This window comes from Gordionus sp. m RMFG-2023, chromosome 1 (genome assembly GCF_954871325.1).
Source record: "Gordionus sp. m RMFG-2023 chromosome 1, tfGorSpeb1-WG-v2, whole genome shotgun sequence".
In the NCBI taxonomy this organism is placed as follows: domain Eukaryota; kingdom Metazoa; phylum Nematomorpha; class Gordioida; order Chordodea; family Parachordodidae; genus Gordionus; species Gordionus sp. m RMFG-2023.
Genome location: NC_088775.1, coordinates 68,699,412 through 68,843,590, shown reverse-complemented (window position 1 = coordinate 68,843,590; position 144,179 = coordinate 68,699,412). Strand labels below are relative to the sequence as shown.

Sequence of the window (144,179 nt, the reverse complement as noted above, 5' to 3'; positions counted from 1 at the left end):
AAGTACTCTATGCCATGAAAATTCAACCAAAATCTATAAATTAAAAAAGTCTGTACAGATATTTTCGAACTTTTAAATTTGTACACTTTATTGAATTTTCTCTGCATTAAGCATTTTTAAAGCAAAATTAAGGTAATATTTATCTTTTTTAGTTGTATTTAGTAATATTTTATGCATTTATGATTAATTTATACCAAAATCAGATATCTGTACCCACTTTTTTTAATTTGTACTCTTTTTGAATTGAGCCTTTTTTAAGCTAAATTCATTTAAAATTCAATAATTGGTAATTTTTTCATATTTTTTATTAATATTTATCTTTTTTAGATGTATTTAAGAATATTTGTTTTTTTTACTCAATTTATATCAAAATATATGATTTTCCAATGGAGTACCTTGAACCCGTAGTATGGGCAATAAATAATAATGCCAAATAACGAGTAGTAAGAAAGTAGAAGAATATTTTATTTCGCGCTTAATTTTTCATAAACATTTAATTTCTTTCATTAATTTTTTTTAAATTGGATTTTAAATATTATTCAAATTACCTCCTTATATAATATTCTACAAAAAATTAATGCCGAGGTCCCCTTGTTTAAAGTGTGTCTCTAAATATTGCCCGCACAAAAATGTCCAATTTCTCCAATCATTCAAAGGATTTATGAAATTTATTACAATATTCCACTCTGCGATTTGGATAAACCATTTGCCTCTAATTACATATGTAAAACATGTTATAATTCTTTTAATTCATGGGTAAATGGAAAACGGTCATATTTGCCTTATTCGAAACCTGCATTTTGGCACGTAGCAAGAAATCATTCGTGGAATTGTTATTTTTGCTCGATTAGTACATTTGGGTTTAACAAAAAAAATAAGAAGAAAATTCGTTATCCTGAAATTTCGTCGGTTGTTTATCCGGTAAAATATAATATGCATACAATTAGATTTACCAGTAAATGTTTTTAAATTTGATAAATTTTATGTTATTGTTTAATTTGTTTTAAATTCAATAAATTTATTGTATATTACAAGTTAAATCCTATATAATAATGAAGGAGGGGTTGGGATAACTGACCGATAAAAGGTTTATTAAAAGTAAAATATAAGATAGGTTAGATTAGCATAATATATTTATTTAAATATGAGAAATATAACTATTTCATTTGAAATAAATTGTTTGGGAATCGTACCAATAAATATAAAGATTTTATAAATAAAGGTAAATTTAAAAAATATAGGTTGTTTAAAAATTGAGTAAGGATTTTATAAAAAAAAATGTATAATAATAATAAGGAAGGTTTGCTGCAAAAATTAAGATATTTTTTTAGTTGTATGGATCATTAGAACCGAAGTTATAAACCTTCAAAAAGTGCTAAAAATGACCTTTTTGGCCACTTTAACCTAAAATAAATAAATAACCTGACGTACTAGAAAAAAACTGACAGCGGATTTAGAATATGCACAAAAAACTGTCTTAACACATGTTTATTTTGTTTTCTCCCAAAAAATTAAGTCGAAATTTGTCACACAGTGTAATAAATGAATTTTCTTACATTATATTCTTACTTTACTAAAATCCTGAATTGTAAAATTGATGTCCGCTGGGAAACCTAAATTCACAAATTTTTTAATTAACACTAATCTCGAATTCAAAATGGAAGTGACAAAGCTTTTCAGTTATTCATTAAAAATAGACTTATTAGTTTATGACTATATTCATTTTTATTGAATGCTAATTTTGTCTATTTATTCATATATTTAACGTAACATTTGTTCATTTTTTACGTGATACGTGATATATAGCGCTTCTGCCCTCTAGCGTTGAAGGTTCAACAGAGCTACGCTAGGTTTTCCTCATTTCCATCTAATTGGAATAATATAATTTGGGTATAAAAGTAAAAAATATGAGGAGCCCTCTACACGTTTGTGGGCAAGCCGCACGTACTTGTAGGTGCAAAACCTCTATAGGCTTATTAAAAAGAGTGGGGCAAAAAAAGAGCCTATACCCGAGAACTACAGTATAATTTAATTACTTTAAAGGTGGGTGATGGCTGATTTTAAGTTTAATTTCTTTAGTGTAAGTTATGATTACTTTCAATATTGAGTAATGATGTTCATAGAATCTGTAAATAAATATGATTAAAATAAAAAAATATTTGCCTGACTCAACCCATACAATACAGTTTTCCAATGGATCATTATATATTTTTTATTTCAAGTTACATTTTTTCTCTAATTTTTATTTGTGGAATTGAATAGAAAGTTGTGTAAAATAAAAAATCGATATTACTAATTTAATATATAAAAGAAGGAAAGTGTTCCCCATCTCTTAAACATAAAAGCATATAAATGGCATAAATAACATTTCGCAATTATCCGATATTTAGTATTTAATTGATTTTTTAATAATATATTTATTATTTTCCTCTACCAAATTTTAACAAAATGGCGGATTTTATTTCAGGGTATTAAATCTTTAAATGAGAATTGAAAGATTTTTTTTTCGCCCAAATTTTTTTTGAAAATTAATAAAATTGAAGATTTTTATATAAAAAAATCCTTTGTGATTGTGAGCAAATTTTTTAATTTTTATAAAATAATGATTTTTGGTCGAAAAATCTTTTATGACCAAATCATTTATGAATTTTTCAAAATAAAATTGTTGAGTTGACATCTTTTTTTATTTTATTTATGATGATCAAACCTACAATTTCTTAGGTAAACAATATTTCTTGACTCTTTTGGAAATGTGATTATTGTCATAATACTCATTTTATATTTTTTGATATTCTAAGTAAAAATGATTATTTTAAAAATGTAGAAAATTGTTCTAATACCCAACTCAAAGCCTTTCAAATTAGTTACTTAGATTGGAATAAATATTTGAAATGTTTTGAGGTAACTTCCATGATTATAAAACTTATAAAAGTGACAATTATCATAATACTCATCTCAGAGTCTTCAAAAATAATTTTATATGTAATATTACAACCTGTAAATGTAAGAATCGTCATAATAGTATTTGATATTTAAAATTAAAAAGTAGAAATGCTTATTTTTAAAATGTTTTTATATAATTTAATGTATATTTATTATAAACGATAATAACAATTGCAATAATATCAACTTAAAACATTTTAAATAATTTTACTTAAAATAGGCTGGAATAAATATTTTGAGTAAGGTTCCAGATGGTTTTAGCTATAGTCTTGTAAAGAATAATTGTCATAATACCATGCGCGTACGCAGGAATTTGGTGGGGGGGGGGGATAATTAAAATTTTTTAAAATAAAATTATTGTTATTCAAAAATATCATGAATAAATTTATTAAGACTAATAACTATTTCTAATATACAAATTTAAATAAATATGAATTATAAAAAATTAAATATATAAACCGGTAATAAATTTGAATTAAAAAATATTAAACGGATATAACCGGGGGCATATAAATATTTTAAATAAATCTGAATTATAAAATATTAAGTGGATATAACCAGGATATGAATGACTATAAAATAAATAACCCATAATAGAAATTTAAATATTTTTTGAGCCTTTAAAATTTATATATAAAGTATAAAAAATTTAAATGTTGGAAATATGAATAATTATATTTTTTATGTAAAAGAAAAATATATAAGACATTAAAAAGTGATTGTACAAAATATAAAATAAAAACATTATATTTTTATAATGTAAAATCCAATCTTCGTTGGGATTGAGCTAATTTTTCAATTATCTCATCCGTGCTTGGCGTCAAATGCCTATGAATATTCAAAAAGGCCAGAATATTCAATCTACTTTCAGAAGTTGTAGTATTTCTTAGGTATGTTTTTAATCTTCTTAAAGAAGAGAATGTTCTCTCATTAGTTGCAGTACTAATGGGAAGAGTTGCAATAATTTCAATATATTGTGAAAATAATCTAAAAGATGTTTGAAATGATGCAAAGCATCCATAGCATTTTTTGGGACTATATCAATCATAGTTAATCTTTTATACCATAGTTGGCATTCAGCTAATAAAGCATCATGAGATACATTAACGTCTTCATGATAAAAATCTGCCAAATATTTTATTTTTTTCTATCACCATCTGAAAAAGGTTCAGAGGGCTTTTTGGAAATAATATCAGATTGGTAAGTGCATCCTGATGAATTAAAAACCGTTCATTTACTTGGGTTAGAAATGTATCCAAAAGAGGTATAATAACATTTATTTTATAATATTCTTCTATTGACCCTATATTAATATTTGGATGATAAGCTTGCCTTGCTGCAAGTCGAGGGAGACAAATATTGAACTCGTATAGCTCTGCTTTTGATTCAACAATAACATATAAAATTCCTCATCAGCATTAGCTCTAATTTCCTTGAGTTCTTATAAAATTGTCTCTGCTATTCTCATCATCTCAATCAAATCAATATCAAGTTTTTGAAAAGTATTACATAAAATAGTTGTATATTTAAATATTTTATTAATCCCCCATTTGAATTGAACCTTTTGACGAAATCATCAGTTCACAGCTTTTGTGATAATTTGTTTTCTGATGATTGTCAAAAATTTCCCCCGCATCTTTGTATTTGTTGAAAGGAGTCTTAATAAGAGTGTTAAGCTTAACTAGATTTCTGCCAGCATATCGTGGTCCAAACAGGACACATATCTTGCAATAAGCTCCACTGTCTCAGATGGAGTATGCTAGCCATAACCATCTAGTAAAATAGCTATTTTGAAATTTAACTTTCGATTAGCACATAAAATTTGGGGATATCGAAAATTGAGGGGTGGAATATAAATCTATTATAAAATATAATATTTATCATAGGTATCTTTAATATATACCTTTTTAAGAAGTATATGTCCTTCTTCTAGGCGAATATTATCTTTATCTAAAAAACTATATCCTATGGATGATCATACTCTAGTTTTGTAGAAAGATTTTAGTTTTAAGTTTATGTCTAAATATTGAAATGTAATTAAAATAATTTTTAAAAAAATTATTGCTGCACATTGTTGCAATCTCATTCTTTTACTAAATTAAATATCTAAAATTATTATTTATTAAATAATACCAGCTAAGTTATTATAAAACTGCCCAAATGTATTTTTAGAATAATTAATCTTTAGATGGCTCTATATCCTGACTCTTATTCTTTCAACAATTCTTTCATTATTTGCTATTATGGGAGGGGTTTTAATTGCTAAAAATATTTTAAAATTAAAATTTTAATAAATTATTATACTATTTGGTATGATTTTCACTATCTTCAGTGTTTTTTAAAAAAAAGTCTAATATCCATGACTAGAAATTTGAAAATGGTGAAAAAATATAATATCGGGAAATTTAAAAATAATAGATAAATATTACACCAAGGAAAACTTGAAAATGAAATTAATTGATAAAATAAATTAGCAAATGAAAGAGGTAATAATATTATAATAAAATATAAATGAATATAAACAATAATATTATTGAAAAATATATCAGGCATCTGCATTTTTTGGCTTGTGTGAGGGGGGGGAGGATTCGTCCCCCTCCCCCTCCCCCCCGCTGCGTACGCCAATGCATAATACTCATGCCCATTATTTAATTTAGGTCAACATTATTATATTGTTTGAAAACACTTATTTTTCTGTGCTGATATGCTGATAACAGCATCATATAAGTAAAAATATTTAGATGATAAAGTTACATCGATATTATAATGTAAATATAAACATGATATATTGGAGGCAAAATGGTTATTTACAAATATTTTTTCTTGAAATTTATAAATAACTAGTAGATAGCCCGTTAAAAATGACGGGGAATGAGAATTTTCTTCTTATATTTATGCTAGATGTTACCTGTTATTTGAAAATTATATCCAATTTTATTCTTTTTACCCCCTCCCTCCTTCAGGCCAGGTTCAATCCATTAAAACTAAGACTAAATACTATGGTTTGAGTAAGAATAAATTTAAAGCTTTTACTTGATAATACCAATATGTTAAATTTACTGATCATTTATACATAATATTTAATATTAAAAAAAATTCCCAGGTAAAGTACAAAGTCATAATAATTTTGAAAAATTCATCCAAGCTGAATGAAAGATCATAATAAATTTGGTAGTTGAGAAATAAAACATTTAAATAATCATAATGAATTTAAAAATACAATTAAAATCAGATTTTCAAGGGCCTTGGTTTTTTGATCAGGCCAAGCCCAGGCCTGCAAAATAATTTGTTTTAGGCCAATGTCTCACCCATAGTTAATAATAAAAAAATTATCAAACGTCCAAGCTCATAATTTTCCACAAGCCCAGCCCAATATAATATATAAAAATATTTTCCAAGCCCAGTCCAACTCATAATAATTTTATAAAAATTTTTCTCAAGCCTGGCCAACCCATAGTAATTTTCAAAATTTTTTTCCCAAACTTGGAGAAAAACCATATCTATTTTTTATTCTATCTTAACCCAGCTCACCCCTACTTCAGACCAAAGCCAACCAATTTAGACTAAGAGTGAATACTATTTTTTTGAATAAAAATTATATTTAAATTAGCTTTTACCTGAGGGCCATATAAATATTCTATGTTAAATATTACACCTATGCCTAATATTAAAAAAATTCCCAAGCCAGGTCCGTGCACTTGGGAAAATTTTCTCAAAGCCAAAGACCATAATAATTTTGGTAGTTGAGAACTGAAATAAAATATATAAAAAGTCACCACAATGCATTTAAAAATACAATCAGAATATGTAAGTTGCATGGGCCTTGGTTTTTGATCAGGCCTGGCCATGTCTTCAAAAGAAATTTTCAAACCAATTTCTAGCCCATATTTAAAATTAAAAAATTTTTTGAAAATTTTTTAGCAAGCTACGTCCAAGTCCAAATTAATTGTGAATTTCCCAAGCCCAGGAAAACTCAGAATAATTAATTTTTTCCTTGAATCCTGAAAAATATAAGAGGTTTATAAGAATTAAATCTGTCTAATATATGTATATATTAATTGGGAAAATTTTTCAAAATTATCATCAAATGAAGGGGAAATATCTGATCTACCTATCATTATATGAAATTCATGAATACACATTAAAGTACCATGCTGAAAATATGTTCATCCTAATTTAAATATTAAACAAACCACCACCGTTCCAAATGATTTATTATTTAGTTACAAATTATTAAATTAAATTTAAGAAATTGATATTAAATTACAATAGAAAAAATAAAAAGATATTTTAAGTTATCAAATAATAGGAGGTAAACTACAATCATAGTAAAATTATATATAAGTAAAACAAAAATGTTATACATTTCATCAAAAATGTTATAAGTTATGAATAACATACATTCTACAATTATGAAGTTATGAGAAAATATACAACACTATATTATAATAGATTGAATTATTTAATAGTAATTGAAGTATTAGTAAGTGGACAATTTTTACAAAATTATTTAATTCTTTATTTTATTCTTCAAAATATTACACTGCTATTCTCTTGGAATATCTGTCAATTTTCTCTTAAACCATACAATAAATATATTACAATAACTCAGATCGTAACATTAAAAGGGCTGGAAAATAAGTACTATATGTCAAACAATATATATGGTTAAAAGAAAATATAGATGATATTACCAAATATTCTGAGTCAATTTTAAAATTGACAGACAAATGTAAAATATTAAAAGGTAAAAATAGTTTTTTATTTTAGGAATCTAAAAATTGACATCTCGGAACAGTATTATTTTATGTATGTATATAAAATTAACTGCTTCATACCTTAATGAAATTGCTATCCCTATGTCTAATGATTCTGTACATGTGACTATTATTTGTTATTTATTATTGAATAATAGCTAGATCAAGATAATGACAACAAAGAAAAAGAAAACCCTATAGTTATTAATAAAAATATTATTATTCCTACTCTTAAAAGATTATAATAATTTATATATATTTTATGAAAAAATTATCTTTCAAAATAAAAGTTATTATTAGTTTTCCAACTGTTTATTAAATATTGATACAATTATTTACAACATATATTTATTTATTAAGTATATAAATAAAATTTAAATATAGCCATTATCAAATAATAAGTTCATATAAAGTTTAATAACTGAAAGGTAATATATATAATAATAAATACAATTAAATATTTACATTAGAGATCTGCAAAGATAGGCCCGGCCCGTCCGGGGCCTAATTCTATTTAAAATAATTGGGTAGGGCCGGGCCTAATAATTTTAAAAAAATTTCGGGCCAGGTCGGACCTTGGAAATTTTATTAAATATATCTAAATTTATCAATTTTATATTGAATTTTTTATGTAAAATAAAAAATTTTGATTTAATTCATTGAAACTAAACGCTATATAACATGTCTTTTATTTTAAATAATTATAAAAATTAATTTCTATATTTAAATAAATTCGGGCCTGGCCGGGCTGGTAAATTTTTTTAAAATAAATTTCGGGTTCGGGCCGGGCCGGCAAAACTTTTGGAAAAAATTTCGGGCTGCGTCGTATCATAAAAATTATTTAAATGCTTTTAAGACCTTCATAAATATTCTTTTAACTTCTCCCTTAACAATCAATCTTAAATGCTATGTATACCTAATAAATTAAGACCCTTATCAATAATCTTCTAAATAGCCAATGGATACCACCACAGAGTTTTTGTGACACAATCAGGTTGACCTCATATTTGATTTAAATCTATGATAGGAGGTCTTTGTTTAAAAGAGTATTTATGAAGGTCTTAAAACATTTAAATAATTTTTTATGATAAGTGTAGGTTTTATATGAAATTCATATTTATATTTAATAGTTCCTTTCTAAAATAATCATTTTTATTATTATTCCAAAACTGGAGATAGAATAGATACTAAATTTTATTTTTAAAATTATCAAAAATGAAGAAAAAAATTGAGAGGTCAAAACAATAAAGAATAAAAATGAAGAGATTGAGAAGGTTAGAAATGTATGTAAATGATTACAATGAAAAAATCAAAAGAATATTGAATGTATGATGAAAAAAAACGTAAAGAATTGTTAAAAAAATGGACCTAAATTTATAAATTATTTTTTAAAATGCAAAAGAATTATCAAAAATGAGAAGAAAAATTAATTGAGAAGATATAGTAAGAAAAATTAAGTAAAGAAAATCGCATAATTAGAAATTAATTGAGAAAAGATACAATAAAAAAAATGAAGTAATGAAATCGCAAAAAGTTTGAAATAAAATAAGGAGTAACAAAAATAAATAAAAATCAAGACAAATTGACAAGAAATTTAAAAAAATTATGATTTTCCTTTTTTGAATGGGAATTTTCCTTTTTTGATTGGGATTTTTCCTTTTTTGAATGGGGAACCCTGTATTATAAAATATACAAACGGTATATTATAGGGAAATATCTTAGCCCTATAACATTAGAAAAATGTCCAGCATTTGAACAATTTCAAAAAATTATTATTAATTGTAAAATACCAAATATAGATGCAGATATTCTCTTTTAGGAATATTCACAATTTTATTCCTATTATGAAAATAAATTATCAAAAAACAATCAGATGAATGCGCAAGAAAAATGGATGGATTTCCTTTCTAATAAAAACTTACCTTTGATAGAGAAAATATGCAATTTATATTTTCTATTCCGCATTCAAATGCGTCACAGAGAGAATATTCAGTCTAATGAATACTGCTTAGCGAGAACGTAATAGATTATATTTATCATCATTGAAAGCTGAACTTATGGTTAAACAAAATTATAACTATTCACGCAAAAGTTTTCACCCTATCTTCAGTGCAGATGGAAAATCTTAATACCTATTTTAAAATCATCTATAAAATATAATAATTAATATTATTCTATATTTTAATGGGAAAATAATACATCATAATTATTAATAAATCAATAAAAAATATTATATTTTTTACCATCTTAGTTACCTCTATCTTCTATAAACTCATTACTATATCCAGCTATTATGTAATCGGGAAGAGTAAGTTCCACTCATTTTTGTTAAATTACAACTGGGTGAGGTTTGTTGGTATCCTTGAGAAAAATCGGCATAATTATATGAAGAGTAGGCCTTCATATTATTCACGTTCGCTCACTTTGGGCAGGTCTATGACCAACGTGCGATAAGATAATATTGTCTTTAAAAATCTTGTTATATTAAATATAACATATTAACTTAGATGAATATGCTATATCGATTAACCTGGAAGGCCCGCAAATTGGGCAAACCTGGCCAGACGGGTGTTTCTGTTAAGTTTGTCCATCGCAAACCTCTACATTATTTTATAGTAAATCAATTCTTAAAATGTAAAAAATATTATTTATAAATATTATCCAAATAAATTGAGCTATTATTTAAAACCTATACCCAACAAAATAATGATCAAAATTATATCAGACATCCTTTATTATTATTATTCCATACACAGTCAAACTTTATTCCTACAAAGCAAAGCTGGTTTCAAACTTGAAATGAAATAGCAAATTATCTACGAATAATTTGGAAATATCAAAACAGTTAAAAATGGCATAGTACAATTTAGTTCTGGGATAACTAAATTCATTTTTTTATTTTAGATCGATAGTCCTACATATATTATATATAATACGAATTATTCAATTCGACGAACAATATATATATTCCTCTTGAGGAACGAGGATTATTTTAGTTTTACTACTTCAACAATAAATTGTGTTGAGGATATGGGCGAGCAAAATTAGGATTATATTTTATATCGAATTTCCTAGATCATATGCAAATTAAACTGATTTTATCTTTCCCTATATTGATTGTTTTATTTTATATCAATTTATAAATACATAGTTTTATTCTATTTTTATCTATTCAATAAAATTTAAAATTGGTTCATAATTTATCAGTAAAAAATAATTTTTACAAAATTTAATAATCCGTTTTTCTTAAATTTTGAATGAAAAAAAATTCGAAAATTGAATAACAATAATTATTCATTTGAATTTTCGAATCCAATATGGATAATCCAATTATTTGATTCGATTCGAATTATGGATGCCTAGTCCTACAACTTTTTTACATATTTTGTTAAGATGATAATTTTTTAAAAAGTGATAGAAATAGAATAATTTTTAACCGATGATATGTTTATGGTGATCCCAAATAAATAATTCCGCTTGGTATATTATTTAAATTTAAACTGAATTTGTATAAAATAAACATTCTCAAGAAAATTTATATGCGTTAAATCTTTATTATTCTTGTTAACTATAGTCTTACATGACATGAATATATTATATATATAAATTTTTACACAAAATAATCTAATAATTGCATATTCTGATGTTATAAATATTTCCGTTTAAAAATAAAATAAATTACAATATAAAAAAGGGGTTAATGTTTGTTAATAGGCAAAATAATTATGGTATATATGTAGTGGGGGTTATCCTATATAATATTTTCGTTTCAGGTGTGAATTTCAACAAATATTTAATTATTTTCATCTTTTAATTCGTTTACGCTAATTATTTCGACGATTCCTTGACCCTTCGTTTCATTTCTAACAATTTCATCAATAGACCGGAGAGTCCCTGGGTCAATTAACAATACCTATTTTTTTAGTATATATATACGAAAGTGACAACGTTGGTGAAATTTATTTAGCATTTATAAAGTTTACCAATTCTAAATCGCCATTATCCAACCTAGTTTTGTTTTCTGTGGTGCTATTTTCAATGATAGACATTTTTTCAATAATTTTTTTAGAAAATTTGGCCGAACATTGCAATTTTATTTTCATTTGAACCCTCTCTATACTGATAGTTTCTTTTAACTTCTTGATTACATCTAAGGCCTATAAGAATATAAATAATTGCAAAATATACCAGAGACCTGCAGATTTACTTACAGACTAGGCTTGCATTTAATTATTTTTCATATTTCAGTTTGGCCTCGATTTAAAAAAAGGACAAATTTTTGAATAGAATTTTTAAAATTTGGTCATTCCAAATAACTTTTGCTGTTATAAATGGTTTCAAAGGGAAATTAAATTGTTAAACAATTGTCAGTTTATAAGGCTAATCATGTGATATTTTCTAATTGATAGAATTTAATATTTTAAAAATTAAACCTTAGGTTTTTTTAAATTATACAATTATGGGGCCCAGCTTATGGTCAGCCTGCAAGTCTCTGAAGCTTGATAATTTGTATTTTTATATAAAATTGTTTTGGCCAGCTCATATTTTATAAAGTTTAAGTTCTATATTCAATATGTTAATTAAGATTTAGAAATGTCAAAACAATTATTTAATCCTAGAATGAATACCTAACTTAGCAAAAAATTTTAAAGCTAAAAAAATTTTTCAAGATTTTATTTGAAATATTCATAAAATAAACTAAGCTACATATACCACATAAAAATAAATATAATATGTGAATGTTTTTTTGCAATTCGTGTAGAAATTTGTCTAATGTTTTGAGCAAATTCCACGAGGGCTGTTCAATTAGCAATTTTTTCATAGATTTGATCCGTATTGAAATATTTTTTTTAAGTCGAAGCGATTTTTAATTAAAAATAATTTTTTTATTTCAAATTTTATGCTTTTAGATTTATTTTAAAAATATAATCATAAGATTCCCTTACTACTCTTAAAAAATAAGTATTTTAATAATTTTTATAATTTAATTCTAAAATGTTCTTTTCTAAAAAAAAATAATATAAATATTTTTTCTAAATTCATTTCATAGTATTATCGTGCTAGTAAGTTGATCAGAAGCGCTTAACGTTGTGTTTTTCGTAAAAAAGCTTTGTTATTTAAATTAAAGTGGCTTTTCCTAAAATGTATGGTGAAAAATACAAACTATTTTGCGTTTTTAAATGGAAAAAAGGCTAATTGGTATGTTACAATTTAAAATACATAATTTGATATAAAACGCATAAAGAAGAAGCTTCAATTTGTAAGCACTATTAATCTCAATCTACTGCAAACAATGTATAATCCAAATAAATTATGACTAACCATAATTATGCTAATGAATATTTAATTAAAATAATATAAAATCATTTGAAGCGTTATTTTAGGGGGAAAAACAAACGTTGTATTTTTGCGTTTATCTTGTTAAGTTGAGTCTTAAATTTTAAATTTTTTACACCCCTATTCTCACTCATTTTCTAAAGATATAATAAAAAATAGGCAAAATTTTTTTTTTTATAAAAATAGGTGTCTAGAATAAAATAATATTTATTACTAGATTTTCTTAAAAGATCGGATTAGGTTTTACGTGTTTTCGTGAAAATGACCAATATTCCGATCCGATATATTGGACAGTCCTAGTGTTAGTTGGCCCTTATTTATGAAGGACAAAATTTCCAAATAGCCCCCAATTGTTTATTAAAATTCCCATTTTTTTCCTGGTTATTAACATTAAGAACTCCATCCATTTTGAAAATAGATGGCCTAAGATTGTAAAATTTTTATGTAATTAAAACCATGATAAAACTAAATCACGTAAATGGTCATGGCAAAATTTTATTTTTTTTAATTATTTGGGTTGGAATTATTTTACATAATATTACCCAGGAGTAGTGTTGTTAAACGGTCGTTTTGAGCCGATTTTTAAAAACGGCTAACTCACTATTTCATCCAGAATAATTTAACTCAAGCCTGAAGATTTTGTTTGTAGAAGAAACAAAGGTTTGGACATCTATTAGCAAAATCTCAAGGCTTAGGCTATATTTTTCAGGCTAAAATATTGAGTTAGCCGTTTTTAAAAATCGGCTCAAAATGAGCCGTTTAACAACACTACCCAGGAGTTAATAAAAATATCTATCATTCCAAAAACACACATAGTGGCCATAACATTATGATTAGCCATAGATAATCATAAAAAATAAACTTAAAATACTTATAAATTATAAACTTATAAGTTTATTTTACTTTGGAATGAATCATGTTACTTTATTGTTGGTGAACCTAAATTCAGGTTCAGGAATTTTAAACCCTATTTAGCAGAAATTTTGATCACAAGAACTTAATCGAAACCGATTTTCTAAAAAGGTCTGAACCCGCCATGTGATCATATTACCCTGGGTTCGATGGGTTGCCTTAAATCCTTTCTTTGGTTTTCAAGATGCCCAACCAAACAATTTAAAATTCTGAACCTAAATTCGGGTGCACAACCCTGTTTTCACATATATATATATATCAGAGACCTGCAGAGGTACCATTTACGACCCGGCCCGTTTTTTCAAAAACTTTTTTGGCCGAGCATGAGTTTTATATTTTCAGTCCCTGCCCAGATTATTTTTTACAAAATATTTCTCGGCCAAGCTCATAATTTACAAATATAATGTTTATTTTTAATTTTTGAGGTTAATTATGACAGGGTTCTTAAAAGATACACAATCGGATCTCGATACCGATACTTCGCCTAAAACATATCTAGATACAGACACAATTTTTATCATACTTATATATAGGGTACACCGTTGCTCGAATAGAAACTCATTATGGGAGCACAAAATAAGTAAGCTTTTTATAATTGTCACGGTGAGTCACGGCGTGAATGTGAATAAATTTTAAATTATTAGGCGTGACAGGCCTTCCCAAAATTTTTCCAGGGCGTGATTGGGCGTGAACATAAATTTCCCGTGAATCACGGAAATTTTATCTTTTAAAATTGTTTTTTTATAAATATAAATTTGCAATTTTATAATTATAATACATATTTTCTAATTTAATTTAGTTCTTTTTTTAAAAAATTTTTTTTTATGAAAACTAAAAACTTCAGCATTTTATAAACAACATCCGGTATCATTCCGTTAGTTCTATTTTCTTTTTATGTTAAGGTGTTTTATCGCGAGACTTTTTGCTAAATTTGGCTTAAACTCAGAAAGTGAAGGATTTTACAAGCTAGGCCAAGAGTTAAAAAATGTTGGTGTTACATATGGACAACAAAATATAAAAGATATACTTGTGAGCCGGAAAACTCTCATGAATACTATAGCTCCAAAAATATACGATGAAATTAAAATTAAGAATAAGAGCATGATCTATAATAATTTATATATAACCTCTGATATTTGGACAGATGACTATAAACAAGTTTTTTAACCATTACAGGACATATTATCATTAAGGATTTTGGATTAAAAACATTTGTTTTGGACACAAGGGAAATGAAAACAGGCGTCAATATTAAAAGTGCAGTCAATTTAATTTTAGAAGAATACCCAGAAGTAGAAAATAAATAAATGTACAGTTGTGTGAGTGACTGATAACGGAGCAAATCTTATAAGTGCATTCAAAGATGAAAACGCTAGCATGTATACGCCATATATTAAATAATATTTTCATGCATTATATTTTTGACAATTGTTTAACTGAAATGGCCTTAAATATAAATGATGTAAAAAAAATAGTACAATATTTCAAACAGTTAAGAACAAACTAAGCCACACCCTTAAACAAAATGTAATAACGAGATGGAACTCTGTATATATCATGATACAGAGTTTCTTAAAATCATATTCTGATATACAGGTGTAATTGTTTAGCAAGCACGAATTAAATAGATTAGCCACAATTGATATCAACATCATACGCGAGTTAGATAAATTTTTATCAATATAAAGTAAAGGTCTGCATTAGGCGGGGTTTCACCCATCTAAGTGGGGGGGGGGGGGGATTTTCGAAAATAGGAAGGTGGGTGGGCGGGTTACATTTTTTTTGAAACTATGGGCAGATGGGTGGGCAGGTTAAGAAATTTAAACAATGGGCGGGTGGGTTAAGGAAATTTAAAATTTTTGTTCAAAAATAAACTAAAGAAAAATCATAATTAATTAAATGATCAATAATATTTCTTTTTTTATTGTTCCAATCGTTTTTTTTAAGTGAAGAACACTTTACTAGTTTTTCGAGATCTTTATCTAAGTTCCCACCATATATAATGTCTCGTAATGGATTTCATTGATGTAATACCCGGATGTCCCGTATGCATGTAAACTCTTTTTTGAAGTGATTATAGAATGATTAATCTGCCTTTCCAAAATAAAATACCGTCATTATTTTCTATTTCATCTATTCTTATCTTAAAAGCTTGTAATTCTGGGGCTTGATTTTGTATATTAGTACCAATTAATATTTTTACTCTTCCTAAAATTGGATTTTTTGCGTCTTCCTCTCTAAATTCTTTTCTTGATAGAGTTAATGTGTCATAAGTAAGATTCTTATATATTTCACTGTTTAATTTTCGCTTATTATTCTAAGATCATTTTTCTCTATTGGGTTTAAAACTTATAACTTATTCATTAAAACTTAAAGAATGTCTGTAAATCTATTTTAAAAAATTCTAAATAAATTTATTTGCTTAAAATAATCATCAATTATATTTTTATTAATTAATGAGCATCATGGCTAAGCAAGGATTTATATATTCCTCAACATGATAAATATATCCTTCACAATCTTGAACTGATATCTAATAGATTTAAATGATAGCTCATATGAAATAAAATAAATTTTGCATTTAAATTTTTTTATTTTTAATATAAAAGCATTAAGTAAAAGTGTATCAAAATGTATCTTAAAGGTATCTAAAAACAGATACAGATGCCTCAAGATACAGGTACCTTAAAAATGTACTACTACCACATTTTTGTATCTAGATACTTTAGCAACTCTGATAAAGACAATTAAATATTTGTTTCAAAATATACAGCCTGGGTATTTTTTAAAAAAAGGAAGTTTTTTTAGGCCCACCTGAGTATTTAAATTTTATGCTATCGGTTGTTAACTGATATTCCTAAAAGAATAGAGACAGGTGAAATATTTAAAAACCAATAAATCCTCCTTTAGAACTGTTTAAATAATTTAACCCTGTTTATTTAAATTAAGACTTATCTGTTGTTTGCTATTCTTTTTAGGATTAATGGAATAATGTATTTCCTTCATAGCATTTTCAATCATGGTAATAGGATAAGGTTTATTTGTTTCTGGATTGATACATTTATTGGATACTATAGTAGCAATGTCCTTGAACATTGTTTGTTGATTGTTTTGTCTTTCTTTATCTGATATTTGTAAATCACCTTTTTCCAATATCTCTTATTCAAATTTTTACAAATACAACATTATGAATAATGCATAAAATTTTTAAAAATAATTGCTGATAAATGCTATAAAACCATAAGAAAATAATAATTCAAAGATTTATTGATAATAGTATATATTTAAATATTTGATAAGGGGATATGTAATTTACTGATCTAACCAAAGAGAATGTGTTAATTTTATATATTTGACATAATATTCACTTTTAAGCATGCCTCCATCATATTATCTGTTCCAAAAGCACTTATTAAATCTTCCTTTTTAGCTATTTGACCTCTTGATAAATTGGCAAAAACTACAGGAGTTTGCAATACTTCGTCTATATCTTTTTCACTTGAATTAAATTATTTTATTAATTAATTGTAAATTTACATTTTGTTGCGCCAGGATTGGACTTTATTTTTATAGCAGGCAATTTCAAAATGTTTACCACCCTTTTTCATCCTTACATATGCAACATTTGTGAGTCTATTTTGATTTACTGGAGTGAATATAGACATTTAAAAAGTTGGTTATAAAACTTATATAATAATTATGAATCAATCTTATAGTTAAAGTCAATGCTAGATGACATTCTAAATTTTGACAGATCACGTGTATTACGTAATTTTGACATGACATCCTTTATTCTATGTGAATGAGTGATAATAATTGTTTTTTTTAATCCAATATCTATGTATAATCTGAATAGCATAGATTCGTTATTTCTAACGATATCTTCCAAATGGATGCGAGTTGCGCTCAATTATATTTAATATATAAAAAAAAGTTAATTGATAGTTTTTTTTTCCAAATGTTACTAAATGCATTCATAAATCAATTATTTAATCATTAAAGCAGGATTAAAAGAAAATAATTAACAATCTCAAATCTATAAAAGATAGATATTAAGTTTTACACTAAAAATCATATTATGATGTGATGTATATAAGAGATTTTTACCAAGCAATATATAAATGGTAATTTTTTTTTAAATAAAAATGTTGCAGACAACAGATATTTTCATATATTAGTTTATAGTCTAAGAATAAATAAAATATCAAAATATTATAGGAAAGGGAAGGGAGTTGTAAATCAACCAAAGATGAATGTGTCCTCAAAAAAAGGAAACTACACACAGTACAGTAGTGTTGTTAAATTGCTGGGTCTGGCAGGCTTGGCCTAAACCTCAGCAGCAGGGGCGTCGCTAGCCTTTACAATCTCAGGGTACTCAACTAAAAAAAATTATAGGGGGCTTCGCCCTCCATACTTCCAATTCCGTTTTGCCCGGCCTTTGGCCGGGTTTTATATTTATATATTATACTTTTTTTTTAATTTGTTAATTATTCTCAATTTCATATTTTGTCATTTATTATATTATGCATACAAAATAAACTGGCATATAAATAATTAAAACAATACAAGACATTTCTAAAAATAATATTTTTTAATACAAAATCTATTTATTATAGTATTCGATTGCTGATATAAAAAAAATTTGCGTCTAAAGAATTACAAGTGATAAAAAGGATTAATTAATTCATACATATGCCTCAATTGATTTTATAGGCCTAAACCAAATCAATAATTCTTGAAGAAGAAAGTATAAACGACCAATCCAAATCATAAAACTACTAAGTGGTTAGAGCTTCCTTTTAGATGACATTATGGCAGCTAGATAAGTAATCGAGAAAATTATTGTGAGATATTAAATTTCTAAAAGATTATCATCCATTTTAAATGTTATATAATATATAAACGACTATACATTTGACCATTATTGTTTATCTAAAATATGCAATCATATGCTCTCAGCCGTTGTAGTAATAATCTTAAATTACATAGCAACACAAATAATAGATGTTGGTTAATTTGCAGTAATAGCCATGACACTCACGATGTAAACTAGTATCAGAATTTATTATGATGAAAAAATTGATAAAATAAAAACACTAAAAATCTTTGGAAGAAATAATTGAGCAAATATATTGAAGCCTTGATTTATTTACACAGCAAGGATGCTATATTAGAAATGAAACATTTTGGAACTATAAAACAAGGACCAGAATGATATGATGATTAATTAAGATTTATATATTGTCGCACTACCTCTAGTTGGTATTTTATATCTTAAAATAATAGTAGTTTGTAAAAATATCAAAAATATACTTGTATTAAAAATTTAACTCATAACTATTTTTTATTTTTTGAAGAAGAAAAAAATAGATTTCCTAACGTAAAAAGAATAGAAAAGATATCAAATTTATTACATCTATTTTAGGATGAATAATAAAATGTTTAATTTTTAAAATTATTTATAACTAAATAGATGGCTTTAAATACTTGAAAGCAAATTGTTACTATATTTATAATCAAAAGCATTTATTAGTAAAATTCATTATAATATTATCTGTAATATATTATAACTGTCAAATACGTCTATAAAGGTGGCATTTAATCTAATATTTTACTATTAGAAAGCCCGTCAAAAATGACGGGGAATGAGATTTTTATTCATTTTTTTACGATAGATGTCATGCCAGATCCAAGCTCACAATATTAGGAAGCATATAATTATTAAAAAGTTTATCCAGCCCAGCTCAACCCTTAATAATTTGTTAAAAATAATATCATGTCAGGTGCAAGCTAATTTAAATTTTGAGGTTCCAAGCCCAGTCGTATCCAATATAATTTTGAAAATTTTTTCCCACCTCGAAGATAGTTAAATTTTTAATTGATTTATAATCACATGAAGGGGAATTATCTGATTTACCAATTCGTTTAAGATGTAAAAAAAACATGTGAATTCCGTATTAAAGGAAACTGGGAAGGCCTGGGCAAACCACTTATTAGAGAATCATGACAAATAAAATAAAAATAACCGACTCTTATACTTTTTGTTAATATGATCAATTATAATTATATATAAAAAATAAATTGTTGTTTATTATATAGGGTTATTGTAGATTTTCGGATAAATTTAATGTATGTCTTGCATTTCCCAAATTATTTGTCTATATTTTATGTTAAGTAAAAAAAATGCTATCTAATTAAATAACAAAAATGCCATTAAACACTAATGAAACTTAAAATCAGGCAAAAATATAAATAAACATTATTATTGAAATAAAACGAACATTAAAATACTGTACTGAACCTGTAAAGGGGTCAATATATGCATATCTCTAGTAGTTAGGAGGCTATCATCAAAAAATAAAATTTGTCTAGTTGGGGACTTATCAAGACTATCACGTTTTTCTGAGCATTTATTTTGTATTTGTTGATTAAATTATATATAAAAAATAAATTGTTGTTTATTATATAGGGTTTTTGTAGCTTTTCGGATAAATTTAATGTATGTCTTGCATTTCCCAATTATTTGTCTATATTTTATGTTAAGTAAAAAAAAATGCTATCTATTTAAATAACAAAAATGCCATTAAATACTAAACTTAAAATCAGGCAAAAATATAAATAAACATTTTATTGAAATAAAAAGAACATGAAAATACTGTACTGAACCTGTAATGGGGTCAATATATGCATATTCTCTAGTAGTTGGGAGGCTATCATCAAAAAATAAAATTTGTCTAGTTGGGGACTTATCAAGACTATCATGTTTTTCTGAACATTTATTTTGTATTTATTGATTATTAATGGTAGATATATCAATATTTAAACAATTATAAGGAGAAAATAAAGCAGGGTATGTTATCTAAAATAAAAACAAATAAAAATTAAAAAAAAATGAATGCGTTAAACTTGCAGAGGAGTCAATATTAAGTTCAACTCCCTAGAAATAGTGGAAATATCATCAGAAGCTAAAATGGATGTATTCTAAAATATAAGAACATTTATGCCTTTTTAGTATATATATATATATACACTAACTTTATTATGTGTTGTTAGTATATTTTGCTGGGATTCACAATCCCTATAGCTATTCTTTTGTTGATTGACCTGCCATCTTTTTCTTTCATTAATGACGGATAAATCACCATCTGTACAATCATTAAGTGAGGTTAAGACAGGGTTTGTTCTAAAATAAAAACAGAAGAATAATTTAAAAAATATAAATGCATTGAACCTGAAGAGGAGTCAATATAAGGTTCAACTCTCTAGAAATAGTGGGGACATTATCAGAAGCTAAAATAGATGTATTCTATAATATAAAAGAGTATAAAAAAATATATATATAAGTTTTGAGTTGTTAGTAGATTTTGTAGGGCCTCGCTATCCCTAGTGCGTTTCTTTTTTTGATTGATCTGCCATCTTTTTCTTTTATTAATGACGGATAAATCACCACCTGTACAATCATTAAATGAGGTTAGGACATGGTTTGTTATCTAAAATAAAAACAAAAGAATAATTAAAAAACATATTAATGTATTATGAAGAGGAGTCAATATTAGGTTAACCTCTCTAGAAATAGTGGGAATATCATCCATCAGAAGCTAAAATAGATGTATTCTAAAATGAAAAGTATTAGCATTTTTAGTATATATATAGATGAATAACTTTATTTTGCATTTGATAGATTTTATTGAGATTCACGTCATATGACCCAGTATAATTTTTTTGCTTGAATATGAGTTGAATTAAGAATTGATTGATGTTTATTTTTTGATAAGCCCAGCTTTCGGCTGGAGTGTGTAGCCTGAGGTAGGGAAATAAGAGAAAATTAAATGAAAAGAAAATAGGGAATTAAAAGGAAAGGAAGGTAAAGATAAAGATAATTAAAAAGTGAAGATAGGAAAGGAAAATGATGAGAAAGGGGTAGATAATAAAAGAATTAAAAGTGAAAGAAAGGAAAAGAGAATTTTAGTATTTTTTAAATTTTGACTTTTCCCATATTATTTGAGACTGTTATTAAAATAATGAATGTTAGTGATATCTTTAGTAGGGATTCATATGTTGTCGGCATAGCATAATCAGTCTACATTTTGTATGTTACTGAAAACTATTCTTTGAGATAAAATATATATTTAATAAAAATATTTACATAAGACTAACATTTAACATTAAAAAATCCCAATCTAGGTTCAAGCCTACAATACCTAGAAAAAATATCCAAGCATCCAAGATCTTAATAATTTAAAAAGATTTTCTCAAGCCCACCTCAATCCCTAATAATTTTGAAACCAAGCCCAGATATTAAATTTATAATTAATGAAGGCCAAATCTCTGATTTACCAATTGGTCTACGGGTAAAATATATTACTTTATAAGAATAATAACATAAGAGTAACATTTAACATTAAAAAATCCCAATATAGGTTCAAGACTACAATATTTGGAAAAAATTTCCAAGCATCCAAGATCTTAATAATTTAAAAAGAGTTTCTCAAGCTCATTTCAATCCCTAGTAATTTTTGAAAACCAAGCCAATATTAATTTTGAGAAATATTTTTTAAGCCCATTCCAACCCAGAATAATTTTGAAAAAATTTTCCCAAGCCTAGACATATTAAATTTATTGAATTAACTCAGTTATGAATTTCTATATAAAATAATATTAATTTGTAATGTTTAGTAAATAATGTAATACTTTGACAATTGGTTTTAATATGGCCTCCTACAGTTGCACTAATTTTGAAAAAAATTATGTGAATTGGTAATAAGGGAAACTGAGAAAGCCTGAACATAGCACTTATTAGAGAATCATGACAAAATAAGATTTGCATAGAAAATTTAAGTTATAGGATCATCTCTTTGTAAAAAATTAATAAATAAAATCAACAATAGTAAATAATGTATTACTTTTTGGGTTTAATATGGACTCCTACAGTTGCATAGAAAATTTAAGTTATAGGATCATCTATTTGTATAAAATAAATAAATAAAATCAACAATAGTAAATAATATATTACTTTTTGGTTTTAATATGGCCTCCTACAGTTGCATATAAAATTTAAGTTATAGGATCATCTGTTTGTATAAAATCAACATTAGTAAATAATGTATTACTTTTTGGTTTTAATATGGCCTCCTACAGTTGCATAGAAAATTTAAGTTATAGGATCATCTGCTTGTATAAAATAAATAAATATAATCAACAATAGTAAATAATGTATTACTTTTTGGTTTTAATATGGACTCCTACAGTTGCATAGAAAATTTAAGTTATAGGATCATCTGTTTGTATAAAATAAATAAATATAATCAACAATAGTAAATAATGTATTATTTTTGGTTTTAATATGGACTCCTACAGTTGCATAGAAAATTTAAATTATAGGATCATCTGTTTGTATAAAATAAATAAATAAAATCAACAATAGTAAATAATGTATTACTTTTTGGTTTTAATATGACCTCCTACAGTTGCATAGAAAATTTAAGATATAGGATCATCTGTTTGTATAAAATAAATAAATAAAAAAATAAATGACGTGACGTAACGATGACATGACGTAACGATGACATGACGTAACGATGACATGACGTAACGATGACATGACGTAACGATGACATGACGTAACGATGACATGACGTAGCGATGACATGACGTAGCGATGACATGATGTCACGATGACGTAGTGAGGACATCGGAAAATTATAATATAGATAAGCAACTGTATATAATCGAGGATTATAAACTATATGTCTACTTACTTACTTTTTATTATGCTTATTTGGACCTTGAAAATATTTTTAGAAATAGGTATGTTAATAAAATTTAAAAATAAATATATAGTTGATTAGTCAATTTGAACTCTGCTAATTAAAATATTAAATTTTTTAGTTTTCAATTAATAAATGATTATATTTATTTAATTAGGGTTATAAAATAATTTAAATAATAATAGTGAATAAAGCTTTAATTGTTAATGCTAAATTATTATTTAGTGAGTGATATATCTTTTTTAAATTCTATTTTTAACACAAAATTTGATTGCTAGGCTGACATAGTGAAAATATAATTTATATGTATTAATTTAGTCTAATATTTAAAATAATATTCCTTAAATATTTAGATAGTCTTATTAATTTTTAAATAATAAAATTAAATCTATATTTTACTTAATAGAATTATAAAAAAAATCTTTCAGGGGGCAATCAAAAAAATTTATTTTTAGTTCAAGGGGTTAAGATTCCATTAAAATTTTTTTTATTTGCTTCAGGGGGCTATTCAAATTTTTTAGGGGGCTCGAGCCCCTGCGCGCTCCCCCCTAGCGACGCCACTGCCCAGCAGGGTTTGTGCCGAAAAAACAACCTCAAACCTGTGCCAACCCATTTAGCCATGGATCAGACTCGAGATTCAAAGGGTCTCATGAGCTGACCCATCGAGCCGACTCCTTGCTGCGTCAACAAAATATATAGAAAATAAACTAGTTTGTTTTAATCTGGGTTTAGAGTTTTTGATATTAGAAAGATGTTCTAAAATCTTTGGTTCTAGTAATAATATTCCACTTCCATTATATATTATTATACGTGGAAAAAAGAACTTTATTTAAACTTTGATTTAAGCTTAGTTAAAAGATTTTAATACTAGAACGATGTTCTAAAAGCTCTGGATCTAGTGATGAATTGGTAATGACATTAAATTTTAGTCCACGAGGAAAAAAATAATGAAATTTATTTTAAACTTTATTTTAAGCCTAGTTAAAAAGTTTTTGATACTAGAAAAATGTCCTAAAACCTTTGGTTTTAGTAATAAATTGGCATTGCCATTATATTTTACTCTAAGAGGAAAAAAAATTATAAAATAAATTTTTTTTTAAGTCTAGTTAAAGGTTTTTGATACTAAAAACTTCTAACACCATTGGGTTTAGTAAAAAATTGGCACTGCCATTATATTTTATTCCACAAGGAAAAAAATTATGAAAATTTTATAAAATTTTGTTTTAAGTCTAGTTAAAGTTATTGATACTAAAACGTCTAAAACCTCTGAATCTAGTAAAAAATTGGCACTTACTCAATTGAATTGTAAAAGAGCGTTTAGTAATTTTAAAATAGACTTAAGGCAAATATGAGATACAATAAATTTAAATGTCTTTGTAAAGTAAATTGTTGATGCAAATTTAACTATAAAAAATTTCATTAATTTTCGCTAAAGTTATAAATTAATAAGATTTAATAGTTTTAAAAATTTTAACATTCTTTTAATTTATTTAAATCCTATTTGGGAAATTATATTTCCAATATGCCTAATTTTATACAATCAATCTTATTATTGGTGTATTAAAATTTGTATTATTTAGATTTTATAGTGGTATATGTAATAATTTTAAATATGAAATTAATAATTATAGTGCAATTCTTAAAATACGTAATTTTCTAATTAAAAATGTAGTCCAAAAATATAATAAATAATAAAAACCAGGTATAATGGGAATAAGCCATTTATATCTTTTCTTAAAACAAAAATTTCTTGTTAAAAATTTATATACTCTTTGCCTTCATAATTTTTACTTTTTTTACATAAGTTTATTTTTAAATAATTAATATAAAAAAATATACATAAAAAAAAACTAAAATAAATAAAATGTAAAAATAAGAATAATTAATATTATATAATTTTTTGTTAAATATTTTAACATTAAACCAACATTTGATATTTCTTAAAATATAATATAAACATTGAAAATCTCAAATATTGGTCTAATTATCATTACAACTTGAAGTATTAATTTAATTAAGATTTGATAATAAGGTGAAAGAGGGTATGGCTGATACCAAGACTTTTCTAATGTGGAGAGGTGGATCACTATTAGAAGGAGTTTTCCTTGACAAGGTTTAATGGAGGTCTATTAATGAGTAATTTGATTGATTTTTACGAGAAAAATATTATAATAACATTACATTATAATATATTTAAAAAAATGGAAATTTTAAGATCTTTTCAATTTTTTAATTTAATCTTTGATATAATTTGCGGTTTTAATTTAGTTTTATATATAAATTTTTAAATTAAATTTTTGATTAAATTATATTTGGTTATGATTTTATATGAATGCAATTTTTAAAAAATGAAATTTTGAAATGATATTTTTATTCTATTTAAATTTGTAAGGTTTTTTCAAAACTAAAAGTAATGTTGTTAAACGGCTCGTTTTGAGCCTAAAAACGGCTAACTTAATATTTCATCTAGAATAATATTACGCAAGCCTCAAGATTTTGTTTGTAGAAACAACAAAGGTTTGAACATCTATTAGCAAAATCTCAAGGCTTAGGCAATTTTTTCTGTCTAAAATTATGAGTTGGCCATATTTATAAATTGCCAAAATTACATTTAAAATGTTACCCTTTTCTCTCAATGTTTTAGCGACAAAAAAATGTTCAGCTCGGAAAAAAAAATATATCTAAGCATTTTTAGATAGGAAATTTAATAATGAATACAATGATATAAAAATATTTGAAATTACATTTAAAATGTTAGCCTTTTCTTTCATAATATTTTCGCGACAAAAAAGTATTTTTGAACCGGAAACATAAAAATAACACTCTAAGAATTTTTAGATAGGAAATTTAATTTTGAGTACAATGATAAATTAATATTTGAAATTACATTTAAAATTTTAGCGTTTTTTCCTCTGAATGTTTTCGCGACAAAAAAATTTTTTCGAACCGGAAACTTAAAAAAATATATCTAAACATTTTTAGATAGGAAATTTAATTCTGAGTACAATGATATAAAAATATTTGAAATTACATTTTAATCCATTTTTTTAAACATATTAGATTTTTTTGACGCTAATAGGCAAAAATATGTATTTTTAACATGTTAAATTAAAATTTCAATTAAGATGTAGGGGAGACCAGGGCTAGTCGGCGCAAGGGGCTTGTCGGTTCAAAAGATTTTATTTTAAATCCAGTAAAGATTAAAATTTGAAATTTAATTCTAAAATAGAATTCTATAATATTCATAATTGGGGATGAAAATAATTTATAATATTTAGCTATTTAAATTTTTATCCGTTATGACATGTTTTTGACGTAAAAATTACAATATTTTCACTTTATATTATTAGGTTGTATTAAAAAATTAAAAGTTTAAACATGACAAAATGAACATTATATGAAAGTTAAATATCTATTTTAATATTTGGGAAAGTTTTAGATTGATATATAATGCTTAAATATATGTTAAGATCAAATTAGTAATATTACCACCATTGAGGTTAGTAGAATCGTGGCTAGTCGGCGCAATAAGTCAATTTTTATAATATTATTATGGTACCCAAATATATATGCAAAATTCAAAATAGTAAAATTTATTAAAAAAAGATTATGAAGAAACTATAAAACTGTATGAAAATGATATCTCATTAAGAAAAATACCATTTATTACAGGTTAAAATATAATATTTTATAAATGTAATATATTAAATAATAATTATTATATAAATTTATTAATGTGATTGATTTTTCATAATACATTTCAATTTTAATATAATATCAGACCTAAATAAATATCTTGCAAACTAAAATCTTCATATACATATTGTGATAATATATTATATATTGTACAGATAATCATAATATAATATTTTATAAATGTAATATATTAAATAATAATTATTATATAAATTTATTAATGTGATTGATTTTTAATAATACATTTCAATTTTAATATAATATCAGACCTATATAAATATCTTGCAAACTAAAATCTTTATATACATATTGTGAATATATATTATATATTGTCACAGATATTATATATATTGCATATATAAATTTTAGCCTGATAATAAGATCAATTATTTAAATTAATTATATCTAGCAAACAAATATAATATATATATTTATTTTTTTTAATTGACAATATAATATGATTTAAATTAATACATTTTATTAGATATGAACATTTTAGCATATAAATTTTAGCCTGATAATAATATCAATATATTTAAAATGAATTATATCTAACAAACATTATATATATCTATTTTAATTGACAATATAACATGATTCAAATTAATTCATTTTATTGGACATGAACATTTTAGTTATCAGATTATATTTAGCCTGATAATAAAATCAAATGATATTATATATTTAATTATAGAATTAGATAAATTTTGAGTAAATTTATTATTAATAAATATAAACATTAATAAAAGATGTGTGTGTTATATGTAAACAGGATTATAAAAGTTTTCATAATTTTGAAGATTGGTTTCAATGTAGAGTAGTTCTCTGTCAAAAAAGATTGTTATTTTATTTGTTATAATTATAAATAAAATATTATATAAATAAAGTATCATAGTTATATATTAAAATCTGCGAAAAAATTTTTTTGTCGCATAAGAAGCCTAATAAACCACTTATTCGACTAGCCCCATCGATGATCCGACTAACCACGGGTTCGGGGCTACTAGGTTTAAAAAATGACTTTTACTAAAACCTTTCTAGAAAAATAATTATTAAATATTTAAAAAATATAACAGTATATATTTATAGGTAGATGTTTAAGGTATCTATTGGTATTTTGTAAGATCTTATATGATCATTATTTTCGGAGCTATGATGATTTTGACAAAAATTGCGCCGACTAGCCCTGGTCTCCCCTACCATATAAAAGTGACAATTGTCATAATCGTTATTTTTAAAGTTTTTTAAATTTTTTTGACTTAAATGGTATAAAATAAGTATTGCTAAACATGTTTAAATAAAACTTCCGTAAAGATGTACCCTAGATAAGTGACAAATGTCATAGTCATTATTTTTAAAGTTTTTTTGACGTAAATGGGCTAAAATAAGTTATAATCATTATTTTTAAAGTTTTTTAAATTTTTTTGACGTAAAATAAGTATTGCTAAACATGTTTAAATAAAACTTTCATGAAGATATACGCTAGATAAGTGACAATGGTCATAATCGTTATTTTTAAAGTTTTTTTGACGTAAATGGGCTAAAATAAGTATTGCTAACATGTTTTAAAGTTTTAGTGAAGATGTACCCTAGATACGTGACAATTGTCATAATCGTTATGTTTTGACATAAATAGACTAAAATAAGTATTGCTAACATGTTTAAATAAAACTTCAGTGAAGATGTACCCTAATAAGTAACAATTGTCATAATTTTTATTTTAAAAGTTTTTTGAATTTTTTTGACGCAAATGGGGAAAAATATAGATTGTCAACATGTTAAATTAAAAAATTAGCGTTGATGTATCATAGATAAGTGACAATTATCACAATCTTGTTCTTTAACTTTCTTAATTTTTTTGAGAAATGTGTTAGTCCGCGAAACAAAAAAACAAATGGTAATATATAAGCTTATAATCGTCACTTTTAACCTGTTTAAAATTTGTAAAAATATGTAAAGTGATTACTAAATGGGTTGTAACTCATGCTATATTCTAAACCATTAAAATATAGATTAATCTTTAATCAATAAATTTTAATTCTACATCTAATAAAATATAAAACCCTGCATTCACAGTTAGCCAATATTTTGTATACTAAGGGCGAAATCGTGCTGAGTCTAAATTCAGGGAACGATTTTTATGAAAAGAACTTAAAAACCATATGAATATTATTTTTGATATGATACAATCAACATCCTATAAATTTTATTTTAAGATTTTGAATTTTATAAACATATACTTTAAAAAAACTTTAAAAATAACGATTGTGACAATTGTCACTTTTCCATGCTACATCTTCATGAAATTTTAATTTAACATGTTTACAATCTGTATTTTTATCCATTTGCGTCAAAAACTTTAAAAATAAAGATTATGACAATTGTCACTTTTCTAGGAAAAATCTTTATTGAAGTTTTATTTAACATGTTAGCAATACTTATATAAACCCATTTTCGTCAAAAAAATATAAAAAACTTTAAAAATAACGATTATGATAATTGTCACTATTCTATGGTACATCTTCATGAAATTTTAATTTAACATGTTTACAATTTATAATTTTACCCACTTGATTCAAAAAAATAGAAAAATATTAAAAACTAATGATTATGACAATTGTCACTTTTCCATGCTACATCTTCATGAAATTTTAATTTAACATGTTTATAATCTATATTTTTAGCCATTTGCGTCAAAAATTCAAAATACTTTAAAAATAACTATTATGATAATTGTCACTTATATTAGGTACATCCTCACTAAATTTTTAATTTAATCTATATTTTTGCCCATGTGCGTCAAAAAAATTTAAAAAACTTTAAAAATAACGGTTATGACAATTGTCACTTTACTATGGCATATCTTCATGAAATTTTAATTGAACATGTTTACAATCTATATTTTTATCCATTTGCGTCAAGACAATTTAATAAACTTTAAAAATAACGATTATGACAATTGTAACTTTTCTATGGTCATCTTTATGAAATTTGAATTTAACATGTTTACAATTTATATTTTTACCCATTTGCGTCAAAAAAATTTAAAAATAACGATTATGACAATTGTCACTTATCTAAGCATCTTCATTGAAGTTTTAATTAAACATGTTAGTTTCTAAGACTCTCAGACAGAGTTGGGCAGATCCTCCGAAAAAAGAATCTAGATACATATATATATTCTTTCTGAAAAAATGATACAGATACTAGTATCTTTTTCAAAATATCAAAAAGTTACAAGATAAAATATACTTGTATCTTTTACCTTACTAGAGTATCTCAAATACAAGTTACTTTTAAATTATCATTACCATTTAAATTAGAATAGTTTATAAAATACAGTTTTTATTATTTATTTGTGAAGAACATAACATACGCTTATAATAAGAATGAATATTTACATTAATAAAATATTTATTGATAAGTTAATTATAATAATCAAGCATTTTGATATTAGTAATAGCCCATTATTAGCATAGATAGGGAAGGGAGACTAGTATTTTTAATGGTTGTTGAAATTAATTTACAAGGAAGCATTTAAAATAGATTCATTATTTTATAAGATAAAATTTTTCAAATAATTTATCATTAGACCTTTGCCGTTTCCGCCTACTTAACATTGTACCAAAACTAAATAACCTTTCAATTGGAGCTGATGAAGGTATTGCAGTATTATCTTTAAAAAATTTCCTTAATGAAAGGATAATAATTAAGCATTTATAATGTATTTCGACATTCTTTAATATAATTTAAAACCTCCAGTTCAATGTTATTTGTATTATTGAACTCATCAACATCACCAAAAATCACCATTTTCTTTATTAGATATTAAATCTATTGGTGTTATAGTTTGAGCTTGATTATATACAGTGGTACTACATTTTATTAATATATTTTGAAAGTATTTTTTTTTATCATCTGACTCAATCCATAAGTTCTTAAAATATGGATGTGATATTGATGTCAAAAAACCTCATTATATTCAAATCATAGGAAAATATTTTCTTAAAATCTTTTGCCCATACCACCTTAGGCAGTTTTTAATAAAGTTAGACAATATTATAAACTTGAATTTTTAAGATATTTTACGTTCCTTTTAACCACACATAAATAATATACTTAAATATATTTAACAAAATTTGTGTTTAATCATTTATATTTTTTTGTTAGGTTTTAAGCCTGTACAATGGCTTTTTTATTTTTAAAATTTTTTCCACATGAAATTTTAAGATTTAGATTTGATTCACGGGATATTTCCCTAATTCAAATTTCACTACCATGAGTGTTAATCATCCTACAAATTAAAAAAATATTACATAAAATTGGTAATGATATTCTATCGAGTTATATTTATATATATAAAATATAATCTTTACTTATTTCGTTTTGGTGTTGTTATTTTTTATCTATCTACCTTAATATTTAGTTGTAAATTTTCCAGCTAATTTTGATTGTCATTATATTTAAAATATGGTGGAAAAAAATAAGGAATTAATACAAGATTCTCTAAGAAAATAAGATATATACTGTGATATGTAAAATTTTAAACATGAATATTAAAAAAATCTGTATCTGTATCTTTTGTCAAAAAAATGAAAAAAAGATACAAGATTCTTTTCAGAATAAAGGATCTTAGATACAGATACTAGTATCTTATTAAAATGTCCAAAAGATACTGAGTACAAGATTAAAAGGATCTTGTATCTTAAATACAAGTATTCGCGGTACTGTCCAACTCTGCTCTCAGATATATAATTAATTTATACTTCGTACTCTAACACATAAACAACTTCCTTATAATGATGACACTTGAATATATATAAAAGTTATTTTTATTAATTTTGAATTACAGTACCGAAAAAGAAATCTTCATACATTGAAATTATGAATTTGTTTTTTATAAAAAAAATAGAATATTAAGAATTGGTTTTTTGCATCAAAAAAATAGATATCACGAATTTTCTATGATGAAATTATTACAAACAAAATAATGATTGTCATTTTGTTTTTTAATTGTTGTAATATTCAAATGAGTTAAAGAAAAATGAATAAAAAAGTATAAATTATTCAGATTAGATAAAGTTCAATATGTTTGTTGTTTAAACACTATGTAAATGAATAGTATAGAAAAGTATATTTAATCGGGAATATTTGAAAAATATTAATTATGAATTTGCGAACATAATTTTTAATCTTTTAATTTTAATTTGTTTTAGTTATGATTATGAATTAATAAAGTATTAGTAGTTAATTTATTTATAATATTTATTTGTATTCTCTTTAATTATCAACTACAACATTTGTTATCGAAACATTATGTTCTATAGACATATTCAGTCTAATTAAAATTTCAATATTTGACATTAATAACAATATTTTTTCTTTTTTTTACCAAGCAATAATATCTAAATTCTTGATTGACATCTTATATATATATATATATATAGAAATGTTTGTAAAATAAGCGAGGCGATGACATGCCACCCCTTTATGGGTCAGAGGTATTCACCCCCCCCCCCCCAATATAGTAAAAACACTAATATAACAATATATTCAGACATATAATAATAAGGAATAAACTATGTCAATGTATGATTTTTTGTAAAAATTGCAACTAAATATACAGGGTGAGATGATGTGTTCCAAGAATAAATTTCGCTATGTTATTATTAAAACAAATATTACGTATTATACTACAACGCTCTTACAATAACATGGAGTTCTTTCATAATTAAACGGCACTGCTCACTCCCGATTCGAATAGGATTCGAGGTTCTTGGTGCATCCGAGATGATTGTGGACATCGCTCGACGTTGAAGATTTCCCGTATTTTGCGAAGTGGTAACCTCCACATCGTTTAGCCCTGAGTTTTGTTGCACGGCTTGGCCCAATATGGTTGCAGGTCGTTTGCCCCTGAACACGACTGGCAGTAATCGGTCTCCTGACACTCCTGGATTATCTTATTTTAGGTACGCTGGAGCTACCGATATAATTGTCATCGCGATCCCCCAACCGCGGCTTTGCCACTCTAGCTGGCAATTTGCACTGGCTTCGTAGATGATCATCTGCGTTGTAATTGAAGCAACGTCTCTTCCTTGCGCCCGGAGATTGCATCATATTCTCCTTCTGCCCAACGGCCACGATGTTTACCACTAATCATAGGGATGAGCGAGCTGGACGTAGTAATCCCCGAAATCCAGTCGAGATTTAGTTTCCATGGAAATAATTTAAATTATAAAAAAAATTTTAACAACACAAAAATTATAAGAATTTTTTTTTACTAAAAATAAAATAGGTTTTCTTTCTTTCTTTCTTTCTTTCTTTCTTTCTTTCTTTCTTTCTTTCTTTCTTTCTTTCTTTCTTTCTTTCTTTCTTTCTTTCTTTCTTTCTTTCTTTCTTTCTTTCTTTCTTTCTTTCTTAAAAATTGTTTTATAACAACAAAACTAACACGAACACGTGCATCACCATGTTCAATTATTCTACCTTTTCGAAAATCTTTCTTCCGATGGCATTCATTTGAACTACCATCTTATTGGTTAATTACCGATATTAACAATAAAAAAATTCCTTTTCTTTTTAAACAAATGTTATTAAACTGGTCATTCCCAAATCAATGGACTCATTAATATCTTACAAAGATATTCCATTTCGAATCAACGAACTTACCAACATATCACAATGATATTTTTTTCTTAACAAATGTTATGTACGGCTATAATACAAAAAGGTCATTTCCCAGGCAATGAACTTAACATTAATGAACTTATCCCTGATCTGTAACACAACACATTCTTTGTTTCTCCTTCCCCCTTTTTAGGCTCTTAATTTTATGTGATCCTGGTGTCTAACCACAAGAATCCCATTTACTAAAAGTGATCTGATTTAATTTTGATCCCATATTTTGTACTATACTACCCTTTCCAATTTTTTATTCTTATTATCGAATAAAGGGGTCCATATCTTTTGTCCCACGGGAAACATTATACTTGCTTTTTCACAGGGGTGTCGCTTCACCTTACAATCTCGGAGGGCTCAACTAAAAAGCCCCTCCTCCCCCTATACCTTATAATTTGCTGGCCTTCGGCCCATTTTTACCCGTTCATCGGCAAGTTTTATATTTTAATATAAAACATTTTTAAGATTTGCTAACTTGGAACAATTATTCTGAATTTCATATTTTGTCATTTATCATATTATGCTTACAAAATAAACTAGCTATAAATAATTAAAACAATACAAGACATTTCTAAATATAATATTTTTTAATATAAAATCTATTTATTTACAGTATAAAATATTTTTTCGCTGATATAAAAAATTTTGTGTCTAAAGAATTATAAGTGATAAAATATGTTAATTAATTCATACATATGCCTTAATTGATAATGGTTTTTAAAAACCAAAAACTATATAATTCTTAGCAACTTACATTGAAAAAAGGTCATGAAACTAATATAGCTCTCTGTTACCATTTTATACAATGTTTTATAGAATGGATAATGAGGAAAAATTTATAGGCCTAACCATATTAACAATTCTTGAAGAAGAAGATATAAACGACCTATCCAAATCATAAAACTATATGGTGGTTAGAGCTTCCTCTTAGATGACATGATGGAAGCTAGATAAGTAATCGAGAAATTATTGTGTGATATTATATTTCTAAAAGATTATCTTCCATTTTTAATGATATATAAACGACTACACAGTTGACTTGACCATTATTGCTTATCTAAAATATGTTAGTAGCAATAGTAATAATCTTAAATTATATAGCCACACAATAAATAGATGATGGTTAATTTGCAGTCATAGTCATGACACCCACGATTAATACTCATATCAGAATTTATTATGTTAGATAAATTGATAAAACAAAAACACTAAAAATAATTAGAAATATGCAAATATATTGAAGCCTATGAGTTATTTACACTGCAAGGATGCCATATTAGAAATGAAACATTTTATAACTATAAAATAGGAACCAGAGTGATACGATAAAAGCAATTAATATTATTGTCGCACCACCTCTAGTTGGTATATTATTTCTTAAAATATTAGTAGTTTATAATAATATCAAATATACTCGTATTAAAAATTTAACTCAAAACTGTATTCAAAGAAGAAAAAAATAGTTTTTCTAAAAACACAAAAAAAGATATATCTAATTTATTACATCCATTGTAGCATGAATAATAAGATGTTTAATTATTAATAATATTTTTAAATAAATGGATAGCGTTAAAGAATTGAATGCAAATTGTTACTTATATTTATTATCAAAAGTATTTATTAGTAAAATTTATTAAAATATTAACTGTAATATATTATATAACTGTCAAATACGTCTGAAGTGACATTTTACCTAATATTTGATAATCAAATTTATATAATAGAGGATTATAAACTATATGTCTACTTACTTTTTATAAAGAAATCTCTTATACATATTAGGACCTTGAAAATTCTTTAGGAAGAGGCATGGTAATTAAATTTAAAAATGAATAATATAGTTGATTAGTTTTTGAACTCGGCTAATTACAATATTAAACTTGTTAATTTTTAATTAATAGATAATAAAAGTCAATTAAGCTTCAACTGTTAATGCTAAATTAATATTTAGTGAGTGATATTGATATACTATTTTTAACGCAGAATTTGATTGCAAGCTGACAGGGAAAATATAATTTATATGTAATAATCTAATCTAATAATTCAAATAGTATTAATTTAATAAAAATTTAGATATATAATTAAATCTATATATTACTTAATAGAATTATAAAAGACGTTCAGGGGGCAATAAAAGAAATTATTTTTAGTTTAAGGGGATATTAAGGAGCCATTAAATATTTTTTATTTTAGTTCAAGGGGATATTAAGGAGCCATTAAGAAAAAATATTTTTCGCTTCAGGGGGGCTATTTAAATTTTTCAGGGGGCTCGAGCCCTTGCGCCCCCCCCCCCCCAAGTGACGGCACTGTTTTTTTATCCGGTAATACAATGGTACTGCAATTTGGTTTAAAAAATCCAATGGCCCTCGGGTTCATCTACTCCCAAAAAAATCAGCCGGCGTAACTCCCTCCCGATTTTTGGAGTTATTGTAATACATAGGGCCATCCAAATCTCATTTTCCCCATTGGCCTTTTTGATCCAATTTTTTATAATGACTACCATTCTCTCAGCTTGTTCATTAGAGCTAGGATAATATGGTGGAGCCAATATATGCTTTATTTGTAACGAAGTACAAAAATGTTCATAATTCTCGCTTACGAACGCTGGATATCCATCAGTTACAATTGTCTTTGGAATCCCAAATCTGACCCACAATTTTTGTAATAACCTAATAACAACCTTAGTCGTTAATCAATATACTTCCTCATATTCAATCCGCTTGGAATATGAATTCACCATTAAAAAACACGTTTTTTCATCCAATTCGAAGAAATCCAAGTGGACCATTTCCCAAGGCTGACTAGACCTTGGTCACACACCTCCAATTCTTTACGGGGAATAGGGGCATAGTAGTGTTGTTAAACGCCTCCTTTTGTAGCCGATTTTTAAAAACGTCTACTCAATATTTTAGCTAGAAAAATATTGCCTAAGCCTCGAGATTCAGCTAATTGATGTCTAGACCTTTATCCCATCTATGAGCAAACTTTTTATGGCTTGCGTAATATTATTTTGAATAAAATATCAAGTTAGCCGTGTTTAAAAATCTGCTCAAATCGAGCCGTTTAACAACACTAAGACACAGGTATTACATGGCACACATTTTCTTGTATTTTTTTCAATATCACTACCCATACCAGGCCACCATACATATTCACTAGCCCAAGATTTTATTTTATCCCGACCCTGATGTCCGGCATGTAATAGATCAATAATTACCATGTAATTTAAAAGGAATTACAGCTCTATTTTCTTGCATTAGACAATCATCCACCACGGACAATTCTTTTTCTATTTTCTTATAATTTTACAATTATTTTAAAACCATTTTTAAACACTTTCCAAGTCCAATATCTTTTTTAAACAATTATTCGACACCAGAGTGTTTTCTCTAAATTACTATATACCTTTGTCACGACATCGGTACATTTTCCTTATTAAAATTTTTAATGCAATACATAGTATATATATTATTAACAATAATCCTATCGTAACTAAGTAATTGCCTATATCCAATTCATTAAGGTTTTGTACATTTTATAAAAAAGATGGGGCTCATTATACTAAATACAGGCCCATTCATATTACAAAAATCTACCACATTTTTAATTAATTCAAAAATTAATTATCTTCAGAAATTTGGGTTGTTAAATTTTTTTTATAAAAATATTTATATGAATTCTTTTTTTACCTTTTACAACCTCATTAACCCAGGTTTGGATCCTGGCCACGATATCACTTTCTAAGACCTCAAACTTACTCTCAGATATATAATTAATTTATGCTTAGTACTCTAGCACTTAAACAACTTCCTTACAATAATGAGACTTGAATATTTTTGAAAGTTTATTTTTATTAATTTTGTATTACACTACCGAAAAAAATTAAGAAATCTTCATACATTGATATTAAGAATTTTTTTTTATAAAAAAAGTAGAATATTAAAAATTGATTTATTTGCATCAAAAAAATAGAATATTAAGAATTGGTTTTTTGCATCAGAATATTAAGAATTGGTTTTTTGCATCAGAATATTAAGAATTGGTTTTTTGCATCAAAAAAATAGAATATTAAGAATTGGTTTTTTGCATCAAAAAAATAGAATATCAAGAATTTTCAACGATGAAAATTATACAAAAAAATAATGATTGTTAATTTGTTTTAATAACAATTTTTCCTTTTTTTACCAATCAACAATATCTAAATTGTTGATTCAAATCTTATATATATATATGTCGAATGGGGATTCGGAATCCATGGGAATTCGAAATCTCTCAATTTTAAAACATTTACAAAAGGCTATTTTTGGATATTAAAAATTTGATTTTACAGGAATTGTATTTCAGCATGTATAGAGTATCCAACTTGTAAATTTCAAACAATTTGCCTAAAACTTTAGAACTACTTCTAATTTATATTAATTTTTATATGGATTTATCTATAAATTATAAAATACTAAAATGTCTATAGGTGAAATTGCCTGAAATTTATTCTACACCTGCTAGAATACAATTCCTGTAAAATCAGATTTTAGAATCCAAAAATCGCCCTTAGTAAATAATTTAAATTTGAGAGATTCCGAATCACCACGGATTCCGAATTCATATACGATATATATATATATGTTGTATTCCATATTAAATCAACCAAAAAAGTCGATTTTCAACCCGACCCCCTTCGATTTTTTTTAAAATTTGTATGATGGTAGTATATACACTAACTAGTAAAAATATAAAATTTTAATTCTCAACTCAGCTTACTTCATGAGATATGGCCATTTTTAGAAACGCGGAAATTCCAAAATACACTATATTTAATTTTAAATATCTCAAAAAGTAATTAAGCTAAAGACATGATTTAAATTTTATTAAATAGCACTAGAATAGCTCTTTATATGACATAAATTTAATTTATTGATCTATTACCAAAAACCAGAAATAGAAAACCGGAAATGGCTATAAAATAAAAATTGCACTTTTTTTTTTCTTTTAAATTTTTTTTACAGATAGACATTATACTTCTTAATATTTGTACGAAATCCTAGATTGGGACGAGTACTGGGCCAAAAGTTATTACACTTTAAATATAAGTAGTATGGCTTAAATCCTATATTATAATGTATAGTAATTTACGAAATAAATAAAAAAAAAAATCGTTTGGAATCGGGCCGGATATATTTTTTTATAAATCTTTCTGGTCTTGTTAGATAAATTAGGCCCTATGCAGATCACAAGTAGACATTGTGTCATATTTAGCACATAAGTTTAGCTATTTTATTTTAGAAGGAAAATAATTGTAAACTTTATTTAGCTAATTAATGGGAAATTAATATTCTAGTAAACATATTAATTAAATAGTATCATACATTAAATAATCTAACGAATTAGAATAAAATTTGACTTTCATATTCCCTTCCATTGGAGTAAATGAATGATATTTTTGTGTCCCGGGAATTCGTTTGGCCATTAAAAATCTATTTTCAAGATTGATTTCCATTCTTAAATATTCTACGTTGCTAACAAATATATAATTAATTCCCGGGATATTGATTCTCGCATAATTATATAAGTCAATAGGAGTTATTATATGATTTTCATGAGGACGTTGCAGGCTTGCTCAAGCCGCCAACCTCTTAGTAATTCCCCCTACACTATCGCAAGCAAGGAGTTTTGCCATGTGCAGTTGCAAAAAAATGCCATTCTGCCTTGATCCCAAAATCATTATAATGGTTGTAGAGGTTTACAAAGTTTTTTTGTTTTTATACTGGGTAACAGCTCCATCAGAAATATGAAATATTATTGAAATCTTATCAAATCTTTCTTTCAAGAATAGAATTAATTTTATTTAAAACAAATGAAAGGAACAAGTATTGTGTTTGAGACAATCTGATATAATCACGTAACTTAAATGTTTGATGATATCGCCTTCGCGGTAATAAATCATAAATGGATAAAATTTTGCTTGATTATTAGTCCAATGGAAACCTTGAGCGTGATCTTGAACTACAAAAGCGTAGTTCTCTGCAAAATCGGATATTGTAAGATATTCCCCATCCTTCAAATTCGATTTTAATGACTTAAAAATGAAGATTGTTCCGAATAAATAAATGCATGAGGAATTAAAATATTTAATTTTTAAATCAAATACTCCACAAATTCCTTGGCAGACTTTGTAAAAGTTTCGAGTGTAGTACGGTCAGCTACCAACCATTGTTTAAATGTTATATAATCTATGACATTATTATCAAACAATAAGTGTAGTCTTTCTTTAAGTTTCAAAGTGCCGGGACACATTTGGCATTTCCTTAAGTAACAGCAAGGCTGGGCTGGATTTCATAGACTTTGTGCAGTGTAGTGTTTATAAACTTTTAAGGGAGGAAATGGAAAGTTATGCTGGTTTGCAGTTAACTTATCTAATTTACCACCAATTATAATTAACTTAAAATTTTGATGAAATGTGTAGATGCACATTGTATGCGTTCCAGACCCGCCTGCTAAAATACAGTTTTTTGGTCTCATGATAGCAAACTTGCTAAAACCTATCTTTATATTACTGTTTATTTCTTTAAAATTGGTAAATAATTCGTTTATATTACATAAAACTAATCTCTTTTGTACTTGGTTCTTTTTTCCATTAACTTTCATTGATATAAAATTATTCATACCACGCATAAATCTGCTGTTTTCATCAGAATTATAAAATTCTATTACTTTATTTGCAACGTCATTCGGAATTATTCTACTTGGTTTTATGCGTTATATTTAAAATAATACAATACAATTTGGTAAATGTTGTTTTGAGTTTTTTAACATTTAATAAATGCAAAATAATCAGATTTTTTAGGATTTTAGTTTTAATGCTATTATTCACATATATTGTCCACTTTTTTAAAAAAATAATTACTCTATATTTGGTATAATATAGGATTTAAGCCATACTACTTATATTTAAAGTGTAATAACTTTTGGCCCAGTACTAGTGCCAATCTAGGATTTTGTACAAATATTAAAAAGTATAATGTCTATCTGTAAAAAAAATTTAAAAGAAAAAAAAGAGCAATTTTTATTTTTTAGCCATTTCCGGTTTTCTATTTCTGGTTTTTGGTAATATGTCATATTAAAGAGCTATTCTAGTGCTATTTAATAAGATTTAAATCATGTCTTTAGCTTAATTACTTTTTGAGATATTTAAAATTAAATATAGTGTATTTTGGAATTTCCGCGTTTCTAAAAATGACCATATCTCATGAAGTAAGCTGAGTTGAGAATTTTATATTTTTACTAGTTAGTGTATATACTACCATCATACAAATTTTAAAAAAAAATCAAGGGGGGTCGGTTGAATCTTCAGTTGATTTGATATGGAATACAACATATATATGTACAAATGTTTCTAAAATAAGCGAAGCAATGACAGTTAGCGATATTTATTTTAGCCCATTTACGGCAAAAAAAATTAAAAAACTTTAAAAATAACGATTATGACAATTGTCCTTTTTTTATAAGGTACATCTTAATTGAAATTTATAATTTAACAATATAAATTATATTTTTACCCTTTTATGTCAGAAAATTTCAAAAATCTTAAAAAATTAAGAATATGACAATTGTCACATTAAATTTTATCATAAAAAAGATCATATAAAATAACAAAAGAGTTTAATATAAATATTTAATAAAAATTATTTAGAAAAAACCACCTCCTTATATACTTAAAAAATAGATAATTTTACAAAAATGATAAAAAAAATTATAAAAGATTGTTTATTTATAATAAAATTCACAAAATAAATCCTCAAAAAAGATTTATTTACAAAGATTTAAAATTCTTATCAAATCAAAATATGTTCAAAAATCTTTTTGAACTTCAAAATATACTTTTTGCTAAAAATTTTGGGCGTGAAAATCACTAATAAATTGTAACAAAAATAATATTACTAGCAGCATATCATTTTTTTTACTAAGAAAACATCAAATAAATAAATCTATTTTCATAATACTTTCATTTCATAATATAATAATTAAAATAAAAAATATTAAATCATATAAATATGTTTATTTGATAATAATAAAATTTAACATTAAATATAAATAAAATAAATTATTTTACTAAAAATAAATAAATAATATATTGAACGCTGACGGACGATTAGCCGATGCAGAATTTTCGACTAATTTAGTTTTAGCCGATTTCTAGGCTAATCCTAATTAGGCTAGGCGTAGTTTTTAGCCGATTACGCAACACTATCTGCCACCAGTATCTCCATAATCTTTATTTTTTAAATTATTAAAACCTATAAATAAAATAATATTTTAATATTATGAAGATTTCAATGTTAGTGAAAATTATTTATGTAATTGTGGTTTCCAGCAAAGGTATCTTTTACCTTGTAAACATATTTTCAGATATAGGGAAGACAACAATATCTGCCTATATTATGATTCCTTATGCGCATTGAGGTGGTGGAAAGAATATAATTTATATCAATATTAAAAGAAATAATTTAAAGAATGATATTTATGAAGAGGAAAGGGATGCAAATTTTTATATAGATATTTTTTCAAAAATGAATGCAAATTAAAGGATAAGGAAATATATAAAATGACGCAAGATTATTTTTGTTGTGTTTATTACATAATCTTGTTATGAAATATTCTTCACTTAGGAATCTATAGTATATATAAAAGCCTTGTCACAAAAATACCGTTACGCTGACACTGTCACACTTTCAATCTATAATATATTTAAAAAATCGTTAATTATAAGGAGAGCCTATGGCCCAATCGGCAAGAACGTCGCTTACAAATTTATTGGACTATTGGACTTAGGTTCGAATCCCGGGAAAGGTTTTTTTTTCTTAATCTGGCAAAATGATTTTTTTTTTCTTAATCTAGCAAAATTAATCAAATAAAAGATACGATTCAAAGTTTGCAGTTCTTGGTAAATTTTTTGATTTAATTACTATTTTATTATATTTTTAGATTCCTGCACAGATACCATTCAACAAAAATATACTGAAAATCAACAATCAAATTGTATTACTGAAAATCAAGAGCAATGTATTATTGTTTCAAGATCCTTAAAAGTAAATTTTTGTTTTAAATTTAGACATAACTGATACATTATATTATATTTGTAGATTCCTGCCATTCAACAAAAATATACTGAAAATCAACAATCGAATTGTAATACTGAAAATCAAGAGCAATGTATTATTGTTAGATCCTTAATAGTAGTGCTGTAAACATTTCTAAAAAAATCGAACGCGTTCGCGTTCAACGTTCATTGAGAAAAATCGAACGCGTTCACGTTCAAGTTCATGTTCAAAAAAAGGAACGCGTTCACGTTCATAAAACCGTTCAAAATTTTATAAATTTTTTTAAAATTTAATTTAATATAAATAAACTTATATTTTTTAATATAATATATTTTAGCCATGTTAAAAAATAATATAAACAATAATATTCAAATTAATAAACTATGTGTTAAAAAAATTGAAATGTGAAAAGGAAATACACAACCGATTAAAAAATATAAATAATACATTTTTTAAAAAAAATCGGAAATATTAAATTTTTCAAATAAATAATAATATTTTTAAAATTGAACGAACGTTAAATTCGAACGCGTTCGTCATAAAAAAGGAACGCGTTCACGTTCAAAGTTCGTCAAAAATAAAAGGAACGCCGTTCATCATTTTTTTCAAAAAAACGAACTTCCTTAATAGTAAATTATTGTCTCAAATATAGACATATTAAGTGTATATAAGTTAAAATTCAAACAATTAAATAGGTATTCTTATATTTTTAAATTTTAGCAGCCAGGAAGGTAGGGGAGACCGGGGTAAAGCGATTGACGGGGTAACAATGTTAACGCGAATAACTTTTTAACCATTGAGTATAAAGACCTTAAATTTGGTGTGAAGATGTATTTTTATATCTAATTTCTTACCTATGTTCATCTTTTAAAAAACTTACCTGGTTTTATATATTTTGTCAAAAAACTGTTTTTTACCCAAAAAATATAAAAATCATTCTCGTATATTTTGCTTTTAGTAAAATTTACATATCCTCAGGATTCAAAATTTGGCACACATGTTCCTTAATGTATTAGCTATAAAATAAAATTTATCTGACATCTTTAGCTATATTAGAAGTCACGCAATAACGATATTTATAATATATGTCACCTAGGGGTAAAGCTGTTATGGGTAAAACGGTTAAAATATAAAATTATGCACATTAATTTTTCATTAATTTATTTATTATAATTTTTATTGTATCAACCAAATAATGAGAAATTATAAAAGAAAAACCATATACAGAGATGTAAATATAATAAATGAAGCCATAAAATAAAATAACAAATAATACTTCATTAAATTTGTCTGCTAAAAAATTTAACATACCTTATACAACGTTGAGAAGGAGATGTAAAATTGGTATTAAAAGTTCAGATCATCATAAACAAATATTTACAAATGAAGAAGAATCTAGATTGTGTGACTACATATTAGAAGCAAGTAGGTCATTTATGGGATTAACGCCTAAACAAGTAATTAAATTATATTGTTTGTATTATATTGTATTTCATAATTTTAATAACTCAATTTAAATATCAATATTAATTTGGTAACTTTAATAAAAATGCTCAATTGAAATTATATTGTATTTCATAATTTTAATAATGCTCAATCTAAATATCAATATTAATTTGGTAACTTTAATAAAAATGCTCAATTGAAATTATATTGTATTTCATAATTTTAATAATGCTCAATCTAAATATTATTAATTTGGTAACTTTAATAAAAATGCTCAATTGAAATTATATTGTATTTCATAATTTTAATAATGCTCAATCTAAATATTATTAATTTGGTAACTTTAATAAAAATGCTCAATTGAAATTATATTGTATTTCATAATTTTAATAATGCTCAATCTAAAAATCATGTGGGGCAACAATTTCAGATTTATGATATTCCAGGAGTGTTAAAAAATGAAATACCAAGGGCAGTGACATCAAATAATATATTAAATGGATTCTTAGCATGTGGCATATTTCCTTTAAACCCAAATATATTTACAGAACAAGATTACATCTGCTGTAATAATTCAAATGCTAACTCAAATATTGAATTTGAAAATAATGATGAAAATATTACAGTGACTCAAAATAATGATAGTGATTTATCAATATTATTGAACGAAAATGTTCCAGATGATATTGATGAACCTTATCATGATATGTTACCATCATGCTCAAAAAATTATAATAAAGTATTCAATCCTTCATCTATAATACCTATTCCAAAATTATTCAATATTTCATCGGATAAAATATCTAAAAAAAAGAATTCAGAAATATTAACATCTACACCTTATAAAAAAAAATTATTAATTCAGAGAAAAAAAAAGATATCAAAAAATAATTGTGTATGTGTTATTTGTAATAAAAACTATAAAAATAGTCGCGAGGGCGATGAATGGCTAAAATGTACAATGTGCCTTGAATGGGCACATTCTAAATGTGCTAATTATGATAATTATTTTACATGTCCTTATTGTATCGATTAGTTTTTAAATAAAAATCATAAATAAATCTTAAATTTGTAATATTTGTTAAATAAAACAATAAATATGTGTCAAATATTATTTTAACCACTTTACCCTAGTGCTTATCCATTTTACCCTGTACCCAGGGTAAAATGGCGAAAATGAGTAGTTTTACATAACTAATCATAGCTCCTAAAATATTATAGGTAGAGGGCTACACTTTTTTTTATCTTGTAGAAGAGAGATGGGGCTACACATTGATCTATAATTTGTTGTGTTTGACTCTTGTTTAAAATTTTTATGGTAAATATGCAAAATGCCTATCGTTTTACCCCGGTCTCCCCTACAGTAAATTTTTCTCTCAAATTTAGACATAACTGATCATTATTACTACAATTCCTTGGATTTTCTTCTATAGGGGCTAAAAATGATAATTTACAAAAATAAGTTATGCATAACTTATAAGTGTATATAAGTTAAAATTCAAACTATTGAATAGGTATTCTTATATTTTTAAGCTTTAGCTGCCAGGAAGGTACAGTAAATTTTTGTCTCAAATTTAGACATAACTGATCATTATTATAACATACAACTTCTTGGATTTTCTTCTATGGAGGCTAAAAATGATAATTTACAAAAATAAGTTATGCATAACTTTTAAGTGTATATAAGTTAAAATTCAAACTATTAAATAGGTACTCTTATATTTTTAAATTTTAGCTACCAGGAAGGTACAGTAAATTTTTGTCTCAAATTTAGACATAACTGATCATTATTATAACTTACAACTCCTTGGATTTTCTTCTATAGAGGCTAAAAATGATCATTTACAAAATTGAGTTATGCATAACTTTTTAGTGTATATAAGTTAAAATCCAAACTATTTAATAGGTTTATATTTTTAAATTTTAATAATATATCAGCATAAGGAGAAAGCCAGACGGAGACAGGAACTTTGTTGAAGCAAGAAAATACAAGAGCAAAGTCTTATTGCATCAATATCAAAGTGTAGTAGTACTGAAAATCAAGATATGTAATATTGCTTCAACATCCTTAACATGTCTTAAATTTAATTTTATATTTAGAATAAAATTTAGATTTATGATGAAAATCATATTGGGTAAAATATAAAATAGAAATGCTTGAAAATTTTTTAATTTTCAATATGGGTTAGACATTAGCCTGAAATTTTTTTTTGCAAAAATCACCAGGCCTGATTAAAAAACCAAGCCAATGCAACTTTCATTGATTTTATTTTTAATTGAATTATGACTTTTATATATTTTATTTCAGTTCTCAACTAACAAAATTATTATGGTCTTTGGCGGGCTTGAGAAAATTTTCCCAACAATATGGTTTTCAGAGATTTACCTATCTCCAGGATTGGGAAAAAATTACAAAATTATTATGGGTTGGCCAGGTTTGAGAAAAAAAATTTCAGGCCAATGTCTGGTCCATATTTAAAATTAAAAAATTTTCAAGCATATCTATTTTAAATTTTATCCAATATGATTTCTATCACAAATTTAAATTATTCTAAATATAAAATTAAATTTAAGATATTATTAAATTACAATAGAAATAAATGGAATATAAAATTTAATTTAAGACATTGTTATTAAATTACAATAGATATAAATGGCAAAATTTTATGAAAGTTGCATGGGACTTGGTTTTTTGATCAGGCCTGGCTATGTCTGCAAAAAAAAATTCAGGTCAATGTCTACCCCATATTTAAAAAATTCCCAGCATCTCTATTTTAAATTTTATTCAATATGATTTCTACAAATTTAAATTTTATTTAAAATATAAAATTAAATTTAAGACATTATTACTAAATTACAATAGAAATAAATGGCAAAATATTGGGAAAGTTGCATGGGACATGGGTTTTTGAACAGGCCTGCTGTGTCTGCAAAACAAAATTTTGAGACCAATGTCTAGCCCATATTTAAAATTCCAAAATTTAGAAGCATCTCTATTTTTAATTTTACTCAATATGATTCCTATCACAAATTTAGATTATAATATTTCCAATACCCTTAATGCTCACGGGTTACATTGCAACAATTTTATCTCTTTTTCTCCTAAATTTTACACCATATATACAAACTAACTAATTACCCCTCAGTTATTAGCTAGTCTCTTATAATACTACTTCTTTCAAAACCTCCTCACATTGTTTGTCACATTTTGTCCCCTCTGTCGCTGTTAAATCTTTATTTTGTTTTACACGATTTGTAAATTATAAAAAAAAGAAAGATTGTTATTATATTTTTTTTCCACTTAAAACTGTATTATTCTTTATTTTATTTACACTATTTGTAAATTATAAACAAAGCTTGTTTTTATATTTTATTCACTTGAAACTGGTCCTGAAACTGGTCCTAGCCAGTTTTAAGGATGACCAGTAGACATAAAATCTTTATATTAATACGTCGATGGATTTTTTTTTGTAAACAAAATTTTTAGTAATAAGAACATAAAAATATATAATCTAGATCATTAAATAATTATGATTTTATTCTGTATTGTGTTTTATCGTCGAATTGAATTATACATAATTGATTTTGGATTGCGGCTGAAATTCTAGATTCCGTATATTCTCGATTTTTCTGCATAAAATCCTGTTATTACGATGACCAAAATGCCCGCTAAGTCTGATCCCCCAGTTCCAATCTCCGACAATCCCGAACCATCAAACGTCGTCGATCCTCCCCCATCCTCTCCGATGGTTGAATAGCCAATGATCGTGGCTCCAACCATTTCAATTTTCATTATTAAGGAGCTACCAATTGATCTTATGATGTTATGCTCTCAGGAATAAAGGGAAACATATGAACAGGTTTGTAACTTACAATACCTGAAAAGAAAAATAAAGGATATATATTGAAAAACAAGGAAAATATTAATAGTTTACCTTCATGTTCTAATTGCTTAGAATTAGTTAAAACCAGGGATCCAAACCAAAACAAATATCGGTTCAGGTTCAGGTTCGGATAAAAATATCGGTTCGGTTCGAACTTCTAAAAACCGGTTTGAACACTTTTGTATTCAAACCTACATTTGGATTATGTATGAGGAAAATTTTTTTTATTTCATAATTAAAATAAAAACCTTTATTTTTATTAATTGCATATTATAAAATAATATTTAATTTTATAACAAATAAATATATCAATTATTAATTTTAATATGAACAATTACTTAAATTTTTTTTATTAAGCCGCACAATTAATATATTTTCAAAATTCATCTCACTCAAATTACATCTATAAGGAGATAATATAAATTTAATTGTTGAAAAACATCTTTCCACACTAACTTGGGTAGCTGGCATTGCCAGTATGATATCAGAATTGATGTGTCATTTATAATGCTATATGTAAATAATTTATATATTAGATTTAATTTTTTTCTAGGCATTATAATTTATAAGCTTAAAATATTAAAAAATGTTGTAAAATGGCAATATACTAAAGTTTATAAAAATTATGACTGACGTTTATCTATCAAATGTGATTGATAATAATTTTAAACAATTTGAATATAATTAAAATTTTTGCAATATACTACATAATAACTTACACATTATTTTATAAGCATAAAATTATGAGACTCGAACCGGTTCAGAGGCATTTTAGCAATTCGGTTAAGGTTCGGCTAGAATTTTTTAGTGGTTTAGGTTCGGTTTAGGTTCGATAAAAATAGCTGTTTTTAGCGATTTAACGGTTCGGTTCAGGTTTCGGTTTAGATCCCTGGTTAAAACTTTACAAATGCCTCAAAAAATAAATAGAAAATGCAACTGACTATTTTTAACAAAAAAGGGCTTTAAACAAAGAAATAGATAATGATCTTTACATAATCTAGGATGTCACGAACCAACATAATCTACTACAATTATCCAAAGAGAATCTGTATCAAAAACCCATAGAGGATCTATTATAATTACCTAAAACCTTGTCATCACAAATTATTTTCAAAATTATAATTGTAAAATATTTTTATTATAGTAATAAATTTAAATAGTGTAATCATATTTAAGATAAATTTTATGAAAAAAAAATATTTACTTAAAAAGAGTCTAAATTTATCCAGTTTATTGTAATTATAAAAAGAATCAGGATATAATCTTTTTGTCTAAGTTTTGAGTTGTTTTTTTAGGTCATTTATAAGGAATTCTTGTGCTTTTATCTTTATTTTTAATGTACACTAAATATATATGATTAAAGTTAGATTGAACAATTTATCATAAATTCTAGAAGGGTCTAGTTCTAAGTTAATTCTAGCAGGGTCTAAGGGCATGACGCGAGTCCTCAGAAACTACGCGCTCCCTATCAAAAAAGTTATTTAAATAATATTAATATAGAATCATGTTAAGATTTATAAGATAATTTAGAAAGTAATTTTTTAAATGAATAAAATACGCGTCCTCATATACACTATTAATAAAAAATGAACGCAGAATCTTATATAGCTCATTAAAAGAATTCAGAAAATGTTAATATTAAATTTTAAAAATATTTATAACTTAGTAGGCTTTTGAAAAAACACATATTTTTTTGACTAAACTACGCGCTCTCGGTAAATATAATGAAGAGTCTAAATTTATCCAGTATATTGTAGTGCATAAAGTATAAAAAAAATAGGATATAATCTATTCATCTAAGTTTTGAGTTGTTTTTTTAAGTGGAGTAAGATTTTTTTAGCCCGTGAAATTTGCGATGGGGGGGGGGGGGTTATGAAATTCTTGTGCTGTTGCTATCTATATTTTTAGTGTATTAAATATATATGATGAAAATTAGATTGAATAATTTATCATAAATTCCAGAAGGGTCTACTATTATAGCAGGGCATAATACCATATTGAATCTAAAAAAAGAAAATTTAATAAGTAAAAAAAATATTTAGCTTAAAAAATATATATTTATTTACGATTGATTTCTACCATGGTATAAAAAAAAAGTAATAATTAATAAATTATTAAAAAAATATTATCAAAAATTTATTTATCAAAAATTTATTTACATAAATAAAAATTTTTTTTTTTAGAATAAATAAATACTGGTAATGGTGAATAAAAACAACATGCGTTCTTTATAAAATCATCTTATCTTATCTAGCACTTGGTCATAGAGCTGCCCAAAGTGAGCGAATGTGAATTATGTGGAGGCCATCCCTCCATAAAATTATGGCGATTTTTTTACTCAAGAATACCAACAAACCTTGTAACTCAGATGTATTTTATCATAATGAGTGGAACTACATCCTATCCAATTATAGTATTAGAGTGACTTATAGTTATAAGTGTGTATAGGATTAAAGGTAAGAAGGAAAAGAGAGAAATACTATTTCTTCCAAATACAAAATAGTTAATTTATTAGTTAAATTTTTCCGTTTAGATATTGAGGAATTTTATAAATTTAGTAAATATTATGTAATCAGTATAAGACGTTACAAAATAGCTATTATTTAACTAGTTGAATTTTCTGTTTAGATTTATAATTATTTAATAAATATTATATAATCATTAAAAGACATATAATGGCGTAATAGGTTATCCTACTTTTCATATAGGTATAATAGGTTATCCTACTTTATATTAAAGTTATATAATGGCGTAATAGGTTATCCTACTTTATATTTTAATTTCCCTATGCAATCGGAAAAATTTTTCCTATCCCTTTATCTGCCTTTATTTGGGCCTATAAAGATCCCTTTACCTACCTTTATATGGGCCTATAAGTCTCTAGTCATGATGAATTATACTCTTACACACAGGGGCGGACTGGCGACGCTACGGCCTTGTTCGATTTACATGATTTTTATTACTTCTTATTTTTGAAAATAAGTTCAAAAGATTTACATTATTAGTAAAAAAAAGAATAGTATTATACAATAATCATATATTTTAATTTTAAAAAATGCACATCTAAAACCATATTCACTACCAATATAAAATAATATTCATTGCATATATATATTTTAGATTTATAACGATATTGCACTATAAAATCAAATCATACATCACATGTTAAATATAAAAAAAATACATACTCAATATATTAAATCAATTAATTACACATATGAAATTATTGCAGTTATACAATATTACAGCGTATAAAATTGCTGCACTTATAAAATCAGGCACCGATCATATTGTAAATAGATATGAATAAAATTCAAATATAAGAATTAAGGAAATATATAATTTTTACGTTAATAAATCTCTCATTAACTTTGAACCTTTGCGCCAATATACAAGAATATCTTCTAGTTCAATCTGCGCTAATGTTTCTCATTCAACTGACATCATTAAACGCTTCTAATTTTTCTTGGTCAATATTAGCTGTTATATATCAATAAAGGTGGTGTTGTATGGACAAGAAAAAATGTTTTATTTATTATATATTTTATTTAAAACTAAAAATGATACTAAAAATTAATATAAAATAAGGTATATATATATGTGTATTATAAAAAACACAATTTAAACGAAATACATAGTTAAAGGCTAACATGTTTAAAATAAAAACAATTTAAGTTAAACAAATTTAAAAAGTCATTCTCAATTAATATTAGCTCTCAGCTTGTTTTTATAATTTTTAATTTACTAAATGTTTTCTCGCAATTAACCTACATAAATTACAAAGTTAAAATGTATTCATATGCCAAAAATAAACTAGTGTCACTTGTATGCATATTGCATCTTTTAAAAATTTCATACACGCATATTAAACACTTGTTACATTTATTATCACACTCTGAGTTATTATCATATTGTAATATTCCATCTTTTTCATTTTACTCCTCACTTGTACATATGATCATCGTCTGTTTCATTTAATTCTGCTACCAAATCTTTGAATAAACTGGCAAATGATCATTATTCGTTACATAATTTAACACTCAATATATATATATCTTTACTATTTATTTCATCAAAATGTCTAGGATGCAAATATTGCACATTCAAAATAAGCTCTCAATTCGCGGAGAGCCGTTTCGACAAGCTGTTTGTAATTTGATCAATTATAGGACGAAATACTCCGAACCTATAAAGATCAATCGATTCTTGAAAACGTTTATCTTGGCATTTGTCATTATATATTCTCTTCGCTCGTCCTATTCGGTTTTTTGGCCGAGCATCCTGTACCTTGATACTCTCCGGGAGCTTTAAATATTAAAGTGTTTCATTTAAATTAGAAGCCATTTTATTGCTTTATTTTGAATCGATGTAATAATCGATGATACAGAAGACTTAGCATCTTCTATCATTTCCATGCAGACAAAGTACCCAATTTTTTAGTTTGAAGATATGACAGTGGCCCAATTATTTAAAAAATATCCAAATATATTATAGCTGTACTTAGAGTCTTGAATTTACATAAATTATCAAGTTTTTGTTTCAAATGATTTATTATCTATTATAAATTGAAGTGCATTTATCGTTATTGGGAGCAAGCTCTATTTACCATATATCCTCTAAGAGCTTTTTCACGTGCCCACCACCTTATCTAACTTATTTTTTGTAGCTTTCTCAACTTATTTTGGCCAGATGAATTATTTTGTTTCACCCAAGCATCCATCCTTTTATCTAATTCACCTACCTGGATTTTATTTGATTTCAATGAATTAAGAACAAGAAATGTTGGATATATTATTTCTACAATAAATCAATGTATAAAAATGTAATGTAATGAATTAAAATTTAGCTTTCACTCTACTCAAACGGAAGCATTTTTACTTCATTTGAAAAAAACAAAGGAAAGAACGTGGTAATGATGTATATCGTCAAGCGACGTTACTGGTATTTTATGAATTAAATTATAGTAAACGACATGACAATTGTCAAGGAATGTAATATTAAAATCATAGAGATATCAATAAAAATAAATAAATGATAAGAGAAAATAATGTGAACATAATAATATTTTTTTTTCTAATCGGCCTCTTTTTTGATATTTTCTTCTGATCGGCCTCAAAAATCAACATTTTCTCGCGGCCTCGGGGGCAAAATGGCCACCTGGTTATATGGCCAGTCCGCTCCTGCTTACACAACGAATGAAAAATAAAATAACATTATAATAAACTACTAAATTATATCGGTAGTAGATTTGGAACTAGATAATATCTATTTAAACTATAATATCATTTATTAGAGAACTAACGGTCAAGAGAGAATTAGAGATCATTTCTTAAAAATAAATATACAATACTTTCTACTCAGCAGTCATTCGTCAGATTTTAGAATTTTTTTAAATGCAACCATAGTGGAAAGTAACAATAGCCTAACCTTGAATTCATATTGGCGCGATTGCAATCAAGATTTAACAGCTGATCGATTTAAAAAATCTATTTATGAGATCAATTTTTATTTATTAATATTAATTTTATTTTTAATGCAATTCATAATAATAATCTATGAAATAATGATTTTAATAAATAAAAATTGATCTCTTAAACAGATTTTAAAAATCGATCAACTTTTAAATCACGATCGTAATCGCGCCACGAGAAATGTAATTTATAAATACTATCTAATGACCTTATATAAATTAAACAATATTTTAATTTATTAATATTTCTATTATATAACTTGTACTAAGTTTGATAATTTTTTTGTTAATTTTTTTAATAATTCAAAATCCTAAAAAAAACAAATATGCTTGCCTCATCAACACCGTGTTTATCCCAATCGTTACCAATACCCTAGGCATGTTCGGAAATGATGCTCTCAATTTCATCAAAACTATAGGAAAAAAATGAGGTAGATCTCAGGGGACCTTAATGAAGGATTTTACCTTCGTCAGAGATTTCCCTGGAAATCTGCCGGCCAAATTTTTTAAGCATTCACTCTTCTCTAGGGCTTTTAAATTTTTTTTTTATCTCATTTCTCTTTTATACATATATATTTTTTAATTCATTTTTAATATATATATTTTTAATTATAATTTGTAAAATTTGTAAAAATTTGTTTTTAATAAAGTTTTATCGATTTGCCTAACTTTGATCGTAAAGTCATTTGATCGTAAAGTCATTTGATCGTAAAGTCATTTGATCGTAAATTTTGTCCATTTTTTTCTGATTGGTCTATTTAATCGCGGTAAATTAAAATCATTTATAACCCTAACCTAACCTAACCCTAACCTATAAATTGAAAAAATCGTCCATTTTGACCTAAAATGGACAAAATGGACCATTTTACGATCAAAATAATACGATCAAAGGAGGCCCTCCGTTTTATCATATTAAAAAAAAAATTTAAATATTTTGTTTAAAATTTTTAATATCCTAAAGTTATACTTGAATTTTATTTTACTTTAAAAATTTTATTTAAACATTTGATTGGGCTAATATATCATATTAGGATGTAAAATTTATAATATATATATATTGAACAAATTTTATAATAAAGAAGTTTGAATTTTTGATGAAATATGGAATTTTTTAGATAATAATAAAACGTCGCGTGTTCATATTTTAAAATGAATTTGTAAATTAAAGGCTTTGATTTTGAATTTTATTAACAAATTTTGTTTAATGAGAACAAATTTATTTTTGTTCAAACAACTCTAAACTTTAAGGTTTTAGCAGAAAAAAAATGAGATTAATTTTGAAATACAGAAGGTTTTTTATTTATAAAAAAAATACTTGAAAAGAGATAAAACGCGAGAGATATAAAAATGTATAAGATCTCGAAAATCATCCAGATGAGATATGGCAACTTTGTTTTTTATACGTATTAATTATTATTTTTGCTATAGTACCTAATAAAATTAATGTATTTATTATTAATATAAATTAATTTTATTTTTTTATAAATTGTTTGCTAATTTGATTCTTAAAATACTTATCACTAATTTTGTAATATAAAATTATTTTTATAATTTTAACATAATTATGCAATATTTACATATACATATAATATTTGCGAAAATTTTAAATTTAAATATTTAAAAACAGATGATAACTCCCTAAATTAAAATTTACGCCATATTGGTTTAAAATATTGGATTTTGGGATAAAAAATATATAAAGTAATATCAATCATTTCATTATTATCTGGCTAAATGTAAATTTTATACTGTTATTATGATTATAACATTTAATTATATTTTATATTATATAATATATTAAAATTATTTCCTTTTCCGCTTAAAATGGCGGCTTAGAAAAACGTGGTTTACAAAGAAATGATTTTATTATAAAATCTATAAGAAAATATAATAATGGCTATTACTTAATTAAGATTGTTTAATTTTCTTATAGTACATTAAATTTTTATCTAAATATACTATAAAAATATTTGTAATATGCATATTTAGAATTTTATTCCCTTTATACCTTTATATAATTAATGATATTTTTTTGTAATATATCTAAAAAAAAAATTCAAAAGAATTTAATTTATTTTGTATGAATTTGTGCAATTCTAATTATTTTGCTGAGATATATTCATAAAAAAATTGCCTAATTTTTAAAGATTGTTCTCATTTCCATAATTTATAATATAAGAATGTAATCAGAGTGTAAACCATTTTGTAAAGGATGTCATTGATTGAACTTGGGCAACAATTGTTAGATGCTGCACAAAGAGGTGAAACAGACCATATCAAACATTTAATGTGCAATGGTGCCCCATTTACCACTGATTGGGTAATATCTATTTTTTCTAATGAGATATTATTTAAAATTTTATAAAATTATAAAAAAAACTAAAAAATATATCCTATTCTAAAAATTGATTTATATTGTATAATTTGATACAAAACAGTATATCAGATATATAAACCTACACTTGTTACCTGGTCCCAGAACAAATCATAAAATATTTTAAAAACCTGCATAATAAATATAATATAGTAATTGTTTGGAAAATTATATAGATCCATTCACATCCATTACTCATATTTACAATTTTTCTTTTAGGTTGGTGCATCCAAATGGAAATTTTTTGATCTGTAATTATTTTGCTTGCCTGGCTTTTAATTTTTTTTATTTTAAATGATTTTGGTTGTATCTTGTATATTGTTTCATAGATAAATTGAAAATATGAACAGTAAATGAATAGTAAAACTATCATATAATATTCCAATTGATTAATATAATTTAAATTTATTTTTAAAAATCAGCATGGGTTTTATAAAAAAAATATTGGGCATAATTTATCTTAGAAACATTATACAAAATACAACCAAAATCATTTAAAATAAAATTTAAAAAATTCAAGCCAGGCAAGCAAAATAATTACAGATCAAAAAATTTTCATAAAATTTTAAATATGAGTAGTAAATGAATAGTAAGACTATTGTATAATATTCCAACTGATTAATATAATTTAAATTTATTTTTAACAATCTGCCTGGGTTTTATAAAAAATATATATTGTGCATGACTTGGTTGCCTTGTGATGCTAAATCTCTTCATTTGAGCCAATTTTAAAAAATGACTAACTCAGTTATTGTCCAGGAAAACATTTCACAAACCTGAAGATTTTGCTCATAGATGGATAACACAAAGGTTTGAACATCTATTGACAAAATAATGATGCTTATGCAATATTTTTCTTCCTAAAATATTGAGCTAGCTTGTACTCAAATGGAGAGGTTTTGCATCACTAGGCAGACCCATATACCTAAACCAAGCCTTTTGAAAATATTATCTGACTACATTTTATTTTCTTTAAATCATGCAGTTTATTTATAGTAAATTTTTTAACAATAATTCTCTAACAATTAAAATGCATTTAATTATAAAAAGTAATTTTTATAAACACAGTTTGGAACTACTCCTTTACATCTTGCATCCCAAAATGGTCACGTGTCCACTGCAGAAGTGTTAATTCAAGCTGGAATAACCATCGATACAAAAACAAAGCTCAGTAGATCCCCTTTGCATATGGCATCCCAATGGGGCCACTTACCTATGGTCCAACTCTTGATTAAACATGGGGCTAATGTCAACATTCGAGATATGGTTTTAAAACTCATTTTAAAAAATATATTAGATATTAAATAATAATTTGTTTTTTGTAGGCTTGTCAATCTATATTTCAAAAATTGAATCTCTTTACATATACTGATAGATATAATTCATATATTTTTTTTTCAAAGGATTTTTTTTGAATGGATGTAAATATGATCTTGTTTTGATGGGATTTAGATTGAAATGAGTATACAAAAAGAACACTAGAAATTAATTTTGAAATTCTGGAAATTTTTAATTACTGGAGGTTTAGTCAGAGTGAAACATGCCATGTTTTTAAATCAAAATAATAGTGAACTTAGTTAGATATTTCACTCTAGTTTTTTTTATGAGTTTTCCTATAATAACTAATGTTATTGTGTGCAAATTTTTATAGGCTCTTATACACTAATATACAAGTAATTAGTGTTTATTTGAGGCGTCTAGTAAAAAATACCTTACATTGCCTCTTGAGTTATATTTTTAATGCATTCTTTTTTAATATAAATTTTATATTAACAATATTTTATTAATTAATAAAAGTTGAATAAGAAATATCTCTAGTTTCATGGTAATTGGATGATTTTTTAATATTAATCTTTAAAAAAAAATCATGGCTTACAAAAATCATAAAATTTTTGTTACAAAATCAATTTTTAGAATAGGTTTTAAAGATATTGTAAGGTGTGAGTGCAAAATTAGTTTGAAATCTGCCGAGCTTATTGAAATACAATCAAAAGTTCATAAAAAAACACTCATTCTTACCTCTCGAAAAAACGTTTTTCTACCTTACCTCTTGTGGGTGAAAATGAAACGTCAATTCGTTGTGATATTTAATATGAAAATTATTTTTTAATACTTATACCTTAAATAAAATAATATTTTTATAAAAGGGATCGAAAGGTCGATCATAGCATCACGATCCTCATTTTTTAACCTTTCAGTACTCTCCTGAGGTCCATAATACCCCAGGCATTTTAAAATGAATATTACTTCAAATGTTTTTTTTAAAAAGTATGATCTCAAATCTTCATTAGCTTTAGTAAATTTATCAAAATTTTATTAATTTTGTTTCAGTAGTTATTCAAATGTTAGTATCTCGTTGATCCTTGAATTAAGATTCTTTAACAATTCTGTTTTTTGTGATAGTTTTGATTCCTTGTATGAATTTATTAAAAAAATAATATAATATCTTAATAAGTATCTAAAACTATTTACACATGAAAGCTACATTTGATAATTTAAATACTGTTCTATTGTGCAGATGTTAATTTTTGATAATACATTTAAAGGCTGAATAAATTATGTAAATTTAAAATTATAAAATTTTATTAATCATTACACGAAACTTATCATTCTCTTGTATGATTGTTGAAATATAGCAAAAAGTTTTAGTGGCTTTAACCCCAGAGTGGAAGAAATAATGCTGCAGGATTACTAAATATAATTATTAAAAGATTTATTTATTTTTTGGAATGCGCTAATTGTTAAATGAAAGTTAAACGTTCGCTTAGTCCTTAATTTTTAGGGCGGGACGCATCTTAAACGCGTGAATCTTGGGCAGGATACGTCCACATTCTAAATTTTACGGCCCAATATTTTTAATAGTAAATATAATTTTTTAAATTAATAATATACTTTATATCTATATAAAAACATATATATACCTATAATTACATTTATTATAAAATTCGAAAGAAAAAAGGGACATAATAATAGATCACATTGTTATATTTCGTAAAAATAGTTAAACAGTGAATTTAGTTAAATTTGAATTTATTTTAAAGTTGGACTTATAAAAGGCCCATTTTTAAATATGGTCGCCACTGTTTCTTCTTCAATTTCCATAATTTTCAGTAATTTATTCTTCCATTAAAAATAATATATGAATAATTCACTTTTTAAAAATTTAACTTAATAGAAATTTAAATTGTAATAAAAATTATTCCTTTTTTTCGTCTGTTTAGTCTTTTTTGAAAGACAACGCGCTCGTCCTTCAAAAAAGAGTAATAAATTTGCTTATCTCTTTTTGAAGAAATGTAACTAGATACAGTGTTGCGTAATCGGTAAAAACTACGCCTAAGCCTAATAAGGCTAAGCTTAAAAATCGGCTAAACCTAATTAGGCTAAGCGTAAAAATCGGCTAAGAAAATATAAATCTGCTAAAATTAAATTAGTCAAAATTCTGCATCGATGCTTATAGTATTAATTATTATTTATTTATTTTAGTAAAATAATTTATTTTATTTATATTTAATGTAAATATTTTATTATTATCAACAAATAAACATGATATGATTTAATATTTTTTATTTATATTATTATATTTTGAAATGAAAATAAATTTATTTATTTGATGTTATTTTAAAAAAAATAATATGCTGCTATATTGTAAAAATGTAATATTCTTTTTAATATAATTTATTAGTGATTTTCACAATCTTCTTTGTAAATACATCTTTATTGAGAAATTATATTGTAAATTTTATTAGATAAATTAAACAATCTTTTAGGTGAAATCTTTTATCATTTTTTTTAAATTATCTATTTTTTATTAAATGAGGTGGATTTTATGAAACTTTTTTGATGATTTTATATGATATTTTTAAGGATAATATTTTAATGTGACAATTGTCATAATCGTTATTTTATAAGTTTTTTGAATTTTTTTGAAGAAAATAGGTTAAAATAAGTATTAATAACATGTGTAAATATAAATTTAGTGAAGATGTACCAATGAAAAGTGACAATTGTCATAATCGTTATTTTTAAAGTTTTTTGAATTTTTTTGACGACAATATGTTAAAATAAGTATTAATAACATGTTTAAATAAAAATTTAGTGAAGATGTACCATAGAAAAGTGACAATTGTCATAATCGTTATTTTATAAGTTTTTTGAATTTTTTTGAAGAAAATATGTTAAAATAAGTTTTAAAAACATGTTTAAATAAAAATTTAGTGAAGATGTACCATAGAAAAGTGACAATTGTCATAATCGTTATTTTATAAGTTTTTTGAATTTTTTTGAAGAAAATATGTTAAAATAAGTATTGATAACATGTTTAAATAAAATTTAGTGAAGATGTACCATAGAAAATTGACATTGTCATAATCGTTATTTTTAAAGTTTTTTGAATTTTTTTGAAGAAAATATGTTAAAATAAGAAAAACATGTTTAAATAAAAATTTAGTGAAGATGTACCATAGAAAAGTGACAATTGTCATAATCGTTATTTTATAAGTTTTTTGAATTTTATTGAAGAAAATATGTTAAAATAAGTATTAAAAACAGGTTTAAATAAAAATTTAGTGAAGATGTACCATAGAAAAGTGACAATTGTCATAATCGTTATTTTATAAGTTTTTTGAATTTTTTTGAAGAAAATATGTTAAAATAAGTATTAAAAACATGTTTAAATAAAAATTTAGTGAAGATGTACCATATAAAAGTGACAATTGTCATAATCGTTATTTTATAAGTTTTTTGAATTTTTTTGAAGAAAATATGTTAAAATAAGTATTGATAACATGTTTAAATAAAATTTAGTGAAGATGTACCATAGAAAATTGACATTGTCATAATCGTTATTTTTAAAGTTTTTTGAATTTTTTTGACGAAAATATGTTAAAATAAGTATTAATAAGATGTTTAAATATAAATTTAGTGAAGACAATGAAAAGTGACAATTGTCATAATCGTTATTTTTAAATCTTTTTGAATTTTTTTGACGAAAATATGTTAAAATAAGTATTAATAACATGTGTAAATATAAATTTAGTGAAGATGTACCAATGAAAAGTGACATTTGTCATAATCCTTATTTTTAAAATTTTTTGAATTTTTTTGACGAAAATATGTTAAAATAAGTATTAATAAGATGTTTAAATATAATTTTAGTGAAGACAATGAAAAGTGACAATTGTCATAATCGTTATTTTTAAAGTTTTTTTAATTTTTTTGACGAAAATATTTTAAAATAACTATTGATAACATGTTTAAATAAAAATTTAGTGAAGTTGTACTCTAGATAAGCGACAATTGTCATAATCATTATTTTTAAAGTTTTTTGATTTTTGTTGACAAAACTTTAAAAATAGCGATTATGACAATTGTCACTTTTCATTGGTACATCTTCACTAAATTTATATTTACACATGTTATTATTACTTATTTTAACATATTTTCGTCAAAAAAATTTAAAAAACTTTAAAAATAACGATTATGACAATTGTCACTTTTCTATGGTACATCTTCACTAAATTTATATTTACACATGTTATTAATACTTATTTTAACAAATTTTCGTCAAAAAAATTCAAAAAACTTTAAAATTAACGATTATGACAATTGTCACTTTTCATTGGTACATCTTCACTAAATTTATATTTACACATGTTATTAATACTTATTTTAACATATTTTCGTCAAAAAAATTCAAAAAACTTTAAAAATAACGATTATGACAATTGTCACTTTTCTATGGTACATCTTCACTAAATTTATATTTACACATGTTATTAATACTTATTTTAACAAATTTTCGTCAAAAAATTCAAAAAACTTTAAAATTAACGATTATGACAATTGTCACTTTTCATTGGTACATCTTCACTAAATTTATATTTACATATGTTGTTAATACTTATTTTAACATATTTTCGTCAAAAAAATTCAAAAAACTTTAAAAATAACGATTATGACAATTGTCACTTTTCATTGGTACATCTTCACTAAATTTATATTTACACATGTTATTAATACTTATTTTAACATACTTTCGTCAAAAAAACTTTAAAAATAGCGATTATGACAATTGTCACTTTTCATTGGTACATCTTCACTAAATTAAATATTTACACATGTTATTAATACTTATTTTAACAAATTTTCGTCAAAAAAATTCAAAAAACTTATAAAAGAACGATTATGACAATTGTCACAAAATATTATCCTTAAAAAGATCATATAAAATAACATCAAAAAAGTTTCATAAAATCCACCTCATTTAATAATAAATAGATAATTTTAAAAAAATGATAAAAGATTTCACCTAAAAGATTGTTTATTTATCTAATAAAATTTACAATATAATTCCTCAATAAAAGATGTATTTACAAAGAAGATTGTGAAAATCACTAATAAATTATATTATAAAGAATATTACATTTTTACAATATAGCAGCATATTATTTTTTTTATTAAAATAACATCAAATAAATAAATTTATTTTCATTTCAAAATATAATAATATAAATAAAAAATATTAAATCATATGTTTATTTGTTGATAATAATAAAATATTTACATTAAATATAAATAAAATAAATTATTTTACTAAAATAAATAAATAATAATTAATGCTAAGCATCGATGCAAAATTTTGACTAATTTATTTTAGCCAATTTTTAGGCTTAGCCCATTTTTAGGCTTAGCCAAATTAGGTTTAGCCGATTTTTAGGCTTAGCCTAATTATGCTTAGCCGATTTTTAGGCTTTACCTAATTAGGCTTAGCCGATTTTTCCACCTAAAATCTCGGCTAAGCCGTTTTTTAGTCGGCTAAAATTAGCCGATTACGCAACACTAACTAGATATCTATTTGGGTAATTCCTTACCAAATCGATAACTTTTCGGCTCGACCTTTTTAATTTCGATAAATTTTTGTATACTGAGAGAATATCATAAGAAAGCATCGAATCTAAAATTTTAGCCTCCTAGTACTCATAATTCCTGAGTATATCAATGGTCAAAAGTGCCAAAAATGATGTTTTTTCGAAAAATGCGATTTTTTAAAATTGAGATAAGTTAAAAAATAATGATTTTAAAAATATAAGTTATATGTCAATTTATAACTTTAAGGGCCTTTTATTGAATAATAAAAAATTTTTCAAAATAATATTGTTGCGGTTTTTATTTAAGTTATAAATTTTAAACATAAAAACTCCAAGTGTTTCGCTTTCCAAATTTTTTTGAATTTAATATTTTCTTATTCTCTACCTTATATCTATTCATATTAAAAAATAAAACTTGGGACAGCCATGGGTTTTTTAGTTATTGCGATTTTATTTTCAAAAATAGATGGCGCTCCTTTATAAAATTACGCGTTTTGTTAAAATTATTATTTTTTTTAAACTTTGTTCCATTTTAAACATAAATAATAAGATTTTCCAGCATTAATAATTTTAAATTTCGTAAAATTATTTTATTAATTTGTAAATATAATAGATAAATAAAAATTCATGAAAGATATTACTTATTTTCGGGTTTTCCTTAAATTTAATTGTTTTGACGCCATGATAATTTCGTTTTGCGATAGATTATATGTACGCCCAGTAGCCGTTGATGGGTTAACTATTGTTAAAATATTATTTTTTGGTATGTAAAGGAGATCTTGTGCCGCTGGATAAACAAAAGAATTTGCTGGTCCTTTGGGATGAAGAAAATTAATTTTTATTTCATCTCTAATTACATTCACCTCTTGTACAAATCCTAACCACCAATCGTTATCATACACACATGTTACATATCCTCTAATCTCATCGATTAACAGACTCAATCAAAAGATCTTCACGTTGATATATTATATTCTCCACAACAAATGTCTGCGAATTAGAATATAGTTTAGTTTTGAGCTTAGTTAAACCAATCGGAAACACTGCGTGAATTTTTTGTGTCCCAGGTATTGAGATAGCTTTACTAAATCTCTCACGTAGCCTCATCTCTTCTTCCTCATACTCTGGTATGGTGGCATAAGAAAAATTTATACCTTTTATATGCTCTTCCGCATATTTATAAAATTGTAAAGGTGTAATTATTTGCTTTGGCAACTAACCTTTTTACTGTGCCGCCTATGCCGTCGCAGGCACTTTTACCATGTGCCGTAGAAAAAAAATGCCATTCTGCTTGGACACCAAAATCGATTTCATGGTAACAAACATTGATGAAGTTTTTCCTATTTTTATATTGAGCTGCTGAACCATCAGAAAAGTAGTAAATTTTTTCTGGTGGAGTGTCGAATTTATTTTTTAAAAAATTAATCAAATGCGATTGGAATAAATGGAATGCAACAGTATTATGAATTAAGGATTCCGATATTACCACAAAACTTAGGTTGTTAATTAGATTGCCTATTTTATAATAAATTGAGAATGGATGCAGCGTAGCTTGCGAAGTTGTCCAATGATAACCCTGAATTTCGTCTTGGACAATAAAGGAATAATTTTCTGAAAAGTCACAAATTATTAGATAGTGATTATTTTCTAAACTATTTTTAAGGTTATTGTGAAATGAACTTTGTTGTTCACAAATAAATGAATGGCGTATGAGAATATTCATTTTATCGAAAAAATAATTAATAAATTCGTCTGAAGATTGAGAAATAGTCTCAAGAGTTGTTCTATCTACCGAAACCCATTGTTTAAACGTAATTAGAGCTATATCATTTTTTATAAATAATTTTTCAATGCGTTCTTTTAAGAGTGTCGAGCCAGGACACTCGCTACAGTCACCAAAATAACAGGTTGGTAATGGGGGGTTGCAAATCATTCTGCCTATAACATCTCTATAAGTTGTTAATATATCCTCACCATTTTTAGTCAATGTTGCTAATTCACAGCCTAAAATCATTAGTTTAATATTCTGGTGTATGCTACAAACGCATACACTAGGTGTTCCGCTAGCCCCTGCCAATATGCAATTTTTTGGTCTTAAGCTTGCGAATTTCGAAAATCCAATTGTTATGCTTGAATTACTCTCCTTAAAATGATTATATAATTCTTTTAAATTATTAAGAACTAGCCTTTTTTGAGCGTTCACTCGTTCCCCCTTTTCAATGATAGATATGCAATCTTTTTTTCCTGGTAATACCCTACTAACTTCATCACTGCAAAAAAAACTTTTAACAATATCAACTGTTTTTTGATTGAGATATTTTGCAGGCTTTCGATTTGGAGTTGAAAGAATCCCCTTTTCTTCTAAAATGATTTTGGAATTATATGCCATATGATATGTAGCGTTGAATTCCGTTTTTATTTTATTTGCACTCCAATTAGGAGGCAGAATGGTCAGCAATTGATATTTTTTTTTAGATAAATTAGGATAATGTAATTTCATATTGTTGAGTAAATCATTATTGTCTTTTGTGTCCGATTCTGGATTGTTAATTTTTATATCTGAAAGAGCTTTTGATATTTTTGCTATCTTTTTTTTTGGATAATTTTTTTCAGTTAGTTTTTTTTTCTTAATAGAAGATATTCCAATTTCGTTTAAGGTTAAATTGATTGTATCTATTGATGCGGATGCTGTGGGGATATTATTTACATATTCGCTATCAGAATTTATATTTTCAATATTTTTTTGTGATAAACGCTTACGACATTTATCACAAATATAGTGTTCCGCCTCAATGTTTAGAAATTGTGTCATCCACGTCGTGACTTTACGCAGGTTCTTTTTACAATTAAAGTGTTTAGATTCTTTAAAAGGATTTGCACATTTATATTTATACATTATAAATAATTTTAAGAAAAAATTAATATTGAAATATTTGTAAAATGAAAACTTGCTATTATCTTTCAAAAATTAATTATATTTTCTTATATAGGAATTGTAACTATCTTTTTAGGAAATTAATCATTTATTATAAAAACTAATAATTTTTACAAGTTATCAATAAAGTAATAATAATAATAAGTAAGTCTATCAAATGATCTAAGTAATATATTTTCATAATATTAATGCTGGAAAATCTTATTATTTATGTTTAAAATGGAAAAAAGTTTAAAAAAAAAATAATTATAACAAAACGCGTAATTTTATAAAGGAGAGCCATCTATTTTTGAAATTTTTTAAATCGCAATAACTAAAAAACCCATGGCTGTCCCAAGTTTAAATTTTTTTTATGAATAGATATAAGGTTAGAGAATAAGAAAATATTAAATTCAAAAAAATTTGGAAAGCGAAACACTTGGAGTTTTCATGTATAAAATTTATAACTTAAATAAAAACCGCAACAATATTATTTTGAAAAATTTTTTAATATTCAATAAAAGGCCCTTAATAGAGTTATAAATTGACATATGACTTATATTTTTAAAATCATTATTTTTTAACTTATCTCAATTTAAAAAAATCGCATTTTTCGAAAAAACTTCATTTTTGGCACTTTTGACCAGGGATTCGAACCCGAACCCGGAGAAGTGAACCCGGGTATTTAGAAAAAAACTCTGAACCCGAACCGAACCTGAACCCCATTTATAAAATTTTCAAAACCCCGAACCGAACCCAAGAATTTTATTTGAACCCGGGTTCAACCGGGTTCAGTGTATTATTTAAAATCATATATTAATATATGTAAATACAAATATTATATTTTCAAATTTCCAATTAAATGAAGTGTTAATAAATTTTAAACAACTTAATTCATTTATGCCACTTTTAAATTTATTCTCGATTCCTATTGGAGTGTTAAAAAATTTTAAACAATTGAATTAATTTACGCCATTTATTTTTAAATTTTTATCTTATTATTCTTAAAGATTATTAATTAGAAGAAAATGGTTAACAAATCAAAGTAAAAATTATTATATTGTTAATTTAAAAAATTCTAAACATCTAACTTAAAAATTGTTAAATGTAGGGCAGTTTTTGTGAACTTATTAAAATGATTTTAAAATTTATATATGCTAATCATTTATTTTTGGTTCAGATTAATTTTTACAAGATATTAATGAAGTTCATATTATAAATGAAATTAAATTTATAAATATCTCTTTTTAATTCTGAAATCATTGCTATTTAAAAAAATTGTTCTCTTTTTATAGATTTAAGATTAAAGATAAAGTCATATTTGATAAGCATTTTACCCTTAATACAATAGAAAAAAAATTAATATGTTCATATTGCAAAGTAAAAATGTCTGGTAATCACTTGTCAAATTTAGAAAGACACCTGGAAAGAAATCACAACAATAAATATTTAAATTATTTAAATGAAAAAACCAAATATCAGGAATTGTTATTGGCAAAAAAACCTAAAATTAATATAGAAACCTTTTTTCCAAAAAAGCATATAAGTATAAATATATCATCTAATGATTTAATGAGTTCTATACTAGAACTTGTTACTGTAAATGGCCGGCCTTTATCAATTATTGAAGATTCGGGATTTCAAAGAATTATAAATCCACTCCTATCTGGGCTCAATTTAGTTATAAACAAAGAAAATTTATCCAGAACTATTAAAAAAACAGCCCAATCAATTAGAGACAAAATATCGAGAGAGGTAGAATGAAAATTAATAAGTTTAAAAGTTGATGCAGTCAACGACTAGATAGGTCAATTCTTGGTGTAAATATTCAATTTATATCAAAGTTTATTATAAATTTGAGGACTCTTGGAATTGTAGAGCTGAAAGAGAGATATACAGGAGAATATATAAAAGAGAATATATTAAAAACTTTACTAAAATTTAAAATTAATATTGAACAAATATACACAATTACTTCTGATAATGGTTGTAATTTTTTAAGAGCTATAAAGCTCCTGCAACCTGAAACTGATTATGATATAAGGAGTGAATCAGCAGATGAGGAAAATATGGATGTAAATGTATATAAATATGATATTGATGATATATAAAATACTTTTCTATCAACTATTATATCCTATCCGATTTATAGTATACGGTGTGCAGCTCACACACTTCAGCTGGCACTTCAAGATGCTATAAAATTATCACCTATTGTGGAAACCATTGCAAAAGCTAGGAGCCTAAATTTAAAATTAAGACATCCCACTTACCAAAAGTTTTTAAAAAATATGAAACTCCCTAAGCCTGTGTTAGATTGCCACAGATGGCATTCAACCCATGATATGTTAGAAAGGCTGATTTTACTAAAACCCAATATCGAAGATTTTTTTTCAGAGCAATCTGATTATTTATTGACTGAAGATTGGAAAGAGATAATAACGATTGTTGAAATTTTAAAACCGCTAAAAATCGCAACCAAACAATTCCAATCTGAACAGTTAACACTGACAGATTTTTATGCAGCATGGTTAAGATGCTGCATCGAACTGGAAAAAAATCCAAACCATCTTGCTCAATTACTATATTCTTGTCTTAAGAACAGAGAAGAAAGGTTTATAAAGAACGAAATTCTCTTAGCTGCCATATACCTGGACCCAAGATACAAGGTTAATTAAAAGCTTAGTAAATTAATTATTTTAGATTTATATTAAAATTGTTATTTTATGGAATAATAAAATATAAACAATATAAATCCTTAAATATTACAGGTATTACTTAGTGATGATGATAAGATTTGTGCGAAAAGGCATCTTTTCAATTTATGGAGACGAATTAAAAGCTTAACAACGCCGATTTTATCTGATGATATTAGTTCCAATGAAGTTATTGAACAAGAAGATGATTTAGAGAAATTGATACTTAAAGAAAGGCAGGATAAAATACTTAAAAGAGGGCCAACGATTGCTGAGAAAAGTATTGGAACAATAATTACTGGATTTAGCGATTATAAAAGATTAGATAAGAAGGAAAATATTTTGCATTTTTGTGAGTCTGCTAAGCTGGAACACCCTGAATTATATATTTTATCTAAAATCTTATTTGCTGTTCCTGCAACCCAAGTTAATTTATCATATTTTTACATATAAATACATTTAACATAGGTTAGCGTTGAAAGATCTTTTTCACATTTGAAATTCATTCTTTCACCACATAGATCGAGGATGAGTGAACAACTCTTGGAAGATATTATGCTAATACATCTAAATAAAATTTTTAAAATTGATACATGACTATATGCTTTGTATTTTTAACTATATTTACCTATAAATAAAATAAAAAATTTATTTTTTATATCAAATTTATGTCTAGTTTTTTATTATGATTTAAATATAGAATTTTTTTATCAACTCAAAAATTCTTGAACCCGAACCGAACCCGAACCAAACCCGGGTTCAAAAATATTTCCCTGAACCGAACCCGAACCTAACCCACCTTTTTTTTATACCCCGAACCGAACCCGGGCAAAAATTTTGTCGGGTTCGCATCCCTGCTTTTGACCATTGATATATCAGGAACTATGAGTACTAGGAGGCTAAAATTTTGGATTCGATGCTTTCTAATGATATTCTCTCAGTATACAAAATTTTATCGAAATTAAAAAGGTTGAGCCGAAAAGTTATCGATTTGGTATGGAATTACCCATTTACCTAATTTATCTTATAATTTTTCGAACTATTGAAAAACAATAATAATATTGTAAGTACTAATTAAAGTATGTCTTGTTTTTTAAATCTTAAAATAGTTAAATATGACGCCTTTACATTGGGCAGTGGAAAGTGGGGAATTAGATATTGTGGAATTGTTGCTAAAAAGTGGAGCATGGCCATCAGCACGAAACAAGTTTGACAAAACCCCAATGGATATAGCTATCCTCAATTATAGAGATGATATGATCACAATCTTAAAGGTACTATGCTATATACAAGCACGATTATTTGTATATATTTAAAAAATTATTTAATCTTGAATTTTTCTTTGCCTACATTTTTTCAATACTAAACTCAGTGTAGGAAAATTAATTGACTAACTCGGCTTTAAATCTCTTTTTAGGCTTTGCCTCGAGTTTTAAGCCTTGTATATATTTTTAAAAATATTTAATCCTGAATTTTTCTTTGCCTACTACATTTTTTTAATACTAATAACTCAGTGTAGGGGTTGACTAACTCGGCTTTAAATCTCTTTTTAGTCTTTGCCTCGAGTTTTAAGCCTAAAAATTACCTTAACCTCAAAGCTAATCAGAATTGACTAGTGAAGGCCACGGTCCGATCTTTTGTCCGAACAGGGCCGATTCACACAAATCGGACCGGACCACGGTTCTTAAATAAAAGACTGGCCCAGACCATGGTCTTAAATAAAAAGACCGTTTTAAAATATTTATGTTTTTTTCTAATTATTCTTGTTTTAGATTTTATTAAATATAGAAGTATTTTATGTTAACAATATCAAATCTAATATTAATATCGAAAATTGCTATTTCATTAAATCTTATTTTTACCCAAAATATATATATTCGTAAATTGAAATGGTAAAATTAAAATATTCTCTGTTTTCGTATTTCCAGTAGAATTTTAAAAAAAATTGGATATTTTTTGACTGCTGAAACTATCTAGAAATGATCATTACCATCGATAGCGACTTTTCGTTTTTAATTTTTATTATTTTAAATATTATTTTTATATCACATGGCGCTATGTTTAAAATAACTTGATTTTTTTTATATACATATTGTTCAAACTTATTCCTGCTCGATCGAACCAAATTTCAATCGGCGTTGAAACTTTTGCATTGGATTTATTTTTTAAAAAATATACTGTCCGGCCAATCGATTCTGACAGTCCAAGCCCGATGTGAAAGTCAGATTCTCATATGAAAATATTGCGTCTTATTTACAAACGAAAGATATATAATTTACAAAAACAAATAAGGAGAATAATTAAAAATTTAAGCTGATTGGTCATAAAATAATTGTCCATTTGTTAGCCAAGACCAGTTCGAGAATTTCATTGGAATAATTATCAAGCGACTATCCATTCCATAATTGCCTATAATAATGTTGGTAATATCTAATATCTAAATTATTTTGTAATATATTTGAATTTTGACATTGCGGCCCATTTGCAAAACCAAAATAATAAAATTATTGACCCATCTTTAAAATATATTAAGGCTCGAATAGATTAACTGCACTATACAAAAAGCGAAATTTTCAACTGCCGCCATATTAAAAATTGTAGCTTAGTGTGTTGGCGCGATTCAACGATCTTTTCATTATGGCTAAAATTGCCGGTTGCCTCACTAACCGACCGCCATTGATATATTATGAGCAATACAATTCAGAAGATATAAAATTTCGAGAAAGATTCAGATTCAATTTAGCAGGGAGTTAGGAAATATCTGCATTATTTTCTTTGAGTTTTAAGTACAATTAAATCAAAATTACAGCCATTATCTGAAGATTTAAGAATTAATAATATCTCATACATCAATAATCTTCTCTTTTATTATTTAAGAATTTTTTACAAGTGTTTATGAAGATTTTTGGTGATTAACCACACCACACCACAGTACTCAAATATTAAATTAGATTGTTTTTTACATCCCATGGATCATCACCATCCTTCTTTTACCCCAATTGAGGAAAAGGTTTGGTTGCCCTTGCCTATTAATAAAATAATAGCGGCAGTATATCATGTATCAGCGACATGACTTTATATTGCCTCAGCATAAGGTATTTTTTAATAATATTTAATACATAAAATAATTATGTTTATTTTTAAATATTGTTTATATAATAAACAGCCGATTACACGCGCTGCTTGCTTACATATCGCCTCAGGACATCATATCGGTTTTTATGAATCTATTATATTATAACGATTTTTAAATATAACTCCATTTATTTTTGATGTTTTTATTTAAAAAAAAATAACATACATTTATCATCCATTTTTTAAATGGAAAGTTTAAATATAAAGGTAATAATTCCTAGTTTCGACACTTAATAAAAAATTCCTTCTTTATTTTTATTTTCAACCGAAAATAAAAAAATACTTGAAATATTTTAATTTTCTTTAAAATATCTTAAGTAGAACTTTAAGAGCTGCAAAATAATATATAATTTGTGACGTTAGTCTAATATTTTTGAAGATTTAATAAATCACCATAAGGCGTATACCTTTAGATCAGGTTGAGGTAGGGCTCTAAAATTTAAATTTTAAGAAAATTTAGATCATATATAACCATTAAACCAGGTTTCGTTTATTTTGACTCCTATATTATTTAGCCTATATTATATAAATCATATTAATTATGAATTTCAAACCGTTTTATTTTGCTTTACATTATCTTATTTATTGGTAAATAAAGGACCTCCTTTTAATTGCCCAAATATATGAAAATTTCCAACCACCATAAATATATTTATTAAATAAATATTTTAGAATGCTGAACAACTTCAGCAAATTCACGAAGAAGAATTAATAATAGAGGATGAATCTTTGCATTTAAACTCCCAAGTTTTAAATCAAAGTCTTTACAACAACAATGCTATTAACAACAATAATATAAACGGAAATTATTGGTGTGGGGTGGGCCTCAACACTATCGGTCAAATACGTAACACTAACAAAAGGGCAAACCCTGTCAAACATCACTTAGTTAATAACCCTTATAATATTTATCAAAATTCTTATCCACCACTCAATGCTCACAACAACAAAATGAATCTTAATAATAACTTTTTGTTTGCCCTCAATAACAAATATCGACTCAAACATCAGCAGCATCAACAAAATCAACAGATCTCAATTAAGGGTCAACAATATCATACTAATCCCCAATCAATCAGTAAAATCAATCAACCCAATAATTTGGGCAATACTCCTAGTCAAGTTATTAAGCAAGAGTTTCTTCCTTTGGGTCAAATGGATCTCCAAAATAGTAATGTAGTAATTAAGTCCGAATTCACGAGCGAAAATTATAATGTTAATAGTCCTAGTAATTTTAATAACACTGCATATATGACCAGCATTAATGAAAGCTCATCCCCTAGGAAATATCTTCAAGCCTTAGCTCGAGAATTAACCTCCCCAAACCGGTCACAAGCCCAAAATGATTTAAATCAAATAAGCATAAACAATAGTGCTTACGCCAAACCCAAGCCCTCAAACAAAAGGATCAAATTATCTGATGTCGATTCCGTCAGCAATTCAAATATCGAATCCAAAACTAGCAATAATCAACAATTATTCCTTCTTATAAACAACCTAAACAATTCTTCAACGAGTATTTCTAGCTCCAATATTTTGAACCAGATAAATAATTTGAGTTCATCCAAGGAATTAGGCGCTAAAACTATAGGCAAACGCATTTTGAATATTAACCAAATCAACAATCTTTTGCTTTGTAAGAGTCTGAAGGTTTCCAACGTGAGCTCTCATAATACTAATATTAATTCAAACATAATGACACAAGCAAACACTAATCCAAATACAAGGAACCACATATTTTTGCAAAGTACTGATACACAGGATAAGAACCTTAGGGTTTCAAAATTAAATGACATCCTTTCCCATTCTCATTTGAAGGGTCTAAACGTTAGCTCGATCGATAATATTATGGCATTTTCCTCATCATCAGCCGCTCCTCTGCCTTGCTTTGTGCTTACAAGTTATTAAGATGACCATATATATAAAATTGTTCCAATCTTGAGTATTTTATTTATTGGAAGAAATATTTAGGTCAGTTTTTAACATACGTTAGGAAACTTTTAAAATACATTTTTAATATAACTCATCCCTTAAATTTAATTTTTATATTTTAATCACTAATTTATAGGGCTAGGAAAATTACGTAAATTGTTGGATGGTTTTGAAATATTCAAAAAAATTTTCTTTCCGAAATTATTTTATCCACTCTTATTTAAAGGTTCATATGCCTATTATTGTTAAACCTCGATATAGCAGACTTTTTAAAAAATTGCTAAATTGAGATTTTAGCCAAAAAAATAACTTTTCAAAATTCCACCTAAAGATAGCAGAAAGATTTGGCTCTCTTTTGGAAATATCTCATGGTTTAATGGATATTTTTTGGGCTAAAATCTTGATTGAGATTTTTGACAACACTAACCATGGCTAGGTATCAGCCTTTTTTATAATTTCTTAAGTATTTATTTGAAAGATTTAATGATATCAATTAATAATTTAAAATCGGTAGAAAAAATTTTATATAAAATTTTATTTATTTATAAATATTAAGTCATAAAATTTTATTAAAATGTAAGAACTAGCACCATTTTCAATTATATTGACTCGAACTTAGATCTTTATACTATCTCTAACTTTTAGCTACCTTCACGACTAGGTTGATTTCAGAAAAAATGTAAAATCGAACCTGGGTCGTTATACTTGTTGTACTTTCTCAAAATTTTGTTGCCTCTGAGCCACACAGCCATCCCAAAACAATATTTTTTATATATATAAAGATACGTTATTTATCTAATATTTTAATAAAAACAAAAAATCAAAATTTTTCATTACCCAAATTTAATATAGGTAATGATTTTTTATGGTTTTTCTCGCTAAGGAGACTTCTTTTATATGAACTATCAATGTGTTGTTAAACGGCTCCATGTTTAAAAACCGCTAAGCAAATGTTTATTCAAAGAATATTATGCAAGCTTGGAGATTTTACTCATAGATCGCAGAAAAGTTTGGACATTTATTAGCAAAGTCTTAGGCACGCATAAGATATTTTGGCTATTTAAAATTCGCGAAATTGAGCCGTTTAACAAGGCTACTATCAATGTTTCCAGTTTCATTAAATAATTCTGATAATGACATTGTAAGAGCTGGCGTATTGGCTAGGTAACATCATCTAAAGGTCTAATTCTTTTAATTATTATAATTTCATCTGTTTTGTTTAGGTATAATCAAACATTTATATGTTTACACTTACACTTCTAACAGACTCTGGCAAAGTTTTATCTGACAAGGAATGGTCCATGGAAAAATCAAACAAATTAAGTAACAATGAGCAAGGTAAACAGTTTTATAAAAGGGATTATTCCTCCTTCGCACTTATTTCAACCTCTTCCGATAACAAGGATAGTCCTAATTCCAAATCTCTGCCAACTAATGAATCATCTGATATAATCACATTTGATTCACTTACTGAGAAAGATAATTTGCTATTGGTCGACGAAAATAATGACCACAATTTGTTACTCTTTTCTCCTACTACCGAAAAAACGCTTAACCTCGAAGCTCAGGTTCATTTTTATGTTAAAATTATTTTTCATTTCACTCTATAATCTATATATCTATAACGAACAAATAGGAAATAAAAAATAATATGAATTAAGATTTAAAATTTTTTTGATCTCTATTTATACCTGTTAATTGACGAATTCATAATAAATTTTAAATTTAAAAATATGAAATTATACATCAAATATAGAGAGCTTTGTCCTCACTTTCTATGCCTCTCAAAATCAATCCACAAATTGATAATAATAATAATCTTAATACCGATATTGGATTTACTCCGATTACAACAACATAATATTTTGGATTTTTTCTTCCAATTTTGGTTTTAAAATTAATGAATCAATGTTGATTTATTAAGTAGCTCAATGATTGGTGATAATACAAACTTTTATTATGAATATCATCTAATTTCTATTATATTTTACGATGTTACAAATTATTATCATTATATATATATTGTATATATTATATATATTTTGTATATATGTATATTATTTATAAGAAATTATGAAATAAATATTTGCTATATTTCCTAATTCTTGTAAAATTAAAACCTTTTAAAATCCAACTTAAAAAAATATTTACTATTTATATAATCCATATATGTGAAATTTTTATTTCATATTATTTTATAATGTATAGAAAAAAAATTGAAACAATTTGGCATTATCGGGTGCAAAAATACAATATCATTAGGAATTGGAAATGCTAAGATAAAAATTGTCTCAGATTCTATCAGCAAAACATTTGAAATAGATGGTATATCAGTGACGCTGACTAGAATTATACAAAATATTAAGATTTACAGATGAGTGGAATTCGCCTTTGTTTTTGAGTTAAAATGTTCAAGTACTAAATTATAAAAATTATTGTTAGATTAAATGTTATTGAAATAAATGATAGATTGGAAAATTATTTTTGATCCATCCTGTTTCTATACAATAAATGTTTACTCTTTATAAAGATAAAAATCCCTGCTCTGCACTTGTGATTATTGGAACCAAAGTTAATGAAAAGTTGTAATTTTAGTTTCCTCAAAATTTGTAAAGTTGGTGTTGGTCTTCCTTTTTTATAATCAATTTTTTATCAACATTTATACATTTATAAATGGGTGGAGATTTTTTTTAAAATTATAAAAAATTATCCGATTTTTTTAAAAATATTTTATTTATTATAAAATTAAACATTTTTTTACTAACGCTTATTTTTTAAAATTATGCAATATATTCGTATGATTTCTCTTTATGTTTTTTTTAAAAAAAAAATCAATTTTCATGCTTCCATATTAGTATATTTTCAAACTTAGTATAAAAATAAAACTTCTTGCTTCCATGGACGCTTATTCACTGAGGTATATCATCAAAGCTAAGGGTCAATAAAACACAAAAATGGCGAAAAGTTAAAATATAAAGAAAAAACATATATGAATAGGAAAAGGATGTTTGTAAACGATTGTACCTTATTTTATACTTATAGTGTGGTGTCAAATTAAATAATTGGTTGTTTTAATAAAATGAAATATAAGTTGATGATGCCAAATTAGGTCATGAGGCTTTAAAGGTTAAGTGTTAGTAAGACCAATATCACAACAAACACATCTATTGTATTTAACATTACCAATATTTCACAATACCTTTAATGGTAAAGTCTAAAACTTATCCGGTGGTTTAGAATCACAGCAAACACATCTAATTTGTATTTAACATTAACAATATTTCACAATACATTTTAAAAGATCTAACCCCATCCGTTAGTTAGTGTTGCTAAACGGTTCTTTGAGCCGTTTTTAAAAACGGTTAGCTCAATATTTTATCCAGAAAAATATCACCACTGAATATTTAACTCTGATGTCAAAAAGGTTTGACATATATTAGCAAATCCCAAATTTTTTGGTTAAAATATTGAGTTGGCCCTTTATAAAAATCCGATCAAATCAAGCAATTTAATAACAAGGATTCGGTGGTGACGCCCTTGATGAAATGATATTATTTGTGACTGCACCAAACAAGAATAGTGAGAGCCCTGTAGAATCGATTTTTTTATATGAGCCCATTGGTAAATATTTGGCCCAAGTCAGGTGAGGCCCGTCTCGAACATAGCTTTTTTGGCCACTCTTTTTTCATACACAATGGCATTTTGGCAATGATATTAGGACAGAAAGCTATTTTGGAAAAAGTTATGTATGGGTCTAAAAAAGTTTTAAATACGAAATTATCTCAAACAATAAAATATTTATTTTATAAAAAAAAATTGAGATATTGAGCTTAAGTTTTAGAAAATTGTTTTCATAATTTTTTCACCAGTCGAATGTACTATCGTCACCAAATGATTGGATACATTTAACATAATGGGAAATATAATAATTTCGGCATGAGCCAATATTTTTATTTTTTAGGCCTTGTAATTGAAAAATATTTTTTATGCCGGGCCGGGCCCGACAACCTTCGTGAAAATTTAAAACCGGGCCAGGCAAAAAATTAAGTTTCTACCTGTAAATTTTGCCATTCACTGATGGTCATGACTCACCCGGCCTTGTATAATGTATGTATTATTATAAGAAAAGGGATCGTAGAGAGATCCACTATGATTTTATTTGGCAATACTTATTATCTTATATTTAAAAGAAAATATGTAGTGTTTAAATTGAGCCCTAGCTTTTTCTTTTTAAAATTCTAAATGGCTATAGGAATAGAATGTGATTTAGAGATAAAAAAAATAAGTAAATCTTAAATGTATCATTTAAATTTGTCAAAATCTATAATTTAAAAAAAATCCAAGACTGCCCAGCTCTTCGATTCTAAACTAAAGCAAGCTAGGTTAAACTATAGACGAATTATTTGATTCCACTAGTCTTATTTTACGAAAAAGAAAAAAGTTTATTTGATGGAATTATTCGAGGTTATTCTAAATTCGAATCAATTCCAATTCATAAATATTCTAAATACATTAACATTTATCTGAAATTATTCGTAACATGTTTCTTGCGGAACTTTTTTCCCACATTTATAATCGTTTTTTTAAATTTAATAATTCATTTTTTCACTTCTAAAAATACAAAAATTTTTATTTTTTTTTAATCGAATCGAATATAAGATGAAAATAATTTCTTATTCTATTCGTATTTTATATATCAAATCTAGGTTGAAATTACGTTTACCTCAAAATATTTTTATTTTTAGGCAAATTTTAAAACGTCAAATCATACCACAATATTTTTTTAAATTTAATTCCTTAATGTTATTTTATATTTTTTACTGATAAATTTAATTTTTTTAATATTACTAGTAAGATTTTTCTATGCGTGAACAATTCAATGTTCGTAATTTTTCTAGTTCACGGATACAGAAACAAATTAATCAGATGCTTAATAAAAAAAAATCTTTGTCTATAATTTTTTTATATAACAATGGTATTATAGGGAGGGGTGGGGGAGGGTGGACCTCGAAAGAAAGTTTAGAAAAACCCTTTGATTTTATGGCTAATTTGTTATGAAATTTTTTAATTTGAAAAAGTTAGTGACACCATTGCAATATATAGATGGCTTTTTTTAAAAAAAATAAGCAAAAATTCAATTATATTAATTTATTTTTAAAAGTATTACTTTCTTACTCCTAAAACTACAAATTAATTATTACATTTTCATTTCGAACAATTTAAAATGATACTGTTTCTGAACAAGCCTATTAAGTCAATCTTTTTAAAATTATGCTCTGGGTTAATAATTCAAGTGATTACAAAAGGAAAAGTAAACGCCTCTATAATTAAAAATGCATATATCATCTGAATATTGAACAACTTTTTTATTAAATATAGAAAAGTAGGTTATTATATTTAACAATTTTCAGAGGTATTTCCCAAGGTTTACCTATAAAACGCGCTCTAACATAGTCTCTTTTATCCTTGAAGTTTTGTATGAACTCTTCATTAAATTTGGATTTGCATATGGTGTTACATGGATCATACAGGACCTTAATCATACATGCTGACATACATTCATTCATATTGCCAACTTGAGCGGAAACCAACACTTCAAAATGATCTTATGAAAAATTAAATCATTCTTTTTGATTAAATTTAATTTAAGCAAAAGCCAACGACACCATTGAAATAGACAATTATATTTGACAAAAAATAATCATTTGTATAACTAACGTCGGAACTTAATACACAAAACATTTAGTGAATATGTGATAAATAATAGTTTTACATTACCAGTTTTATTATCAGATAGAACGAAGGGATAATAACTGAGGATAAAAATATAGAATATTAGTTGATTGAAATAGTTTATCATAAAAAAAATAATTTTTTATTTTAGAAGCACGATTTTCTAAAATAAAATGTACATTCTTGTTACTTTCAAATATATACAATTTTTAATTGTACATCGGGTCTATATAATAATGAAAATACGTGACACAAAACACGCTTCAACTCCTACGCGGGTGATGAAATTGCATTTCACCCAATTTCTGGCGTGTTAATGAATGAATTAATGTAAAATAAATTTTTTTAAAGATAGTAATATTATATAATAGTATTATTTTATTGTAAAATATCATGCTTTGAAAAATATGTATAAAATAAGAAAATATTTTCCGTTCATCTTTTTGATTTACATTTGTTTCATGTTTTTAAGTCGTTTCCCTACCTATACTTATTACATTAGCTAATTTGTAATAATTTCAGTATAATTAATTTTGCTTCAAAAAAATATCGCGTTTCAGGTTCTTAGAAAATATTTAAAACATTGTTTATTTAAAAAATATACTTAAGATACATCATATTTAGTAAAAATTAAAATTTTTACTATTGATGTATCCTAAATTTGTATTTTTATATAATAACAACAATATTAATAAAATTGTTAATTGTTTTACATGGTTTTTAATTAAAGTTTTTGCTATTTCAATTAATTTTGCATAATTTTTGTATGAAGTAAATTTGGTCAATTGAAGAAATACGCTTTTTAAATCGGTTTTCGCTACAAATTAATTTTCATAATCAAAACAAAGTTTAGCAATTTTTAAAAAATAAAGATTATTCTGAATCAAAAATTTACAATACATTTTAAAATACAAATAATTAAATCCAGAACGTCTGCTAAAAGCCCTGCATTATTTGGTCCTACCCGATCCGAGAAAAATTTTGCCCACCTATCTGAACCAAGAATTTTTTAAAGAAATAGATAGCTACTAGTCCTGATCCAATTTTTAATTATTAGTGGAATGTTAAAAAGTACGATGTTTTAATCAAATCTGAAAAATTATTAGCGGTGAAGGATAATAAACATCTCGAGAATTATTTTTGAAAAGTATATTACTATTTTTTTAAAAAAATATTTAAAAATAAGGTATATAACGAACTAATAAGAATTCTTTTAATAAAAATTAAAAATTATTTTTGGAAATATAACAATTCTCACACTGGCAAATTTTATATACTAAAAAGATCAAATTTAAACTATTATAAAGCCACCTATAAGGTTTCGGACAGGTTATAAATTTTAAACGTTAAGCATTTTATATATAAAAGAATTCCGGAAACTTAAGACAAACTCTAAAGGTCGCATCGCAGTGAGCGAGATTTCAGAAAATCGAAATAGTGTCTAATGTGGGTCGAGCCTAAAGCGGAAAAACGCAATTAACGGAAATGTTATAAGCATGTTGTAGTAGAACATCGATCGGGAGTAATACATAAATGAATACTAAAATCACTCAATTTATAAGATATGGCAAAGTAATGATTTATTGTATAAAAAAATAGTATAAAAAGGTATTTTTTTTTTATAAATAACGAAAAAAATATATTATAAAATGTATTAAGAAATAAACTATTTTTTTGGCAAAATATATAAAGTGACATTTATACAGAGATTTTTTATTAATTATTTTATTTAAGCGTTTATTATTTGTTTTGAAAATAATAAATATTAGGTAAGTCAAAAGTAGTAAATAATTGCTAAAATACCATGATTTTTTTTATTCTGCGAATATTAAGAATTAGACAAACCTATAAAACATTTCTCCCTAAACAGAACAATAGTGCCTATATGCTATGATTATATATGGTACATTGTTTAAGGTATTTGTTAAGTATTATTTCTGAAGATTCTGTTAGATCTAAAATGAGTTTTTTGTATCAAATAATCAAAATTAAAATAAAAAACATTGATAATTTTAATAAATGCATTTTGAGTAGGGTTGTAAAAAATAAAAAGTGCAGGTTTTTTTGAATTTAATAAGGTTAAAAAATTAATTTTACTTTACCATTAATTTAAAAAAAAAATATTAATATTTTACAATAAATTTGGTTTGGTACAACTTATTTTTAAAATTGGTTTTCCAGCCTAATTTTTTTTTGAGTATGAAATTTTATGATATAAGATTGGGTGGTAAACAACACTATTTTGTAATCTTAAAAAAACGTCTGATAATAATTATAAAAAAATGTTTGCAAATGGTCCTCAGCCATTTTTAGGCAGGTAAAAATTTGTAATTGAAATATAAATAATATAATCGTGGCCATGTAACAAAATATTTTTTTAAAAATAACGTTTAGATATATAAAAAGAAGGAAGCACATAATTAATGGATATAATATTTAAATGAATCGGGTTTGCAATATTTTAAAATGCGATTTTATAAAAAATAAATATTAAATACAATATATTTAAGTCTCAAAAAGAGTAACTATTTTCGATAATAAGACTTCCCATTTTCTTTTACCAATTGGATAAACCGTTTACATTTAAAGTCATAAAATAAATCTGCGACGATCCACCGTTGGGTCGTGCCGAGGAGAAGAATACCTGTGAAATGCAATCGTAAAAGTTAAATATCATTTATTTGCCAAACTCTCTCGATGGAAATTAGCATAACATTCTAATTATGATAAAATAAAAGTATTTAAGCTTAAATTTGTATAGTTCACTTGTTTCAATAAAACTCTTGATAATCTAAGTGTTTTGCATTTTTAAGCTATATTTTTAGGGTTTTCAAACCACACAAATCGAAATATACTAGAATAAGTAATATAAAAATTGATATTTCATTACTTAAAATTACTATGTTATAATAGAATAAATAATTTATAAATATATAAGCATACCTTATCATTCCGTTCACATAAAAATTTTAATTTTTGAGATTTTTTGTGCATAAAAACGCCATCTAGATGGCCCGTATAAACGTCACGAATTTCGATAGCCTTATTGCCCCAACCCATAATTTGTCTAGATCCGGTGTAAGCTTCATTTTTAAAATAATATTTTAGATGACAAAATGCTATATATATACAATATAATAAAACTTAAAATTAAATAAGAAATATATCACGGTAACAATCTCTGTAAAGTAACAATAACATTCAATTAAAAGATTACTGGAAGTTTTAATATTTTCAAAAAACTGCAGACCTGGACCAAAGCTGAGCCTTATTTTAAAAATTTGGGTTAGGCCTTAAGAAACCGCTGGTTCAAAAATCACATGATTGGCAAACATTTATTCTCTTCTCACATTTTAGATTTCCCTTTTAATATCTAGAATGATCAAATTTTAAATACTTAGAACTAAGTGGTCAGCCTAGCCTGAAAAAATATTTTTCACAAATTGTCCTGTCCTAATTTTAAATCTCTGATTTTAATGGGGTTATTTATATTTTATTCAATAATCAAAATAAGAAATTCGAATAACATTGTAACTATTTTGAATAACAAATAGAGATTTAAGGCATATTATACCTATCGAACTTGGCAATTCTCCCCATTGCAGAGATATATTTTTGGTAAGCTTGCCATTAATATCGATATAGACACCTTCATCTATACATAAAAAATCAGTATGATTTACAAATCATAATATATTCATAATTTAAAATAATATAACAATTATTTACTATTGTAACACAGCAGTAAATGCTTGCCGTCACTGTTAGGTAAGATGACTATGATATGAGGTATGAGCGGAAATGGCACCTGATATAAAATAATAAATATCACACCACAATTATTAGTTTGATGCATTGGCATAACATTTAAGTCAATCAATTCAAGTCAAGTTATTAAAAGTAAGAATTATCAAAATAATGAATATTGTATACATTCACATTCTCTCTCCTTTTTTCGTAAAAATAAATATACACGTAATATAAAATTATTGATATTATCTATCAGGATTTGATCCTTTATTTACAGACGATACTTACGTAATTAGGGATATAAATGTCGAATGTTTTGCATGTATCCACGTCAATCAGGTGAAAGCCGCGGTCCGAACCATATATAACTTTTAGTTTGCATTCGTCTTCGATGGTTAAATCGACCAGGAGTGGTTTGTGTTCCAAATCTGGGAAGGACTAATGATATGATAAAAAATATTTTTTTACAAAAAATATATAGCTTAAAAATTCATTTGAAAATCAATATAAAATATTATTTAAAGAGATTTATATTAAGTATTTTATAGTTGATAATAGATTAAGTAAATTTTAAAAATATAAATTCACTTTTCCTGATAGCTTCTAAAAATATAGCTGAAGCCAACCGCTGTAAAAAAAAATTTAATTAGTTTTTAAAGTATAAAATAATGAAAAACAATAATACATAAACACGATAATTGTAGCGAATATTTTTACTCAGTTTCATACTAAATTATATATAAAAATTGGTGATACTTTAAAAGCCATAAATTTGTGATAAGGTTTGGGAGCCCAAGCGTATATTTCCACGCAATTCTTTAAGGCCAGCACCATAAATTTTATCCGCTCGAATTTTACTAAAATGAGTTTTTTAAAGTAAATTTTGAGTAACATTTTAATATTAAAAAAGCCAGAATATTTAAGAAAACTAAGTTTTTAAATAATTTTTTTTTGTTAAACCTATTTTGAAATGAACAACGGCTTGCAATTCGCCCACGTTAATCCAACCATTTTTCTTTTCCACCTGGTTTTGATAATTTTTTAAAAAAGTTATTTTCGTGCACAATTTTCTTTTTTAAAACAAGTAATTATTAATAAGCCTTCTTTAATCTATTCATATAAGCATATTACTTCAAAACATGGCAGTTTTAAGGTTTTCTTAATAAATAGGCCAAAAAATGCTAATTTTTTTTAACCAATCAAGCCAGTCCCATTCGGTGTGAAGTTATTGTTTTTATAAATAGAAAAGATTCGAATTACACTCCGATTCAAAAAAATTTGAATAAAAAATTTTATAGATGTATATAAGGAAAAAGAAATTTTGGCTTTTTCTTCTTAAAACGAGATTTATAAAAGCATTAGGAAAATAAACCCAGTCCAGCCCGAATGAAAATTATTGAATAAATTTCAGGTTAAAAATTAAAATATCTTGCAAACCATTTTAAATATTTCTTATTTTTTTATCCTTTAAGATTATTAAATTATATATTTTCAAGGGATTAACTAATTTTTAATTTATATTTAAATAATACCTTGGTAGGTAAGATATTATATTAACAAAATCTTTTAATGTTATTCAAAAAAAGGTAACAAATTAATTGGAAACAAAATGGCATTTTAGATTACATATAAAATTAATTATGGTTACTGAAATATAAGTATTCCATTCCCTTAGAACCATTTATATTTTTGAGTTATCTATGTATAACTATTATTTGTTAATATTATCTCAATGCGAAAATGTTATATGATATTTTTAAAAGAAAGTAGTAATTTACCCCTTCAGTTCGCAATATCTTCCCTCTCAACCAAGATAAATAATAAACACGGATTCTGTTCTTCTTTCCTGATAATGTGATTAAAATATTTTGACCCTCCAAAACTTCTATTTGTTGCATACGCCGACGCGATATCAAGTGATAAACTATTTTTTTAAAAAAAATAAGGCGCAATAATAAATTGAATAAAAATATATTTTATTCTCATTCCCGTTAATCGATTATCAAAAAATAAATTTCTTTCGAGAATGAAATTTAAAAAATCTAAAAATTCAAATAGAAAGTATTTTAGGAGTACTGAGGACCATTTTGTCATTTCCTAGCTAAAATGATGAAGTGAAAATCACTTAGATAAGTCTAATAATAAATATAATTAACATCTTAATTTTATATGAAATAATTTTTATAAACTATAAAAAAAAATTAGTTAAATTTTACTCATTAAAAATTGTCAACAAATTCACGTAATATAAAATTAAACTGGTATAAAAGATTACATAGAATAAAATGAATATAAGTAACATCGTGACTCCCACCGACCCTTTGTTCACCTCCTTGACTATCGCCTTTCAAGAGTCAACTACTTATATACTATGCCGTCAATTTTATTATAAAACTAGGACACTATTAATATTTGCTTCGCCTCAGCCCTGATAATAAAACTAGACATGATGGTGTGTACTTCATTCTTTGGAATCAAGGGGTACCCAGAGTCTTAGGATTACATCTACTTGATCGTTTCTCAAAATCTTTTCAAAATTTACTTAGGGCAAAAAAAAACTTAAATCGTAAGTAGGAGTTCCTTTTAAAAAACCATTAGATTTTTAATATTATTTATGTATTAATATTTATTGCAGTGTTAACCGTGGGTATGGAGTTCAAAAAAATTTTCCACTGTAAAATTAATCAAAATGGAGTTAAAACCTTATAATAATCAAGGGTAGATTTTAATAATAATAAATTAATGATATTTTACCAAAGGAATATTGTTCTAATGCTCGAAAATACTATATTATAATAAAAACGAAAGTTATTTTTTTTTAAAAAAACTAAACCTTTGCCCTGCCCACTCCTATCGAGTAGCACCAATCCAGTATCGGTTCCTATCAGCAAATTGACGCCCCAAAGAGCGGCGCACAGAACATCAGAGGCAAATCTCTTTTTATATTTTCGGATTTCTGGCCCGGTGTTCAATTTCTCTTTACCAGTGTTACGGTTGTGGGATATATTGGATGATGCATTGTGAATTTGTTGAGGGGGTGAAGAAGGGTCCGTATCATCGTGATTATTACAATCGTGGTTGGGATTGGGTGAGACATTAACATTTACCCGGGAGTATCTAAGAATTAGGGTGAAAAAAATAAATAATTTTTTTAAATTGTATCAGTAATACTGGGCTGGGAAAATCAAAACAAATAGAGCAGTTTAATCTCAAGATTTAAAAAAAGAAAAGATAATTAAAATAAGCCAAACATGTAACCTCTTAGATCCCTGGATAGCAGAAAATGGCGTATTAAAGCATTTTTTATTTCCGTTTGCAAGATTACCGTTACCACAATTTGTTTGTTGGTTATTGTTATTGTGAAGACCGAATCCGAATGAAATGAAAGATTTTTGTCGTTTTTGTTGGTTGAAAAAGGATGATGGAACGTTCTTGGGTTTGGTGATAGAAACAGAACTAGTGTTAGGACTTGAAATGCCGTTGGGGATAGATGAATTAGGGGTAAAGTTAAGTCTTTATATATATGTATATATATATACAAACTGGTAAATTATAAAAAAGAATTGAAAAATTAAGGAAAAAAAATCATCATTTTAAATAGATTAGATATGGTAAAAATTTTATAAAACAGTTGTTATCTAGTAAATGAAAGGTGGGGTTGAAGGACTATTATTACAGCACACTCGAGTTCCTATTAAATTTTTTTTATTTAATTAAATTAAGAGAAATACAAGGCCAAGGTATGATGCAGGCTAGATACGTGTAAAGACCTAATGTTGGCTAGGAACAGGGTTTCAAACCGAACCGCCAAACCGGAATGAAATATTATAATTTTCTAAACCGTAATTGTAACCGAACCGTTATAAAGAAAATATAAAAAGAGCGAACCGAACTGTTATAAATATTTTAAACTGGTTCAAAAGGGTTTTTAAAATAATTAATTTTAAATTATTAACCTATATTTGAAATTTTAATTTTCCTTGGGGGTAATTTTTAAATTCGTGATTTCTTTTCAAATTAAATTTTTTTTAAATTATCCATATATCTCAATCAATACCAAGTTTGTTGTTTTTACTTTAAATACTCAATTTAATAGAGGTTAGGCAAATTACCAGTAAATTAGATAAGATATAATCTTAAAATCACTAAAAACTATTCTTGGTTAAATTAACAAGTTTATTCTTATATATATATTAGTTATTAATTAGCTTTTATAATAATACTTACTAATAATTTAGGGAAAAATCAAATGATTCTATCATTAATAACTAATATCTAATAAAAATCAAGTACTGTTTTTAACATTTGAAATAAAAGATATCGCCAAAAAACTTTTTTTTTAAACTTGGAACTTGTACAAAATTTAAACAATCAGAATATTGAAATTCTAGATACTATGCTGACGTATTCACATTCGAAATATAATTAAGATGATGATTTTGAAGATTTATTAAAGTCGCTTGAAAGCCTTAACAAGAATAATTCTCAGGGAGTAAATTATAATAAATGTATAGAAATAGAATATATAATTTGGTCATTCGATAATATAGAGATTAGAAAAAGATACTAATCTTTTAAATTATTGGGAAAATGTAAAATCTAGTATGCCAGAACTTTATAAGTTAGCTATATTTGCGGTATGAGTCAGGTATCCGTAGAAACAGCATTTTCTAGCCTTACTTGGCAGAAAATTAAATCATGAAATATTAGAAAATATTTTAGTTATCCGTTATAATTCTCTTTTTAAACATAAATAGTAAAAATTTCATTATATTTATGCGTTATTTTATTCCTCATTGTATTTGCATGTTTGTTTTTGTCTTATTTGTTTATGAAATAAAAAAAAAATTATTTGTCTAATTTATATTTACTAAGTTTAAAAAATATCTATTAGATTATCATGGTTGAATTAAATAAGAAATTATAAAAATATAAATTAAAAAGATTTTACAAGATTAATATCTATGGTTTATGATTTATTTTTTTTAAATCAAATTTATAAAAACCGTAACAAACCGAAAAGAACCGTTATAAATTATGAACCGATCCGATATAAATTTTTTAAAATAAAACCAAAATAGAACAAATCCTTTATAAAATTTTAAACTAAAAACCGAACCGAACCGCTATACTTAAGGGTTCGAAACCATGGCTAGGAATCTCCAATATAGGGTTGGCTAATTAAAATCAATTTGATTAAAATCATCAAGGCTTTTTTTAAAATAATCACTAATTTATATCAATAATAATAAGATTTCTTTCATATATTAAATTTGATTAAAATACTTAATATAAAGGCATAGATAAGTATAAAATTGAATTTTTTAAAACCAACAAATTGCACATAATTATACTTATATTAGACAATACTTGATTTAATTGTATATCCAAGTTTTAATGTAAAAAATAATTGTTAACTCTAATCTCAACATAGTGTTATTTAGTAATTTGCATCGACACTAATTTTTCAAGCCCAGCTCGGATAAATTTTTCCGGCCCGGCCCGAAATATTTTTAAAAAAATTTGCCAGGCTCTCTTTTCGACTAAAATATTGATATCGATCGACCATGCAAAAATAATATATGTAAATGTTTACAATACATATTATCACCGGTTTCTTATTTAGCAATTTTGACAAAATATCATAGATCATGATTAATATATATGTATTTTATTCAACAATTTTCTGACTATTTTTTTCTAATGGAAATGCATGATGCCAATACTTCAATATAATGTTAAATTTCAAAATTCTTTAAATCCGTTTAAAGGGGGAAAATAATTTATCATATTTTTTTATAAACGTATCAATATTTTCATTTTCCTTAAGAATAATATTTTCTATTTTTTTCTTTAATTTTTGGTAAAAATGTATATTTTGGAAGAGTCGAGCGTCGCCAAAGTTTTGACATCGTATATATATTAACGTGTCCAAATAAAAAGCAAAAAAAAATTTCGAAATAAACTCCCTTTTTTGCATAAAAATACAAGTAAAGAAATATATGTAAACCGAAAGTTAAAGACTCAAATTGGCGCCAATTTATATTTTTTTGATAGCCCTTTAAAGATTTTATAATCTACAATATGATATATTATATATTTTTTTACTATAAATAGTTGTTGAGATATAAGCATTTAAAAAATTTTATAGATTCCAAAGTGGCTCCTTTTTTACCTATGAGCCCCTACATCTCGAGAACCAGGCGTGCTAGCAAGCTAAAATAAACCACTTTCTTATTTTTTACCTATCCAAATAATTCCAGATATTTTTAACAATTTTAAAAGGGGTCGAACGAATCGTGATCGATTTGACGTTGAATTGCCCATTATATATGTGGTATAATTAGATTTGTAATTTAAAAAAAATTTGTGCATGCATCATAAAAATAATATTTCGGTATGGAGCTTTAACTAAGAGTGCGGCAACAATAGTCAGATTGAGGATTATAAAATATACTTGCCCCTTTAACGAATACTGAAAAAAAAGTATTAACCTTGCCCCCTCTCCATATTTATGTTTATCTTACAAAGGAGTAGAAGCAATCAGATTTTGAAGGTTTGACGTAGAAGAGTTTCTTTTGCTGCGATTAATAAGCGTTCCTTCATTACTAGGACGCATAGGGGCAGATGATTGTACGGGAGGGATTTGTGATTTGGCATTACTTGCTTGAGATTGCTAAATTTAAATCATTCAAAGTGCGTATTATGAACAATTTTTTTAGGCTTTTCATCGAAATTAAAATACTTTCTAAAAGAGCTCTAAATGTAAATACTATTGGATTTTCCAACTATTATTAAAAAAAAAACAATTCCTATTGAAAGGTATTAATTTTGAATGAAAAACTCATAATAATCAAAAAATGCGATTTTCAGCCGACCGTTTCTAAATTGAAAAATGTTATTATGGTGCGATGGGACAAAGATTTTTTATCTCAGTGATTCGAAACTATACAAGGAAGGAGGGTAAAAAATAACGTAAAATTAATCGCCCTTACTTCCAAATCTTATGGAATAATATTGGGGCATCTAGCATTCTTATACTAAAATATACGTCACCCTTACATAAACATCCGATGTGTAATTCTATTTGAAAAGGGTTGACCGAAAGGTTATAAAATATTTTAATTAACTATAAAAAGTTTTATTAAAGGCACAAACTTTCATGCATTACATGTATAAATGTAACAATTAATTACGGTAAATATACATAATACGCAATAAATATATAAAATAAGCCAAATAACTTTATTTTGAATAAATTAATTTCATTACAATTTAATTATGTAAATTAAGTAACTTGTGAATTTATCCTTCATGCCATAAGCTATCATTGAAACTCACTAAGGTTAAAGTGACAATCAAATCGAAAAAAATGAACAATTTGATAATAGCTTCAGGCTTAAAAATATATGTAACTATGTAAAAAGATTACCAACATACATAGAAAAAACATCTAAAAAATAGATATCATTCCACAGCAGAAAGACAAAATATCGTCGTAAAATAATTATTCTAAATTGATACTAAAAATTTGTGGGGCAAAAATTTGCTCAATGTTGACGAGATTGAGGTTATGAAAAAGCGAGGCTTTACATAATTGTTTAGTAATAATATACAAATTTTTTAAGTATTTTTTTTGCGAGGTCAATTAAATTGATAACTTAATTAGTAAAAATCTTTTAAAATTTTCTGTTCAGTATTCTAAATTATTTAACATAAATATAAATCTATGAAGAAGTCCCATCTATCCTTATCTTCTTCTAACTAAGATTAATCTGAGCTTTATATACCATAACAATATATCAAAAAAGATGTAACTATAGGCGGATCTAAATCTTTCGATTCCTTTGCTCCTCCAATAATCCTAAATCCGTACTCGTCCTCCTCTTCTTCGTCTTCCACTAATATGTCTTTTGTATCATTACTACGAGTTTTGGCGTTAAATTGGCCATCATTGAAGATAATGTTGTTGGAATTATTATTGTTATTATAATGTAAAATGCGATCTAAATGCTTTTTGGCGTCCAATATGCGCGTATCGGAATCGGCGTCATAATCTTGGTCATTCGGAGGGCTGCAGGGGCTGCTCACGATAAAGGAGGTTTGGGCTCCTATTATGTTGGAAGCTGAAGTTATCACAAATTTAAAAATCAATTAAACAAACTGTGCCTTTACAATAATACTTAAAAAAATAAGGCAATCGAAATGATCAGACTCCTTTAAATTTAAAATATATTTTGGTATAATGTTGAACTAAAATATTTTTAAAAAATCACCACGCAATATTAATTATTAGTTAGATCATTCGTTTAGACAGATTTTTTTTTAAAATAAAGAAATATAAAATACCAGGTTTTCCAAAACGATTATCATTTACGGTTCCCGGTTCGGATGCGATTTCTTCGCCCATCAAATCTTCTCCTTCCCCGATATCTTCCAAAATTTTTTCCTTAACTTTAGCCGATTTTCTGTCTTTCACATTTTTAACGCTATCTTTGACATCCACGTTGAGTTCATTGTTATTACTAGTCTTTGTACGTCTCCTGCGATGCTTATTTTTATGATCGGATTTCTTGTGTTTACCATTATGAGTCTTATTATTATTATTAGGATAATCGATATTGGCCTTTTCAATAATTTTCAGGGCTTTTTGATCGCTATTTTCTTCGTCTAAAGCGTCTTCATCTGAACTGCGCAGGTCAGCCCTGCAAGCGGAATCGGAACACGTGGAAGAATTTTTGTCAGAGTGGTTAGAAGAATTATTAGAAGAAGAAGAGCTATGGCTAGATTTGGAAGATGATGAAGAATTTGACATGGTCGAGCTGCTAGGCGAGCACGAGCGGGTCGGTGATAAGGCTTTGATATTATTGTTATTAATTTTATTGACTTTATTATGATTCTCGTTATCTAGTTTGGAAAGCGTATTGAAATCTTCGTTATTGATGGTAGGCACGTTATCGAATGTTTGTTGTTTCGATGTTTTGACGTTATTATTATTATTGAAGACGGAAGTCCGGACAGAAAAAGCGTTGTTTTCGGATACTAGCTGAGCCGTGCTTATACTACCCAAACGGCTCAGGTGGGCGGCTAGCCTGTCCAAATCCTAATAAATTAAAGTATAGAAAGTGTCTGGAATCATTAGGAAAATAGTTTTCAGGGAGAGATTATAAAAGATATGGGGTGAGGTGGTTACAAAATGAAAAGAATCGGGCTTAAACCTGGGGGGGGGGGGTGATTAAAGAAAGAAAGATCACGGAAGTTGGATGAATCGAATATGAAGGTAAACCGGATTATTTATCATGGTGATCCCGGACAAATGTCATAAAGCTCTGGTAAAATCTCAAATAAAATAATGAGGAAAATTGTAAAAATCTTAAATTGTAAAAATCTTTTTTTTTGATTAATTTATAGCATTTTCCGTAGTAAAGTATCATCCCAATCTTGAAGTGAAACTTTACAAGTTTGAAATGATACTTCACAAGGTAAAATCAAAATACTATAATATATGAAATTGCTATACCTCCGATTTAGAATGAATAACAGATGACGGTTGATTGATAAAAAATTTTCCATTCGATTTAATATCGGCCTTCAGTATAAAATCGTTTGGCATGTTTGCATCCACAAGAGAATTACGAATTAAATTGTTTACGTTATTTTTTTGAGCGTGTAATGGGGTATTGTTAACAGCTATACAGTATTTTTTTTATATAAAAATTAGTTTTCGCAACCCTCGGGGCGAGGATTGGCCTAAGCCAAATTTTTACAGATAAGGGCCTATAGAATTTATATTTTATGGTGAGGAACCCCAATATTTTTGGGTTACGCATCTGTTTCATGGAAAAGCAATAGGGAAAATTTATCTTGACTTTAAAACATTTATTTATCCACAAAAAGAATGTGTTATATGAATGAATTCAAAAGAGCAAATTTAAATAAACCTACATTTCTTTTAAAATCATATCATATTATCAAACTAAACTATTGGTTCGATATTTACCTATAAGTTGGCTGGCTCCAACGTTTCGGGCCGGAATATGGTTAATATTTAAGTTATTACCAGGTTTGGATAAAGCCCTATGAACATTGTTTGGGACAACTTTTCCATTATTTAAACGTTGCAATTGATTTTTGGCGCTAGCAGTAGGTTGAGAGCTTTTTACAGGTTCATGATTAGGGTTGACTTTTTGGTTGAAATGGAGATTGTTGATGTTATTAAGGATGTTATTGGTAGAATCGTAGAGAGAATCCGAGAGCAAGAGCTTGTGACTGGGAAGGTGCCGATGAGGGGAAGGGACTAAATTAACCTTTTGATGAGGAGCTAATGGGACCATTTGTTGTTGGGGAACTGGGTGGCTAAAATTATATATGGTATCGAGGATTGAAATTATTTTTTTAAAAATATAAAATTACACGTATAACAGGGTAAAAAATCTAAGGATGTAAAACATTGGAAATTTCCCCTATAGTTTCCCCAATATTTATAATATGTTTTTTGCTTAAATAAACATGATTTTTATAATATAAACATTTTCCCAATTTTAAAAATGGTCTTATGATAAAATAAATACGATTTTTATTATATTTTATAAAAACATTTTTTCCTCGTGATTCATATCATAAATTCTAATTGTTTTGTTTTTGAAATATTGACCGGAATTTTATGAGATTTAGGATTAACGTGAATAATTTGGATAAAATAAATTATGGTATAAATTAATTATGAGTTTTCGCAAATGAGTAGGAGTTCCTATCTCCTCTAAAGCTGTCCATAATCTCGAATGAATTATAGAATCAAATGTTCTTTTAAAGTCCAAAGCTACAATAAAAAGGTTGATTCTTCCTAATTTTATCTTTCAATTTGAATTAGTAGAGCTATAATGGCCTCGAGATCGTTATGACCTTTTTTAAATGAGACTAGTGTGTCTACGCAATTAGGTTCAATAATAAGTTTCAATCTATTTAAAATAATATGAGCAAAAACTTTATTTACCACTGAATTTAGTAATATACCTCTCCAGTTTTTAAGATATTTTGGATTTTTTATTTTAGGGATATTAATTAAAATTGCTGTGAGCCAATCGGACGGATATGTTCCCTCATGCGAAACTCTTGTCATAATTAGAATAAAAATTTCAGCACAAAGTGGAGGATCTGTTTTAAGAAATTCACTGTGGATACCATCATGACCACATGCTTTATGGTTTTTTAGTTTATTTATAATATTAATTAATTCCCCTTTAGTTGGTGGTAACAATCTATTTATATTTAAGTTTGGAAGATGTGTTAGTTAGAGGGTTGATGGTAATTGAAGGTATGAAGAAGGGAGATTGAGATAGAAGGTAATATGTCTTCCGTAATGATATTAGGTATTATAAGTTGAGAACTGGAAGGTAATAGTGTGTACATGGGATGAATATTTGATGTAGAGGGCAATGACCGATCATTGGTGAAATAGAAACAACTAAGCTTAAAGGCAGTTTTAATTGTATTCGAATATATTGTTAATTGTGTATGATGATTAATTGGTGTATTTATAGATTGATTTTGTAAAAATATATAAACTGTGGTACAAAATATATTAAAGCAGTTAAAAATATAATAAATTGGGCGCAGTTTCAAATGGAGAAATTTAATATAAAGGAGTGCGAGATGGAAGTTTATTTATAAAAGATGGAATTCATTTTTAAAATTGCCAAAATAGAAGACAAAAATCGTTTTTATTAGCAAATATTGGATTTTATTCAAAATTATTTACTTTGTGTTTACCGAAGACATTAGATGAAATATCATATGATGATATAATAACTTTTAAAAAATTATTACTCGATTTTAAAAAAATCTTCAATAATCTAATACTTTTTCTAATCTTAAAATTGTGTTATTCAATATTTTAATAGGTTTATGTTGCAATCCAATCAATATATATCGACTCTAGCCATACGGATTTTATCAGTGCCACCGACAAGTGCAGCGTCCGAAAGAATATGGTCCTCCTTTGGAAATATTCATTCGAAACTAGAAAAATAGGATAAAAAATGATAAGGTCCGAAAATTAGTTTTTATAAGAGTCAATCTCCATTTTATGGGAAAAGAATTTCTGCAAATGACAAATTGCTGGATTCTAGAATTTAGAGTTGGAATCATATTTTTCTTCAAACGAAGATAACTAACAAATTACTCAAAATTAAATCATATTTGTTTAAATATTGTTTATAGTGTTGAAATTAAATCATATTTGTTTAATTATAATGTTTATAATTTATATATTTTCTAAAGCATGAAAAAAAAAATCAATTTTGACCTGTAAATATAAAAAAGTTAGTTTCCCGTTTTTTCCCTATTTTCTACGAAATATAGTTTCCCGGGAAACTTATATCACTATAAAAATCGAAGAAAAATTTCAATAAATATTTTTTGCCTGAATAAAAATGACCCCTAAAGACTTCAAAATATCGAATCACCTTAAAACCATAACATTAACCATTAAAAAAACTCACCAGACAGAAGGTAGATCAAATATTCAATTATTATAAAAACCTCAATAAAAAAGCCCTGATTTACTTAAAAAAACCCTAAATAAATTTAAACAAATTTACCATTTGGGTTTGTCGTTTTTCTTATCGTAATATTTTTCTGCCAAATCCGACCTTGATTTTTTGAAAGGTCCTGACCTACCCATGTTCAAAACACCTGACCTAGCACCTGCTTTTATTAAAGGAGTCAGGTCTTCGTACTCGTCGGCGAGTTCTTCCCCTGGTTCGTCCACTTCCAAAATGGCCTTTTTCCTATTCTCGATAAAATGGTTGTGTAAGTTATTAACATGATTATTAGGCTTGACTGGTTCTATGATAACAGGAGGTAACTCGCTATTTTCTTCGCCCCCGCTATATTCGTATTCGGTCTCCCTTTGCTCTTCTGTATAAATATATATAATCATTTAATATACAAAAAGTACTTAATGATGGTATTTTAAATTTTAACAAGATATTTTATGCATTGGAAATGTATTAAGTGACATTATAAATCATAAAATGTGAAATTTTAAATAAAGGTATTTTCGAAAAATCTGTAAAAAAATGATATTTCCTTCCATTGTGCCAAATATATATACCCTTCTTTGTTATATGTAAATCTGTCCCCCAAGCTGAATTTTATCTTGTCTTTTAAGTAAATTATTCTTGGGTTGGTTTTTTTAAACTAATCTTATTATTTTCTTTTGTTGTTTTGCTTTTTATCAACTATTTTTTAATTACCTTTTCTTTTCCTGGTTCTATCTATATGTTCTCTCAACTGAATTTTGATCTGTTTTTCAACGTTGGCCAAGTCTCGAATGAAGGGATGTTTTAAAAGGGCCTCGGTAAAAGGTCGATTTCTAAAATCTTTTGCCAAACAAGTGTCAACAAAATTTAGAAACTTTTTGGACCTGAATTTGATATTTTAAAAAATGAACTACATAATTTAATTCAAAATTTTTAATCAAATAACAGATTGAATTTTTTTTAAAAAAAATCAGTATAATCTTTATTAAAAATGTTCGGTTATTATTAAGAATGGTAGTTTATGGGAATAAATATATTTACCATTTCCGTGATTTTAAACGAGGTGATGGATTTCTTGGTATCAAGAATAAAGCCCTCATCGGATGCATCTCGCATAAAGCTAATTTAGAAAAAATATATAAAATTCATTCAAATTCTAATAAAATTGAATGTAGATACATTATTTAGAAGAATTGGTTTAGAAAATTTGGGCAATAACAAAACTGGTTTTATTAATCATAATCATGAGGGATTGGTTTTAAAACTTGTATTTGTAATTATACTACCCATACTATTATTTTACGTTAAACGGAAATTATTTAACGTTATTCAGTGGCGTAGCTAAAATTTACCAATGGAGGGGGGGGGGGGTTAAATTTTTTTTGGAGCCACACCTCTTTTTGCTGCCTTCGGTCGGGTTCTTACTATAAAAAATTCTTATATATTTTTGATTTTTCGAGGTCTTTATATAATCACCGTTAAAAATGGCTGAACAAACCCTATTTCTAAAATATGGCAATGTTTTATACTTATTAGTGTTTGAATTTAACCAGTATACCAGTATAAAGGAAAAAATTATTAGTAACAAGATTTTCGCCATTAAGATTAAAACCTGACTAAAAGCATTTATTTAGTAAATATATTAATGTTTAGATCATAATTGTATATTAATTTAATTCGTTTGGTGGACAGTATAATGAAAATTGCCAAAATAGAAATCGTGCTAAAATGAAAAACTATATATCTGGCTTGCTCTAATATAATGCCTGACTATTCAATTCCTCACTTAAATATGAGAAACACGAAAAGAAACTGAGTTATAAACAAAATGAAAACTATGACGTCATGTTCAAAGCGAGTGAATAAAACTTTTGGAAACACTAATTCTAAACTTATACTAACCCATTAATTAAGGCATTATTAGTAAAAAAATGTCAATTAGCATCATGCCATAACGGGGAAGTTCTAACTATCTGGTTTGCGTTAATATTTAGTGCCTTATTAATTCTTTAATCAATTTCGCCAGCCAAGTAACCGAATTATGAACCTAAAACTAACTATGATATCAGGTCTTAAGCGTAAAGTTAGCTAAACATCTCGAAGCATTATTTCGGAAATGTATGTCAATAATTGGTACGTATTTCATACTTCTTTCCTGCTTCAACCCAGTAGCGTCACTAGGAGAGGTCGCGCTCCCTGAAAAGTTTGAATAGCTCCTTGAAACAATTTTTTTAATGGCTCCTCAATATCCCCTTAAACTAAAAATAATTTTTTTTGATTGCCCCCTAAACGATTTCTTTTATAATTCTATTATATAATATATAGATTTAATTTTATTATTTAAAAATTAATAAAACTATCTAATTTTTAATAAATGAGTGCTATTTTAATTATTAGATTAGATTTAATACATATAAATTATATTTTCCCTATGTCAGCTTGCAATCAATCTGTGTTAAAAATGGAATATTAATATCATTCACAATGTCTAAATATTATTTAGCATTAAAAGTAGAAGCTTTATTGTTTTTTATTAGTTAAATTATTTTATACTAATTTAATAAATATAATCATTTATTAATTGAAAATTAACAAAATTAATATTTGAGTTATTATAATGCGAATATATTTGATATTATTACAACTACTATTATTTTAAGACATAATATACCAACTAGAGGTGGTGCGACAATAGTATATAAAATCTTAATTGCTTTCATCGTATCACTCTGGTCCTTATTTTCTAGTTACTAAATTATTCATTTCTAACAATACATCCTTACCGTGTAAATAACTCATGGCTTCGATATATGTGCATAATTATATCTTTTAAAGATTTTTAGTGTTTTATTTTAGCAATTTATCTAACATAATAAACACTAATATGAGTTTACATGTGAGTGTCATGGTTATAACTGCAAATTAACCAGCATCTATTATTAGTGCGGCTATGTAATTTAAGATTATTACTCATGCTGCTGAGAGCTTTTGATTGCATAATTTAGATGAGCAACAATGGTCAACTGTCTAGTCATGTATATATCTAAAAATGGAAAATAATCTTTTAGAAATTTAACATCTCACAATAATTTTCTCGATTACTTATCTAGCTTCCATAACATCTAAGAGATATTTTTATAATTTGGACTAGTCGCTTATATTTTCTTCTTCAAGAATTATAGATTTGGTAAGGCATACTAATTTTTCATTATTAGTCCATTCTATAAAACATTCTCTAAAATGGTAACACAACGTTATAATAGTTTCATGACCTTTTGTCAATGTAGGTTGCTAAGAATTAATTGTTCAGAGCTTTCAAATTTCAATTAAAAAAGTATAATTTATTTATTTGGCCGGGTAAAAGCGGACCGAAGGCCTGTTATAGGAGATATGGGGGCGCTTTTTTAGTTGAGCCCCCTGAGATTGTAAAGGCTAGTTAACGCCCCTGCTTCAACTTGTTTGGTAGATAGTTTAAAGAAAAATATTTTTGGCAAATAAAAAAATTGCGAAATTGGATCATGCTAGAAGGAAAATTATAGAAGCAATGAACAATATGTAACGCATGATTAGTATTTACTTGTTCATCCATCAGTTATTTTCTGCTAATAAATAAAAACCAGTTATAAGCGAAATAAAAATTACGACAAGTCTTAGGCTGAATCTTAAATATCAAATATTAAATTACAAAAATCAATTTCGTCTAAATACATTAAGATGTTTCTTTCTCCGATTCAAGATATTTTTGAATCTTGTGATTCTATGATCTACATAGATGTTATTTTATTTTCAGTTTCTTTAATAAATATAGAAATAATTTATCTAATAAAACAAGATAGCAAGAAGATTCTAGAAGAACAAAAGCTATTTAAAAAATTAAATAAACCAAATATCTAAAATAAGTTTTACTATTATATTCATTATAAAAAATTCTATCATCTAAAATATGAGACTTGATGTGGTTGTAACTTAGATACTTTTTATATTTAATAGCGGCATAAAAAGGTAGTCAAATAGACTTGTGACATATCTGTGCTTAACATTTGTTGAATTAAAAATAAATTAATGATCGTTTCTTCATAATGGAATTGACAAAGTAGATTTTTTTCAAAAAGGAATATGACAAACTAGACAAGTGTTTTGCAAGCTAATTTAAAATTTATTTAAAATATATAAAAATAATCAAATATTGTAGATCAAAATTATTATTTATAAATTAAAAACATAATATAGGTCTTTTTAAAATTTTAAGCATTTAATAATCAATTTAGTAAATTAAAACAAAACTTTTTTTAAAAAAATTTCCTTTTTTAATGGGGGAGTTGAACCTCTATCCCACCCCCTTCCCCCATGCCTAGCGTGCGTTTAAAGTTTAATGACTTAAGCAGGACACACCTTTTCATTAGAAAATGTTGGATATAAAAGAGTAAAAATATTTTTACGTGGTTTTGACTCGGCCATTTCAATGCAGGTTATCCCAACCGACCATATGTCACTCTAAATATATTTATGTTTATAAAAATGTATTATGAATAATTTAAATTTTTTTTAAAAAAGAGTAAACTAAAACAAATATCTTCATTTTAGAGCTTCTTGTTGAAAATTAAATACCGAATAATAAAAAAATGTACACAAGTAGCAGACACTAATTTAATTTCTAATAGTTTAAAGGTAAAATTTATACACAAAAGTGACTTAAACTTTTAAATTTTCTACATTATGTTTATAATGAAAATTACTCTAGTGTCATATGTAGCATCAGGGTTTTCATCGCATGCTATGACTTCCGGTGACATCCTAAATAATTACGGTTTTTTTAAAATGATAATATATATGAGTCGTAAAAATTACATTACACATTTATTACATTATATTACAATTTCTTTAAAGGAAACGATATCTACTTTAGATAGAGATACAATTTTACAAATGTATCCGTAAACAGATACAATTTTACAAATGTACTTGTAAACAGATACAATTTTACAAATGTACTTGTAAACAGATACAATTTTACAAATATGTAAGTAGATTTGATTTTACAAATGTACCTGTAAACAGATACAATTTTTATAATACTTATATACCTGGTTAGCCGTTGGTCTCAAACAAAAACTCTTATTATGAGAGCACAAAAATGTAAACAAGATAATAATAAAAAATGTCAATACCCCTATTTTTATCATTCTTTCGAACAAATTCTTCTTTAAAGCAAGAATTTAATTTAAAAATATCATTACATTAAACTTATAATTTATTCATTAAATGTCAGGGGTGTATCTATAAAATTTTTTTAAAAAACTTGAAATAAATTTATTCCCTTAAAATTATTTTACGCATGAATGGCATTGTTTTTAATAATTAATAGGCGTCGTGACTAAGCAAGGATTTATATTCCTTTATGAACAAATTGAGAGTTTGCGTTTGCAGTACGTTTTAACGTACATGATAAAAATATCCTTTACAATCTTGAACTGATATCTATAGATTTAAATGGTGGAAAAAAATAATATTTAAATATTTTTTTTATATATTTAAGTTTTAATATTTTTATAAGTTTTAATATTTTCTACACATATTTTTTTTATTATATTAATCTTAAAATTTTTGTATACATTTATTTAAATATATGCTCATATGAATTAAAATGAATTTTGCATTCAAATATTTTTATTTTAATATAAAAAAGCTTTAAATAAAAGTATATCAGAATGTATCTTAAAACAGATAGAGATCCTTTTTACAAAACTGTATCTAGATAGAGATACAACATTATTATATCTAAATACTTTAACAACTCTGATATCTACTAATTATTTTATATGTTTTTCATCTTTTTCTGCATCAAATTACCGTAAACAACCAAAACAACATGACCAAAATAAAAGGAAGGTCGTTCGTTTAACATGTTTTTATTTTAAAAAATGAATTTTATTCACGAGCCTGTTTAATTTAAACGTGTCGGTTTACTAATATTTTGTAATGAACTAATATTAAGCATAATTTATATAATATTTAAAATACGCCCCCTCCCCCAACTTGTTTGCACGGGTCTGCCCTAATATAAAATGTGGAAGGATGAGGGCTTAATTTTTTTGGTATTTTGATCAAAAATTGCATATATCGATTGGATTCGATCAGAAATTGCACATAGCGATTATTTTTTGCCATTTTATGGTGAATAAGCAAATAAGAATATGAATTCAGTAATAAATAAAATTACTCATAATTTATGTAATACTAATATATTTTTTATTACAATTCATTTCCAAGTGTATAATAATAACCAAAAATGCAAAATCTGCAATATTTCCTTAGGGATGCGATCACTTCTCCCTTTTAATTAGGCTCTGATAAATAAAACAAAAATTTAATTCTAATTTTTGTTCTATGAACGAGATGCACAATTATTTTATTTTATATTCAATATCACATATTTTCTCTTGCACCAAAAATCACTTACTTTTATGAATACATATTGTATTGATGTTATATTTGCCCAATAAATTTTTTGCTTTTATTTTAATTATTTTAAAAAAAAATTTGAGCATAATTTCATTTATGTCACTTTTTAAAATACTCATCATCAATTATGATTCATCCTCTTTCATATTCACGACCATTTGTGATTCCCGTCATCTGTGACAGGTTAGGATAGTAATATCGAATACTTCCTTTAACCAATTTTCATATATTATATTTTGTTAAATGCTATCCTTTTAAATCTTTAACCTGATCAGAGCTGTATAGTAACGCGACACAAAAGTAATGTAGTCACTAATGAGGTTACTATTTGAAAAAGTAATTTAATAAAATAATTCCTTACTTTATAGGAAACTCGTTAATTAATATTTTAATTTTTTTGTTTAATACTCAGGCCTAATATTTGTATAAATATAAAAAAAATAATTATAAAATCTAGTTTTAAAAACCAATTAAATTATACGGGTATTTCATTCTTATTTCAACTCTTTTTTTATTGGCCTATTGAATGTTTCAACTGTATTAGAGTTCTAGTTAGAATAATATTAAAAAAAATTATATTCAACATGACCAAGGTCAAATGAATAAAATCAAAGTATTTGATTTTAAGCAAAGATATTGATATAAATAAGTAATCTATGGAAAGAATTTGTTCTAAGGCTCTTTCCCAACATATTTAAAAAACACGTTATTTTATAATGGAGTGATTCGGATAAACTCGTCTAAAGAATAGATACATCTTTAGAGATAAAAATTTTAACAATTTCCTAGCATTAAAAACTTTGTTTATAAATTATCATACCCCCTGAATCCTCAGCGCCTATTCAACGAATTATCTTTTCAGAGTAAAGTGAAATGTAACTAAAGTAGTCGACAGTTCTCGTTATTATAATTTAAAAAAAAACCAAATATGTATAAATTAAAATATATATAGACAAAATATTGTTTACCAATATGGAGTACCAATGAACGTGCTTCTACGACTAACAGTTCTATCTAACTGAGCTGAGACTCCAAAATCGACTAAAATAAACAAAAAACATTGAAATCATTAGAATTCAATTTTAAAAATTTTATTTATAAGATCATTACAAATAGTATTTTATGTAGAACTGAAGACCTATATTGCATGAATGAAAGCTATAGGTAAAATAATACCTACCCCCTTTTAACCAAAGACCTATATTGCATGAATGCGAAGCCATAGGTTAAAAAATATACCTACCCCCTTTTAACCAAAAATTAATTATACCTAATTTAACATCTGCGTTATCAGTCAATAACACGTTCTGTCCTTTGATATCACGATGGATAACCTTGTTCGAATGCAAATGACTCAATCCCTGTTTTAATCCCAAAAATAATATAAAAATTGATAATATAACAATCAATGATTTATCGCTTTAATGGTCAAAGAATGTTATTAATATTATATAGAAAAATATGAATATACGATATAATATGATAAAAATTCATGCTTCAATAATGATAGTAGTATAGTGTTGTTAAACATCTCAACAATCAATTTTGAATTAATTTTAGGGAAAATAATTTCTTCGATATTTCACTAATAGATGTCCAAACCTTTATGATATCTATGAGCTAAATCTCCAAGCTTGCGTAATATTTTTCGCTAAAATATTGGGTTAGCCGTTTTAAAAATAACAATACTCAGTGACACTGCTAACCACTTTTGTTTAATATGAACGAAAAAGCATGTACGCGCTCTTTCGTGTTCAATAATAAATGTTCACTTAAGATGAATATCAATTATGAATATTTAAGTTATAATTAATTTCGGAAAGGAGGAAACGTATTTTTTTGCAATATTATAGTCGTATCTCGCCCTTATATTAATAAAGTGCACGAATTTGCGCAGCTTTCATTTTACCTTCAACTTGATTAAGACCCAAAAACTAGGATTATTAATCTTAAACAATTACATTATTTTATATATAAATATAAAGCAGGAACTACTATAAAAAATATAAATAAATAAAAGAATATATTAACCCTCAATATTTCTCTACAAACATAAGCTATCCATTCCTCTTTGAGACTGTTGGTCTTAGTAGCTTTGACTAAATCAGTGATGGACCCAGCACCGCAATATTCCATCACGAGCTTTTTTTTAAAAAATGGTGATAAAACAACAAAAAATGTAAATTCTTAATTATTATGTATTATATGTTTTCTTTTTTTAAACTGTTTATAATAAAACTTTTGTAATATTCCACTTTTTTTTTATAAATTTCAATTTAGTCAATTATTTTGGCATGGGTTTTGATAGTTATTGTATTTCAAAAAAATATTATATTAAAAAATTACTCCAAAGAGTGTTTGAAGTAGAGGCCTGCGAAAGAGAAATTTTTTTTAACCAAACCCAATGGAAGAAAAGCATTTTCCTAATCCAACCTGGGAATTTTTAAAAAAATAAATTTCTGACTCAATTTAACCCGAACATAAAATTATCAATGTTGGGTGGCGACCCTATTTAAAGTTGAATTTACAAAATTAACCTTATCTCAGAAATGTTATTATGAATATAAAATTCCGGATTCGATTAAGGCGGGGATATACTACTTATTAGCGTAGAATAGTTCTTAAGCCAAAAAATAAGGCTATGTATGTCTTTAATTAAAAGTTATGAACGATTGAGAGCGTTTCAATGTTAATTCTATGGGTGATTTGGAAATGAAGGTTAAAATGCTCGAGTATGCTGAATCGCTTATACACTTAAATCAAGAATATGAGCGAATAAAATAGATTAGATATGCACGGCCCAAAAGGTTGGCCCGCGGGCCTAATTAAAAGAGCTAGCTGGAAAACCTTTAGAAAAATAGTAAATGCCCGGGACCGTTATGATCTATAAAAAAGATAAGATATAATATATATACTTCTTTTTTAAAGAGATAAATAAATTAGTTATAAACAAATTATATAATAATTTAAACAAAAAAAATATAAAAAGCAAACTTTCGTCTCACAAAGACAGATATTTTTTATTGATTAATTTTAATTTTAAGGGTCAAAATATTTTTGTTTAAAAAATCAATAAATGAATAACGATTCATAAAAATAAAATTTGATAGTTAAAGGGATGGAAGAAAGATAAATTAATTGTGGTAGTTTTAGCATAATAAATACGATAGTCTTTTAAGGGCTTAAAAGCATAAAAACATGTGTTGTATCCTGTTCAGTCACATTGTCAAGCCTGATTATCAGTTTTATCAATTATCCCATCAGCCAATCATTTGTTGCTGTTGCAAATTAAATAACTAATTAGAGATTTCCAAATGTGTAAGAACTCTTTGAAAGTTAGCCCCTTACCCTATGGTCGCAGAAATAATTAATTAAATTTTATATTTCTTCCATGTGTATTAATATTTTTTTCCGTGAAAATTTGAAGAATATTTTCTTATATTTCTTTTAAACCTTAAAAACTGATGGAAATAAAAAATTTTATCAACCAAAAACCGAAAATTAATATAATTTAACATAAATATATATAACCCAATACCAGAAATGATAATAACTGATGATTCATCTTCACAATCTGATGCACAATGATTGCAAATAAAAGTATTAAACAAAATGAAGAATCTACGAAGATAATGAAGAAATAAGGTCTTCAGGAGGTTATAAACATCCTGAGAGATTGTTGAATAAAATTATTTTTAAAACTTCTTGTGCTACAAAAAGCATGCCAGACACGATGAGGCCTTCGACATCAAACTGTTACATTTTTGGATCTAGAAGAGCCTATTTTGATTGCCCTTGGAGAAATATCAAAGGCCTGAACCAGATATTTCATGTTGATATATTATTAGATTCAATAGGACAGCCAATTTTTTCTTCCCAATGGAATGTATTAGTAAATTATTTAATTATAATTACACAACAATTTAATATTTTTCAAAAAAAATGTACAAGAATATTATTATATCAAGATTTAGAAAACTAGATAATATAGATCCATTCTGGCTATGCGCCTGGTCATATGATCTTATTAAGACATTAATAAAAATTTCGCTATCTCGACCTTATAATATAATTGAGACTTCGTTGTGCTATAAAAAAATTAGAGTGCTTATAAAGGAACGTTAAGAGCGTTATTATATAACATATTTATATAATTTTCGTTTAGATATAAATATAATTATATATTAGAGACCTCCAGGCCCATACCAAATCCAGGTTCGGGGGCCCATTTGTAAAATGATATGATTATAAAAAAAAAGTGATATCAATTATATTATGTTTAAAAGTTCATGACAAAATTTTATAGAAATCACAGAGTAGGTTATTAACACATGTTGGAATATTTCCAGCGAACTCATGTTGTAAATTTAAAAAAAGCGCTTAAAAAATGATTTAAAGTTGAATTGAAAAAATAAAACACCAACTGAAAAAACACATTGACGTTAACCTATCAATAAACTATTTAACATATGATGAATTATCTAAACATTTATTCTCATACTTTAGACTTTCATTTGAAGTTATTAAAAATATGGACAAAAATAATCTCGATTCACTAAAAAATTTTAAAAAAGGCCGGACCTAGGTCTCCGATATTATATAAAATTGGAAAAAAGCCTCCAAGTTAAGTAATAATATTTCTAACCCATAACTGACTATCTTTGCCGGGTGAATGTTTAATGAAAGCTCCGTAATAAGTCGCTATATTCCTGTGATGAGAATACTGTAAAGGAAGATATATATATTTTAAATCGAAAATAACAATCGAAAATGTTAAATATGATTTTTATCGTTAAGTAACTAGCACAAAAATTCTGATATACAAAGTTTGCATAACTAGGTCAGATTTTACTATGTAACATGAATATAAACCAATGCCTACTAATAACGTATTCGTAAATTCGTAGCGAATAATAAAGGCCAATGGTTTGGTTCGAACCGTGTCACTGACCAATTTTTAAAAATATTTTCAGCCAGATAAAGACTAATTTAAAAAACAATGAGAAAGACCGATTAGTTTTGAACAGATGGGTTTTTAAATCGGTCATCATCAAGCTGATAACTTAAAAAAATAATATTGCCTAATATATGTGATTCCTTTAAATTTATTATTTTTAAACTTAAATATCGAATGTGTTAAAAAATATTTTATTTTTAAAGTCTAAATTTGTCTAAATCTATTTATAAATATAACAATATTATGTACAATGACTAATAAGCTCAATGTGTGTTAGGAGATTATTACATACACAGGATATGATAAAGAAACGAATTTATTACCTTTTTAAGGACATTAATTTCCAACTTTATTTCTTCTTCTTCTTCCTAAAAAAATTTAATTATAAAAATTAATTAAGATAATATGTTGGAAATTTTTTTAAAAATTTCTTTTAAATATAGTCATCATGATATACAGTAAATCCTAAATCTACTTATAATAATAAAATATTAACTCGTTTTTAGTGGTATGATTTCGGATTCAGAAATCTTATATTTAACAAATGTTTCTCAATTATAACCTTTCCGGTTTTTAGCGTAGGTTATTATATTTTAAATAATATGTTAATAAAAAAAAAGATTGTAATTTTTTAAGCCCATCCCACATCGGTGTTTCGAGGAAATTATTTGAGTTTCCAAGGAACACCTTAATTTTTCAATTGTATTTCTCTTCTATACCTTTAATATTGAATTGAATCATGATTATTTTAAATTAAGATATTTAAAATTTTTTTTAGAGTTCCCAAATAATTTTAAAAATTATCTATTTATTGTAAAATAAATCAAAACGTTGACTATAGAAATTTCTACCATGGGGTAGAGTAAGACGCAAGATCGTCATTAAAAATAAGAGGGGTAAGGGGTATGGTTTGCTAATTGTGATTTATTGGGGGGGGGGGGTGTGTGGATAATATCGCTATTGACTTTAGGAATAGTGATGAAATGTCTCCGTTAAATTTTGTTAAAATGGCGGCTTGGTATAAATCTATTTCCAATGGCATTAATACCAGAGATCTGCAGAGGTATCATTTGCAAGGCCAGACCCGGATTTAAAAAAAAAATTTGGCCCAACCTGGATTTAAAAATAAATATATTAATTTTTCACTTTATAAATAATAACGGCAATTTAAAATATTCAACCCGGCCCGGCTATTTAAAAATTCTAACTTATACTGACGATAAGAAGTGTACATATATTGAAATCTGCCATAGAAAACAATTTAGACGAAATTCGAAAGGCACTTAGACGAAATGCCTTTCGATAACGTTTAATACATCCAATGACATTGATTAAAGCTTTCCTCAATGGATGCATCAATAAATGAATTGTCAGTCTAGGTTAATATTAATTTTGCTAGTCACGTGTGACGTATTGCTTCATTTTTCTACCATAACTAAACTAAATATATGATTGATATAAATTCAAACCGAAGTAACACTCATAATCTTGATTGCTGCCAATTGTCCGGTCTTCACGTGTCGGCCCTTTTTATAGATTAAAATGTTTTTTTTATAAATATTAAGTTTTGTTTGAAACTTACATGCATTTTCTAAAGTAATATTATTATTGTATATTGTAGTTTAAAATAAGATTAAAACCGTTTAAAACATAATCAAACGAAATAATGTTTAAATTTTTATAGTAGAATACTAGTGATAATAATTAAATTGGGGGGGGGGGGGGAGGGTGAAAAAAATAGTGAGATAAAAATTGCATAAGTTTTATTTTTGATATATATAATTACTATTATTTTGTAAGAGATGAAAGTTATAAATATTCTTTTCAAGGCATCTATATTAGTGTTGTAAATGAACGCGTTCATGAAGTTCGTTTTTTTGAAAAAAATGATGAACGGCGTTCCTTTTATTTTTGACGAACTTTGAACGTGAACACGTTCCTTTTTTTTGACAAACACTTTCGAATTCAACGTTCGTACACTTTTTATTTATTAGAAAAATTTAATATTAATCCAAATTTTTTAAGAAAAAAGTCCTATATTTGTTAATCAGCTGTTTTTCCTTTTTCATATTTTCAATTTTTTTTAACTGATAAGAGCTAAATATTTTTAAATTAAATTTTCCTTTACTATAACTTTTTTTCAAATCTTTAATCTAAACCAAATAAAATTTCTTCTAACGTCACCTGGATCTTTATAAAATTTTCTAGGATTCAAGTTAGTATAACAAAAGACAACAAATTCACTGGCAAGTTACAAATTGAGTTCCTTAATATAAATGGAATGAAAAACAAACTAGCGGTTCTCTTAAGGATGTTAGAAGCGGAGAAAGTAGACATTATAAGAATGATTATAAAATATTTTGCTCCTATACCACTTCCAAAAGCTTATCTAAGATAGCATTCCTAATAAATAAACGAATATATAAATTAATCATCAAATTCGTACCATATCTGAACGATTTAAACACAAATTTTAGGCTCACAATAACAGCAAATTTCTATGCCCCACCAAATAGAAATGAAAGATTAGGCTTCATTGACATAATGATAATATAATAATTTTTTAGGCGATCTAAACCTGAAAATTGGTAAAGAAGCAGAATATGTTAGCAGTAATATCACTGCAAATGCTACCATACAACAACCGAATAGCGAAAATAGTAAGAACTTCTTGATTTCTGCAAAAATAAGAACTTTAAAATTGAAAATACCTTTTTTTGCCACCGAGAAAAAAACGCATACCTCTTCGTGAGGGTTCGGCAGTAATCCCAAATTAATTTCTTCATCTCTATTATTCATCAGTGGTTTGACAGCGTTAAAATATCAATTAGTGTTGTAAACGCGTTCAACGAAGTTCGTTTTTTTGAAAAATATGATGAACGGCGTTCCTTTTATTTTTGACGAACTTTGAACGTGAACGCGTTCCTTTTTTATGACGAACGCGTTCGAATTTAACGTTCGTTCAATTTTAAAAACACTTTTTATTTTTATTTATTTGAAAAATTTAATATTAATCAGAAATTTTTAAGAAAAAACTCTTATATTTTATAATCAGCTGTTTTTCCTTTTTCTCACATTTCAATTTTTTTAACATGCCATTATTATAGTTTATTAATCTGAATATTATTGTTTATATTTTAATTTAATAGATTAGCATAAGCATGAATATTATTATTTTATCATCATCATCTGATTCTGAAAATTCAAAATCGGATATTAATATTACCATGGACAAATATGATAAATATTTTATAGTAACATCCTATAAAGGAACTAATTCAATATTTACCAAGTGTAAAATGTGTCCAAAAAGTATTATATCAGTGTCAAAATCTTCCCAATTTAAAACGACATTTGATTGTAATATTAATTATATTATGTAATATAACTAAGTAAAATCATTAAATTAGAAGAAAAACTGCATTTGGGCTATTTGACCCCAACAATAACAATAGTTATTTTAAAATTAAAAAAAATTAGTGGCCTCAAATACGGTCAACCATTGATAGACGCAATATTAAATGGGATTAATAAAAGGTATTAAACCCATCACTATTAAATTAATTACATATTTATTTTTTTTAAAGATTCGAACATATATATGAAGATCAATAAGTTCTTTATGCAATTATATATCCAGTATTCAAGCATCAATGGCCATGGATAAAACTTTCACAGAATGAACCTATAAAAATAAACTTATAGCGTTAAAAAAATGCATTGAAAACCCTAGAATGCAAAAACTGTTAATTTCGAAATATCCTCTTTTTGACGAGGAAGTAGAAGATTGGAGGAAAATAACTGATCTCAATTTTCTGAAGCAAAGAAACAATAAATGTTTTTAATAAATTCCCCATGTTAAAAGAGTTGTTGTTTATTAAGTATAATTAATACCGCAATTCCCTCATCTGCCCCTGTTGAGCGCGTTTTTAGTATAACTAATGCTGTATTAACTGCCAAGCGTTCCTGTCTATCAGATGAAAATTTTGAAAAATAATTGTTATTAAAAATTAATAAGAAAAATTTTTTATAAATAAAAATATCTTTTTATTTGCTGTATAATATGGTATTTATAATTATATAATCAAAATAAAACTATATTATTATTTAACTTGGCTAATATATTATTGTGTTAAAAAATATTAGTGTTGTTAAACGGCTCGTTTTGAGACGATTTTTAAAAACGGCCAACTCAATATTTCATCCAGAAAAATATTACGCAAGCCTGAAGATTTTGCTCATAGAAGGAACAAAAGTCTAGTCATATATTATAGAAATCTCGAGGCTTAGGCGATATTTTTCTGGATAAAATATTGAGTTAGCCGTTTTAAAAAAACGGCTCAAAATGAGCCGTTTAACAACACTAAAAAATATAAGACATTTATTTATATTAGATTATATTAAAAAATTTATCATAAAATTTTGAACGAACGTGAACACGTATCTTTTTTTTTGAAAGTGAACGTGTTAGATTTTTGTCAATGAACGTTGAACGCGTTCTATTTTTTTTTAAATGTTTACTAGTATCAATTACAGTGGCGTAGACAAGGAGGGAGGGGGGGGGGGGGTTCTCCGAAAAAAAAATTTTTAATTTAAAAAAATTTTTTTTAATTTTTTCTTTTGGGAATAATTTTATTTAAAAACGGTTTCAATTTATAAATAAAATTATATAAGATATGAAAATGAAATATATTTGAAAAAACAAATAAGAATTGTCAATTTTAAATGATAACATGTTTAAAAATATATATTAAAAAATTATATGTAAAATATTAAATAACAATAAAAATATATTGTAAAATATTAAATAACAATAAAAATATATTGTAAAATATTAAATAACAATAAAATTATATTGTAAATTTTTTCTAGCATAGTTAAATTAGATATTTATAAATTTAATAATAAAATTTATATTGTTATAAACTAATTAGATTTTAAAAATTTTAATTAATTTTTTAAATAAAAGAAAAATCATTTAATTTGGTAAATATAATGAGAAAGTAAAGGTGATAACTAATATGTTTGGAATTAAAAATTTTAAGCCTAGAGTAGTTTCTAGATAGTCCAATCGCTTAAATATTGATGCATCTACGATTGAGGATTTTTATAAAATTTTTACTCCCCTTATTGATACATTTTTATTTCAATTAAAGGAAAGATTTATTAGTCACAATTTTATTCTAAACAGCTTTCATTTTCTTTTGCCGGTTGAGTCTGAATACACTTGAAACGCGAGAGGATATTAAGTCTCAGAGTTTTATTCTGATGAATTATTAGGATCGTATGATAAGTTACTTTGTGATGTCGAATTTTGGTATAAAAATTTTGACAGAATAGAGTACTCTTTGAGACCAAAAAATGCTACAGGCCCTTTCCATCGTAATAGCACTTTAGATTCTCTGCCTAATATTAAAACTTTGCTTTTTATTTTAGCTACCTTACCGATTAGCACCTGCACTAATGAAAGGACTTCTTCAATTTTGAAAATGTTACCTATTTTAGAAATAGCACCGGTGAAAGCCGTTTAAATGATTCGTAATATTAAATATTTATAAGGAGATTATTCTAGATAAAAATTTGATTCTAGATAAATTAGTCAAATCTCAGAGAAAAATACACCTCCCTTTATAAATTCAAATCATAAAATTGCTAGATTATTATAATATGATCTTAGTCATAAAATTTTTATATTCAAAACGTAATTATAATGAATTCTTAGTCATAATATTTATATATTATACTATTTTTAATAAAAATATTGTATTTGCAATAAGAATTAGTGATCTGTATCAGGCCTAATTTTTCAAGCCCGGCCCGGCCGGAAATTATTTTAAAAATGTTTTTCCGGCCCGAACCCGAAATTTTTTTAAAAAAGTTTTGTCGGCTTGGCCAACATTAATTTAAATATAGAAATTCATTTTTATAATTACTCAAAATAAAAGATATATGTTACATGGCGTCTAGTTTTTATAAATAAAATCAAATATTTTTATATTACATAAAAAATTTAACATAAAATTGATATATTTAGATATATTTAAAAAAAAATTCCAAAGCCCTTCTAACCCGACCCGATTTTTTTTTAAAAATATTAGGCCCTAATCCGATTTCCTATTTGCAGATTTTTAATAAGATTTATTAATGTTTTATTAATATACTCATTTGTTATCATTAAAAAACGGCTCGTTTTAAGACGATTTTTAAAAACGGCTAACTCAATATTTCATCCAGAAAATATTACGCAAGCCTGAAGATTTTGCTCATAGAAGGAACAAAAGTCTAGTCATATATTATAGAAATCTCGAGGCTTAGGCGATATTTTTCTGGACAAAATATTGAGTTAGCCGTTTTAAAAAATCGGCTCAAAACGAGCCGTTTAACAACACTAAAAAATATAAGTTTATTTTTCAAGGAAAGAATGGCTCGAATAACGACTTATGGAAAAACATACAGAGATTACTAAGGAGTGATAGACATAGCAAAAAAACCTTTGATATAGATAAAGATAGGAAAGAAAATAGGAATTATGACGGCTATAAAAATTATAATATTTCTGTAAGACTTGCAGTTTAAACCTCCCTCTATAGTTTTAGGAAATGGAAAAGTAATCATTGACCAGGACGAACAAATGACATCATGGCTTGATTATTATATGATGCTCTTCGACTTACGTAAAGCTACTCTACCAACTAACATAAATACAAACCTCGCCTCACCCCCGTCTGGTTTTTAAATGAAATATCAAATGGAATCAAAAAACCAGGGATGTGAACCCGAACCCTCATATTCTGGCTGTATCCGAACTCTTTTTAAAGGTGGTGGGTCTAAGGGTTCTAGGTGTCAAAAAAATAATATAAATTTTTTTAACTTTTTTTTGTGGAATCATTTATTTTATCTTCGCGTTTTTCTTACAATTTTCTTCCTGGACTTTCATTTTATTTAAAGATTGATATAATAATTATTTTCTATTGTAGATAATAATTATTATGTAAATTTATTAATAGATTTCCCCACAAATATTTTATATCAGATGTGCAGCCCATACTTTATAATTGGCTATTAATGTTTGCCTAAAAAATAATCACTTTAAAACTATCGATAAAGCAAGGGATGTTGTTAAATATTTAAGAACCAGAATTGTAAGAATATTAAAATCAATGAAAAGGTCTATGACATTATTAGATTGCACAACACGTTGGTCCTCAATTTGTATGAAGCTCGATTATTAAGTTTGAAAGGTTCCTGTAATGATTTTGAGCATGTGAAGTCATTTTATCGGAAGATGATTGATGCCAAATAAATGACCTTACAAGTGTATTAGTTCCTTTAAAAATAACAACGTTAAGATTACAATCAGAACAATTATGTTTATCATGGCATATGGCTTAAATGTCGATTAGAATTAGAGAGATTTACAAGTCCTTTTCATATGAAATATTAGAAAACATGTAAATTCGAGAGCAACTCGATATCAAGTTTTATTTAGTATTGAGCAAAAACAAATGGCTAAAGACCATCTTAAGGATTTATGTAATACACAAAACTCCATTATTTACAATATATTGGAGGCTACGACAATAATGAATACTGGTTGTAGTGATGATAATGATAGCAACATTGATGATCTTGAAATTTTACTTTTAGATAGAGAAAAGAAAAATCAAATTATCATCAGATAGAAAGGAGAATCAAAAAACCTATTGCATCTTTAATAGAAAAGTTCTCAGATGTTAAGAGAATAAATAAGGATACAAATATTTTAAAATTCTGGGAAGAAAATTCTTCAATATATCCAGAATTATAAATCTTGTCTAGAATCGTCATGGCTGTACCGGCGACCCAAGTACTATAATTTATATATTATAAAGATAACATCTATTTAAGAAAAGCGTAGAACGTGGATTTTCATCTTTGAAATATATATTGTCTAATTAAGTGGAAGTCTCAAGGATGATATTTTAGAAGATATTATGATTGTGCGAGAATAAAACATTTAAAATATAAATTATTTCATTTTTAAGTTTTTTATATGTAAATTATAAATGTGCATATATTGAAGTATAATGAATGAATGAAAAAAAATTCTTATTTTAAGTCATTTTTTTTTATGTTCCCTAACCCCGGACCCTTTTTAAATTTTATTACTGTACCCGAACCCGGACCCCTTTTTTTGTCGAAGGGTTCACATCCCTGCAAAAAACCACGGAAAAACAAAGCTCCAGGGCTGGGTAATATCGCAGAAGAATATCTAAAAATAGCACCTATGACAATATCTTCTTTCCTATTAGCCCTCTTCAATAAAATATGGGAGAGTGGAAATACTCCAGTGGAATAGAACAAATCCTTCCTATGTAATTTACCTAAAATCAATGACCCACAAAAATTTACTGATTACCGAGTCGTAGCCCTTACATCTTGTGTCTCAAAGATTTTTATGGTCCTCTTAAAAAATAAAATCATATCTACACTACATCTTTTTCCCAAATACATATGCGCGTACAGACCAAACAAGCACATACTAGAGCCAATATTAGCCCTGAAAATAATTATGTAGAAATGTTGCAAATACAAAATACCCTCCTCCTACTTCACATTCGTGGATTTTAGTAAAGCAAAACGCTGAGTGGCCTGTAGAGCGCGTTTTTAGAATAGCTAATGCTGTATTAACTGCCAAGCGTTCCTGTCTATCAGATGAAAATTTTGAAAACAATTGTTATTAAAAATTAATAAGAAGAATTGTTTATAAATAAAATTATCCTTTCGCTATATTATTTGCATTTATAATTATAATATCAAAATAATATATTTTTAACATGGCTAATATATTGTGTTAAAAATATAAAATATTTATTTTTATTAAATTAAATTGAAAAAAAAATTTATCATAAAATTTTGAACGAACGTAAAATTTTTCATGAGAACGCGTTCGATTTTTTAAAAATGTTTACAGCACTAATCTATATCCATATATGATGAAAAATATAATAAAATAAAAATATGGATTTTAACGTGTAAAAAAAGTTAAATAGGGGAGGGAGGGGAGGGGGGTTGTAGTGTAGTCACAAAATCGAAAGAAAATTTAAAAGAAGATATTTGGTGCAGAGTTGTCAAAAAGGAGATACTTTTGTTTTGATTTAATCTAAACGTAGTCCTTTCAAAAATTTGATTTATACGATTATATATAATAAATTTTAATGGAATTTTAATAAATATACCATAATATCGATTTTGTGGTGAAAATGAAGTGGCGACAATTAATTTACAAATTTTTTCATAAAAGTTTGAAACTCAGTTTTTCAACCCACATTTCGAAAAAAAAATTAAAATATCAAGCCAGTTTGAGCCATCAGGATTTTGCTAAGGGGGGGGGCACTATCCTTAGTATAAATATACAGACTAAAAATAAATATATATTTAACATCAGCAAGAACACCATAATTCAGAATAAAGATAACTGACCAGTTGCGCCGTTAAGGAGTCCAAGCCCCTAAAAATAAATAAAAAGACTTCCTTCTTTTTTTTTGGTATTCAAATACAATTTATTTATTTCTTAATTAAAAATAAAATTTCCTACTTAGTTTAGTTTTTAAATGAACCAAGTTAAAAACACTAGTGGGGCATTGCTATTGGTTAGTTACGTAAATAATTTATTTAACAATGGTTTATGATATTATCATCTAGTGAAGAAAGTTCATAAGTCTAGTTAAGACCAAAAATATTGGGACAGAACTGATTTAAAAAATCGGTTTTCGGTGTGTTAAAATTTTTTAAATACTAAATATCTTATAAAATTTTATGAGATTGCTAGTATTCTTTTAATAATAATAAATGCTGTGTATTTATTTAATAATATTAACAAATATTTTTAATCTAAACAATTAAAAAGGATATAACAATAAATGCACCTTATTTTAATATTTTCTTGTTAAAATGAAATCGAATTGGCTTACATATTCTCATAATAATAGCCACTACTTATACTCTGTGCTATTTAAAATATTAAATGCACTATATACCAAAACGTAACCTCCATAAAAGTGGCCACACAATAGTGGTAGGTAGTGTTGTTAAACGGCTAGTTCAATATTTTAGCCTAAGCCTCGATATTTCGTTAATAGATGTCCAAACTTTTGAGCCACCTGAGAACAAAATATTCAACTTGAGTAATATTTTTCTAAATAAAATAATGAGTTCGTCATTTTTAAGAATCGGCAGAAATCAAGCCATTTAACAACCTTTGGTAGGACTGGGAGAAAAAGGTAAATAAGAACAAAGGTGCACTTAAAAAACCAAAAGAAAACAAAAGTGGATTTGTTAAAAGAATCAAAAGTAAAAAATATTATAAAAGTGTATTTTTAAAAAAAAAATAAGAAGGAAACTAATAAATGTCAGTTTTATTAGAGCTAATCTATTTATTTTTCTTTCTTAAATTTAATAAAAAAATTCAAAAGTAGCAAAAACAAAAAAACAAAAGTCAATATTAATTGTAAAGGTTTATAAAAGTTTATTATGGTTTGAAATTATTTTTATTGAAGCAACACCATCGTATAATGATTTTAATTCATGAATATTATTTATTAAAATTTTTGCCATCTCCTTACGTTAATATATTGTTTATTTATAAAATATATAATGAAATTAATTTTTTATTATATAAGTATCTATGAATAATGTATAAAAAAACATATAAGAATTATAACTCATTTTAAATATATTATTTGAACGTATAAGTAATATATTTTTTAATATAGGTAGATTCATATTAGTTCGTTGTGACGAATTACTTATTTTAACATATTTTCGTCAAAAAAATTCAAAAAACTTTAAGAATAAGGATTATGACAATTGTCACTTTTCATTGGTACATCTTCACTAAATTTATATTTACACATGTTATTAATACTTATTTTAACATATTTTCGTTAAAAAAATTCAAAAAACTTTAAAAATAACGATTATGACAATTGTCACTTTACATTGTCTTCACTAAATTTATATTTACACATGTTATTAATACTTATTTTAACATATTTTCGTCAAGAAAATTCAAAAAACTTATAAAATAACGATTATGACTGTTGTGAATTTTAGAATTAATTTGCATAAAGATTTCTTTTGGATTTTGTTGTACTTTATATGTAATTTGCATAAAGAATTTTTGTGGATTTATTGTTATAACGCGTGATAAAAAGATTATATTTGAATAGTTATGATTAGTTATAAGAAGATTGAAAAGAGTATAAAAAGGCAAATTTTTACGATATAAAAAATCTTTGTTTTTTTTAAATTATTAACTTTTTTAATTATATTATATTTTATTTTATTTTTTTATGATTTTTACTATTATAATTTTGAATAAAGAATTAAAGTTGATTTTATGATTTCGTGATTCCTAATTATTATTAATTTCCTTTTTATATATATATTTGTTTTCTATTTTTATATTTAGGTTTTGATGCACAATGACAATCTTGTCGTTGTGACAATGACAATTGTCAATTTTCTATGGTACATCTTCACTAAATTTTTATTTAAACATGTTTTTAATACTTATTTTAACATATTTTCTTCAAAAAAATTCAAAAAACTTATAAAATAACGATTATGACAATTGTCACTTTTCTATGGTACATCTTCACTAAATTTTTATTTAAACATGTTTTTAATACTTATTTTAACATATTTTCTTCAAAAAAATTCAAAAAACTTTAAAAATAACGATTATGACAAATGTCACTTTTCATTGGTACATCTTCACTAAATTTATATTTACACACGTTATTAATACTATTTTAACATATTTTCGTCAAAAAAATTCAAAAAATTTTAAAAATAACGATTATGACAATTGTCACTTTTCTATGGTACATCTTCACTAAATTTTTATTTAAACATCTTATTAATGCTTATTTTAACAGATTTTCGTCAAAAAAATTCAAAAAACTTTAAAAATAACGATTATGACAATGTCAATTTTCTATGGTACATCTTCACTAAATTTTTATTTAAACATGTTTTTAATACTTATTTTAACATATTTTCTTCAAAAAAAATCAAAAAACTTATAAAATATCGATTATGACAATTGTCACTTTTCTATGCTACATATTCACTAAATTTTTATTTAAACATGTTTTTAATACTTATTTTAACATATTTTCTTCAAAAAAATTCAAAAAACTTATAAAATAACGATTATGACAATTGTCACTTTTCTTTGGTACATCTTCACTAAATTTTTATTTAAACATCTTATTAATACTTATTTTAACATATTTTCTTCAAAAAATTCAAAAAACTTATAAAATAACGATTATGACAATTGTCAATTTTCTATGGTACATCTTCACTAAATTTATATTTATACATGTTATTAATACTTATTTTAACATATTTTCGTCAAGAAAATTCAAAAAACTTATAAAATAACGATTATGACTGTTGTGAATTTTAGAATTAATTTGCATAAAGATTTCTCTTGGATTTTGTTGTACTTTATATGTAATTTGCATAAAGAATTTTTGTGGATTTATTGTTATAACGCGTGATAAAAAGATTATATTTGAATAGTTATGATTAGTTATAAGAAGATTGAAAAGAGTATAAAAAGGCAAATTTTTACGATATAAAAAATCTTTGTTTTTTTTAAATTATTAACTTTTTTAATTATATTTTATTTTATTTTATTTTTTTATGATTTTTACTATTATAATTTTGAATAAAGAATTAAAGTTGATTTTATGATTTCGTGATTCCTAATTATTATTAATTTCCTTTTTATATATATATTTGTTTTCTATTTTTATATTTAGGTTTTGATGCACAATGACAATCTTGTCGTTGTGACAATGACAATTGTCAATTTTCTATGGTACATCTTCACTAAATTTTTATTTAAACATGTTTTTAATACTTATTTTAACATATTTTCTTCAAAAAAATTCAAAAAACTTATAAAATAACAATTATGACAATTGTCACTTTTCTATGGTACATCTTCACTAAATTTTTATTTAAACATGTTTTTAATACTTATTTTAACATATTTTCTTCAAAAAAATTCAAAAAACTTATAAAATAACGATTATGACAATTGTCACTTTTCTATGGTACATCTTCACTAAATTTTTATTTAAACATGTTTTTAATACTTATTTTAACATATTTTCTTCAAAAAAATTCAAAAAACTTTAAAAATAACGATTATGACAAATGTCACTTTTCATTGGTACATCTTCACTAAATTTATATTTACACACGTTATTAATACTATTTTAACATATTTTCGTCAAAAAAATTCAAAAAATTTTAAAAATAACGATTATGACAATTGTCACTTTTCTATGGTACATCTTCACTAAATTTTTATTTAAACATCTTATTAATGCTTATTTTAACAGATTTTCGTCAAAAAAATTCAAAAAACTTTAAAAATAACGATTATGACAATGTCAATTTTCTATGGTACATCTTCACTAAATTTTTATTTAAACATGTTTTTAATACTTATTTTAACATATTTTCTTCAAAAAAATTCAAAAAACTTATAAAATATCGATTATGACAATTGTCACTTTTCTATGGTACATCTTCACTAAATTTTTATTTAAACATGTTTTTAATACTTATTTTAACATATTTTCTTCAAAAAAATTCAAAAAACTTATAAAATAACGATTATGACAATTGTCACTTTTCTATGGTACATCTTCACTAAATTTTTATTTAAACATGTTATTAATACTTATTTTAACATATTGTCGTCAAAAAAATTCAAAAAACTTTAAAAATAACGATTATGACAATTGTCACTTTTCATTGGTACATCTTCACTAAATTTATATTTACACATGTTATTAATACTTATTTTAACCTATTTTCTTCAAAAAAATTCAAAAAACTTATAAAATAACGATTATGACAATTGTCACATTAAAATATTATCCTTAAAAATATCATATAAAATCATCAAAAAAGTTTCATAAAATCCACCTCATTTAATAAAAAATAGATAATTTAAAAAAAATGATAAAAGATTTCACCTAAAAGATTGTTTAATTTATCTAATAAAATTTACAATATAATTTCTCAATAAAGATGTATTTACAAAGAAGATTGTGAAAATCACTAATAAATTATATTAAAAAGAATATTACATTTTTACAATATAGCAGCATATTATTTTTTTTATTAAAATAACATCAAATAAATAAATTTATTTTCATTTCAAAATATAATAATATAAATAAAAAATATTAAATCATATCATGTTTATTTGTTGATAATAATAAAATATTTACATTAAATATAAATAAAATAAATTATTTTACTAAAATAAATAAATAATAATTAGTACTAAGCATCGATGCAGAATTTTGACTAATTTAATTTTAGCAGATTTATATAGGCTTAGCCGATTTTTAGGCTTAACCTAATTAGGCTTAGCCTTATTAGGCTTAGGCGTAGTTTTTATAACACAAATTTTAGCTCCGAAAAGGTCCTTTCAATAGAAACTTGTGTTGTGGGAATCGCAAAATATGTGATAAACTAATTAGAATTCATTATCAATTTGTAAAGACATCATATGAATATTATTGGTTTAAAATTTAAAATCCCTCACACCTAAAAAATAATATAAAAAACAGGTTTGAATAATTTGCAAATACTTGCATTTCAAGAAAACACTATTTTTCATAATAAAGGCTTAAACTATTAATGCTTTAAAATACACTCAAATGCCAAAATTCTATAAATAATATATAAAATTAAAACCTTTAAATTTGGTCATTTTGAAATTTATATGGGAATAATGACCCTTCTATCAAACTACTTATGGGTAATACATACTTTTGGATATTAAATAAATATTTTGATAATTTAATAATTATAAATAAAGACACAGATATGGTAAATTATGTAATAAACCACATGGGAAAAAATGTTTAAAAAAATATAAAATTATTTATTTTATTTGGTTGAAATTAAAACAGGTTTAAACTTTCAACTTTTTTTATAAAGGTTTTTTTTACTCCTTCAAAAAATAATCATATCGGTTTGGTCCAGATATTTATAAAGGTTTATAATGCTCATTACGGCTCACTCCGGGTTCCAGGACATAACTAAATATTATATTCAAAAAAATTAAAAATGCATAAGTTTTTATTTATTAAATAGCTATAGAAATAGGTATTGGATACTTTCTTAAAAAAAATAAATAAGAAAAAAAATTTGCAATAAGTATTATAAGAAAAGGTAAAACTAAGAAGGACAAGGAAGTGTTTCATAATCAGATTAAGTTTTCTTGTTTTAGAAAAATAGTCTCGTCTTTCCCCTGTCCTTATTGATATTTTATTGATAGATTTAAAAAAATTTAGAGATTGGGAAGCAGGATTCTCCAAAATACTAAAGATTAAAAAAATAAAATTTAACAGGGGCCCATATTTATTAGACCCTATTGGAGTTCCAAGAGGTCAGAGTTAAATTAGAAGAGAATGAGGCCAAGCATGACGCATCCAGACAAGCTGTAACGAGACATTAAAGACATTGCCATCCTTATTTTAAAGGCAGGGCTCCTAAGGAAACAAAGGAAGTCAATGATTTGCCGATTAACGTATCAAAGATTGTAGTGCCACAAAAAGCGGCCAACTAACTTTAAGACAAGAAAAAATTGCCTACCAAATGGGTCTACCTGCTTACTACAGGCAGCATAAGTGTCAACAAATAGAATAAGACAACTTCCTCTATGACAAATGACGATTTAGAACTAGTCCTTTATGAGAAATCTTTGTTTTCATACTCGGAATCGTGTCCAGCCATTACTATTTCTTTAAGTAGTTGAAAGGTGAGTTAGATCAGGAGACAAGCAGATCAGGAGACAAACAGATTTTCCAACTGCACATTGAATGATAAGGAATAGAAAAGTAATTTAATGGTTAAAACGGTGTGGTCAGAACCCTGGAGAACTAAAATGAACTAAAATTGTTTGATCGAATTGAAAAGTGGATTATTTAATTCGATAATCGAGAAAGGAAACCACAATTGCCATTAAATATGGGGAGGGGGGGGGGGGGGTAAAATCCAAGGACCTTTGATAAACGGGCAAAGAGGTGAAGGACCAATTAATATCAAAAAATTTCATGGCTAAAAGAGATTTGATGAAATATTTATATATTAATTCAAAGGATCTTGTCTTAGAAAGAAGTTATATAGGAAGGCTGGGGAATTAAAAATGTGCAAGAATTATGTAAAAAAAAAAATTTATGTGAGGAAAAAAAAAAGATGAGTGGGAAAATGTGAATAAAAAAGGGCTCGAATTATATCGTCAAAATATTTTTCCCTGTTTGAAAAGGTTACTTTTAAAGGCTTCCAGCTAGTGTTGCGTAATCGGCTAATTTTAGCCGACTACAAAACGGCTTAGATAAGATTTTAGATGGAAAAATCGGCTAAGCCTAATTAGGTAAAGCCTAAAAATCGGCTAAACCTAATTAGGCTAAGCCTAAAAGTCGGCTAAACCTAATTAGGCTAAGCCTAAAAATCGGCTAAGCCTAAAAATGGGCTAGCCTAAAAATTGGCTAAGCCTAAAAATGGGCTAAGCCAAAAATTGGCTAAGCCTAAAAATTGGCTAAAATAAATTAGTCAAAATTCTGCATCGATGCTTAGCATTAATTATTATTTATTTATTTTAGTAAAATAATTTATTTTATTTATATTTAATGTAAATATTTTATTATTATCAACAAATAAACATGATAGGATTTAATATTTTTTATTTATATTATTATATTTTGAAATGAAAATAAATTTATTTATTTGATGTTTTTTTAATAAAAAAAATAATATGCTGCTATATTGTAAAAATGTAATATTCTTTTTAATATAATTTATTAGTGATTTTCACAATCTTCTTTGTAAATTCATCTTTTATTGAGGAATTATATTGTAAATTTTATTAGATAAATAAACAATCTTTTAGGTGAAATCTTTTATCATTTTTTTAAAATTATCTATTTATCATTAAATGAAGTGGATTTTATGAAACTTTTTTGATGATTTTATATGATCTTTTTAAGGATAATATTTTAATGTGACAATCGTCATAATCGTTCTTTTATAAGTTTTTTGAATTTTTTTGAAGAAAGTATGTTAAAATAAGTATTAATAACATGTGTAAATATAAATTTAGTGAAGATGTACCAATGAAAAGTGACAATTGTCATAATCGTTATTTTTAAAGTTTTTTGAATTTTTTTGACGACAATATGTTAAAATAAGTATTAATAACATATTTAAATAAAAATTTAGTGAAGAAGTACCATAGAAAATTGACAATTGTCATAATCGTTATTTTATAAGTTTTTTGAATTTTTTTGAAGAAAATATGTTAAAATAAGTATTAATAAGATGTTTAAATAAAAATTTAGTGAAGATGTACCATAGAAAAGTGACAATTGTTATAATCGTTATTTTATAAGTTTTTTGAATTTTTTTGAAGAAAACATGTTAAAATAAATATTGATAACATGTTTAAATAAAATTTAGTGAAGATGTACAATAGAAAATTGACATTGTCATAATCGTTATTTTTAAAGTTTTTTGAATTTTTTTGACGAAAATATGTTAAAATAAGCATTAATAAGATGTTTAAATATAAATTTAGTGAAGACAATGAAAAGTGACAATTGTCATTATCGTTATTTTTAAAGTTTTTTGAATTTTTTTGACGAAAATATGTTAAAATAAGTATTAATAACATGTGTAAATACAAATTTAGTGAAGATGTACCAATGAAAAGTGACATTTGTCATAATCGTTATTTTTAAAGTTTTTTGAAGAAAATATGTTAAAATAAATATTAAAAACATGTTAAAATAAATATTAAAAACATGTTTAAATAAAAATTTAGTGAAGATGTACCATAGAAAAGTGACAATTGTCATAATCGTTATTTTTAAGTTTTTTGAATTTTTTTGAGGAAAATATGTTAAAATAAGTATTAATAACATGTGTAAATATAAATTTAGTGAAGATGTACCAATGAAAAGTGACAATTGTCATAATCGTTATTTTTAAAGTTTTTTGAATTTTATTGACAAAGATATTTTAAAATAAGTATTGATAACATGTTTAAATAAAAATTTAGTAAGGATGTACTCTAGATAACCGACAATTGTCATAATCGTTATTTTTAAAGTTTTTGGATTTTTTTTGACGAAAATAGTTAACTTGCATCGATATTGATTCTAAAATAGAAAAAAAAGTTTACCCAAATTTTAAACAAGATTATCTGGTAAAAATTGGTAAAAAAAATAATAATTTCTTACTTAGGATTAGATATTATGATATAAATTTTGCATATTAATTTCTGACCCGATGAACGGATGTAATAAAATGCCAATTTGCTCCTGTTTTTGGGGAAGAATCTATTATTACCATATGTTTTTCTATGGCATATACTCAGGCAATTTTAATTTTACAATCTATATTTTTACCCATTTACATCAAAGAAATTTTAAGAATAACGTTATGACAATTGTCACTTTTCATTGGTACATCTTCACTAAATTTATATTTACACATGTTATTAATACTTATTTTAACATATTTTCGTCAAAAAAATTCAAAAAACTTGAAAATTAACGATTATGACAATTGTCCCTTTTCATTGTCTTCACTAAATTTATATTTACACATGTTATTAATACTTATTTTAACATATTTTCGTCAAGAAAATTCAAAAAACTATAAAAATAACCATTATGACACTGTCAATTTCCTATGGTACATCTTCACTAAATTTTATTTAAACATGTTATCAATACTTATTTTAACATATTTTCTTCAAAAAAATACAAAAAACTTATAAAATAACGATTATGTCAATTGTCACTTTTCTATGGTACATCTTCACTAATTTTTATTTAAACATGTTTTTAATACTTATTTTAACATATTTTCTTCAAAAAAATTCAAAAAACTTATAAAATAACGATTATGACAATTGTCACTTTTATATGGTACATCTTCACTAAATTTTTATTTAAACATCTTATTAATACTTATTATAACATATTTTCTTCAAAAAAATTCAAAAAACTTATAAAATAAATATTATGACAATTGTCAATTTTCTATGGTACATCTTCACTAAATTTTTATTTAAACATGTTATTAATACTTATTTTAACATATTGTCTGCAAAAAAATTCAAAAAACTTTAAAAATAACGATTATGACAATTATCATTTTTCATTGGTACATCTTCACTAAATTTATATTTACACATGTTATTAATACTTATTTTAACCTATTTTCTTCAAAAAAATTCAAAAAACTTATAAAATAACGATTATGACAATTGTCACATTAAAATATTATCCTTAAAAAGATCATATAAAATCATCAAAAAAGTTTCATAAAATCCACTTCATTTAATGATAAATAGATAATTTTAAAAAAATGATAAAAGATTTCACCTAAAAGATTGTTTATTTATCTAATAAAATTTACAATATAATTCCTCAATAAAAGATGCATTTACAAAGAAGATTGTGAAAATCACTAATAAATTATATTAAAAAGAATATTACATTTTTACAATATAGCAGCATATTATTTTTTTTATTAAAAAAACATCAAATAAATAAATTTATTTTCATTTCAAAATATAATAATATAAATAAAAAATATTAAATCATATCATGTTTATTTGTTGATAATAATAAAATATTTATATTAAGTATAAATAAAATAAATTATTTTACTAAAATAAATAAATAATAATTAATACTAAGCATCGATGCAGAATTTTGACTAATTTAATTTTAGCAGATTTATATAGGCTTAGCCTATTTAGTAGACGTAGTTTTTAGCCGATTACGCAACACTACTTCCAGTTCATTATATTCAATAGTTGAAATGCCTTAAGGTAAAAGACCGTCAAAAGTGATTCCCTTTTGAAAAAATAAAGTAAAATATCTAAATTTAAGTAAGGAGAGGAGCCATAGCAAGAGTTGAGAAAATTATCTTATTTATAAAAGTGTTTAAAGGAAGGCAGGGACGAATCCTTATAGATGCTATTGAAGAAATTCCTAAAGTCTAATTTATAGAAACTTTTATCAAACTCATTATTTGCAATGTGAGAGACCACTTAGCAACCATTTCTAACTCCGAAGCCTAAATGGCAGTGCTGTTATAACGAGCTACTTTTTCCAGTAGCGGTAATTAGCGCGCTACTTTAAAAAAAATAGCGATAGCTCGCTACTAAAATCATAATCTTTATATTTAATTTAATTTTGAAATTTATATTTAAAAATCTGCATTATAAACATTGTTTTCAAAATAATTTAAAATGTCGATGATAGAGATCGAAATTGAAGATAATTTTGCTACAAATCATATCGAACAAGTAATTTCTTTGCAAAATGATGAAAATATGGAATCTTTTTCCTAAATTGGCAAAATATTTTAATATCGATAGAAAAATTAACACAGGATTAAAATAAAAATAGCTAAAACAAAAAAAATTTGGAATCTCGCGTTCTTCTAAAAAACTTTTAGAGTAAATTTGAAAAAAATATTAATAGATGCTAGGGAAGTAGACATTTGTATTTAAATTGAGGTTTTCGCTAAAATTAAGGGAATTATTAATATTCCCAAATGTTGTTTGAACAATGATAATATTTCCTCCATTTTTAGCTATTTTTTAAAAGCTCGATTTAAATACAAGTGTTTTTCCTAGCATCTATTAATATTATTTTCAATATTATTTTTAAAATTTTTTGGGAGATATAAACGAGATTCCCAATTTATAGCGGTTTAGAATGTGTAGCCCAATTCTTAATCTTTAAAATAAAATTTAAATCAAAGCTGTATCTATAATAGTTTTTGAGTTGGATGAGTTTATGTGAAAATTGATTTTCTAGCCCAGTCCAAACATGGTATGTCTCAACTGGCCTTAAGATTTTATTAAAGAATTATATTATAAATTAAAAATTACAACAAATAATTAATATTAACATTTCATTTTATCATCAGACTCATCTATTATGATAATGATAATATTTTATAATAAATAATTATCTGGATGTTAAACATGCTTAAAATTAGCCATCCATCTATATATAAATATCAAAACAATGCTAAAAAAAATAATATTTCAATCCTTTCACATTTTAATATTTTGAGATAAATTGGTTTAATAGATAAAAGTCAAAGGGCGATGGCCTGGCCAGTTGGCAAACATGGCTATCCACTTCTCTCCTACATAATTTTTATTCTAACTATTACCATTATAATTAGACTGACCCTAGTCAGATTAAAAACGCCATCTACTTATAAATGATTTCTGAATTTTTTTAAATCTAAAAAGGTTCAAATAAATAATGTTAATACTTTTTTATATAAAAAAAATATGTATATTTAATTTAATATTGCATTGCGTGCTAGTATTGAAGGATTGTATAGCCATAGCTTATACTTTATATCGTGACTTGGGATGGCAGTATAGACATATTATAATTATTAAGATTCAAAAAAAAAAATTATATATATATTTGAAATTTTAGTCATAATACGAAAAAATATTTTTAAAAAAAATCTAAAGTAGTGTGGTAGTGATAGCGCGCTACTTATAGCTTTTAACAACACTGCTATATGGGGAAATTGAAAGAAACTAGTCTTCGAACGGATTCTGCTTACGTTAGCCTTGAGCTTGACTACTCGACGAAAGAACGACCCAAAAGCTATGATTATAATACAAACGTCTGATTTAGTTAATGATACAAGGCCCTGGTAGGGAACTAAAAATTTTCGGGGTTTTCTTCGATGACGGATGTGTATAGACATATCATTTCTGAGCTGAGAAATGCCACCTCGGTCACCGACAGGTTTGGACAGCCGGGTGCTAGAATACTTGTCCAATAAAGCAAATAAGATGGTCATCTGAACTCGTGGGTCATTAAAGGGTGATAACGATCTCTTGGCCAGCACTAGAATAATGGTAACCTCGGGAGCCGTTCAAGCTCAATGTCTACCAAGCTACAAGACTTGATAACGATACTCCGGTGGGAGATCCATCGGGATTGATATTCAGGTGGGAGATCAAGATTTCAATGGAATCGATAAGAATACTCCGGTGGGATATCTATCCATTTGATACATCGGTATGAGGAATACTCCGATGGGATATCGGTCGATATTGATACTTAGGTGTGAGATAAAGATACTTTAGCCTCAATAGCGATACTCCGGTGGGAGAACCAAATGAAATTGATCAGAAATATAAATTAGATAAAAATAGATATCATGAGTAATAAAGTGGAGAGAGATATTGAAGGAGCTTACCACTAGAAAAGGTGAAAGATAAAAAGAAAAAAAACAAGGCGTGATCAAAAAAGAATAGTAGGATGTAAAAGAAGGGGTTCCCGAATGAGATATAAATACATAATTCAGTTAAAGATCTTAACAAAGGGTCAATAAAACCATTATCAAATAGTCTGAACCCTCCTAAACCAACTGTCGTCCTTTTCTAAAGGGCTTCTTTACAGGTATAAAGGGACGGAACCATCGAGATGAATGTTTTTCGAGAAGTTGAGAAAATAAAACTAATAATTGGAATGGATGACAGCGAGCAAGCTTTTGATTTGAAAAAATTTATTCTTTAGGTTGGTCGATTTTCCGTCTAACTATTATTCTGAAGAGAAAAAAAGATTAGATCTTTGCTACCAAAAAAAATAGCTAAAGAGGTTCTAGTAGAGCAAGGAGATAAGAATCAATAAGTCGCTATAGTGCGTCAACAAACATTTCGTCACCTCAGTTATTGGAGTTAACTATTCAAAATTTTTAAAAAAATATTAGATAAGACCAAGATATTGGTTGTTACTATCTAGGTCTCATGTCTATAAATAAATTAGGATGGAAAATAATTACATAATATATTTGTCCTATTTTTGTATTTTTATTGTATCACATACAATGAAAACTTTAAACTCAATTATAGGGCTAAATAGTCGTTTAACTCTGAGATGGTGATTTGGGTAAGATTTAGTTCTTTTAAAAGTTAAGTAAGACCCATTCTAAGCCAATGTACTTCATGGTATAAATATAAAATTTCCAATATTTCTAATTATTCTAGGCAGAACGGATGAAATGCTAGAATTTTTAAAATATGAGGACTGCCCACTGACGAAGTTACTTAATTTATCTTGATTTTTTAAATGTAGGTTAGGTTTTAAAAAAAATATGCCCTTAGAGACTTGCTCATTTTACTGAAATTATGCCCTTGGTAATTAGGACTAGACAAACTCTGTCCTCATAAGATAGACACCATTGAGTTAAAGTTTTAACAAAGTATAATAATAATATCCTATTAAAAAATATAATATTGAGTTTTCGATAGTATGTATATATATCAGAGACCTGCAGAGGTACCATTTGTACGACCTGGATTTAAAAAAAAATTTTTTTGGCCCGGCCGGGATTTTATTTTTCAAAAAATTATTTTCATTTTCAGGCCCGGCCCGGATTTTTTTAAAATATATTTTATTTATTCTTGATTTTTATAGCTTGGTGATTTAAAATATTTGGTTTTAAAATATACGGCCCAGCCCGGATATTTTTTTTAAAAAAATTTTCAGACCCGGCCCGGTTATATTTAAAATACGGCCAGGCCCGGGGCCTGCAGGTCTCTGATATATATATATATATATATATATAAATAATCTACATATAATTATAACACTGATATTTTAAGTTGCGAAAAATAAAACGATGCAGCCAAGAATCTTATTGATAAAACATAGTATGAATAATAATATATGAAAACGAATATTCATTGCAAATTATAACAATGAATCTGTGTTATTTTGTCACTAATAACAATGACGATGTGTTTAAAATCGACGAAAACAATTAATAAAATAACTGAATAAAACTGTAAATAAGAGTAATGGAATATGCATAACTTTAATGTTTTGTCATCCTCATTCTATATTATAACATATTGTTTAGTTATAAGAGTATAATTTAATTTATTCGTTGAAAGACAAGGTAGAATTGATTGTTTTTTTAAACATGTTGAAATTTATTTTCGCGCAGTGATAGGGTGTTATGAGATTTAAATGTATTTTTTTCGTCAAATTATCTCTCATCATTAATATAAACCTTTCAGTGGACTCTTCCATAGCTAAAGAATAAGATTTTTAAACCGTTTACCATCAAGCAGTCTATATTTTATGGAGTTAGACGATCCCATTATAAGTGATTTTTATGAATGGGCTGAAAAAGATATCTAAGAAGAAGACGCTTTATTAGATTAGGTAAGAGAACTCAATTTTTCTTTACATTAGATTGTAATCAATAAATTAATTATAGGATTAAGAATGAATACAGCTCCAATTTTTGCCGTTTTCGATGACTCCAGAAACGGCGAAACCAAGTTTTTAGCCAAAAAATCTTCAGTCTAGAGGTTATATGCCGGTTATGCACATAATTTTATAACAGCATTTTGGTGTTAAAATTTATATTTGATCATCTTATATTTATTAGAAATTGTCAATTTTTTTATAATCACTAATTGATTAACGTACAATAATATAAAATATGAATTTTAAAAAGGGTCCCTCCTCAAATAAAATTCTTGATTATGCGCCTTACCTTGACCATTTTTTGGCAAGGTTAAAAATGAATTTGAACAAAATTTCGCCCGCTAGGTAAGAATAACCACACTCCGGGCCTTTATATTAAGGGTTGGTGACAGTTTGAAACCACCGGAACCTTTGAAAACGTGGCGATAAATCTAAAAATACAGCCCTTCTCTTAAAAACTACATAGGAATCGAAACCAATCCATTTTAAAATTCTCAGGAAGGTTCAAACAAAAGGAATTAATCTATAATGTAATGTTCAAAATAATGCGTGATCAATTGTTTAATTTAATTTTCCGTTGTTAATTTAAGAGAGGTTGGGACCAGAAAACGAGGACCGTTGAAACCATGTTAAATCTAAGAACCAAAACCCCCTTTTAAAATTTATAAGAACCCGTGCCACGATTATTTTTTTTTAAAAAAATAATAAATATTATAAACCCAAATCAAGGTCTTTTTAGTTCAAATTTCAAACTCTGATAACATCATTTTAATCACAAAATATCCTATCTACGTATATTATTAATTCTTATACATGTTGTATTGTGATATTCTCTAAATTTTATTTTATTTATTGAGAGCGATTTTTCAACTTAGAAAGCTGATTTGACCGAAAATGTATTCCAGTATATGTAGAATAATTACCCTATGAAATTCAGATATTTTTCCCATTAAATTTTGTGTATTAATCAATTTATATGTAAAATCTATATAAAAATAAATATATGTTGTTAAGTGTCGTTCAAATGTTTATCTGTCTGATTCACTTTTAAATCGCGTCCAGTAAATGATTGAAAATTAAGAGATTTTGAATCCACATGGATTCCATATCACAATAAGACATATATACTAGTAAAAACAAAATATAAAATGAACCAATTTTGGGTATAAAGTATATATATATATATTAAGTAAAACTCATATTATAATTTTTTTCACATAAAATAAAGTAAAGTATACCTTGTAAACTTGCCCGTATGTTCCATTGCCGACCAGTTCGATCAGATCAAATATGCCGGAAGGATTCTTCATAAAAAAATAATTAAATGTACAAATATTATATGTATAAATATCTAGTTTTGCTAAACGGCTCGATTTGAGCCGATTTTTAAAAACGTCTAACTCTATATTTTAGCCAGAAAAATATTACTTAAACCTTAAAATTTCGCGAAAATATGTCCAAACTTTTATGGCATCTATAATCAAAATCTTCAGACTTGCGTAATATTTTTTTGAATAAAATATTGAGTGAGCCGTTTTGAATATCATATTTTATAATAAGCTGACATTTTGGATTTAATGTTAGGGGACATTATGAGAGGATTTATGTTTTAAAAAAGAGTCAAAGCCTTGAAAAATCGATTCAAAAATATAAACAGGCAACATTCTAATCATCGTAAAGGCTTAATTTAGTATATGTTTATAGTTGGATAATTATTCTATTTTAGCCAATTTTTTGCTGGCTAAGCTTAGATTTTAGCCGATAACTATCACATCAGTCTCGGGTCTTTCTTGTTGAAAATATAAGTCCACTGTAGAAAGCAGAAATAAAATTCGCCTTATAACCATTACCCAACTTAAGTAATGTATACTACTATATCGACTAAAATCATAAAAAATATCAAGAATTTATTTAAGGATATTTTATTTTATGGTGTTCAATCGGTGTTATGCCATGCCAATATAAAATTAACATTCTTTATATATTTTTTCAAATAATGATACTAAGAATCAATTAAAAAAAGAAATGAATAAAAGCGCGATCTAATTAAAAACTAAAAAGCGTTCAATTATTATAACGTAATACCGGAGCCAGCCTCCAGCTTGTGGATTTTTTAAAAAAAATTAATAAACGTATATATAAATTAAATATAAGAATAACATTTTTTTTTCTATTATTTATAACTTCAATCAAACCTTTGTTTTGAATGTAAGTAGAAAAAGTGAAAATTATATAAAAAAACTTTCTGTATCAAGTATTCATGAACTTTTTCTTAATAATCTGTCCCGTGAGATGAGAAGTATTTTTTTTTAAATATTATTTTACACTTTTCCTATGTTAATTAAAATATTTATGACTTACTAAGATTACGAGTGATCAAATTAATTAATTTTTAAATGTTAACTAATGTATATTAGTTAGTTTTAGAGGATGCTTAAAATAATTATGTTCAATATATAGAGGAAGTGGCATGGAGTTTTGAGTTTTTAACACAGAACTTGCAAAAATAATTTTAAGGCCCATTCGGATTTAAATTACCCCCATTTTTAAGCGCGGCCAGAATGATGATTTTAAAATTTTAAATAGTTTTTCGTTATATTTAAAAAAATTATTTCTAAAAGGAAATATGAGAAGGAAATCAATATCTAATCTAATGGTCTCAAATGGTATAATGGATACTATTAAATTTATCTCAAAAAAAATTGAATACCACCCGGATTTTTAAAAGCACACAATTTCGGGATCCGCTCTGGTAACTTGGATCAGATCGGGTTCGGTGTCTGCGGGTCTATGATTTTTAAATATGTAAACTAAGTTACGAAAAAATTAATGGGTCAGAATAAAACTATTGTTTAATCAAGCTCTTCATCGTCATTATTTTATTTTTTTAATTATTTATTGAAACAAAAATTTGTTAGTTTTAACAAAATGTTTTCGAAAAAATGACACATTTGACAAGCAAGTTATGTAAAAAAAATAATATTTTTTTAAAGAATTGAACTTCATTTTGCCTTGAAAACAAAATTTCAATTATATTTACTTTTTTGAATTCATAAAAATATTTATAAGATCTTAAGACAAATTTTTTTTAAAGGTGAAAAGAAAATGGGTACAAAATAGAGCACTAGTATTAATGTACTGGCTAAGAAAATAATTTTGTCGTGAGCCTTGAAACGAATTTTAGCTTATAACTACAAAATTAGAAGTAAAACAAGCCAGAGAATATTGTCAGGACTGCAATGATGATACTGAGCTTTTTCTTAACGCGTTATTATATGTTATTCATTGATCTTATTGAATGGTACAATTATATTATAGTATTTTGATTATTTATCTTTATTTCGCAGATTATTATAATAGAACCCATAAAATTATATTTAAAAAAAACAGACAAGGTTAATTAAACTTTTTCAAACAAAAAATGTAACTATAATATGCACATATAACTCTTAAAATAAAAATAAAATAAAAAAAACTCTTATTTATTCCATGATAGGCTATAAAATCCTCTTTTTTGGAGTCCTATTATGTACTGCAAAGCAAGCGATAAGGGGGAAAAAAATGTATTTTTTAAGGTAGATTGTTGGGTTTTTCAATCTCAGAAGAAAAAAATAAAATATTATTTTCGAAAATTTTGGGGTCCGAACCGACCCGCTAAATAAATTCTACCCCGCTTAAAATTCCAGTCCTCATAAATTAAAGTTGTTATAAAAGATTTTAAGATTCATATATATATATAAGGCAAAAAAATTGGTAGCACTAGAGAAAAATAAGAATTTATATTTTTAAAAAAATAATCTAGATATATATATAAGATATGACAGAATAATTTAAAATTTTCTGCCGAGGTCACCATTGGAGTGGAAAATTCAAAATCAACGAGAGTTCGAAGGGAATAATGCCCGTTCAAAACTCAAGCAAGTCGGTACTGACCAAAGTAAAAGCTTCAACAGCGACTATATCTTATCTTGACTTAGATCGGTTGCCAACATAGTTATTTTGACCTTGCCCACCTCATTGTAGATAATATAATATTTAAATATAATTTATCTTCCTTAAGTAAATGAATAATTGAAAATGCAAACCCTAAAAAAATTAGACTGAGTAACTATTTAGAATTTTTTTTAAACGAAATTATAATTATCTATTATATCCGTATGTCAGAATAGAATGTTGTTAAAATCATATATCGTTAGCCATCTCCAAAACGGCTAAGTCAAGTTATTATCCCACCTTTAAGTTGAGGCACAGTTTAGAGGGCTACTCAGTTCTATTTGAGATGTCAAAGTTTAGTGATTTAACAATACTATTAGCATAATTATAGTTTGAGTCGCCCTGCCCTTTAAGATGTTTCCAAGTTTAACGTTTCAATTATAATTAATTTTTATTTATAGATTGCTTTTGTCATAATGTTACTCAATAAATCTTAAAATTTATTACTCAAAAAGAAGGTCAAAAATAACTTGTAATTTTTAATAAGTTATAACAGTGAAATATTTATTTTAACATTAAATATCGAATTTTTGCAAAAAAAATATTTCAATTTAGTAAAAATTATATGGCGAAATAAGGCTAATTATGGGGCTTACATTATAAGGTTATTCAAATAATAAATTTTTATGATTTAAAAAAAAAAGTTTTATAAATATCAGAAATCTACCGGCTAGGAGAAGAGCGTAAAATGGTATAATTTTAATTTTTTAAGATCGGGCGCCTAAAAATATTAATATTATATAAATAACCCAGTATATAACATTCATTTGCTGATAATATTTTAATTAAAATACATTTTAAAATGACGAAATATTTAAAATCAACAAGGGCGTAAGAATAAGTGAAAATTGGACAGGGGCAAATAAAAAAAATTTTAAATTCGGGCAGGGCTTAAAAATAGGGATTTTTCTTTAATCCAGAGCGGGCTTAAAATTTTACCCCTGCAGATCTCGGATAAACATATAATAACATAGAAATTCGCTAATGGATATTCCGATGTCTCTATGATAAACGTTAAAAAGGGAGTTTTTATAGTTGAGTTTTTATAGTTGTATTAATTCGACCCAATTTTTGTTCTTAATTTTAAATCGTAATCACAAAAGAAGCTAGGATATCTTTCTTTTTAAATAGAGATTTCGACATAAGGTGATAATATCTTTAAAATACTCTAAACATCACTTTCTATTCAGATTAGAGGTCAGCAAAAGGCGAGATTAGTGTTGTTAAACGGCTCGTTTTGAGCCGATTTTTAAAAACGGCTAATTCAATATTATATCCAGAAAAATATTACGCAGGCCTGAAGATTTTTCTCATAGAAGTAACAGAGGTTTAGACATATATTATCGAAATCTCGAGGCTTAGGCAATATTTTTCTGACTAAAATATTGAGTTAGCCGTTTTGAAAAATAGGCTCAAAACGAGCCGTTTAACAACACTAGGCGGGATTTAATCCGAACACCAGCCCATCCATTTAAAATTTTAAACCTGCTAACCCGCCCACGTGGTTTTTTTAAATCCATCCACCCGCCTGCTCATTTATCTAAAAATTATGTTTCCCGCCCAATGTTTTAAATTATCTTAACAACCATCTTTAATTTAAAAAATAAATAAGACGAGTTAGGAGGCATCTTAATACTTTTAACCAATTTCCCAAGGGCGGAAATTAATAACGTCGAAAAATAGTTAAAACCGAGAAAAATTTTAGATTTCAGAGACCTGAAATAAGAAACGGGAAAACATCATAAGCGATATTGTTATAAAATGGTGTTAAATTCTTAAATCAATTATATTGTTATAACTGCATTATAGTTAGCGCGAATTGGCGGCGAAGTATACAAAATAGGATGTATTTTTGTGTAATCCACCACGAATTCGCGATAATGTAAATGCAGGGTAACGGTTAAAAAAAATTCATATTATAACGTTTAGATCTCCATTTAAGAAGAAATATTTTTCATGTACACTTCAATCCGTTAAATTAATATAAAAAAAATTTCACTCTTCTAATAATACTAATATCGATTTTTGTCCCAATATTTAGGTCGTTTAAATTCTGATAAACTTAATTTTTGATTTTAAAAAAGAAAAAAAAATCTTTTATTGACTAAATTGAATAATGAAATATTATAATATTGGATAAGAAGAAAATAAGGTATAAAAGAAGATTTGGGGCCGATAGCTTGAATTTGCATTTAATAATAAAATATAACCAACCAAACTAACCCGTTGTTGCCTCGTCAGGTTTTACCTCTTTCTATTATATACTAATCCTAGTAGGAACCTAGACCATACCCGGTATTTAGTTTATGTAAGATCAGGCAATTTAATGGAATGGGATAATAATACCTTGTCAGGCATTATATTTTTTTTAAAAAACTTCTAATTTCTTTAAAATAAATGTAAATCATATCAATCAAAGAGTTGGAAAATCATATAAATATCATAAACTCATTAGTGCTCATATTTTCAATTTTCAAAATGCAGCAAAAATTATTGATAAAATTTAAAAATTTAGTAATGGGTCATGACAAATTTTTTAAAATATAAGCCTGGCTTTAAAATAAAAAAAGGAGCCTGGCTAAAAAAATTTTTTCCAAATCTAGGCCAGGCTGGGAAATGGAAAGAATTTTATTAAAAATTAGGTAGACCTATTTTTTATGGAACTATTAATTTTAAGTATATTATATTTTTAAAGTTTACACATTATCTGCTTATAACCTGTTATGTTCTATCTCCCCACTTGTCCCGTATAACTTATTTCTTTTCTTTACGTTTTTCTCCACTTGTTTCTTTTGTTTTCCCATCTTCCTTTTTTTTGTTATGAAATTGATATTATACCTTATTTTTATATTGCATTTGAAACTGGTTCTAACCAGTTTCAAGAATGATTGTATCGCGATTATATAACAACCTTCTTTTTTTTCTCTTTGTTCTAAAAATTATAAAGGTTGGAAAAACACCTTTTTCTTGACGATTAAATATTTTTTGTGTGAAATTTGATTATTAATTATCTTGTTGTGCGTAGTTTTATTCTTTGGTAAATTGTGACATTTTAACAATAAAGTGATTTACTAAAATTACCCTGGAGGATGACTAAGAAAACCGGTCCCAACGACAACCTACCTGAAAATCCCGGTTCCTCGAATTCTGCCGATCCCTCGGTAGAACAGCCCGCGGTCGTGGCTAAAAACTTTTCACGTTTTATTCTTTCACAACCGCGGGCTGTTCTACCGAGGGAGAGGGATCGGCAGAATTCGAGGGACCGGGATTTTCAGGTAGGTTGACGTTGGGACCGGTTTTCATCTTAGTCATCCTCCAGGGTAATTTTAGTAATTCACTTTATTGTTAAAATGTCACAATTTGCCAAAGAATAAAACTACGCACAACAAGATAATTAATAATCGAATTTCACACAAAATAATATTTAATCGTCAAGAATAAGGTATTTTTCCAACCTTTATAATTTTTAGAACAAAGAGGAAAAAAAAAGATTGTTATATAATCGCGATACAATCATTCTTGAAACTGGTTAGAACCAGTTTCAAATGCAATATAAAAATAAGGTATAATATCAATTTCATAACAAAAAAAAGGAAGATGGGAAAACAAAAGAAACAAGTGGAGAAAAACGTAAAGAAAAGAAATAAGTTATACGGGACAAGTGGGAAGATAGAACATAACATAACCAAGAGAGGAAAGGGTACTTTCTAGTCATATTTGTTAGTTTTCCTAAATATCATTTTAAGGTAATTTAAAAAAATCCTCCAACACTCCTTTCATTTTCTTTCTTCCAAAAACGAGTAAAATATAAACCAGATACCTTCATGGGCTGAGCCAGACTAATGTTATATTTCCTAGTGGGCCTGGGTATTTGTAAAAATTTTTTAATGGGCTTGGGTCTAAATTTTTTAATTTAAATTTAGCTTATTTAAAACAGTTGCTAACATAAAAAAATCTTTGAATTTTTTTTTCTAATAATAAATTTCAGTATTGTAGACAAAATGATTGCCTATATACACTTAAATATTTTGTATTTTCATTAAATACAATAAATTAAATTTTTAAATATGGGCTTGGGTTTGGGAAAAATAACTTATTATGAGCTTGGATCAATCTTGGGAATTTTTTAAAAATATGGGCTGGTTGGGACTGGACCTAAATTTATTTTTACTGTGTGCAAAGATGTGATCAAAAAATTAACCCATGAATGAAAGTCTCTGAATAATATCAAAAAGGTTAAAGAATAAAAAAGTGTAAAATCAAAATTATATTAAAAAAAATGTAATCTAGACAAAGGTCTTCAAAGAGGGGACTAAAAATTTCAAATAAAATTTAAGCCAAAAAAAACCATCTAAAAGTCTCCTCCCCTTTAATAAAAATCCTGGATATGCCAGTCTATTTGCTATAAACATAAAATTAATATGAAAATCAATAAAAACAATCAATCATGAAGGTGGAGAAAGGTAAAAGCCATTGGCGTATGCAGCAGGGGGGGGGGGGAGGATTGCAGATGCCGGATTATCAAAAATATCATTGTTAATATTAATTTATATTTGTTAATATTTATTCCTATCTCATTATATATATATATATATATATATATTTAATTACATTTATTTATCACATTCATCTACTAAGTTATTTTATCAATTAATTTTGATTTCAAGTTTTCCTTGGTTGTTAATATTTATTCCTATCTCATATATATATAAATATTTAATTACATTTATTTATCACATTCATCTACTAAGTTATTTTATCAATTAATTTTGATTTCAAGTTTTCCTTGGCGTAATTTACCTATTTTAAAATTTTAGTGGCGTAATATTTATCTAAATTTCTAGTCAAATAATAATTATCTCTGAAACTCCTTGTCCAACAGGGAGAAAGAAATTGCAAGCTTATCCAACAAGATCAAGTCTCCAAGCAGTAACAGCTTTTATAGATTTAGAAGAACCGATTATTAATGCTATTACTGAAATATTACAATGGCTTGAAAGAAATATTTCCTCAGAAGCAAGAAAATTATTGGATTCAATACTTATTCCAATTTTTTTTTCTCATTAGAATGTATTATTTAATTATACAACTATTTTATGTAATACTTTTCAAAAACATAACATTGACTTGATTAAGAAGATGAGAATAGCGGAGAGCATTTTATTAGAACTCAAGGAAATTAGAGCTAATGTTGATGAAGAATTTCATATTTTATATGTTATCAAAAGCAGAGCTGTACGTGTTAAATATTTGTCCCCCTCGAATTGCAGCAAGCAAGCTCATCGTCAAAACATTAATATAGGATCAGTAGAAGAGTATTATAAAACAAATGTCCCCTCTCCCAACCTTTTCCATATGGTGATAGAAAATAATATAAATATTTGTTAGATTTTTATCATGAAAATGTTAAAATATCTTATGATGCCTTATTAGCTGAATAACTATGATTAAAAGATTAACTATGGTTTATATAGTCCCAAAAAATGCTATGGATGCTTTGCATTATTTTAAACACATTTTAGATTATACTTCCAATGTATTAAAATGGTTATATATATATATATTAGCAGCTCTTTAGTAAACTAATGAGAGAACATTCTCTTTTTTAAGAAGAATAAAAGAGCCTTGCAGAGGTACTATTTGCAGGACATGGTACAGATTTTTTTTTAAATTTTCAGGTCCAGTGGCTTTTTTGAAAATAAAATTTTTAGGCCCGGCCCGATTTTTTAAAAAATAAATTATATTTATTTTTGATTTTTATAGCTAATAATGGCGATTTCAAATATTTGGTTTTAAAATATACAGCTTGGCCCAGATATTTTTTCTAAAAAAAAAATTAGGCCCAACCCGGATGTTTTTTAAAAAAAATTACGGGCCTGGTCTAGGTATATTTAAAAAATTAAAATATGGTCCGGCTCGGGGGCCCGGCCCCTGCAAGTCTGTGAAAAACATACCTATGAAATACAACATTTGAAAGTAGATTAAATGATTTGAATCTTTTGAATATTCATAGGCATTTAATGCCAAGCAAGGATAGATAATTGAAAAATTAGCTCAAAACATACAAAATACAATTATTCCTAAGAAACTTTTTGTGTATTAATTTATATTTCCAACATTTAAATTTTTTATACTTTATATATTTTAAAAGTTCAAAAAATTCAAATTTCAATTTTGGGTCATTTAAGTGATTCATATCGTGGGTTGTATTCACTTTAATTCACATTTATTTTATAGTTTTTCAATGCCGGTTTATATAAATATTTTTTTTAATTCACATTAGTTTAAAATTGTGTATTAGAAAAGTTATTAGTCCTAATAAATTTATGCTTAGTATTTATAATTAACAATAATATTTCTTAAAAAATTTTATTATCCCCCCCCCCTCAGACCAAATTCCTGCATACGCGCATGGTAAAAGCACAAAAGGAAGATATAAAATAAATGGTGGGATTTGACTTACATCATAATTCACCATAGATGTGGTCAGAAATTCAATGAGGGAAAGTGGGTAGAGTATTAGGTTGGTTCTACCACACATATTTTTTAAAGGTCTTTAATTACACACATTTTTCAATGAATAATTTTGGTTATTCATTTCTTTTTTTTATTATTTAAAATTTTTATTAAAAGTAGGCAGTAATAATAATCTTTTATATGATTTGTTATAAATATATTCAATATTTTTATTGAAATTTGTATAAAAATTCATTAAAATTCAATGTAAAGAATTTAAATTTTATTTTCAATTCAAAAAAATTGTTATTGTAACAATACAATTGGTGATATTTAATGAATCATAATATTTTTTTAAAGATATTTATCAATTTACTATATATGTCTTTTGTAATTACTTTAAGTTGGGATAAATCAATTCCATCTAGAGAACCCATTCTCATATTGAAGTGGTACTATTGTTTAGAAATGTGTTTTAGGTAAACATCATCTGTTTTGGCGAAAAAGTTGATAATAAAAGAAAGGATTGGTGTATAAGTGATAAAGCGCATTAGCCCTCTAAACGTTGTAGGTACAACAGAGCTACGCACATTTAATTTTCATTTCCATAATTGATTTTTAAAAGAATTCAGGGAGAAAATATGAGAAGCCTTTTACACGTTTGTAAGCCGTACTTACTTGTATGCACATATTGTTTAAACGTCTGTGGGCTGATTAAGAGGGAATGGGCTAAAATAAACAGCCAACACCCATAACCTACTGCCATATTTATATTTAATTGTAATTAGAACAGAGGAAGGGTGACTTAAATTTAATGTTTAATGGATCTAAGTTAAAAATTTGATTATTATAAAAGAAATGAACCTGTAATCTTGTTGAAGGTATTTTAGTAGTTGAAGATGAGAATGAGTAGAGTGATGAAGAGTATGATATTATTTTAGATAACCTAATAATCTTAAAAAGCTTTTTATAAATTTTTTTTATTATTTAATTTTATGAAATGTTTCCAATTCATGTTCAAGTCTGCAACATCTCGGTTAAAACAAGTTATCATGTACCAACTGTACTATTTCCCCTTACAGGTAAAGAACCATGTTAAAGCGTCATGGACAAAATTACAGTTGGGGTTTCTCAGTATATAAGTTAGGAATTGAATACGTTTTTTCTTTAGTGTAATGTGGAGAATATGTTTTGATAGATTCCATAATTTATCATTCGATATTAGTCTAGTGTTAGAAAACACCGTTTATAATTTTTAAGCACCTATTGATAAACGTCTTTTCTAACTTACTATCTATTCTTTTTTTGTTTTTCTTTTACTGCACTTTACTTTCTAACTTATTATTTTTTGAATTAAATATATAATTTTTTTTTACTTGTAATAATTTATTCTTTCTTCTTTTCTTTTGAACAAAAGATAATTTTTTTCTCTTTATAAAGAAACCAAAAAAAATAAATTTCTGAAAAAATAGACAACAATAATCAAATAATGAAGAAAATCTTGAAAAATGACAACTGTCCTTTATTAAGTTTTTATCTATATTTATATCTACTATAAAATAAATAAAAATTTATTAATAATTTAATTAATCTAAAAATAGCAATTTTTATAATATATTAAAAGAATGAATGCGCATAAAAAATCAATTAATCACAAATAAAATGCTTATCATATAAATGACTCGCTATACCTAAAAAACGATACACATAACACGTCCCCACTAATTGAAAACCCAACTTCGAATTTGATCTCTCACCCGGCATAATTATTGTCCCTTTATGGCGTTTTCATGAATTTATAAGGTGATTAGTTTCTTGAGTCTCCTCCCTTTGTGTGTCGCTATTGTCGATTTCCTGTAGAAATCATCTTAGTTCGACCTGGCTTCATTTATCATTTGTACAATTCATTCCCATTAACCCTAATATGGTTGATTCCCTTTTTATTATTATTATCGATCACCCGGCCCTTTTTATTATTATTATCAATCACCCCGGTATTGAGTTAGCATACCTCTGGTTTAA

At 25.8% G+C, this 144,179-nt stretch overlaps 3 protein-coding genes across 7 annotated transcripts; 1 reads left to right on the top strand and 2 right to left on the bottom strand.

Annotated features, from left to right (window-relative positions):
- Window positions 1-11,249: 11,249 nt before the first annotated feature.
- LOC135922883 (ribosome maturation protein SBDS-like) lies at window positions 11,250-17,693 on the bottom strand. Of its 2 annotated transcripts, XM_065457390.1 has the most exons (6): window positions 17,636-17,656; window positions 17,487-17,582; window positions 17,318-17,447; window positions 16,907-17,105; window positions 11,684-11,859; window positions 11,250-11,613 (listed from the first exon to the last, which is right to left on the bottom strand). In XM_065457390.1, the coding sequence occupies exons 2-6, from the start codon at window positions 17,555-17,557 to the stop codon at window positions 11,494-11,496; spliced, it is 696 nt and encodes a 231-aa protein (XP_065313462.1). In that variant the 5' UTR covers window positions 17,558-17,582; window positions 17,636-17,656; the 3' UTR covers window positions 11,250-11,493. The 2 variants fall into 2 exon arrangements, with proteins under 2 accessions (XP_065313462.1, XP_065313461.1); XM_065457389.1 differs by having other exon boundaries at window positions 17,487-17,693.
- Window positions 17,694-55,584: 37,891 nt separating this feature from the next.
- LOC135931109 (putative uncharacterized protein DDB_G0282133) lies at window positions 55,585-75,877 on the top strand. Its single transcript, XM_065467990.1, has 7 exons — window positions 55,585-55,683; window positions 56,194-56,302; window positions 57,425-57,622; window positions 69,942-70,106; window positions 72,640-73,867; window positions 75,166-75,467; window positions 75,656-75,877. Exons 2-7 carry the CDS (start codon window positions 56,195-56,197, stop codon window positions 75,758-75,760), a joined length of 2,106 nt encoding a protein of 701 aa, XP_065324062.1. The 5' UTR covers window positions 55,585-55,683; window position 56,194; the 3' UTR covers window positions 75,761-75,877.
- Window positions 75,878-81,356: 5,479 nt separating this feature from the next.
- Window positions 81,357-142,681, bottom strand: LOC135931237 (serine/threonine-protein kinase DDB_G0283821-like). 4 transcript variants are annotated; one of them, XM_065468209.1, is made up of 29 exons: window positions 142,556-142,681; window positions 132,947-133,012; window positions 108,813-108,869; window positions 107,667-107,711; window positions 107,032-107,109; window positions 104,418-104,528; window positions 103,657-103,747; window positions 103,355-103,427; window positions 100,661-100,718; window positions 100,364-100,418; window positions 96,966-97,044; window positions 96,639-96,808; window positions 95,982-96,300; window positions 93,383-93,738; window positions 92,903-93,072; window positions 91,732-92,485; window positions 91,201-91,493; window positions 90,907-90,969; window positions 89,910-90,058; window positions 86,641-86,895; window positions 86,216-86,499; window positions 85,161-85,306; window positions 84,343-84,406; window positions 84,139-84,239; window positions 83,671-83,820; window positions 83,362-83,440; window positions 83,207-83,287; window positions 82,576-82,715; window positions 81,357-82,276 (listed from the first exon to the last, which is right to left on the bottom strand). In XM_065468209.1, exons 1-29 carry the CDS (start codon window positions 142,598-142,600, stop codon window positions 82,190-82,192), a joined length of 4,419 nt encoding a protein of 1,472 aa, XP_065324281.1. In that variant the 5' UTR covers window positions 142,601-142,681; the 3' UTR covers window positions 81,357-82,189. The 4 variants fall into 4 exon arrangements, with proteins under 4 accessions (XP_065324281.1, XP_065324282.1, XP_065324280.1 ...); XM_065468208.1 differs by having other exon boundaries at window positions 81,359-82,276; window positions 91,201-91,508; XM_065468210.1 differs by lacking the exon at window positions 108,813-108,869 and having other exon boundaries at window positions 81,358-82,276; window positions 91,201-91,508.
- Window positions 142,682-144,179: the final 1,498 nt, after the last annotated feature.

Excerpts from the sequence above, each read along its gene's own strand:
- LOC135922883 (XM_065457389.1), bottom strand. The coding sequence starts at position 17,614 with ATGTCTATATTCACTCCAGTAAATCAAAATAGACTCACAAATGTTGCA. Across the intron at positions 17,106-17,317 it reads TGATGGAGGCATGCTTAAAA|ATATTGGAAAAAGGTGATTT; the intron begins GTGAATATTATG and ends TTTGAATAAGAG. Across the intron at positions 11,614-11,683 it reads ATAATGGCGATTTAGAATTG|GTATTGTTAATTGACCCAGG; the intron begins GTAAACTTTATA and ends CTAAAAAAATAG.
- LOC135931109 (XM_065467990.1), top strand. The coding sequence starts at position 56,195 with ATGTCATTGATTGAACTTGGGCAACAATTGTTAGATGCTGCACAAAGA. Across the intron at positions 57,623-69,941 it reads ATGTCAACATTCGAGATATG|TTAAATATGACGCCTTTACA; the intron begins GTTTTAAAACTC and ends ATCTTAAAATAG. Across the intron at positions 75,468-75,655 it reads CGCTTAACCTCGAAGCTCAG|AGAGCTTTGTCCTCACTTTC; the intron begins GTTCATTTTTAT and ends CATCAAATATAG.
- LOC135931237 (XM_065468208.1), bottom strand. The coding sequence starts at position 142,600 with ATGAGAATGGGTTCTCTAGATGGAATTGATTTATCCCAACTTAAA. Across the intron at positions 107,712-108,812 it reads AGATTATGAGTGTTACTTCG|GAAGAAGAAGAAGAAATAAA; the intron begins GTTTGAATTTAT and ends AAATTTTTTTAG. Across the intron at positions 90,059-90,906 it reads TTTTGCCCCACAAATTTTTA|CAATCTCAAGCAAGTAATGC; the intron begins GTATCAATTTAG and ends ATTTAAATTTAG.